Source organism: Gossypium hirsutum, chromosome D05 (genome assembly GCF_007990345.1).
Source record: "Gossypium hirsutum isolate 1008001.06 chromosome D05, Gossypium_hirsutum_v2.1, whole genome shotgun sequence".
Taxonomy (NCBI): Eukaryota; Viridiplantae; Streptophyta; class Magnoliopsida; order Malvales; family Malvaceae; genus Gossypium; species Gossypium hirsutum.
In genome coordinates this window covers 55651470-55795648 of record NC_053441.1, presented here as the reverse complement: position 1 = coordinate 55795648, position 144179 = coordinate 55651470, and the positions used below count along the sequence as shown (strand labels likewise).

The 144179-nt window shown below is 34.3% G+C and overlaps 4 protein-coding genes and 3 pseudogenes across 4 annotated transcripts; 6 read left to right on the top strand and 1 right to left on the bottom strand.

The window, feature by feature from the left end:
* Window positions 1-710: 710 nt before the first annotated feature.
* LOC121217215 (uncharacterized) lies at window positions 711-1853 on the top strand. Its single transcript, XM_041092742.1, has 2 exons — window positions 711-749; window positions 855-1853. The coding sequence occupies exons 1-2, from the start codon at window positions 711-713 to the stop codon at window positions 1851-1853; spliced, it is 1038 nt and encodes a 345-aa protein (XP_040948676.1).
* Window positions 1854-18322: 16469 nt separating this feature from the next.
* On the top strand, window positions 18323-19607 carry LOC107902413 (senescence-specific cysteine protease SAG12-like; the record flags this gene model as incomplete). Its single annotated transcript, XM_041092741.1, has 2 exons — window positions 18323-18548; window positions 19015-19607. Coding segments are annotated over 2 exons (819 nt in total), but the record flags the coding sequence as incomplete, so codon positions are not given.
* A 9177-nt stretch (window positions 19608-28784) lies between these two features.
* LOC121217214 (uncharacterized) lies at window positions 28785-30581 on the top strand. The gene is made up of 3 exons (XM_041092740.1): window positions 28785-29492; window positions 29601-29789; window positions 30219-30581. Exons 1-3 carry the CDS (start codon window positions 28785-28787, stop codon window positions 30579-30581), a joined length of 1260 nt encoding a protein of 419 aa, XP_040948674.1.
* Window positions 30582-37430: 6849 nt separating this feature from the next.
* LOC121217213 (MLO-like protein 1) lies at window positions 37431-137131 on the bottom strand (annotated as a pseudogene).
* Window positions 46476-48862, top strand: LOC107904042 (senescence-specific cysteine protease SAG39). Its single transcript, XM_016830311.2, has 2 exons — window positions 46476-46916; window positions 48192-48862. Exons 1-2 carry the CDS (start codon window positions 46496-46498, stop codon window positions 48671-48673), a joined length of 903 nt encoding a protein of 300 aa, XP_016685800.1. The 5' UTR covers window positions 46476-46495; the 3' UTR covers window positions 48674-48862.
* On the top strand, window positions 86757-88176 carry LOC107904041 (ervatamin-B-like; annotated as a pseudogene).
* LOC107902412 (ervatamin-B-like) lies at window positions 111978-114494 on the top strand (annotated as a pseudogene).
* Window positions 137132-144179: the final 7048 nt, after the last annotated feature.

Sequence of the window (144179 nt, the reverse complement as noted above, 5' to 3'; positions counted from 1 at the left end):
GTTTTCGTTTTCATTTTCAAAACCCAAGTCGACCCCGTTTTCATCAAAAAAATAGTGTCAACAGCTTGGCGACTCCGCTGGGGATACCAAAATAAGAGAGTCAAGCCACAAGTTGATTACTTTTTATCTTTTTGTCGAAAATTGAAAATTTGGTTTAAATTTACGATCATTTCATCGCATTTCATTTTTTTTAATTTTCATCATTGTGGTCTATAATTGCTCTGTTTGTTTAAATTTTGGTATCTTTTGCATTGCATTGCATGACCGTTGGTCACACCCTTTAAGTGGGAGTGAGAAGCTAGTCCTTCGTGAGGTTTTCACCTCCGTGCAGGATAGTGGATCGCTTTCGGGATACATCCGTACCTATGTCTTTGTGAGATTTTCATCTCGTGCAGCCATAGGGAAATGTATTCCCCTAAACCGAACTCGGTCCGTATGAGCCTATAATGGGTGAGGATCAAGGAATCTGCTGGTTCGGGTACATTTTCTTTAGAAGCCAAACCACATATAGCGAACCTTAGGAACCCACTCTAGGTAGAACCAATTCAAACCCCTAGTATATACGTAAATAGGTGCTTTATTATTTATTGCTTGTATTGGATTTTATTCTTATACTAATTTATTGTGTTTTGTTTTGACTGCATGGTATACATGGCATTTCATTATAAAAGGCGTTGATTCACATTCGGTTACTAGATAGAAAGCTAATCATGGAAAGTGAATTTCTTGATAAAGTGGAAGATAATGCGGTTTTCCGAATATGGTCAGAAAAATCGTAACTCGAGAAAGGAGATAGTTTGACGGAAGGGTACACGTCAGAGTTATCAGACTTCACTTATATCAATGTAACTCAGAATAATTTCCGGGAGTTGAAAGAAATATGGGCCCAGTGGGATGATGAAGTCAAACAATTGTTTTACTCTAATTATGGCGACTTGCCTTATTTGCTTGATATTAAAGTGGACGAGCATTTGTTTCGAGCTCTGGCCCAATTTTGGAATCCCGCTTATAGATGCTTTACTTTTGGAGAGATAGACTTGGTGCCTACCATAGAGGAATATACAGCCTTACTGCATTGCCCAAGGTTTCAGGCAGATAAAGTCTATTCTAAAGCCGTCAATGTCCCGACTTTTGTGAAGAAGCTAGTGAACATCTTGGGAATGAGTGAACAATGGGTCTCAATGCGGGTCAAACAAAAAGGGAAAAATAAGTGTATTCCCTGGAGAAGTCTGCGTGATTTGATTTTAGCTCACCCTGATACGAAGAAAAAAGTCGATGTTTTTGCTTTGAGCATTTATGGGCTGATGATTTTCCCTAGAGCGTTGGGGTATATAGACGAGGCAGTTACTGATTTGTTTGATCGACTGGACAAGAGGGTCACACCTGTTCTACTAATTTTGGCTGAGACATTCAGATCTTTAAGTGTGTGCCGAAGTGCGGGGGAGGGAAGATTCATTGGATGTGCACAGCTCTTGTTAGTATGGTTCCACAGTCACTTCTGGAAAGTGGATAAAGTTTCTTACCGAGTATTCTCCAAGAATTATTCTCCATTGAAAGAATTAGCAGCCATGCCGAGACGTGACAACATTACCGTGGAAAGATGGATAGCGATTCTTCAAAATCTCAAAGATGAAGATGTTGAATGGAAAGCTCATTGGATGGTGCCCGATGAGATCTTGTATCGATGTGGGAATTTCGACTGGGTCCCTTTACTTAGGATTTGGGGAGCTGTTGGCTATGCGCCATTGATGGTACTGAAACAATATGGGTCAAGACAGTTCGTGCCTACCACCCAAGGACTAGCTCAGTGCCAGTTTTCATATAAAGATGATGGTTACGAGAAGAAGATTTGAGAGATGACCAATGCTTGGAGGCAAACTCATCGGATGAAACAATTTACTGTGGGAGCAATGACGACCCTAGGGGATTAATGATAACATCCCCGGGCCAAGAGAAGATTGCATTCGATCCATAGAGGAACATTTGCGAGTAGTTCCATCAGAATTAGAGATCATCAAACAGGATTTTGAAAAATGAAGTTTGGAATTGGAAAAGAAGATAGAGCAGCTAGAAGAGGAAAATATGCGTTTAGGACTAGATGTCGATATCCACAAGTTGGAAGCTGAAAAGTTGAGGAAAGGGAAAAACAAGGCTGAAAAGGATTTAGATAGTCTAAAAATAGATTATAAGAAGCTACATTCGTCACTGAGAACTGCGGGTTTAGGTAAAACATCAGAGCAATGGCGACAAGAGATCAAGGAAGAAAAGGCCAAAGCTGTTCAGTGGGAAAAGAAATTTCAAGATGCCCGAGCTCGAGAAAGTGCTTTGGAGAAGAATTTGTTAGAATGCCGAAATGAAGAAGCAAGATGAAAAGCCCAGATAGCTGAGTTGGAAAGGTCGCTTCACTTGTGCCGTAATCGTAACTCTATGATCGAGCTAAGAGTAAGTTTGAGCAAAATTGAAGAATTGAAGGAAAAGATAGAAGAACTTGAAGACGCATTGCGAAATTCTGAATTACGAGTAGAACTTCTTGAAAGACGTAATGAACAGTACCAAGAGCAGCTCCATCATCTTCAAAGTTAGATTAGAGATAGAGATTACGTTATGGGCGAAGCTGTGACTCAAGTGCGGAAAGTGGCTGGCCATCTACAAACCTTAGCGGTTCAGGCTGAAATACTGAGTTTGAAATATGAGTCAGAGTCAAGTCGGGGTCGAGAGTTAGCTTGGCTCCTTAAGAGGGTTAAGGCTTTGAGCATAAAGGCAAAGTCGTATATGTAATCCACTTTATGTAAAGAAATTTGTTTTCTAGTCAAGCTTTTTTGATGTAATTGAATTAGAATCAATGCCTTTTCTTTGCATTCATTCATTTGCATTGCATTTTTATCATATGCATTAAAGTTTCAAAAAAAAAAATAATAATAAAGTGCTCTAATTAATGACAGTTACCCTGGAAATCAACGAAGATCTGTCAACTAGATATCATTACGGTACTCGCCGGAGAACCAAAGAAATGGATCAAAGACTAGAGAAATTAGAGCAATTGCAAGAACAGATGCAAGCTCAGATGCATGAAAAACTAGCCAAACTGCAGCAAGATATGGAAGCATCCCAAAGAGAATTATTGTATCAATGAAAACAGTTGACGGCTGGGGGGCACGATAAGGGGAAGAGCCCTGCGGTAAATTCTGGTGATGATCACGAAGACCCTGCCTACCCTCCAGGTTTTGCCCCCACTAATGTCCAGACGCAACAAGGGTTGTACCCACAGAGGGTACCTGTCACCATTAGATCCCAATACCAAGTTGGTGCCCCAGCATTGATGAACTTCCCAACAGGTTCGGTTTCTAATCCCGGGGATAATCCTATTAATCCCGTGGTTCTGGATCTAGACGACGCAGTAGAAATAGAGAAGACAAGAGTAGACCTGCCAAAACAATTAGAAGACCGATGTAAATGGTTAGAGGAGAAGTTTCAAGCCATGGAGAATGCCGATTACCATCGAGGAATGGGCACTAAAGATTTGAGCCTGGTACCTGACCTGGTGCTCCCTCCCAAATTTAAAATGCCGGAGTTTGAGAAGTAGAACGGGACCAGTTGTCCCGAAGCCCATATCACTATGTTTCGTAGGAGGATGATGGGATACATCAAAAATGACCCATTGCTGATTCATTGCTTCCAGGACAGTTTGATAGGGTCAGCGGCTAGATGGTACATCCAATTAAGTCGGGCCAACATTCATTCATGGAAGGATTTGGTGCAAGCCTTTATGAAGCAGTATAGACACGTGATGGATATAGCGGCCGATTGAATTGTATTGCAAAACATGGAAAAGAAGCCTAATGAGAGTTTCCGGTAATATGCTCAGAGATGGAGGGAAGTGGCTGCACAAGTTCAACCACCACTTTTAGAGAAAGAGATAACTATGCTTTTTATCAATACTCTAAAGGGTCCATTTCTTGGCCACATGTTGGGCAATGCCACTAAAAGCTTTTCAGACATAGTGATGTCTGGAGAAATGATAGAGAATGCCATAAGATGCGTCAAGATAGAAGCGAGAGAAAGTACTAAAAGGTCAGCACCAAGAAAAAAAGAGCATGAGATAAACAATGCAAGTATGTTTAACAGGGGCCATTCTAAATCAATCACGGTGGGGCAGGCCAGAGCAGTAACCGCTAATCAGCAAGGTTCTTCGAAACAGGAATCTAATCAAAGGTCAAACGTAGAGAAAACTCAATTCACACCCATCCCAGTGACGTATAGGGAATTGTACCAAAACTTATTCGATGCACATGTGGTATCTCCATTTTACCTGAAACCAATGCAACCTCCATACCCTAAGTGGTATGATACAAATGCCCAATGCGAGTATCACGCGGGGACTAAGGGGAACTCGATTGAGAACTGCACTGCATTCAAGAAGTTAGTTGAAAAACTTATCAATTTGGGGATCGTAAAGATTGGTGATTCATCAGGACCGAATGTAGCAGAGAATCCGTTGCCCAACCATGATAATAAAGGGGTGAATGCGATAATTGAGTCTGGAGGAAGGAGAGTCAAAGCCAACATAACAGAGATAAAGACCCCCTTGAATGGGTTTGGAAACAAATGATGAAAAGAGGTCTCATCAAGCAAGGTTCAATAGAAAGACCTGAAAGAGCAAGGAAGTTTTGTGAGTTTCATGCAGAAGAAAGCCATGGCATCCAAGAATGCACCGAGTTCAGATCCATGGTGCAAAACTTAATGGATAACAAAGAGTTGGAGTTTTATGAAGAGATTAAGGGACTAAAAGAAAGAGAGGTTTATGTTGCAGAAGAAGGATCTACGGGGAAAGCCCAAAAGGCTAATCACCCGGTGGTAATTATTTCAAAACCAATGAGCAGAGAATCTGGAATACAAATAGCACCAAAGGTCATAATCCAAAAACCTGTATCCTTTCCCTACAAGGATAGTAAAAAGGTTCCTTGGAATTACGACTGCAATGTAACAATCCCAGGAGAAGAGAGCTTGGTAAATGCTTCAGGAGAAGATGAAGGATTCTATACACGAAGTGGAAAATGCTATGACCCGACAAACGCAAGAGTGGAATCTGGAAAAGAAAAAGCCTTAGCGGTTGAATTGGGAAAAGCACAAGCAGACAAAATTGAGTCGCGTGTCAATCAGCCGGTAACTGAAAATGAGGCTAAAGAATTTCTAAAATTCTTAAAACATAGCGAGTACAGCGTGGTAGAACAATTACATAAGCAACCATCTCGTATCTCGGTGCTTGAATTGCTTCTAAGTTCAAAGGTACATTGTAATACGTTGATTAAGGTGCTAAATGAAACTTATGTCGCTAGCGATATCTCACTGAATAAGTTGGACCGTTTGGTTAACAATATCAGTGCTGACAATTTCATTTTCTTTAATGATGATGAAATACCGCCTGGGGGAAGAGGAGCCACCAAAGCATTACATATCACTGCTCGCTGCGGGGAGTATACGTTAGCGGGAGTGCTAATTTATAATGGATCAGCCTTGAATGTTTTACCCCTATCTACCTTAAATAGGTTATCGGTGGATAGTTCCCACATGAAATCATGCCAGAATATAGTGAGAGCATTTGATGGTATCGAAAGGAAGGTGATGGGAAGAATAGAAATACCCCTCTTGATTGGCCCGAATAAATACGAAGTGGATTTCTTAGTGATGGATATCAAGCCTTCGTATAATTGCTTGCTGGGGAGACCATGGATTCATTCAGCAGGGGCGGTGCCTTCATCATTGCACCAGAAGTTTAAATTAGTGACAGAAGGTTGGTTAATTACGATCGACGCTGAGGAAGACATCATTGCATCGGTAACCAGTGACGCACCATATTTGGGAACAGATGATGAGGCGATCAAATGTTCTTTTCGATCTTTAGAGTTCGTAAATGCGACCTCTGTTATTGAGGGAAAGAGGATCCCAATGCCCAGTGTGTCTAGAGCCACGAAGATGGGATTACAAATGACAATTGGGAAAGGAGCTGTGCCTGGAAGAGGATTGGGAAGATGCCTTCAAGGAAGAATAGTGGCACCAGTGGTGAAGGACAAACAGGACCGCTTTGGTTTAGGATTTAAACCAAATGCTAAGCAAAGAAGGAAAGAGTTAGAGAAAAGACAAGAGAGGAGGAAGGCGTGTTTGAACGGAGAAGAAGTTGATTGGGAACCTATGGCTTTCCCCCATATATCTAGGACCTTCGTATCGGGAGGAACCATGTATTCTGGACTGAGGACTCCAAGAAGGAAGACCACAGAGGAAATGTTAGGAAACCTGAACATCAATGCCATATTTGAAGAAGAATCTGAAGAAGGAAGTACATCAGGCATCTATCCCTTTGAACCTGGGAGTGTTTTAAACAATTGGACTACAGAAGAAATGCTTGAAGTTTTTAGAGCTTTTCCAGAGTAATATTCAAAACATACTAATTGTTCTAAGCCTAGAGAAAATGAAAACCTTTTGTGAACTGAAATGGGCTTATATTTGAACATTATGACTTCAATGAAATATATCTTCGCATTTTCTTTTTGAGTATATATTCTTTTAAAATTCTTTTCATTCTTTCGTATGAATAGTCATCTTGGATGCTTATATTCCAAATCATTCTTTCATTTATGGCCATACTAAATAAGAATCCTTAAATTCATACATTCCCTGTACATTCTTTGGTACTTATAACAGGTTCCAAGATATCGATGACATGAGTGACTCTACTATGAACTTAGAGAACCCTTTTGAACGAGATATGTGTTTAGAGGAATCTCAAGATTTTGAAGATAACATAGATTGCAACATATCTCCGGACTTGTTGAGGATGGTAGAGCAGGAAGGGAAACAAATCCTACCTCACGAAGAGATGTAACACCCCGAACCCGAAACCGACACCGGAGTCGAACACGAGGTGTTAACTGACTTTAACCCCTTATAAAATTTATTTTCCAGACACTGCCCAATCTGTGTACTAGTCGTTTTAAAAATCATATCTTGAGTTTCGTAACTCGAAAATCAGTTTCGTAATTTTTCCCAGAAACTAGACTCATGTGCCCATCTATGTATTTTTTTCTAGAATTTTTGGTTGGGCCAATTAGTACAGTTTATTAGTCAAAGTCTCCCAAGTTGCAGGGGTCGACTACAGTGACCTTTGCCCATTACGACTTGAATATCTCCCTGCACGGGGCTTCAATACTGATGCCGTTTGTTTCTATGAAAACTAAACTCAGAGAGGAATCTGTACATATATGGTACGACCCCTAATTATCTCTGGTTAATTTGTAATGAATTTCCAAATTCGGAGCAGGGAATCCAGAAACCGTTCTGGCCCTGTCCCACAAAAATCTGATTATCTCTTAATATACTGCCCATATGATCTTTTCGTTACTTCCTCATGAAAACAGACTCATCGAGCTTCGATTACATAATTTATTCATCAATTAATTCCACTCCTACTATTTTTAGTGATTTTTCAATCTCATGACACTGCTGCTGCCAGCATCTGTTACGAAAGTAACTAGGTCTGTTTCATGCCTACCCTTGATCCAACTCAATCGAACATTCGTGCCATTTTCGCATGGCTTAAAGTTTACATGCCAAAGTTCAAACACAACGTAATAGCTTATACATGCCAAAATGTTCTTCTAAGCCAACTAAGAAGAAAGTACCAAAACTTGCTATCCGGTGTGATGACTTCGATGACGGCCTGACCCCGCAAAAATAGATGAGTCCAAGCAACCTATAATGGGTGACAAGGAAACACCGAGTGAGTTTATAACTCAGTAAGTCAAAAGCAATGCACTACCATCCATCAATAACATTATCACAAGAGGAAACAAAATGGAACGAGACAATTTACTCCATCCATACCGAACCATACCATAGTTCCTCCAACCTATCGATTCAATTTCATACCAATTTATGCATTCACAATCCACATACTCATCAATAGGATATTCGAGGCATTTTCATAAATCATTTTATTTTCGTTACAAACATACAACTAAACGGCCTTTCACCCATTCTACGATAAATTTTATGTACGTGACTTCAAGTATATTTGTCACATAGGTTCAACTTACCGAGCTCAACACCAAGTATAAGCATAGCACCTATTAGCCATGTACTCAAGACACTTACCCGATCCGCTGTCCGCGATCGACTCAATAGTGTCGCACACATAGTGTCCATAATGATTCACGAATGTTTATTGAGCCCGCACACTCAGTGCTATATAATCGACTCGCACACTTAGTGCTACGTAATCAAATCGCACACTTAGTGCTACATAGTCAAACTCGCACACTTAGTGCCGCATGGTCAATTCGCACACTTAGTGCATCATATTCATTTCGCACACTTAGTGCAACATAGTCAAATCGCACACTTAGTGCTGTACAATTTAATCCCACGCACTTAGCGCCAATCTCATGGTCATAAATGGTTATCCCGCACGTTTAGTGCCCAGATCAACAACTCAGTACATCTTACCTCTTTTCTTTCATTCAACAATTTCATCATCACATACGTACATGCACATATATATATGTATATTCATTCATTCCATTCAGCGTCAATACATAAACATTATGACCATTGAAATAATACCAACTACATGCTTAATGACTTACCTCGTGTTGGGTAAGACGGTTCCAACTCGGCTACTCGATAACCTTTTCTTTGCCTTTGCTCGATTCACCTCCTTTAACTCCTTGAGCTAAATCAATAATTTAACTAGTTTAACCACCTTGCTAAATATTTACAATCCAATTTCACATGTATATGTATGTTAGTATATTCGGCTAATAACCTCATGCAACTACCAAAGCCGAATCAACTAAATATACTTATGAATATATATATATATCATCATCGAAATCACCCAAGCTTAGACATCAATTTTTAATTCCAAGCAAGTTGCCGAATGCAACCTTACTAAATTTTCATGGATTCAAGTCATGGATTCAATATACCATTACCATGGAATCAACAACCAAAATTCATAGACAATTTAGGAAAATCACATTACAAATCTCAAATTCAAACAAAGACCATGGCCGAAATGCACATATGACCACATAGCAAAAATATTGAACCTTTGGTTGCCTAATTAGCTTAACATCCATCAAATTTTAAATCAAGAAACTCACCTCATCTATAATCAACCCTCAATACCCTAAAGCATCAAAAACGACATCAAAGAAATACAACCATCCATGGCCGAATGTCATAGCCGAATTGTTTTAACCATGAGTAACATAACAAGCATAGATCGTGTTTATGGATATACCATGGCCGATTCAAGCTAATCACCTCCAAAATCATCAACCATTTTCAATGCATATAACATACATAAACATGAATAAGTTTCATATAATCTCTTAACACATTAATTTCTTTCATCAACAACCTTTTGTTTCTTTATCCATCAAAACTTAAAGGTAAGAAAAAATCAAGTTCTTCTCACACATACCATAACCGAAAGCTCCATCCAACACTCTAAATTCGAAATTTTAGTATGGCTAGGTAAGAAAAACGTGATGATTAACCCAAACAACTATTATTTCAAAAGAAAAATTAACAAAATTTACTAACCTCCTCTTCATTCAAAAGGCCGAATGCCTTTGCTTCACTTTCTTCTTTTTTCTTTCTTTAGGTACGGCTATTGTGGTAAGGAAAAGGATGAACACTCCTTCTTCCTCCCTTATTAAGCATTCAAACTCCCTCATTTTTCATTCCACAACATCAAACACCCCCCCTAGGCACAAGCAATGGCCGAATTCTTTCCAAGTTTCTTTCTCCCCTTCTCTTTCTTGGTTTTTCGGCTAGGAGATGGCAAGTATGACACCCATTTTTTTTTGTTCCCTTTTCTATTATTATCCCCATCATTTGTTCACCAAAGAAAACATATTAAATTAGAATGAGTGGAGCATCATCACTCCTTGGCCGGCCACCATGAATTTTATGGGCAATTTGACATGCAAAGCCATGCTTCCTCACCCTATTATTAATTAATCCTTATAATTCATCTATCATCTTTTCTAAATTTCTCAACTAAGTCCTTTCATGAAAATCCACATTCCTAAGGCTAATTTTAGACCTTTATTATTTCCACACATACACTACCACATTTAATCTATGCAATTAAAATAAAAAAATAAATTTTCTTGTAACTCGGTTTTGTGGTCCCGAAACCACTTCCCGACTAGGGTCAATTTTTGGGCTGTTACAAGAGATGATAGAGACGGTGATCCTAGAAGAGGGAAAGGTGGTGAAGATTGGCACTTGCATAGCTGAAGAAGTAAAACAAGACCTCATTGAATTGCTTCGAGAGTTCAAAGATGTCTTCGCATGGTTGTATCAGGACATGCCTGGCTTAAATACGGATATTGTAGTTCACCATCTTCCTATAAAGGAAGATTGCAAGCCGGTTCAGCAAAAACTACGAAGAATGAAGCCTGATGTTGTATTAAAAATAAAGGAGGAGGTGCAAAAGCAATTTGATGCTGGATTCCTGCAAGTGGTCAAATATTCTGAGTGGGTAGCCAATATTGTACCTGTCCCTAAGAAAGATGGGAAGGTACGAATGTGTGTAGATTATAGAGATTTAAATAAGGCTAGCCCAAAAGATAACTTTCCCTTGCCGCATATCAACGTATTGGTAGACAACACGGCAGGGCATTCACTGTTTTCTTTCATGGATGGTTTCTCTGGATATAACCAAATTAAGATGCACCCCGAAGATATGAAGAAAACTACATTCATAACCTTATGGGGGACTTTTTGTTATAAAGTGATGCCATTTGGGTTGAAAAATGCAGGGGCAACGTATCAGAGGGCCATGGTAACACTGTTCCATGATATGATGCACAAGGAGTTAGAAGTCTATGTTGATGACATGATTGAAAAATCTAAAATAGAAAAGGAACATGTGTAGGTCCTTAAGAAATTATTTATGAGGTTGAGAAAATTTCAGCTAAAACTAAATCCAGCAAAATGCACATTTGGGGTCAGATCAGGAAAATTGCTTGGGTTCGTGGTCAGTGAGAGAGGAATTGAGATTGATCCTGACAAAGCAAGAGCAATACAAGAGTTACCCCCACCGTGTACTCAAAAGGAGGTTCGAGGTTTTTTGGGAAGGCTGAACTATATCGCTCGGTTCATCTTACAGTTAACGGAGAAATGCGACCCCATCTTTCGCCTCCTTAAGAAACATAATCCGGGAGTATGGGATGAGGAATGCCAAAAAGCTGTTGACAAGATTAAGTATTACTTGTCCAATGCCCCAGTGCTGATGCCACCTTACCCAGACAGGCCATTGATACTGTATTTGGCAGTATTTGAAAATTCCATGGGATGCGTGCTTGGTCAACATGATGAATTAGGACGAAAGGAAAGAGCAATCTACTATCTCAGTAAAAAGTTCACCGAATGCGAAACAAGATATTCGCCAATTGAGAAATTATGTTGTGCCTTAATCTGGATAACTCGGAGACTGAGACAATACATGTTGTACCATACGACCTGGTTAATCTCCAAATTGGACCCTCTGAAATACTTGATGGAGTCAACCGCTCTGAATGGAAGAATGGCCCGATGGCAAATTCTTCTATCTGAATTTGACATAGTTTATGTGAACCAGAAGGCGGTCAAAGGGAGCGCAATAGCGGAATTCCTAGCAAGTAGAGCTCTGGAAGATTATGAGCCATGGAACTTCGATTTCCCAAATGAGGATTTGATGTATGTTGCAACTGTAGAAAGAGATTTCCAAGAAGGTGGTCCTTGGAAGTTGAGTTTTGACGGAGCTTCAAATGCTATAGGAAACGGAATTGGGGCAGTACTCGTGTCTCCTAGTGAAGATTATTATCCTTTCACTAGCAAATTGGACTTTGATTGCACAAATAACATGTCTGAGTATGAAGCTTGCATTATGGGCATCCGGGCAGCCATAGAGCGGAAAATTAAAGTGCTAGAGGTATACGGGGACTCCGCATTAGTAATTTAACAGCTCAAAGGGGAATGGGAAACAAGAGACCCGAAGTTAGTTTGTTATCAAAAATTGGTTCTAGAATTGATTGAGGAATTTGATAGTGTCACCTTTAGCTATCTCCCACGAGATGAGAACCAGATGGAAGATGCTTTGGCCACCCTAGCTTCTATGTTCAAGGTGAACAAACTAGAGGATATGAAGCCTATCCAGATCAGCATCTATGAGGCTCCAGCCCATTGTTGTAACATTGACAATGAAGAGGAAAAGGATGATCACCCATGGTATCACGACATAGTGCGATATGTGAAAAGTCGTGAGTACCCTGACCATGCGACGGAAAATGATAAGAAGACATTAAGGAGGTTAGCCCTTGACTATGTCCTAGATGGGGAAATTTTGTATAAAAAGGGAAAAGATCAAGTATTGTTGAGGTGTGTGGATGCTGTCGAGGCAAAGAAAATTTTGGAAGAAGTGCATGAAGGTATCTGTGGAACGCATGCCAACGGCTTCACGATGGCCAGACAAATTATGAGATTTGGGTACTATTGGTCCACCATGGAAGGGGATTGCATTAATTATGCCAAAAGGTGCCATAAATGTCAAATTTATAGTGACAAAATGCACGCACCACCTTCACCCCTTCATGTTATGGTTTCTCCATGGCCTTTCTCCATGTGGGGAATGGACGTTATCGAGCCAATATCTCCAAAAGCTTCTAATGGGCATCGTTTTATCTTTGTAGTTATTGACTACTTCACTAAATGGGTGGAGGCTGTTTCATATGCAAATGTCACGAAGTCAGCAGTTAGTAAGTTTTTGAAAAAAGAGATCATAAGTCGATACGGGACGCCTGAAAGGATCATATCCGATAATGCGCTGAACTTAAACAACAACTTAATAGCGGAAGTTTGCAGTCAGTTCAAGATCAGACACCACAATTCGTCACCGTATCGTCCAAAAATGAATGGTGCCATGGAGGCAGCTAACAAAAACATTAAGAAAATTGTAGGGAAAATGACTGAAACCTACAAAGACTGGCACGAGAAATTACCTTTCACTCTCCTAGCATATCGTACTTCTGTTAGGACCTCTACTGGGGCATCGCCGTTTTCTCTAGTCTATGGGATGGAAGCAGTTTTACCCATAGAAGTTGAAATCCCTTCTCTCCGAGTATTAGCTGAACTAAAGTTGGATGAGGCTAAATGGATTCAATCTCGATATGACCAGCTAAACTTGGTAGAAGAAAAGAGGTTAAAAGCTATTCGTCATGGTCAGATGTATCAGAAACGAATGATGCGAGCCTATAACAAAAAAGTTCATCCCAAAGAATTTTACGAGGGGGACCTGGTTTTGAAAAAGATTCTTCCTCTACAAAAGGATTTTAGAGGAAAATGGATGCCAAATTGGGAAGGTCCTTATGTGGTAAAAAAGGCCTTTTCGGGAGGAGCTTTAATCTTAAGCGAGATGGATGGTAAAAACTTACCAAATCCTGTGAACTCAGATTCAGTCAAGAAATACTTCACTTGAAGGAGGTGGACCAAAGTGAAAACCCGTAAAGGGCATTCAAAAAAAAAGGGAGAGGCCAAGGTGAAAACCCGTAAAGGGCGCCTTGAGACCAAAGGGAATTTGAGTTGAAAACCTGAAAAGGCGGCTCAAATTTTGAGAAGACATGAGGTGATTGGAGCAGCTTAAATTTTGATCAAGATCTGGGGCATGTGGTGGTCTCGATACACTTGAATCAACAAGGAAAGGGTAGATGACATCTTGGGGTATCAACAAAACCCTATAGATTCCCTGAACACATATCAAATTCAGAATGGTTTTCAGAAAGCTTATGCAGGGAAGCTCGTGCTACGACGTCTTAAGCACCTGTCGTCATTTTATTCATTTTGAATCTTGACAAAATTTGTTGTCTCGATTAATGTATTCATCTCAAGCTTTACTCATAATAAAATTTCATCTTGACCATTGTCTTTTCTCATCTGATCTTAGTAAAATTTGCTATCTTGATTAATTTATTCATTTCGAGATTTGTCCTCAATAACATTTTTGTTTGTCCATTATGATAATCTTTTTTTCAAAACATTTGAAATAATGATTAATAAATTAAATGTTCGAGCAAAAGGAGTTTTGCATATTACTCTAGAAATTTCTAAATAATGGAGGAACCTGGAACAGGATGGTTGTTTAGAACACACCAATTTTAAGTATCTAAAAGGAAAAAGCCTAAATCAAGGACTATCCTTTCAAACTTTGTTGTCCAAACAAGGATTGAACAAAATGAGAAGATGTCATGTTGGTGACAAGGTTTCAATGATTGCCGAATGATAAGAAGAGGTTCTTCGAAAAAGGAAATTTTGCAATTATGCATAAACTTTTGGTGCGACGCCCTAGAAATGGTGTAAGTAGCAAAGGAAATTCAGATCCTGTAGTCCTAATTTACAGTAGGAAGAGGATGGTTTTCAATTTTATGTCCCAAATTACGATGGGCTTAATCTTGAAAATCACAATGAGTTGAACTTTGAAGAATACAGTGGGGGCAATCCGACCAAGTAAGAGATGAACACTACCAACCGGACAAGATAACATTCGCATGCGTTGGCAATAAGGACTGATTGAGCAAGGGACAATAACAACTCAAACATTGAAAGATCATTTTGCATTCATGCATACACATTTAGCCAGGGTATTTTGATTCATTTTTATCATATTCACTAGGCATAAATAGGTTCATATAGGTCATGTTCCCCAAAGAATAGATCAATGAAGATAGCGGATCTTACTTTCCTAGCGTTGCAGTGGAACAGAATGAAGCTGCAACAGCGGATCTTACTTCCCTGACATTGCAATTAAAAAGAATGAAGCTACAACAGCGGATCTTACTTTCCTAGCGTTGCAGTGGAACAGATTGAAGCTACAACAGCGGATCTTAATTCCCTGACATTGAAATTAAGAAGATTGAAGCTACAACAGCGGATCTTACTTTCCTAGCGTTGCAGTGGAACAGATTGAGGCTACAACAGCAGATCTCACCTCCCTAACATTGCAATTAAAGATTGAAGCCACAACGGTGAATCTTACTTCCCAGGCGTTACAGTGGAACAGATTGAAGCTACAACAGCGGATCTTATTTCCCTGACGTTGCAGTTTAAAGGATCGAAGCCACAATGGCGAATCTTACTTTCAAGCGGTGCAGCAGAACAGATTGAAGCTACAATGGCGGATCTCACCTTTCTAACATTGCAATTAAAAGATTGAAGCCACAACGGTGAATCTTACTTCCCAGGCATTGCAGTAGAATAGATTGAAGCTACAACAGCGGATCTTACTTTCCTAGCGTTGCAGTGGAACAGATTGAGGCTACAACAGCAGATCTCACCTCCCTAACATTGCAATTAAAAGATTGAAGCCACAACGGTGAATCTTACTTCCCAGGCTTTACAGTGGAACAGATTGAAGCTACAACAGCGGATCTTACTTCCCTGACGTTGCAGTTTAAAGGATCAAAGCTACAACGGCGAATCTCACTTTCAGGCGATGCAACGGAACAGATTGAAGCTACAAAGGTGAATCTCACTTCCCCGACATTGCAATTAAAAGATTGAGGCCACAACGGCGAATCTTACTTCTCAGGCGATGCACAGATTGAAGCCACGACGGCGAATCTTGCTTTCCCGATATTACAACTAAAGATTGAAGCCGCAACGGCGAATCCTATTTCCTCGGCGAGACCGGGCAAAAATTGGTCTTTCTTAGTCTTTGCTCTGTTATCGTTACACGACAATGAGCAAAGAGGGGCAGCTGTACAGCCCAATATATTGCCCGGGCCCACTACCCAAAATTTCAGTACCAAACCCACTTAATCTAAAAACCCCAGCCCATTTCCAATAGACCTAAAAACCAATACAACATAACCCATAAACACCCCAACCCAAAAACAGACCCTAAACAAAACCAAATTTGCACCCAAACCCGAAGCCCAAACAAGCCCAAATTAAAAATAGCCTAACAGCCCAAAAGACAATAGCCAAACTAAGGTTTCAGTTTTCTGAAACCCTAGCTGCCGCCAGCTACCCACCCTGCCTCTGACCAGCACCGCAAGCCACCAACTGCTGCGCCGCACCTACTGCCGCCTGCAAAGAAGAAAGAAGGGACAATCATAGCAATGGAGAATGATGACACAATCGACTATAAAAAGCCAGCAATATGTAATTTTAGGGGGTTTTTTTTGAACAACTTCTGTAACACAAAAAAAAAGAAACAGATATTAAGAAACAAAAAGAAATAAAAAAAGGAGAAATATTGAAAGGTGATTATCGGTATTATTTTACTTTAGATTGCTTTTTTCATTTATTTTTTATTTTTTCTACATCTACAAACAAAGGAACGTTTTAAAAGAAAAAGAAAGGGGACGGAGTACCTGAATCGCTCCGCTTGCGCCGTCGCCGGAGTTCTTTTCGGGTTACCGAAATCAGACCATGAAGGCGACGTTCAGGGCTTCGATCCGCAACCCCAAAGTCCTGAAGCCTGGCCATTAACTGGTCCCTTAAACGAGGTTAAGAGAAACAACCGATTTGAGCCTCCGACCACCGCGCGTGGCGGGATCAATGGAGTCCCGTTCGGCCAAGGAGAAGGGATGCTGAGGGGTTTGCCCTTTTATTTTTTTAGAGGCAGTAAAGAATGAAGTTTTCAGAAAAAAATTTGTTTTAAATAAAGTTTGCAAAACGGCACCGTTTAAGGCACCCCTGACCCGCGCGGTGACCCGACCCAGGGGAGGATCCGCGTGTTTTCTGTAAATGGGGTATTTGCACAATAAGTCCCTTCGATTTTGTGGCACTTTCGGGGTAGTTTTCTGCATTTTTGTAATTTAACCCTGAAATTTTATTTCTGTTTTATATTAGTCTCCTGAAACGCCGCGTTTTAAGATCTTGGTTTATTTATTGTTTTGGTCCCTCTGTGTTTGGCGCGTGTTGCAATTTAGTCTTTCTTTCGTTTTTTTATTTCGATTTTGCCCAGTACTTTTGTTTTTATCCCTATTTAGTCCATCTGTTTTGTTTTTGTGTTTTTATTTTTATACTTATCTGTTTATTGTATTTTTATATCACATTGTTATTTTTGTAATATTATTATTATTATTATTATCTTCACTATTGTTATTAGCATATATATTAATATTATTATTATTATTGTTATGTTTTTTTTATTTATATTTATATATGTAAATTTTAGATATGTGTGTTTTATTATACTATGATTATTATAATTGTTTATATATACGTATATATATATATATTTTAACTTATTTAATACAAATACTTATTTTTTTTCATACATGTATATCTATATTTCATAATCTATGTATATATACATGCTTACATATTCTTATATACATGCATATATTTTCCATATTTTCATAGTTTTATACATATATGTACGTATTTATATATATTTTGTACTGTGTTAATTTTGTTCATTTTTTTATGTCTATTATTGTTTATTTTCTTACTTTAGTTTCATATTATTTATTATTTTGCCCGTATGATTAGTTTTTATTGTTTATTTGTTTCATTTTATTTACATTGCATCATTATTGTTATTTTACATCCATTTTACTCGAATTTATTAAGAACAAAAAATTTCAAAATAAAAGCAACACTCGGTATTTGGGATCTTCGAGAGAATCGAGCCCTAACGTATTGGGTTCTGATTTTCTTTGATGAATCTAAATAATCAAGGTTACTTTTTTTAAATGAAAATAAAAATAAATAAAAGCTCATTATCGGGAATTCAATATGTCGTGTCCTAACGCATTGGATGTGACACGTTGATTTTTCGAGATGAGGATTTTCTTAGAAACAACCAAGGCAATGATCAATGTTCGGAATGTTGAGAAATTGTGCCCTAACGTATTGGGTTACAATTTCTTCATCTGACTCGGACAATTGAATATCCTTTTTTTAAATTTTATCGTAGGAGTTTTTTAATATAAGCAACCTATTTTATACAAGACATTTTAATACAAGGATCGTATTTTTAAATTTCTTTAAAGTTTTCAGTTTTTCGACACTAAGACATTAAGTAATCAACTAGGTACCAATTTTGGGCGTATCGAGGGTGCTAATCCTTCCCCGTGCGTAACCGACTCCCGAACCCGTTTTTCTAAATTTCGTGGACCAAACTTGTTGTTTTAATAAAATCAAACCGTTTATTAAAAACAACCACTTTTCGAGGTGATCCAATGACACCTTATCAAAAAGGATTGATGGCGACTCCCGTTTTCGTTTTCATTTTCAAAACTCAAGTCGACCCCGTTTTCATCAAAAAAATGGTGTCAACAGCGGAAATAGGAGTTTTAAGTTAAGTCCCAATGAAATTGCAGACATGACACAAGATGAATTCATTGCAGCTCATACCGGATACATGATGCAAGGCAATCCCACACTGTCCGAATCAACATCTTTTATGTATGAAAATGTCTCAGATGTTCCGACAAACTTGGATTGGAGGGCCCAAGGTGCTGTCACTCCTGTTAAGTTTCAAGGTCAATGTGGTAAGACTCAATTTACATACAACCATTGATTAAGTTAATGTTACAAATCAATCGAACACAAATGCAAACTAATTAAAAAGTAATCTTTTTACAATCTAACTTGTATTATTATGAGAGTTTTTTTATATATAAAATGATTTAAGCTTAAAGCATTAGTTTTTAAACCTTTAATTTTATCATTTCAATTAAAATTTTATTTAATTTTTATATAAAATTTTAGTTAATATATTTTTACATAAATATTTTTCATCGACATCATAGATATCTCATAATCTAGTGTATATATATATGTAGGGAATTCACTTATATTACTATAAAACTAAGAGTGAGTTTGGATGGGTGGTGCGTTTACCTGCCGTTACTATAAAAATAATAGTGATGATGAGATTAGATACTGTAGCGATACTGTAGTATGTTGGTTATTGTTTTATACTTAACAAAGGGTTATTGTTGGTTTACTTTGCAGGATGTTGTTGGGCATTTTCAGCAGTGGCAGCCATTGAAGGGATAGTCCAAATCAAAACTGGTAGTTTAATCTCATTATCTGAACAACAATTGTTGGATTGCAGCACAGATGGAGGAAACAGAGGTTGCGATGGTGGACAAATGGTAAGTGCTTTCGAATACGTTATCCGAAACCAAGGAATAACTACTGAAGAAAGCTACCCATATCAAGAAACGCAAGAAACTTGCGACACTGAGAAACAGATAAACAAAGTCGCCACCATCAATGAATATCAAATGGTGCCTGAAAACGACGAAGAAGCGTTGCTTAAGGTCGTCACAAGTCAACCTGTCTCAGTTGCAATCGAAGGCCATGGACAAGACTTTCGGTTTTACAGCGGGGGAGTGTTTACCGGAGACTGTGGCAATGCTCTCTCCCATGCAGTCACCATCGTCGGATACGGAACAAGTGAAGAAGGTTTAAACTACTTGCTGGTTAATAATTCATGGGGAGAAACTTGGGGTGAAAATGGATATATTAGGATTCAAAGGGACGCGAATACACCAGGTGGATTATGTGGTATCGCCATGAAAGCTTCGTATCCCGTTATGTAAGTTCATATAATGGACATTTCTCGACCCATATATATATATATGTGGTTGTACTGCTTGACTAATTTTCGAGCATACTGATAGGTAAGTTACGATAATTAATTAGCAGTGCTAAATGGTCTAAGATATGTGTTGTATTTGTTCTTTTTTCCCTTTCGTTTGGTGTTGATGTCTGTGGTCTGTTTGGAACTATCACTCTTGTACTCTTGGTGTTCTTCTAGCCATTATAATGAATAAATGATGATTAAAAAAAAACCCTCTTCCAAAAACAAATTGAAGTGGCAATGTAGCAAAAATTTCATCTTACCAATACATATCCCCACCTATTCTTATATATGTCAATCCATCACCAATAACTTACTTTTTTCATCTAAACTTTTCAAAACTTGTAATTTAATCTTTTTTCCACGTTTTACATAACTTTATTTCCATAATAAATGCTTTATCAATTTCATGGTTTTGTCATTGAAATAGTACCACGTATCTAATAAAAAATTTCCCACACCAATAAATCAATGAGAGCTACTTCTTAGTCCTTTATCTACTTCTAGCCTACACAAAGTAATATAAGATATACTAATTTCCAAACAGATTACACATTGACAGCCACTTCCTAATCCCTTCCTTACTTCATCTGCATTCTAGTAAAAGTCCTCTATTAGTACTTTGTTCTCACAATGATAAGATGGAAGGAAGCTATAAAACTATTCAATTAAGCTCAGTTGAATTGGATTACATAATCATGGCTTCCTTAGTGATCTATAAGAGTCATCCCTTCACAATGATAAGTACAACATGAGATCAGCAAGTTTAGTTTACCATCGGGGAAAGATCGAATGATCCTATAAAGTTACCACAGAATCACGATTTACATCAACCTAGGATGAGTCAACTTGCTAAGCAAGCCTGTGACAAGTCACATTCTTCTCAACAGACTTGAGGAATTCCTTAGTTGCATGAACATGAATCTTCCAAAGTCAAAAGACCGAAAACCCAAAAGCGATTAGAAAGCTCATTAAACTAAATTAACTAAATAGATACCCTAACATCGAAATGTTTTGGGCTAACAGTGTGCTCATAACATGTAGGTGATCACCATTATTAATTTAAGAGGGTGGAGTATAAATTTATTAAAAAGATAGCTCTCTTATTTTCCTATAAGAAAATAGTTTTAAGAGAGTAAAAGATGAATCATGTATAATTTACAAAAACCCAAACGATAAGATTGTGTTGATGAAAAATAATTGATATTTTGGAACTTTGAGGTATGTTATTTTATTGATAAAATTGAAGGTTTGAATAATAAATTATGGATTTATATTTTATATAATGTGTTCAAAATTGTTGAGTGATAGAATGATAAATTGATGCTCAAAATTCTTTTTTTTTTTAATTTTTAAAATAGATATTAAACTATTTCGGTTTTAGAAAGAGGCCATACACCGTAAGTTAGGAGCACGACTCGTCTAATTCCAAAAAAATGAACCTTGTCTTTTTTTTTTTTAAATATTTCCTATTCATAAGGTAAAATGAGTGCAACCTTTTAACGATATGCTTTTTTATTTATCTAGGCCTAGTAATAAAATGAACGAATATATTTTAACGCGATACTCTGCACAAATGTTAGCAAAATAAAGTAATATAGTAACGAGTAAAAAAGGCAAAGATGATATTAAAATGACAAGCAAGTAAATCAATGAACAAATAAATAAATTAAATCAATAAAATAAAAATAAAAATGCTATACTAGTGAGTGATGATAATACAACTATAATGATAGTAAACAGCAATTTATAGCAATAATAGCAATAATTATATTATAGTTACTATCATAATATTAACATGAATAATAAAATAATAATAAAGACGAATAATGTACAATAAAATGGAAATATAAATAATACGATTTTTGAGTATTAAAGAAAGGTAATGAAGTAATATATAAATAAAACAATTCATAAAAGGTTGAAATTAAATAAACCAAGGACTGAATTAGAATTAAAACGAAATTAAAAGACTAAATTGTAATAAAATAAATGAATAAAGGACCAAAATGTGACGCGCAAAAAGTAGCAGGGTCCAAATGGGTAATTATTCCAAGCCCTGGGACACGTGTCATTCCCTAAATGGGTCCACAGTGGTCGAGGGACTAAATTGCACAAAAAACAAAACAAAAGGGCGAAAATAAAAATAATAATAAATAGTAGAATGAAATTGAAAAGCATTTAAATAGTGGAAGGACTAAAACTAAAAATATCCCATTTCTAAAAAACACATGGATCCTGGGGGTGATTCGGGTCATGCCAAAACAACGTCGTTTTGGACGTCCGAGGCCAATCCCAAAACGACACCGTTTTGGAGGCCTATAAAAGCCAAAAATTTCAAAAAAAAATCACTTCCTCCGTGTTTTAAAAAAATCCTCTCCTTTCTCCCTTTTTTTCTCTAAAATCACGGCCTAGGATACGGCCATAGGGTCATCGGAAGCCCTCCGTGGCCACCAGAGTTACACAAAAACAGGCATTTTCAGTGCCCTTTCAGCCAGATCTGAAGGCAAAGCCTACCATTCAAAAAGAAAAAGCAAAAAAAAAAAAAAAAAGAAGAAGAAGAAGAAGAAGAAAATTTCCAGCCCTTTCACCTAGCCGACGCGCCTTTCGCACCCCATTCCGTCGAAGCCCATGCCAAACCTTAAAGGGTTCTAGAGCTTTCCACCTCGGAGAAGACCCCTGACGATAGAGGAGTGTAAAGCGACTCAGGTAAACAGGTTTTATTTTTTATTTATTATGCTTTTTCGAAATATAAAAAATAAAATAAGAGGATCACATTCGTTTTAATTGTTTTTTTTGTTCTTCGTATTTTCTGTCCATTTTATAATCTGTTTATCCTGCTTTTTATAGCCGAGTGATTACAAATTTTCGTGTTTGTTTTTGTGTTTTCTTTTTTTACTTTTGTCTTTTCTACTATTTTTGCTTCTTGTTTCTGTCCTTATTTCTTTCTCATTGCAGGTGACGGTGCACGGTCAACGGCGGGGAAAGATCAATGCCTTTGTCGTTGTGGTGCAAGGGTGGCAGAGGAGCAGACCTTAGGGTGTGGGTGTCTTCAGGAGGGGTGCCTGCTGACATGGCAAGGAGCGACGCGAGAGCGGGACCTAGGGTTTTAGGGTTTTTGAAATACTTTAGATTAGTTGGGCTTGAGCTTGTGTAACACTTGGTTTGGGTTAAGGTTTTGTATTGGGCCATTGTTTTGTAAATGGACTTTTTTATTTTTCGGTTTTTATATTTTGTTTATTTATTTTTGGTTTCGAGCCGTACGAAATTGGGCCTTTACAATTGTATTTCAAATTCCGTGCTTCAAATTTTGAGTATATTAAAATGTTAAACTATTGGTGCAATATAAAAACTTTAAACCTTTCAATATATATTTTTAAAAAAATCAAATTTCTCTATTGAAATGATATGGTGCTCGATTGATAGAAAAAAAAACTAATGCTATTATATTTACTTACTTAACAAAGGGTTATTGTTGGTTTACTTTTGTAGCATGTTCTTGGGCATTTTCAACAGTGGCAGCCATTAAAGGGATAATCCAATTAAAACTGGTAAATTAATCTCATTATCTGAGCAACAACTGTTGGATTGCAGCACAAATGAAGGACACAGAGCTTGTAAAGGAGGATGGATGACGGATGCTTTCGAATACATTAGCCGAAGTCAAGGAATAACCACCGAAGAAAGCTACCCATATCAATCAATCCAAGGAATTTTGAGCTAATTGGGTTTTACCCATATCTAGGCGAAGAAGGCCATTCCAAATGAATTTTGGAAGAGGATGATGTGAATGAGGCTATTAGCTAATTAAGTTATAAGTTTGTTAGTTAGTTTATAACAAACTTAACCATCATCTAGTTGATATCATCTATGTTGGAACAATGAGACAATAACAGGCTGTTTTGTATCTTGCTTGAATAGCAAGCCTCGAGCCTTGGTGAAGAAGCAAACTCGGAAGTAGAAACAGAAAATGAAACTAGCTAGTGAATAACAGAAAAGAGAGAAGAAGATTGAATGAAAAATGAGCTGATATTTTTCATTAACACACCAACAAGGCATTAAGCCATTACATATTTTAGTCAACAAGTAAAACAAACAAGTAATCACCTAATCAACACCCTAACTCCACTAATTTGCATTGAAACTTACAAGATTAGCTTGTACAACTAGCATTGCTGATTTTTCAGTCAATCAATATCAAAACATTTACCTACTTAGTTCAACATGAACTAGATTACAAAACAATCAAAATGGAACTAAAAACAGCAAGTGGATTGGCAGCTTCAAACTTCAGTTGCTGCACACCATGGCACCACTGCTTGCTGCTATTTCTTCCAGCATGACCACCTTTGCATGTTGTGCATGGCCACCTTTGCATGGGAACTAAACTTAACACTCCTCCTTAGTTTCCATGCTAGTAACACCTAATTCCCTTTTAAATTTAACAAATTTAGACACATTGAGTGCCTTTGTGAAGATATCAGCAATTTGCACTTCTGAATTGCAATGAATCAGCTCGATTTCATGAGCTTGTTCCATCTCCCTTATAACATGCAACTTAATATTGAAGTGCTTGGTTCTGCCATGAAAAATGGGATTTTTTGCAATTGCAACAGCAGATTTGTTGTCACAATAAATCTCTGTTGCCTCCTTTTGGTTTTGGTTTAAATCAGCCAAGATTTTTCTAAGCCATATGGCTTGATTCACAGCAGATGCAGCAGCAACATATTCAGCTTCTGCTGTTGATTGTGCCACCAGACTTTGTTTCTTAGAACTCCAGCAAAACATGCCTGAGCCAAGACTAAATGCATATCCGGATGTGCTCCTCATGTCATCACTCGATCCAGCCCAGTCACTATCAACATAGCCTATCAGCTTCATGTTTTCAGCCCTTTTGAACAATACACCATGATCAATGGTGCCTTTGATGTATCTTATCACTCTTTTAGCTGCTCGAAAGTGCTGATCATTGCAGCAATTCATGTATCTCGATAGCACACTAACAGCAAACATGATATCGGGTCTTGTTGCAGTCAAATACAACAGACTACCAATGAGACTCTTGTACATAGTCTCACAAATTCGTTCACCACTCCCTTGCCTCGAAAGCTTCACTCCAACAGCCATTGGTGTGCTTGTTGGCTTGCAGTTCTTCATAGAGAACTTATCCAGGATCTTCATAGTAAAAGAACTCTGACTAAGAAAGATTCCCTTTTCTGTTTGCTTCACTTCCATTCCAAGGAAGTAGTTCATTCTGCCTAAATCAGACATTTCAAACATTTCCATCATTTTTCTTTTGAAATCTTCCAGCATTCTTCTATCTCCTCCAGTTACCAATAGGTCATCAACATAGAGTGACAGAATAAGCTGAGTTTCAGCTTGGTTCTTCTTCACATACAGTGTTGGTTCACTGGGACTTCTCTCAAATTCCAAACTGAGCAAGTAAGAGTCAATTCGAGCATACCAGGCTCGAGGAGCCTGTTTCAGGCCATATAAAGCCTTTTTCAGTCTGTACACCATGTGTTCTTTGCCAGTGATCACAAATCCTTGAGGCTGCTCGATGTAGATCTCTTCTTCCAGGAAACCATTGAGAAATGCAGACTTAACATCAAGCTGATGAATGGTCCACTGATGTTGAGCAGCCAAGGCAACTATCATTCTAACTGTGTCAAGCCTGGCTACTGGTGCAAATGTCTCCAGGTAGTCCAGACCATACCTTTGGCTAAATCCTTTGACAACAAGCCTGGCTTTTAGCTTGTTCAGACTGCCATCTGCATTCTGTTTACTCGATAGACCCATTTTACTCCAATGGTCTTCTTTCCAGCAGGTTTATCAACTAGCTCCCATGTCTGGTTCTTCTCAATCATGTTGATTTCATTGACCATAGCTAGTTTCCAGCCTTCATCTGCCTTAGCCTCTTCAAAACTACTAGGTTCTGCTATTGCAACCTGTGCCCTTTCATAAATATCATCTAGGGGCCTTGTGCCTCTCACAGGTACATCATCAACATCCATTTCAGGTCCTAGCTGCTCAAGTTCAGCTTGATTAGGCACTAGGTCTTCTGAAACTGCTTCTGGCTCATTTTTCTCCCAATTCCAGCAGGCTTTTTCATCAAAGATGACATCTCTGCTCACCTGGACTTTGTTTGTCAAGGGATCCAGAACCCTGTAGCCCTTCTTGACTGAGCTGTAGCCTACTAGAACACCTGGTTGAGCCCTTTTAGAGAGCTTGTCTCTCTTTGCTGCTGGTATTTGTGCATAACACAGGCAACCAAACACCTTCAGATGTGCCAAGGAAGGCTTGAAACCAGACCAAGCCTCGAAAGGTGTTTTGGATGCAAGAGCTTTAGTAGGAAGCCTATTTTGAAGGTAGAAAGCAGTGTTTACTGCCTCAGCCCACATGGTCTTGGGCAGTTTCTTCTCAAACAGCAGGCACCTGGCCATATCCATCAAGCTTCTGTTCTTTCTTTCTGATACCCCATTCTGCTGAGGTGTGTAGACATTTGTAAGCTGGTGTTTGATACCAGCATCATTGGAAATGGCTTGAAACTGAGCTGAAGTGTACTCAGTGCCATTGTCTGTCCTTATTGATTTCAGCTTGCAACCTGTTTCTGTCTCTACAGCAGTTTTAAACTTCACAAACACTTGAGTTACCTCAGACTTGTGTTTTAAGAAGAAAATCCAGCAAAACCTTGTAAGATCATCAATGAAGAGGATGAAATACCTGTTTTTGCTGAGTGATTCAGTCCTCATCGGACCACATACATCAGAGTGCACCAGCTGCAGTCTTTCAGTAGCTCTCCAAGCTGAATTTGTAGGAAATGGCAGTCTTGCCTGTTTCCCCATTTGACAAACTTCACACACATCATCATGCTCCACTGAGCTGGTGAAGTTCTCTGCCAAGCCCTCTTTGGCCATTCGATCCATTGATCTGAAGTTGGCATGTCCAAGCCTTTGATGCCAAAGCTTGGAGTCATCAACAGAGGCTGTGTATGCTGAGTTTGAGTCATTTGCCCAGTGAACCTCAAAGCATTTATCAGTCATTGTGACTGTCATAAGGCTTGATCCACTTGGATCAGTAATGTGGCATTGTTTGTCCTTGAACACAACAGAATAACCTTTCTCTAGCAGTTGAGCTATGCTGAGAAGGTTTCTGTCAATCTCTGGCACCAACAGCACATTTGGAATGATCTTGTTGCCTGTGGGAGTACATATCAGCACTTCTCCTCTTCCTTCAGCCCTTATAAACTGACCATTTCCAACCTTGACCTTGGTTTTATAACTTCTGTCCAAGGTTTTAAACAAGGAGGCATCTGGTGACATGTGGTTAGTGCAACCACTGTCCAACAACCAGCCTTTTGAGTATTTCTTCTCAGCAGCTAAGCAGGAAACAGCAAAGACCTGTTCTTCTTGGTCACTACTGTCCTCAGCTACTCGAGCTTCAACCTTTGACTGCTGAAATTGATTCTGCCTTGGCTTACTCCTGTTTTTACAGACCCTTTCAACATGGCCCTTCTTCTTGCAGTGTTGGCATACTGCATCTGGCCTAAACCGGCATCTGTCTTCTGGATGACCTGGCCTCTTGCAATGTCTGCAGGGCTGGTCATTACTCCTTGCAGTATCAGGCTTAGGCCTGTTTTTCCAAGGCTTTTTGCCTCTTTGAGCATTGGTGCTCGAGGCTTCTCTGGCATTGGCTTGAAATGCACCTTCTTGGTGATCTTCAGCTCTGCTAGCTCTCCTTTGTTCTTGAGCATAGAAGGTGTTGATTAACTCAGTCAAAGAAATGCTAGCAAGGTCTCTTGAGTCCTCTAGGGAGGATATCTTTGCTTCATATTTCTCAGGCAAAGTGGAGAGGACTTTCTCCACAATTCTTGCCTCATCAAAGTGCTCACCTAGGAGCCTTATACTGTTAACCACTGCCATAATTCTATCTGAATACTGCTTCACTGTTTCTTCTTCCTTCATCTTCAAATTCTCGAAATCCCTTCTCAAATTCAACAGCTGCTGTTGCCTTGTTCTCTCAGTGCCTTGAAACTCCTCCTTAAGCTTGTCCCAGGCCTGTTTTGGAGTCTCACAGGCCATAATTCTGGTAAAGATGACATCTGATACACAGTTCTGAATGCAGGACATGGCTTTGTGCCTTTTGGTCCTCTCATCAGCATGTTGTCTGATCTGAGCTACTGTGGGATTAGCCCTCAGTGGTGCTGGCTCAGCATCTGTGTTAACAACTTCCCACAGATCAAAGGCCTGCAGGTAAGTTTTCATCTTTACCAGCCATATATGAAAGCTTTCTCCATTGAAGACTGGTGGGGCTGCTGGTGAAAATCCTGAAGAAGCCATCAGGTTCCTTGGTTTGAAGCAACAGGTCCACTAAGACAACGGCTCTAGATACCAATTGTTGGAACAATGAGACAATAACAGGCTGTTTTGTATCTTGCTTGAATAGCAAGCCTCGAGCCTTGGTGAAGAAGCAAACTCGGAAGCAGAAACAGAAAATGAAACTAGCTAGTGAATAACAGAAAAGAGAGAAGAAGATTGAATGAAAAATGAGCTGATATTTTTCATTAACACACCAACAAGGCATTAAGCCATTACATATTTTAGTCAACAAGTAAAACAAACAAGTAATCACCTAATCAACTACCTAACTCCACTAATTTGCATTGAAACTTACAAGATTAGCTTGTACAACTTGCATTGCTGATTTTTCAGTCAATCAATATCAAAACATTTACCTACTTAGTTCAACATGAACTAGATTACAAAACAATCAAAATGGAACTAAAAACAGCAAGTGGATTGGCAGCTTCAAACTTCAGTTGCTGCACACCATGGCACCACTGCTTGCTGCTATTTCTTCCAGCATGACCACCTTTGCATGTTGTGCATGGCCACCTTTGCATGGGAACTAAACTTAACAATCTAGCTGTTATATAGTTGTTATCTAGCTATAATTTTCTATTAGCTTAGTTAGCTGTTTGCTTCATGTATATAAGCATTTTTCCTATTCTGTAAATAATAAGGAAAATCATTTTCATATTTTCCACGTTTTCTACATGGTATCAAATGTAAAATTCTATCTTTCTTTCATTTTCCTTTTCCGCCAAACACTCTGTTTTTCTTGATTTGCTCTTTCAATGGCAACTTCTGATCCATCGCTTCCTTCCAGTCCGTATTTTCTTCATCCAAATGAAAATCCATCACTTGTTCTTGTTACTCCAACATTAACCAGCCTTAATTACAATTCATGGTCGAGAGCGATGCGAATGGCTCTTCTTTCTAAAAACAAATTGAAGTTTGTTGATAGTTCTATTCTTCCTCCTGTGACTACAGATTCGATCTATCCGGCGTGGGAGCGGTGCAACAACATGGTGATTTCATGGCTGCATCATTCTATTTCAGAATCCATTGTTAACAATATTCTTTTGATTGATACTGCGCATGAGATTTGGCGCGATCTTCATGAGAGGTTTTCACAGGGTGATGTCTTTCGTATATCTGATCTTTACGATGAAATTTCTATTTTCAAACAGGAAGAACACTCTGTGACTGATTACTTCACTGAGTTAAAGGTTCTTTGGGACGAGTTGTTAAATTTCCGTCCACTTCCATCGTGTTCGTGCCGTGTTCAATGCTCGTGTGGTGCTTTTACCACCATTCGAAAGTATCACAATAATGAATATGTCATTCGTTTTCTCAAAGGATTGAATGAGCAATATGCTTCTGTTCGATCTCAAATCATGCTTCTGGATCCTCTTCTAACTATCAATAAAGCTTTTTCTATGGTGATTCAACAAGAGCAACAGCTTCTTGCTCCCTCTTCTACTATTTTTGCGAGCAATGCTGTTCGTCAACCTTCTAAGAGGCCATCTCAGGCTTCTTCTTAGGTTTCTTCTCGATCTTTTGATTCCAAGACTAATACTCGAAAAAGTACCTTTTATGGTGGTTTACAGGACACAGTGGATACCTGTTATCATAAGAATGGATTTCCACCTGGCTATAGGTCTCGTAATTCAACCTCTCGTGTTCATAATGTGTTTGAGGAAATTGATACAAACACGGTTGATTCTATTACAGGATATTCTCCGCCTGTTACATCACAAGGTTCTGGTGTTACTTTAACTCAGGAGCAGATAACTCAGGTATTAGCATTGCTTCCTTTTTCCTCGAACCAATCAACCAATCACACTCAATCACAACCTACACCACACCTCACCAACCAAGTCCTGGCTACTCCATCTCTCACCCTTGCTTCTACTAAAAGTATATCTTCTACACCTATATCTTTTCATTCACCCTATTGGATTGTTGATACTGGTGCTACTGACCATATCACACACACATTAACCTCTTTTGCATCCTACACTAAAATAAAACCTATCTATATTACATTACCTAATGGTACTAAAGTCACTGCTCGTTTTTCTGGCACTGTTATATTTTCTGCACATCTTTACCTTACCAATGTCCTATACATTCCTGATGTTGCCTTTAATCTGTTATCTGTCACTAAACTTACATCCACCTTATCTTGTTCTTTTGTGTTTCACAAATCTTTTTGTGAAATACAGGCTCTCCCCTTTATCAAGATGATTGGTACAGCTAGAGTGTTGTCTGGTCTTTATTTGTTGGACTGCCCTGTTGCTTCTTTTTCAGTGTCAACCCCTACTGCATTACAAGTTTCTTCATCATCCACATTGTGGCATCACCGACTTGGCCATCTTTCAAATTCAAGGCTCAAGTTGCTGTCATCATCTATTCCCAACTTGTCTTTTTCGAGTGATTCTCCTTGTAAAACCTGCCATTTGGCAAAGCAAAAGAAACTTTCTTTTCCTGTAAGCCATTCACTATCAAATAAATTTTTTGATTTGATTCATGTTGATATTTGGGGGCCTAATGGTGTTATTTCCATTACTGGTCATCGTTATTTTTGAACAATTGTGGATGATTTTAGTCGTTTTACTTGGGTTATCCTTATGAAAACAAAATCTGAAGCTCGTGTTCATCTTCAAAATTTTTGTCTCTTGGTTGACACACAATTTGGTTGTAAAATCAAGACTGTTCAAAGTGATAATGGTCCTGAGTTTAATATCCCACCTTTTTATGCTTCTCGTGGTATCATTCATCAAAACTCTTGTGTTGAAACTCCACAGCAAAATGGTTTAGTGGAGCGTAAACATCAACATATCCTTAATGTGTCTCATGCCTTGTTATTTCATTCCAAATTACCTGAGCTTTTCTAGGGTCATGCCATTTTACACTCTGTATTTCTTATTAACCGTACACCAACACCCTTATTAAACAATCTTACCCCTTTTGAAAAACTAAACTCTACTCCACCAGATTATCAAGCCTTAAAAGTTTTTGGTTGCCTAAGCTTTGCCACCACCTTACAATCCAATAGACATAAATTTGATCCTCGTGCCAGAGAATGTATTTTCCTTGGTTACCTACCTAATGTCAAAGGCTATATTTTGTTTGATCTTGCTTCTCATGACATTTTCATCTATCGAAATGTCATGTTTCATGAAACCACCTTTCCAACTGTCACACCTTCCTTTGACACTATCCCACATATTACTTTTGATCCTTCAATGTCTTATGATACTGATACACAACCTCCTAAACCTATTCCCTCATCTCAATCTGACTTATCAACTCAATCCTCTCGGCCATCTCGCACTCGAAAACCACCTTCTTACCTCCAGGACTATCAATGCCATTTATGTCCACCAAGCCAACCTCACTCCACTCTTTATCCATTAGCTAATTATCTTACCTATGCCAACCTTTCCACTTCTCATTTACATTTTACCTCAGCCATCACTGCAGCCATTGAACCTCAAACTTTTAATCAAGCCAACAAACAGTCCCAATGGAGAGAAGCAATACGGCTGAACTTTTAGCTCTTGAACAAAATAACACTTGGGTTCTTGTTGATTTACCACCTGGGAAACAAGCCATTGGTTGCAAATGGGTGTACCGTATTAAGAACAAAGTAGACGGTTCTATTGAGCGTTATAAGGCCCGTTTGGTTGCTAAGGGTTCCACGCAAACTGAAGGTATTGACTACTTTGATACTTTCTCTCCTGTAGCAAAGATTACAACTGTCAGATTGTTACTTGCTATGGCTGCTTCAAAGAAATGGTTTCTCCAGCAGTTAGATGTTAATAATGCCTTCTTACATAGAGACCTTGATGAGGAAGTTTATATGTTGCCTCCTTCTGGATTTGATTTGGGTATGAATAAGGTTTGCAAACTTCAAAAGTCACTTTATGGACTTAAACAGGCCAGTAGGCAATGGTTTTCAAAGCTTACATCAACTTTGTTATCTACTGGATATGTGCAATCCATGGCTGATTATTCCTTGTTTGTGAAAAAGGAAGCTACTTCATTTACTGCTTTGTTAATCTATGTTGATGATGTGATTCTAACTGGTGACAACATGGATGGGATTAACAAAGTCAAAGCCTTCTTGGATACCTCATTTCGGATCAAAGATCTTGGAGATTTAAAGTATTTTTTGGGGTTAGAGGTAGCTCAAAGTTCATCTGGTATTCATTTGTCCCAAAGAAAATATGTCTTGGACATTCTTTCTGATTTTGGTTTCTTGCAGTGCAAACCTACTAAAGCACCTATTGCAACCAAACTGTCAAAGGATGCTTCTCATGAATATCTTTCTGATGTTACTGCATATAGACGACTTGTTGGACGATTGATTTATTTGCAGTCTTCTCGCCCTAATATATCATTTGCAGTACAACAACTGAGTCAGCATTTGGATAAGCCTACACTCTCACACTTGCAGGCAGCTCATAGAGTGCTTTGATATTTGAAAGGATCTCCTAGATTTGGTTTGTTCTTTTCTAGTTCAAAAATTCAACCAGTTCTCAAAGCCTTTAGTGATTCAGATTGGGCGGGTTGTCCGGATACGCGACGGTCAATCACTGGATATTGTATGTTCTATGGTGAATCATTGATTAGCTGGAAGGCAAAGAAACAAACTACTGTTTCTCGTTCTTCCACAGAAGCGGAGTATAGAGCACTTGCATCCACAACATGTGAAATCCAGTGGCTACATTTTTTGATGACTGATCTTCATCAGCCTGTTTCTCGTCCAACTTCATTGTATTGTGATAATGCTTCTGCTTTACAATTGGCTGCGAATCCTATTTTTCATGAGGGGACAAAACATATAGAGATAGATTGTCATCTCATTAGAGAAAAGACTACTCAGGGTGTTATCAAATTGCTTCCTTGTTCATCCAAAGATCAACTTGCAGATATCTTTACCAAGGCCCTTGCTGCAGTTCCTTTTGAGGCAAATTTGGTCAAGCTGGGAATGAAGAATATCCACTCTCCAGCTTGAGGGGGCGTATTAGCTAATTAAGTTATAATTTTGTTAGTTAGTTTATAACAAACTTAACCATCATCTAGCTGTTATATAGTTGTTATCTAGCTATAATTTTCTGTTAGCTTAGTTAGCTGTTTGCTTCATGTATATAAGCATTTTTCCTATTCTGTAAATAATAAGGAAAATCATTATCATATTTTCCACGTTTTCTATAGAGGCGGAGGACGAGGCGCGGCCTGTTGAACCAGAAACGGTTATCTGAAGGTTGAACCACCAATTCACCTGTCACCACCATGTGTCTCTCAGCTACCTCTTGAGCTAATTGTGTGATTATATGTTCCAGCTTGGTGCCAACAGCAAGTAAAAGCTCCCAAAGTCTAAAAACAGAACCATTGTGAAATATATGCTAACATGCCTGCCTAGCTTAGCCAACATGCAAGTACTTCAACTTACAATGAAGGGAATGAATGCTATCCAAAAATACGTATGCCAACCTGCGAAAACAGAACTGAAGTTTGATTTTATGTCAATATTAGGAACCCAAGACGTGTGGCGAAAATACAAACGAATTCAGTATCTTACCAACAAAATTCAGCAAGAAGAAAATGACTACAAATGCCCAAAGATTCCAACTGCAATTAAGTAATTGTTAATGGTATACCGAGACCCGCTTGAGTGGAGGATTTCTGCCATTGCAAAAGCAGGTATCTCGAGACCTTTAATTTTTAAGGCCAGGTGGCAAATTTTGTTTAATATCTTATAGTACTGTTTGAGTGGAGGATTTTGACCTTTGAAAGTATGTTGTAATCTTGTTATCCTTAAAAGAGGTGGGTGGATCCAACGTCTTTATTGGTTTGCATTTTTTTACCTCAAGAGAAAAAAACTGTTAACGGTACGATAGTATATAATGATATGTATCTTGATGAATAGAAACGTGACAAACACACCATTTTCATCAAAGGCAAGCAATGACATAAAATAAAATCAAATTAATTATATAATTTATATGTCATTTCTTACTCTTCACTCTCAATCCTTAGCTGGTACTTTTGTTTTCTACCATGGCCACAAGATGTAAAATTAAATATGTTAGCCAAATATTTTTTTTAAACATTTATATGTTCCCATAAATTCAATTTCAAGTAACTTTTTTATTTGTTAAAAAATTAATTTTGAATAATTGACGATTATAGTGCCACTTATCATGTAACGACTGAGAGAGAGAAAGACTGGGCCACAGACAGTCGAGAATAAAAATAGCATAATCACTCTAGCAAAAATAGTCATATTACATCTTTTTCTTAGAGTGTCAAAAATTACAAATAAGCGATGGTGCATGTCATTATGACTAAGAGAGAGACTGGGCTACAAACAGTCTAGGGTAAAAATAGCATAATCACTCTAGCAAAAATAGTCTATTATATCTTTTTCTTAGAGTGTCAAAAATTACAAATAAACGATGCTACATGTCATTATGACTAAGAGAGAGACTGGGCTACAGACAATCGAGAGTAAAAATAGCACAATCACTATAGCAAAAATAGTCATATTACATCTTTTTCTTAGATTGTCAAAAATTACAAATAAGAGATGCTACATGTCATTATGACTAAGAGAGAGACTGGGCCACAAACAGTCGAGAGTAAAAAGACCATAATCGCCCTAGAGAAAAGAGTCATATTACATCTTTTCTTAGACCGTCAACAATTACAAATAAGCGATGCTGCATGTAATTAAATAAGCTACTAATTTAACTTGGATTAGGAGACTTTATTTTTAGATAAATATTAGAGGTTTTTATCCAGGATAATCATACAACTAAAATGAAAACTTTATCTTCACAAAGCTACCTGAGAAAACTGTCATATTTTTCCTATAAACAAGAAACTTATTCGCATGATGTGATGCATCTTTGAGGAAGTGCTTTTGTATTGTTTTATTGTCTAATTGTTGTCAACATTTACTTTGCTGTTTGCACCCTGTTATAAGTATTCCTGGAGTGTTAAAGAATGTTTATGTGTTGCATGATGTGATGCACATTGTTGTTGTCACTCTCTTTGAGGAAGTGTTTTTGTATTGTTTTATTGTCTAATTGTTATCGGCATTTACTTTGTTGTTTGCACTCTGTTATAAGCATTAGAGTTAAAAACTGTTCGAACTTTGTTGTTTGCATGATGTGATGCATCCTTAGCTAGTACTGTTGTTAATTTACTAGCACAAGATGTAAAATTAAATATATTGCCAAATATTTCCTTAAACATTTATACGTTTGAACAAATTCAATTTCAAGTAATTTTTTTTACTTGTTAAAAAATTAAATTTGGAGAACTGACAATTATAGTGTCACTAATCACGTAACAACTAAGAGAGAGATTGGGCCATAGATAGCTAAGAAAAAATAGATTTAAGGAATATCAAAATTGAAATACATGTTAATAAAAAATTCTCAATCAGTTTGCAAATTTATTACTTGGATCGATCATAGAATTTCTATTTTTTCTTATGTTGTTTGGAAATGTTGATGCCCAAATTTCGAAGAATGCTTTAGAATTGATTTAGTTATTTATATGAGACAAAGAATCATGGATAAGAATTAAATTTGATAGTTTAAAAAATTTGCATTTTTTATGTAAATAAAATAAAATCAAATTAATTTATACTAACAATTAGATGTCATTTATTATACTTACCTATCAATCGTTAGCTGGTACTATTATTTTTAATGTAAAATTAAATATGTTGTCAAATATTTCCTTGAACATTTATATATTTTGGTAAATTCAATTTCAAGTAAATTTGTTTATTTGTTAAAAAATTAATTTTGGAGAACTGACTGTTATAGTGTCACTAATTACGTATCGACTGAGAGAGAGACTGGCCACAGACAACCGAGAGTAAACAAATCATAATTGCCCTAGCGAAAAGAGCCACATTATATCCTTTTCTTAGACTGTCAACAATTGCACATAAGCGATACTACATGTCATTAGAAAGTTGTTGGATTAGCTACCCATTGTGTAGCAATTGACTATTATCAAACTCTCTCCTCTTGGACCAAGTGATTTGCTTGGGCTTCATGCTTATTCTTTTATCCTTAATTCTTCCTCTTATAGTAAATTTGGTGAAGATGTATATAAATCAAACATAAGTACTTCAGTCACTTCCATAGCGCTAAAAGTATTACGAAGGCTTTTATATTAAAAATTAGATTACATTTTGGTTGATCTAATGGGGAAATTAGTCTGTATATGTTAGATCAAAAAGTAAATTGATTATCATATTAAAAATTTATTTCATTTTTACTGTTAAAAATTAATTCATATACGTCAGCATAAGGTACAAGTGGAATGCTATATGTCACTGTTTGGTTATTTTGTCAGATACCAGTTTTTAATAGTACAAAAGAATGAATTTTTTAAAAGAAATGATCAACTTGTTTTTTATCTAACGTACAAGGACTAATTTATCAATTTTTAACGTAGAGAGGGCAAAATGCAATCTGACTCCTAATAAAATGTTGTACTTTTACTCATTAATAGCTTTTGTGATAATAGTACATGCTTAGCCGTGGAGCTTTTTTAAGAGTTAAGTATCATAACAACTAGTGAAATATGATTTTGTAAAGTGTGTTACTTGTGAAATTAAGGTGACTGATATTTCTTTTTAAGCATTTGTAGAGAGCTTGCCAAAGGTTTGAGCAGTGTTGTTGGAATTGAATTTAAAGTATCGAATTTAAAGCATTTTTCAATATCAATGGTTAGCAAAGCCTAAGAATAAGTGCTTGAACACAATGTATTGGCTAATGTATTCTTTGTACCATCATGGAAACAAAAAAAAAAACCCTCCTCATGGGTGGCTGAAGTTTAACGTAAGCAGAATAGCAACTGTGGAAGCTACGGGCTGTGAAGGTGTTCTTAAAGACGAGGAAGGAACTGTAAGAGCTTTATTCGCAAGACCATGTGATGCCATTGACGCAGATTTAGCTGAATTAGGAGCAATAATTACAGCGTTGGATGTAATAATTGACATAGGGTGGAGGTGATCTGATTTGATTATTGTTGAAACCAGGTCATTGGTGGCGTATAACTAGTTATTGAACAAAGATAGGAGACCTTGGTCGCAACAAACTACCTTCGCAGATATGGAAAAGAGACCAGCCTGTGTGGGTGAGGTAGCATTTTCAAAAGCAAAGCAGCATGGCAATGAAATGGCAGAAACATTAGCAACAGTAGGTATTAATCGCAAGGTTATGTTCAAAGCGTGGTGGTGAATGTTAGATTGGTGATTGGAATGCCTGGTTTTCATGTTATAATAGTTTTTATGACAATTGTATTGTTTAACTGGAACTACTGTTCTGTTGCTTTTAAACAGAATAGTTTGAATGAAGCAAAAAAAAAAAAAAAAGACTCAAATCTCCATAGTTATATACTCATACGGCAGATGAAGAAGACTCCTTTCCATTAACCTTATCCATCTCAAATACCGAAGGTGACTCCTGTTTTGGACCAACTTGGCTACTCTCATTCGACGACCTTTTGATACCACTGCCCTTATTCTTCTTTATTGCCTTCCGAGCCCATCCAATCAGTCCTTCCCGAATATGTTCCTCGAATATCACCTTCTAGTACGAACTTACCATCTGCATATTAACCAAAGTATGTCAAACTAAAGTACAAGGACTAAAAAAATTTGAGCATAGTAAACGGAATAAAACCATAATTTCACAGTTCATAATTAATGTGTTACCTGTGTGACAAATGCATATAGTGACAGAGTACTATAACTGAGACGAACTGAACAAAAACCCTGACAATGAACATAAAAGATCACATAAATACTTGAAAATATCATTTGGCAACACATAAAAGAAACCAAGTTTCTTTGTTATCTTCATACCCTATAACTAGTCTGGGTATAATACAACGAACTTGCGCTATCATGCATGAGTTGAAACCATACTGCACCTGTTATAAAAATGGAACAAGAAAGGTTGTTTACTTACTGAATATATGGAAAAAAAATGGCATGTGATGATGTTAGGGACATTGTGTTTTACCCATATACATGCGAAGAAGGCCATTCGGAATGAATTTTGGAAGAGGATGATGTGAATGAGGGGGATGACGAGGCGTGGCCTGTCGTATCTATTGTTTAAATTATAATTATACATTGAGCTTGTAACTTTACTTTGTTTACTTTCAACTAACTCCCATAAGATGGATCAGTGCGACGGAAGCTCGATTAAACCTATTTAATTTTGTGATTCTTCTAGCTAAGTTTACTCTGCTTTGATTTTAATGGACTATTTTAGACTTTTGAGATAGATTTTGGTTTTGGACTTTATTTTTGGTTTTTAACTGTTTATCATTTTTAGATTACAATAACTCCTCTGCAAAACATTATATTTTAAATAATAAATAGCATTTTACAAAACTTTATTTAATTAAGAAATTTCGTTGCAAAACTAAGTGATTTTACAAGTGGGTCTCGGCAAAATTAATAAATTACTTAAAAGAAGTTCTCCTCGAATAAACTAGAGATTTATTCATTGCATGTTAGCTTAAATTATTTTACTGTTTCAAGTGATTCTACATTATTTTGATTTTTTTTCTTTCTGTCAAAGCATGTGATTTTGAAAAAATTTCGGATTTTGCTAACATACAAGTAAAATTTTCTTTAAAAAACTGACACTTTCTCTTACAGAAAAGTTTCAAATTTTATTTAAAAATTTGACTTCATTGGCATTTTATGCAGATATTTCAGAAGATGATTTTTTTTCTTTAAAAAAAAACAATCTTATATATACACACATCCATGTGTTAGTTCTTCACAATTTAGCAATTAGCAAAGAAAAATAAAAACCTTAAATTAGTGTCGTATCTCTGCAAAAAGATGATGAGTTTAATCCATGCCTTTTTGTTTTTAATTTTTTGGACATTTGCATTAATTCTTGTCATGTCTCGAATAATTCATGAAAACGTCATTGTTGACAAAAATGAAGAATGCATTGTTGATTACAGTTGAAAATATGAGAGTAAAAAAGAGAAAGAATAGCGTCCTAATATATTTAAGGGTAACCTGGAGCATATTCAGAATTTTAACAATAATGAAAATAAAAGTTTTAAGTTAAGTCTCAATGAATTTGCAGACATATTAAAGATAGTATCGGTTAGAGAGGTAGTTAGGGTCTGCTGAGGTGTTTAGCTAATTTGTTAAGCAAGGAAGTTATTTACTTCCTATAAATATGTTCATTTGACATTGTATTGAACTAAGTAAAAAGAAAGAATTAAAATTGTAAACAGTTTTCTAATTGTAAACAGTTTTCTTCTTAAGTTTTCTAGTTTACCTACATTTCTTTCATGGTATCAGTCGCTAGGAGATCTTGATAATGGCCACAACAAACTCTGCTGCCTCCGACTCTATTGAATTGAATGGCTCGGTCTTCACTGCTGATTGGGTGGTGAACTCATTTCCTCGGCATGAGGTTGTGAAGCTTGATGAAGGGACTTTCAATGGAGTTTTGGGCATATGCGTTCACATGCGCAGTTCATTTAATAAATCGGCTTCCCACACCAGTACTGGATGGTAAGACTCCGTATAGAGCCTTGTATGGACACGATCCTACTGATGATCATTTACGTATTTTTGGGTGTTGTTGCTATCCGTTGTTGCGCCCGTTTCAGCGTCACAAGCTAGAATTTCGGTCACAACCTTGCACGTTTTTGGGATGCAGCTCATGTCACAAGGGATACCAATGTCTTTTGCCTGATGGTAGAATCATTGTCTCTCGTCATGTTGAGTTTGATGAATCACGATTTCTCTCTTCGACGTCTCTATCACGGTCTTCTAGGAAGGTGAGTACTATACCTACCTGTTTTCCTGTGCTCAAAACTAATATGTCGTGTCATCGAAACTTCGTTACTGGTTCTGCGTGTCCGTGCCCGAGTAATTTGAATGGGGCGTTGGTTCCTCAAAGTGAAGTAAATGTTAAGCCAACAAATATTAACTCTCCTGGTGTTCCATATTCAAATGGGGCGTTGGTTCTCAGAGTGGAGTACATGATGATCCAACAAATTCTAGTCCTCACAGTATTTCCTCTCCTAGTAGTCCATCATCGTCCGGTGATCAGTCTCCCACACCAGTTGTTCCGATTCCATCTGCGCCTACAAGACTAGAGAGTGTTGCACCTGAAGTAAATATTCATCCCATGACCACTAGGTCAAAGGCGGGTATTTTTAAAACTAGAGTGCTTGCTGTTGAAGTTGTAGAGTCGTCAACAATTGAGGAGGCCTTTGCGACCCCTGAGTGGCAAACTGCTGCTCAACCTGAGTATGATGCCCTGATTCGCAATGGTACTTGGGAACTGGTCCCTTTACCATCTCGTCACAAAGTTTTTGGTTGCAAATGGTTATTTAAAATCAAGAAAAACCCAGATGGTACGGTAGAACGATATAAAGCACGTCTGGTTGCGAAAGGCTGCTCGCAATTCCGAGGTTGTGATTTTCAAGAGACGTTTAGTCCAGTAGTAAAACCCGCCGCTATAAGGGTTATATTGTCAGTTGCAGTTACTAAAGGTTGGTCGCTTCGACAGGTTGATGTCAACAATGCCTTCTTGAATGGGGATGTTGATTGTAAAGTGTTCATGCAACAACCTCCCGGCTATGTTAAGCTTGGATTTGATGGGAGACCCTTGGTTTGTCGGTTAAAGAAGGCTTTGTATGGTCTGCGTCAGGCTCCACGAGCTTGGTTTGAGAAGTTGAAATCATTTCTCCTGACGGTTGGGTTTACTGGTTCAAAATCGGATGCATCTTTATTTGTTCGAGTTCAATCTGACTGCACTATCTATGTTCTTGTGTATGTTGATGACATAATCATAACTGGGGATGTGCCGTCATCTATTGACTGGTTTGTGAAGCTGTTGAATGATGAATTTTCATTGAAAGACATGGGTGATTTGCATTGTTTTTTGGGGATTGAGGTTACCCGGTCCTCATCTAGGTGTCTTTATTTGTGTCAGAAGAAGTACATCCAGGATATGTTGAAGCGTAGTGGTTTGTCTAATGCTAAAAGTGTTCATACGCCCATGATTAGTTCGTCACATATTTCTAAGAGTGACGGTGATCCTCTATCCGATCCAACGGAGTACAGAAGTTTGGCTGGTGCACTATAGTATGTTGTCATGACTAGGCCTGATATTGCGTACGCAGTTAATAGGATTTGTCAGCTCATGCATAATCTTATCACAGTTCATATGGCTGCTCTTAAAAGGATATTGCGATATTTGTCTGGTACTCTTGATTTTGGAATTGTTTTTCGTAGATCTGATTCTTTGTCTCTAGTTGGTTTTTCGGATGCAAACTGGGGATTGGATTTTGATGATTGGCGGTCTACGTATTTTTTGGATCCAACCCAGTGTCCTGGTCTTCTAAGAAACAGCAGGTGGTATCTAGGTCTACAGCTGAAGCTGAATATCAAAGTTTGGTTGCTGTCACTAGTGATGTTTTGTGGATACTTTCGTTACTTCAAGAGTTACATATTGGGTTGCCTACTCAGCCCAATATTTGGTGTGATAGCTCCAGTGTAGTAGCTGTTGCTGCCAATCCTGTGTTACACTCCAAATTTAAACATGTGGAGTTAGATCTATTTTTTGTTCGTGAAAAGGTTGCAGATGGTTCCGTTTTGGTCGGGGAAGTTCCTGCGTTGGATCAAGTTGCAGATGTTTTAACTAAACTACTCTCTGTTTCGTGTTTTACGCGGTTTAGAAATTTTCTTCGGGTTGTTTCAGTACAAAAGATGGATGCATGTTAAAGATAGTATCGGTTAGAGAGGTAGTTAGGGTCTGCTGAGGTGTTTAGCTAATTTGTTACGCAAGGAAGTTATTTACTTCCTATAAATATATTCATTTGACATTGTATTGAACTAACTAAAAAGAAAGAATTAAAATTGTAAACAGTTTTCTTCTTAAGTTTTCTAGTTTACCTACATTTCTTTCAGGACACGACACATGATGAATTCATTGTAGTTCACACTAGATACAAGATACAAGATACAAGACAACCTCACTGTGTTCCAATCAACATTATTAATGTATGAAAGCTTCTCAGATGTTCCGATGAGCATCGATTGGAGAAAGAAAGGTACCATCACTCCCATTAAGTCTCAGGATGAATCTGCTAAGTCCCAGTTTACACACTCGCAAATTATTTATTATATTTGCTTAACAAGATCATCGTATTTCAAATTCTGTGCTTCAAATTTTGAGTATATTAAAATGTTAAACTATCTGTCCAATATAAAAGCTGCCACAGTCTCAAAACAGAACCATTGTGAAATATATGTTAACATGCCTGCCTAGCTTATTCAACATGCAAGTACTTCAACTTACAATGAAGGGAATGAATGCTATCCAAAAATACGTATGCCAACCTGCGAAAACAGAACTGAAGTTCGATTTTATGTCAATATTCAGAACTCAAGACGTGTGGCGAAAATACAAACGAATTCAGTATCTTACCAACAAAATTCAGCAAGAAGAAAATGACTACAAATGCCCAATGATACCCACTGCAATTAACTGTTAACGGTATATCGAGACCTGCTTGAGTGGAGGATTTTTGCCTTTGCGAAAGTAAGTATATCGAGACCATTTTATTTAAAAGGATTTTTCCTTTTAAAGTATGTTGTAATCTTGTTCTCCTTAAAAGAAGATGGTCGATCCAACGTCTTTATCGGTTTGTATTATTTTACCTCCACTGAGAAAAAAATTGTCAACAGTCTGATAGTTTATAATGATCTATATATCTTGATGAATAGAAACGTGACAAAACACCATTTTCACCAAAGGCATGCAATGACATGAAATAAAATCAAATTAATTATAACATTTATATGTCATTTCTTACTCTTGCCCCTCAATCTTTAGCTGGTACTTTTGTTTTCTACAATTCGCGCAACATGTAAAATTAAATATGTTTTTAAATATTTCCTTAAACATTTATATGTTTCGGTAAATTTAATTTCAACTAAATTTTTTTATTTGTTAATAAATTAATTTTAGAGAATTGACAGTTATAGTGTCACTAATCACGTAACGGCTACGAGAGAGAGACTGAGTCACAGATAACCGAGAGTAAAAAAACCATAATTGCCCTAGCGAAGAGAGTCATATTACATCTTTTTCTTAGAGTGTCATGCAACTGCAAATAAGTGATGCTACATGTCATTACAACTGAGAGAGAGATTGAGTCACAGACAATCGAGAGTAAAAAGACTATAATCGCCCTAGCGAAAAGAGCCATATTACATCTTTTTCTTAGATTGTCAACAATTGCAAATAAGCGATATTACTTGTCATTAAACCTGCTAATTTAACTTGGCTTAGAAGACTTTATTTTTATATAAATATTAGAGATTTTTATCCAGGATAATCATACAACTAAAATGATAATTTTATCTTCACAAAGCTACCTGAGAAAGCTGTCATATTTTGCCTGTAAACAAGCAACTTATTCGCATGATGTGATACATCTTTGTGGAAGTGCTTTTGTCTTGTTTTATTGTCTAATTGTTGTCAGCATTTACTTTGTTGTTTGCACTCTGTTATAAGCATTCCTTGAGATTTAAAGAATGTTTGAATTTTGTTGTTTGCATGATGTGATCCTTAGCTGGTACTATTGTTTACTACAATTGGTACAAGACGTAAAATTAATTATGTTGCCAAATATTTCCTTCAACATTTATATGTTTTAGAAGATTTAAAAGGAGACTAAATTAATTAATTTAATAAATCGGTTAACATTATCAAGGGATAAAAAGTTTTCAGTAACTTATTTAATTGATTTTTATGTTTTGAAATTTAAACTTTCAATATTGAAAAAAAAAATTAAAACTTTCGGCAATGTGGTAAACAAGTACAATTTGACAATTTTTAAAACATTATTTTAGTTTCTATCGTTTTTCACTTTAATCCTTAATGTTTATTACCCCGATCAATTTTTTTTAAAAAAGATATTTTTGTTGGAAAAATGTAATTTTTTTTACAACTTTGAGGCTTATTCTCAATTGGCAAAAGATGGAGAGTTGAATCATAAAATTATGGTTTTATATTCTACTCCATGAGACCTTTACAACAGTATATCATATGCTCAAAATGATTAAGTGATGAATGAGAAATTCAAGCTCAAAGTAAGCTACTTGTGAATATTTGTTGAAGAAAAGAAAAACTTAGATCTCACATTGGTTAAATATCAAGTGTGATACATGTATATATATGAGAACACACTTAAAAAATTATTGAATGACTAAGTTTGAAATCTTGCTTTGCGCACAAGGGGTGTAGATCCAAACCCATCAAGGTTGGGGCACACTTGCTCGACGTGGGCGACGTGAAATATTCGAACCGATAGGGCTTGCGAATATTTTACAACCCAACACGAAATTTATTTTTTTCAACAGATATTATACAGAATCTGTTTTAAAAGGACATATATCTTGATTTGATTTTATTTTATTCAATTTGATTTAAAGGCTCCTTTGATTAAGATTTGTATCTTTATTCATGGAAAATTTTCAAAATTCCTCCATATTGAATGCCTATAAAAGCCTAAAAAAAATTTAGAATTTTTACACACACACAACGAAATTATTTTGCTCTCGAAAGTTCTTCTCTTTTCTCTCCAGGAAGACAAGATTTATTCGTTGATCGCTGCAGAGGTATTGTTGCTTCTATCATCTTGTTGTTGTATCTTGAGAGACAGCCTACCAACGTTTCTCTAAGTACCATAGGAGCAGCCGAATCTATCTTAAGAAAACAGTAATAACAGGCCTCAACATTTAGTAAAACTCGATTCTTTTATAGAGTTTCTGGTTTTCATAATCTTGTTTATTTAATTAATTTTTCGTATCTGATATTTTAAATATAAGTATTTATTTAACTTGTTTTATTTAATAGTGTGTTTTTTTTTGCATAAATATAAACATCTGTTTATATTACTTGTTCAGATCTTTTATTTAATATAATTATTTATATTTATATTTGTTCGTTAACGTGTTTTGTCTAACAACTTTTGGGTGACCAAAATGAAAGTGTGAACATGATATGACTTATACAAGTTAACTATCATTAGAGATTTAACGGGTGAATGACTAAAATAAAAGCGCCTTAAAAATTGAATAATAAAATTGCAAGATTTTATTTTGGATTAGCAAAATAAAAGTGCCCTAAAGTTTGAATCACCAAATAAATTGTAATGATTCAAAAATTAGTTCAAGTCCACATATAATTTCCCTGTGACTAGCATTAGTCTACTAATTGCTGCGCCAGTTAAGTAAAAGAGTATCGTGTGGGTTAGAATTTTCGTCTACTTGGTTCTAAGTATACTTGATATTGTTTAGACAAACCTTAATTCTAAGTTCAACCCTTACACATTTGAGGGTCTTCCTTAATTGTTTTATTTAAAAATATTAAAATAATATTTGAAACATTATAGGTTTTTTTTAAAATTCTATAAGTAGGTTTTAAAAAATGACACATGTTATTTTAGGGTTTAAAATATAAAAAAAAATTTAAAAACAACTCTCAAAATTTATAAATATTTTTAATTTAGTTTCTGATTCTAAAAAAATAAAAAAAAATAAAGTACATAAATATTTTCAAAATATATAATAATAAATTCAAATTTTGTATTAATATTGTATTAGATAAACATAATATTAATATAATTATTTTTATTTAACATTAATATAAAATTTAAATGTATTATCATGATTTATAAAATTATTTATGTATGTTTATATATTTCATTGAATTTCTTAGAATTAAGATCAAATTGAGAATATTTGTAAATTTTGAGTTAATTTTTTAAAATTATGACTAAATTGATATAATATATAAAAACTGAGGGTTAAATTTGTTATTATACTATTTTTTTAACTGTGATGTTAGCTTGTTATTGTATTTTAACGGGAGCGACTAAAATGACTAAATTATGAAATGTGGGTAATTAAATTATAATTTTTTTTATTTTGGATGCTTAACACAATTTATAGTTAGGTGACTATTTGTGTAGTTGGCTCAAAATAAAAAATTATATTTCTAAAAAGAATGAGATAAATGACTATATTTAAAATCTATTTATAGAATTAAAATTTTCTAATGATAATATATTAAATGCTTACAAAAAAAAATAAGATACCATTATAATAATGTTAATTATTTTATTAAAATAATTATTAAATAATTTCTTCAATAAAAAATTGATATTGGACCAAAAGCTGAAGACCCAATGGACATGTAGTGGGAGAATTGGAATGTTAACAATGACTTCGAAGTCAACCACCAACCGAGAAACAGCAATGAAGGAATAAGTAAAACGTTGTATGTCTCCGTCAATCACGACACACTAATATTTATTTCAATCAATTTTACTTGGCAATTAGCAAAGAAAAAACCCAGAAATTAGTGTAGTATCCCAGCATATAGTGCAAAACAACAAGATGAGTTTAATCCATGCCTTTTTGTTTTTAATTTTTGGGACATTGGCATCTCTTGCTATGTCCCGAACAATCTTTGAAGCCTCTGTTGTTGATAAACATGAGCAATGGATGGTTGATTATGGTCGAAAATATGAGAGCAAATTAGAGAAGGAGAAGCGTCTTAATATATTCAAAGAGAATTTGGAATACATTGAGAGCTTCAACAATGGTGGAAATAGAAGCTTTAAGTTAAGCCTGAATGAATTTGCAGACATGACACAAGATGAATTCATTGCAGCTCACACTGGATACAAGATGCAAGACAACCCCATAATGCCTGAGTCAACGTCGTTCAGGTATGAGAACGTATCAGATGTTCCGACAAACTTTGATTGGAGGGACCAAGGTGCAGTCACTCCTATTAAGAATCAAGGTCAATGTGGTAAGTAATAATTTATATATACATAAAATTGTTGACTGAGTAAGCAATCTTTTTAGAAAGTGAATTACATACAACACGTCGCTTTTAAAGATTACATGCGATATATATAGGCTTCGCTACTAACATTTACATGTTTTAGCAAAATGACCATAATTGTATTTTTGAGTCTTTTTTAGGCATCAACTTTTGTTTTTTTTTCAAATCATCTGTTCTAACAAATTTGATGAAAGTATCGTTAAAAAAATTAACGAGTATGATGTGGAATTTTATATGTAGAATATTTTTAATGAAATGTAATTTATTATTTAGACAACCCAATAAGATAATTACATGTAGAAAATAATAAAATAAATAAATAATACAAGAAATTTCAAAAAATAACTCTTAATTGAAACCTCTCGGTAAATAAACATACGAAAGATTGAAATATTTTGACAAAAATTGAAACCTTGAACCATTTTCTTTAAATTAAGATTTATTTTTTTAATTTCATATATTATTTATTTATTTTATTGTTTTTTACATGTAATTATCTTATTGAGTTATCTAAGTAATAAATTACATTTCATTAAAAATATTTCACATATGTTAGAAAAAAGAGCAAAAATTGATGGTCAGAAAAGGCTCAAAAATACAATTAGGGCTATTTTGACAAAATATATAAATGCTAGTGACCAAATTTATCATTAAGTCTAAATAATAAAACTTAAGGTTTGAAATTAATAATAATAGATGTGATATGTATTAAATTAAAATAAAAAAAAAGTTTAAATTGCAAGTAAAAAAAATTAAACAAGTAAATATATTATATTAAAAATAGTAAATACGACCCGCTTGTTTATTTTGATATTGTCACTTCTCTTGAATTATTATCAGGTTGATTTGTGATCAACTCAAACAATAACATCATCAATATATAAACAATGACCGAAAATATTTTTATAATAAATTTAAAATATATAAAAATATAAATAAAATCTTGATTAAAGGGTAATTTTTTTTTATAAATATTTGCCACATGGGTTTAGATCACATCTTATGTAAAATTTTTATTTATTTTTTTTAAAATTTGAAAAGACAGTTATTACTGTAATAGTATAATTTACTTCACCTGTAATAATATTTTTGTATTTTCCTTTATGATTCGGTAACTAGTTACATCAATTCAATCAAAAGTTTATATATTATTATAGATTGGCTTTGAAGCATTCATTTATTTATTTTCATTAATTGCTTTATACTTAACAACGGGTTATTGTTGGTTTACTTTTGCAGGATGTTGTTGGGCATTTTCAGCAGTGGCAGCCGTTGAAGGGATAATCCAAATCAAAACTGGTAAATTAATCTCATTATCTGAGCAACAACTGTTGGATTGCAGCACAAATGGAGGAAACCAAGGTTGTAGTGGAGGATGGATGATGAATGCTTTTGAATACATCAGCCAAAACCAAGGAATAACCACCGAAGAAAGCTACCCATATCAACAAACGCAAGAAACTTACGACACACAGATAAACAAAGTTGCCACGATCAATGGCTATCAAATGGTGCCTCAAAACGACGAAGAAGCATTACTTAAGGCCGTTACAAATCAACCAGTCTCGGTGGCACTCGATGGATATGGACAATCCTTTCAGTTTTACAAAGGTGGAGTCTTTACAGGAGATTGTAGCAATGATCTCACCCATGCAGTCACCATTGTTGGATATGGGACAAGTGAAGAAGGTTTAAACTATTGGCTGATTAAGAATTCATGAGGAGACTTGGGGTGAAAATGGGTATATGAGGATTCAAAGGGATGTGAATACACCAGGTGGGTTATGTGGCATCGCCATGAAAGCTTCGTATCCAATTGCATAAGTTCATATAATGGACATTTCTCTACTGATATAAGTGGTTGTACTAGATCAATGTTTGAGGATATTTTTCTCAAAAACTTATTAAATATTTTCTTTTTTACAACTGAAATTTATTTATAAGATAATATTTTATAATAATTAATATCTTATATATGTATTTATTGGGGATGGCCCAAGAGTCCCACTATGCCCTACATTATATATTGTTAAGTATGAAATCAAGTGGAAGCTGGAAATAAGTGTCACTTTTATTGAAGATAAAAAGCTGGCTTTTATAGCCTTACAAATGACAAATACAGAATCACAACACCTATATCACCTATAAACGAGGATCACCACTAGTTTAAACAAATACACAAAGTTGTTCCTAAAGAATAGGACTTATTGAAACAGAAAAACAACTTTGAAAGCACTAAATAATTCAAACAATTCCTCCCCTAAACTGTTTTGCATATTTGCAGTTAGTTAACTTCTCCACAAATTCCAAGTTTTTCCCTAAGCTTTTCAAATGTCTCAAACTTCAATTCCTTAGACATGATGTCTGTTGTCTGCTCCTTTATTCCACAATGGACAAACTCAATAACTTTATCATTAGACAATTCACGAAGGAAGTGGTACCTTACATGAATGTGTTTGCTCCTTCCATGCAATACGACATTCTTTGATAGTTTGATGGTGGAGGCATTGTCACAATATAACGTGATACTTTCTTTTTGAGGATGATTGAAAGAATCCAAGATTCTTCTCATCCAAATTGCTTGACAACCACATGACACTACTGCTATGAACTCTGGTTCGGTGGTAGATAAGGTCACTACTGGCTATTTTTTCGAAGACCACGCAATAGCTATTTTTTCGAAGACCATGCAACGACACTTTCTTCGAACAGAAAAACATATCCTGAAGTGATCCTTCTGTCATCTTGATCCCCAGCATAATCACTGTCTATGTAGCCAACTAACTCGCCAGTTCCGCTTTTTTTTGTACAAAATGCCCAGCTCTAAGGTTCCTTTTATGTATCGAAAGACACTTTTTGTTGTATTAAGATGAAGTTCAGTAGGTTTTTCCATATATTGACTCACCAGTCCAACCATATACATTAGATTCGGTCTGGTCATAGTTAAATATCGAAGACTCCCTACAATTTTCTTATAACCAGTGACATCTACTTTGACTCCATCTTCATTTTTCACGAGTTTGTTCTTGGAACAATAGGACTTCTAATAGAGTTGCAGCTTAACATTCCAAATCTCTCAAGAACTTCATTAGTATACTTCCTTTGACTAATAATTATGCCTTTATCAATCTGCAACACTTCAACTCCAAGAAAGTATTTCATCTTTCCAAGATCAGTCATTTCAAATTGTCGCATCATGGAATTTTTAAAGGCTTTAATTATTTCCTCATCATTTCCCGTGAATATGAGATCATCAACATACAAACTAACCATCAAAATTCTTCCTTTCGAATCAGTTTGAATAAAAAGAGTAGGTTCAAATGGGCACCTTTCAAAACTTTCCTTTGCAAAATAGGACTCAATGTGACTATACCGTGCTCTTGGAGCTTGCTTAAGACTGTACAAGGCCTTTTTTAATTTGTAGACTTTATGCTCCTCCCTTCTTTCTCTAATTGATCAACAAAGACTTCCTCCACTAGCTCTCCATGAAGGAAAGTGCTTTTAACATCAAGTTGGTAGATATTCCAACCTTTTTGCGCAGCCATTGCAATCACCATTAGGATTGTATCCCATTTTGCAATTGGTTGTAATCAATAACATATTTCTGGGCATATCCCTTTGCCACCAATCGTGCCTTGTGTTTGTCAATCTCACCAAGTTCATTTAGCTTGATTTTGAACACCCATTTTACTTTGATCTTCTTTGCACCAACCGACAATTCCATCAATTCTCATGTTTCATTTTTTCAATGGCTTGAATCTCTAGTTTCATAGCTTTAAGCCATTTTTCGCTTACAACTTCTTTAAAAGTGATTGGATCTACTGTAGTGTATAGAACCAAGTTATTGACTTATTCGTATTCATCAGAAAGGCCTAATCCTGCGCCACTCACATATTTTTTTTACCACTCTGGTGCTCTTCTATTCTCCCGTCTAATCCTCTCTTAATCTGCAGCTAGAATGTTTAGACTTGGTGGTTTTTTTCCAACTACTTCCTCTATGTTTGGTACAACGACATCATCTTCACTCACATCATCCTCAAGAGTAATATCTTCCCATTCCAAGTCTTTGTTTGCATATTCTGAATTTTGACTCCAATCCTAGCCTTTATCTTCTTCAAAAACAACATCACGACTTATCACAATACGCCTAGAGACTAGATCATATAATCGATAAGCCTTGGATTCATTACTTACACCAAAGAAAACACACTTGTAGGTTTTTTCGTCTAACTTTGTTCTTATTTGTTCAGGTATGTATACATGGGCAACATATCCGAACACTCGAAAATGGTCCACAGAAGGTGTAACATTACTCCTAACCTCTTCTAGTGTTCATCCATTCATGGTTACTATCAAGCTCCTGTTCATCACATGGGTACACCATTGAACTGCTTCTGCCCAAAATTCTTTTGGGACATTTTTTCAAATAACATGCTTCAAACTGAGTTCATAATGGTTCGATTCCTCTTCTTCTGCTACTCTATTTTGTTGCTAAGTGTAGGCTGCAGTCAATTTCCTGCGAATACAATTCTCCATATAGAAATTATTAAATTTATGGGAGGTGAACTCTTTACCCTTATCTATGCGTAAGCAAGCTATACGTTTACCACTTTCATTCTCAACATATTTTTTAAAGCTCTGTAATACCTCAAACATCGCTAATTTTTCATGCAAGAAATAGACCCAAATTTTGTGACTAAAATCATCAATAAAACTGAGTAAGTACCTCTTCCCACCTATAAAAATCAGTGTAATTGGTCCACAAATGTCAGAATGTATCAACTGCAACTTTCTTGATGCTCTGCCATTTTTTCCCTAATTTGCTTTCTAACCAAACAATGAGTACATACTTTGATTGGAATGCTGATTGTTGGTAAGCCACGAACTAACCTTTTGGACTGCATCATACGTAAGCTTTTGTAGTTCAAATGACCGAACTTGTAGTGCCATAGATGAGAGATATATTTTGTGGTAGTTTAGAAGCATGATGAAACCAATGGTTGTGAGCATGGTAAAACAATAGCTGAAAGCACAAACATCCGATTTCTGGTCATTTTGGTTGTTACAATGAGCCCTCTTTGTGAATGATACAACTTGCACTCACCCCTTTGAATCAAAATATCTATCCCTTTCTCTTGGACCTATCCTACGTTCAACAAATAATTTTTTAGATCTGGAACAAAGAAAATTTCAAAGATTACCTGTTTAGTGCCTCCAATCTCTAATCTAACACTTCATTTTCCCATTACTACCATTTTTGCATCATTTTCAAGCTTGACGAAGTGTCAAAAGATGTGAACAAGATAAGGAAACCACTTCTTGTTCCCACACATATGATTCAAGCATCCCAAAATAAGAAACCATACGCCATCTTGTTGTGGGTTATGTGTCTCCACACACGTTATTAAGAACAGCTCTTCCTCTTCATCAAGTCCCACAAAGTTGGCTTTACTTTCCCACCTTGGACATTTATACTGAAAATGCCCCAATTTGTGGCATTTATAGCATTCTACCCGGGCTTTATCAAATGATCTCCTTCTGCCTCTTCCACTCATTCTGTATGAATTTGCACCACTCTACTTTCAAACCTTTTGTTACCAATAGTAACTTTTAAGGCATTATCTTCTTCTCTTTCCTTTTTCTTAAACTTTTGTTCATGTATAGATAATGAACTTTGCAATTCATCAACAGAGATGGTATATGCATCTTTTTCCTGTTTGATAGATACCACCACATAAGTGAAACATTTTGTCAAAGCCCGTAAAATCTTCTCCACGATCACCGAGTCAGACATTATCTCCCCATTGCTCAGTATCTAGTTTGTTACAGCCATTACTTTAGTAAAATAATCTTTGATCGTTTCTCCTTTCTTCATTTCTAACACCTCAAATTCTCTTTTTAAGGTGTTGAGAAGAGACCTTTTCACTCTCTCATTTCCACCAAACTTGTTGTTCAAATAATCCCAAACAATTTTGAAGGTTAGTCTATCCAAAATCTATTAAAAAACAACACGATCTGGCTTAATATAGATAGTGTTTGACCCTCTGATCCTTCATATTTATCTCGTCCAACTGTGTTTATTACACGATGGTTTGGACAGTCATTGTTTTATGCTCCTCGAAGCCTTTCTCAACTAGGTTCCACAGTCCTTTAGACCTCAATAGATCCTCCATCAGCTCACTCCAATGGTCGTAGTGAAGACCATCAAAATGACGAATCTTTGTAAGACTACCTTCACTCTATTCTTCACTCATATCCACTTATTTTCTTAACAACCTAGTTTACATACCAGAATGTTAAGTATAATATAAAGTGAAAGCTAGAAATAAGTGTCACTTTTGAAGATAAAAAGTTGGCTTTTTATAGCCTTACAAATGACAAATATAGAATCACAACTAGCACCTATATCACCTATAAACAAGGATACCACTAGTTTAAAGAAATGTAGAAAGTTGTTCCTAAAGAATAGGACTTATTGAATCAGAAAAACAACTTTGAAAACACTAAATAATTTAAACATATATGGGGGTGGTTTCAATTATATATATGAGAGAGAAAGAGTGCAACAAAATGAAAAAAACAAGAAAAGAAAAGAAAAGTCTGAGTAGTTTTTTTATCACAAAGACCATTTTTTGTTCCTTTTTTCAATTGGAGGTATATTTAGAATAGTTAGTATACTCAAATATCTTCAATGTGTATGATCTAATTTTCATTTGGGATACTGTAATTTCGGGTTTTTTTAGCTTCTAAAGTTAACTACTATTAGTGTGATATTCACAACTTTTTCTTTTAGTGTACTTGTGATTACTTAGTTAATAACCTTTGTTAAGTTATATGCTCTTGTTGTGACTTTGTGTTGTAATTTTTTAGCAATGACTTTTTTTATATAATGGAGTTTTAGGTGGACTTTCAAATCACGTGGTTTTTACCATTTTCTTTACAAAAAAAATAACTCGCATGTCTACTTGCAATGGCATGATATTAGAAAGGCATAATGACTTTTTAACCTTTCAACTTTACAAAAAAAAATCATTTTAGTTCTGTAGTTAATTTTTCACATTTTTTAGCTCTTAAACTTGCATCATTCCTCAATTCACTCTAAAATGGATGGAAAATTTAATGTTCTTCTCCTCTTTCTCTCTTCCTCTGTAATTGCTGTTATCATTATGTCCAACCATTAATCGATCAGATTTTCACATCAGCTTATTTATTATAGTGTTTGAGAGAGAAAAATCAAGCCATAAATTTCTAATTTTTTTCCTCTCTTTTTCCTGTTAGTACTAGCAGTATCTAAGTTTGTTTTCTTTTATTTTTGCTTTGGGTTCTCTTGAGAAGGCAAATCGGCAGAGAGGAGGCTTTGTTGAGAGTTGTTTTCTCTTTGTTAGAGGTTTCGGTTACGTTTTGGAAGAGCTAAAGGAGGTTGATTAGTGGATTTATGTCGGCTGAGTTTGATTTGGCTATTGGTATTTTCATGGATTGGATCGTAAAAGAGCAAGCTATACTAAAAAATGGGTTACAATAGTGAGTCCTCTTTTTTCTTTTTCTTTATTTTTTTGGTTGCATAGAATTTTGAGTGTTTAATGAAATTGTCTTTTGTAAGGTGGCATAATTGTAAAAAATATTAGACTTTTACACCACAATGATTTACAAGGACAGAAACAAAGAAGATGAAAATGACTCATTGCTCCCTCCGCTCCTCAAATGTCTTCCTAAAGACTTCAGAGGAGGTCCTACAGACTTTGATAATGATGACGATGCCGAAGATTTTGGGACCGTGATAGTGAAATCCAATTGCAGACATAACGCTCATGGTCAATTGTCGTATTTATTTAAGCCTCTGGCTATGGTTGTGGCGATCCCAATGAGGGCTAGGAGAGATGAACTGGACGTTGATGAGGATGATGAGAAGGGGGAGGAGGATGGAGATGGAAGAGGTTTTGGGACGTTTGTGGTCAGGTCGACGATGAGGAGTGAGAAGAAAGGGAGCGATGGGTGTTAGTGTTGTTCCAATAGGGTCGGAAGCGTGTAAATTATTGTACTAAAAAATCACACAAAGTTCAATTCCCAGGGAAGAGAGGTGGATCACAATGATCTCTTAAATACCAAGTCTTTCCTTAGTCAGAATATCCCTTCTATAGTAATTTAATAGCACAATTAAATACTACTATTATACCCTCAAATATTGAAAGAAAAATAGGACAAAAAAGAACACAAGAGTTTTAACGAGGTTCGGTAAATTATACCTACGTCCTCGGGCACTAACACCAGATGATAACTTTACTATCTCCAAAATATTACAAACAAATAGAATTCCTTAAGAATTCTCAAATGGGAGAAGAGAGAAAACTAAGAGAGAAAGATTGGTTGGGATGGTTGAAATGAAAAATGAAAAGGCCTATTTATAGTTGAGGTTCAGGGACTAACTTGCAAATGGCCTAAAAAATTAAGGACCAAAATTGCAATTATCCCATTCAACTTTTCAACATTCGGTGCAACTTGCTCAACCTTTTTAACAAGTTGCTTCCTACCTTTGTTGACTTTTCAACAATCTCCACCTTGAAGATTTGATTAGGATAATCACATCTTCACATACTTCCTTCAACTCCCCAAATTCGATAAAGCTATCTTTTGTAGTGCCTCCAAATGCGCTCTCGAGCGCCATACACCTAAAGGTGCTCAAATTCTCAGGATGTTAATCAAGTTCAAACAATGATTAAACTTGATTGTTGTTACCACCTTGGTCATCATATCTGCGGGATTATCTGCTGTCGGAATCTTCTGAAGTAGAATTTTTCCTTTTTCAAAGACTTCCCGCACAAAGTGATATCTTACGTCGATATGCTTGGTTCTTGAATGATAGACTTGATTTTTCGCTAAATGAATAGCACTCTGACTGTCACAATATAGACTAATGTGACTTTGAACAACTCCCAAGTCTTTCAATAATCCATTAAGCCAAATAGCCTCCTTAACAGCTTCTGTAACTGCCATATATTCTGCCTCTGTAGTAGACACAGCTACTGTAGACTGTAAGGTAGACTTCCAACTCACTGGGGCTTTCGCAAGAGTAAACAGATACCCCGTAGTTGAACGACGTTTATCTAAATCACCAGCAAAGTCGGAATCAACATATCCAACTACAAACTGACCAAGTGCTTCATCCTGTTCAAAAATTAAACCAACATCTACGGTTTTTCGAAGATACCGTAGAATCCATTTCACAGCTTGCCAATGTCCTTTTCCAGGATCATGCATATACCTGCTCACAACTCCAACAGCTTGTGAAATGTCAGGCCTCGTACACACCATCGCATACATCAAACTCCCAACTGCATTAGCATATGGGACTTTTGCCATATATTCTCTTTCTTCTTCAGTTTTCGGAGATAATTGAGCACTAAGTTTCAAATGAGAAGCAAGTGGGGTACTTACATGTTTTGTGTTTTCATTTACACCAAAACATTGTAATACCTTTTTCAGATATTGCTTCTGATTCAAACAAAGCTTGCCTCTCTGTCTATCTCTACTTATCTCCATACCGAGAATCTTCTTGGCCTCACCTAGATCTTTCATCTCGAACTCTTGATTCAACTGAGCCTTCAGCTTATCTATCTCATTTTGGCTCTTCGAAGCGATTAACATATCATCAACATACAAGAGTAGATAAATGAAAGATCCGTCATGCAGCTTCTGCAAATACACACAATTGTCATATTTGCTTCTTGTGTACTTCTGCCTTCTCATAAAGCTATCAAATCGCTTGTACCACTGCCTCGGGGATTGCTTCAATCCATATAGCGATTTGTTAAGCTTACAAACCCAATTTCTACCACCAGCATCTGTGTATCCTTCTGGCTGAGTCATATAGATCTCCTCTTCTAACTCACCATGCAAGAAAGCCGTCTTAACATCAAGTTGAGCTAGCTCCAAATTCAACTGTGCTACCAAGGCCAACAAAATTCTAATGGAGGAATGCTTCACAACAGGGGAAAATACATCATTGTAGTCAATTCCCTCCTTCTGAGCGTAGCCTTTAGCTACCAATCTTGCCTTGTAGCGAATATCCTTCTTGCTAGGAGATCCATCTTTCTTTGCGAATACACACTTGCATCCGATTGCCCTTTTACCTTTCGGTAATTGCGCCAACTCCCAAGTATTGTTCTTCCGGAGAGACTGTATTTCTTCATCCATGGCGCTTTTCCATTTATCACTTTCTAAGCTTTGCATTGCTTCTTGATAAGTGATAGGAATATCATCAACAACGGGAAGGGCGTAGGCCACCATATCAGTAAATCGAGCAGGTTTACGAATTTCTCTCAGTGGCCTTGCAACTGCAACTGGTTCTGGTGTACTTAGTGGTTCTTGGGTCAGAACCTCTTCAACCTCTAATTCCTCCATTGTGGCTGGAGAATTAGACTTATTAACTGGGCAAATCCCCATCTGCTCAAACTCCACCTGTTTTGGAGTACACTCCACCTGCTGTGGAGTATTGCTCATCTGAATATCTTTATCTGCTACCTTTTTCAATGTGGCAGATTCATCAAAGGTAACATCTCTGCTACAGATCATTTTCTTTGTGCTTAAGCACCAAAGACGAAATCCCTTCACTCCAGAAGTGATTCCCATAAAGAGAGCTTTCTTTGCCCTCGGATCTAACTTTGACTCCTTCACATGGTAATATGCAGTGGATCCAAACACATGTAAGGAATCATAATCTGTAGCTGGTTTTCCAGACCATACCTCCATAGGAGTTTTTCTTTCTAATGCAGATGATGGCAAACGATTAACAAGATGGCCAGCGTATGTCACAGCCTCAGCCCAAAATTGCTTGCCCAACCCAGCATTGGACAACATACATCGAACTTTCTCCAGCAATGTTCGATTCATACGCTCTGCCACTCCATTCTGTTGTGGTGTATCCCTAACTGTGAAGTGTCGAACAATACCATACTCTTGGCACACATCGAAGAACGGATCACTTTTATATTCCCCTCCATTGTCCGTCCTAAGCCGCTTGATTTTCTTGCCAGTCTGGTTTTCGATCATAGTTTTCCATTTAAGAAAAACTCCAAGCACTTCATCTTTAGTTTTCATGGTATACACCCAAACTCTTCTGGAAAAGTCATCAACAAAAGTAACAAAGTAGTGTTTTCCTCCCAACGAAGGTGTTTTGGAAGGCCCCCACACATCTGAGTGAATATATTCCAAAATACCTTTTGTATTATGGATAGCAGTGCCGAATTTCACTCTCTTTTGCTTTCCCAGAACACAGTGCTCACAAAATTTTAATTTGCAAGCCTTTGCACCTTTCAACAATCCTTGCTTTGCCAGAATTTGCAAGGATTTTTCGCTGGCATGTCCCAACTTCATATGCCACAACTGCATTGAGTCCAAGTCTTTGTTACCGGAAGCTGCAGCGACTGCTCCAATAACTGTACTACCTTGGTAGTAATACAAGTTATTTTTCCTGATGCCCTTCAATATCACAAGTGCGCCAGATGTCACTTTCAAAATCCCATCTCTCATAGTAACAACTGAACCATTGGATTCCAAGGCTCCCAATGAGATGAGATTTTTCTTCAAACTGGGCACGTACCGAACATCAGTCAGAACTCTGGTTGATCCATCTTGATTCTTTAATTGGATTGAACCTATCCCAACAGTTTTACAGGCATTGTCATTGCCCATATAAACAACTCCTCCATTTAGTTCTACTAAATCAGAGAACCACTCCCGGTTAGGGGACATATGATAGGTACAACCCGAATCCAATATCCACTCATCTGAATGGAACGACGATGATGATGCAACCAGTGATAGTTCAGAGTCACTAGTATCATGCTTAGCAACACAAGCATCTACAGCAGCTTTTCCCTTATTCTTCAGCTTTGGACAATTTTTCTTCCAGTGGCCTTTCTCATGACAAAAAGCACATTCATCTTTCCCGAGTCTGGACTTTAACTTTGATCTCCCCTTTTGAGTTTTCTTCCGAGTGTATGAACGACCTCGGACTACTAAAGCTTCTGTATCTCTGATTGAGTTTTTCTGTTTGTCCTTCTTTCTCTGTTCATAACTGTATAAGGCCGCACAGACTTCGCTCAGAGATATATCACTCCTGCCATGAAGTAGAGTAGTTTCTAGGAACTCAAACTCCTCAGGAAGTGACCCCAACAGCATCAAAGCCAAATCTTCATCTTTGAATGTCTCATCCATATTCAGCAAATCAGTGACTAACTGATTAAATTTGGTGATGTGATCATTCATTGTGGTACTTGGGACGTATGTGAAGCGAAACAGTCTTTTCTTCAAGTGGAGCTTATTTTGACTGTTTTTCTTCAAAAATTTTTCTTCAAGTGCCACCCACAACTTATTTGCAGAAGTCTCCTTTGAAAAAGCATACCTCTGCTCTCGAGAAAGGCATGATCGAATTATGCCACATGCCAACCGATTGATCGCCTTCCAATCTTTCTCCTGTACATCATCTGGTTTCCCTTCATCAATGGCAATGTCTAGACCCTGCTGAAAAAGGGCATCTAGAACCTCACTTTGCCACATACCAAAATGGCCCGTGCCATCAAAGATCTCCACGGCCAATCTTGCATTTGTAATTGTCGGTCTTGTCCACATGGACGATGTTGAAGCTCCTACACCGACCGTTTTCTCCATAATCTTTCAATATACCTAAGGAAATCTTTTCTGATGTGGAAGATCAGTTCAAACTGCAACCACAGAGCATACTACGATTAACCTTCGGCTCTGATACCACTTGTTGTTCCAATAGGGTCGGAAGCGTGTAAATTATTGTACTAAAAAATCACACAAAGTTCAATTCCCAGGGAAGAGAGGTGGATCACAATGATCTCTTAAATACCAAGTCTTTCCTTAGTCAGAATATCCCTTCTATAGTAATTTAATAGCACAATTAAATACTACTATTATACCCTCAAATATTGAAAGAAAAATAGGACAAAAAAGAACACAAGAGTTTTAACGAGGTTCGGTAAATTATACCTACGTCCTCGGGCACTAACACCAGATGATAACTTTACTATCTCCAAAATATTACAAACAAATAGAATTCCTTAAGAATTCTCAAATGGGAGAAGAGAGAAAACTAAGAGAGAAAGATTGGTTGGGATGGTTGAAATGAAAAATGAAAAGGCCTATTTATAGTTGAGGTTCAGGGACTAACTTGCAAATGGCCTAAAAAATTAGGGACCAAAATTACAATTATCCCATTCAACTTTTCAACATTCGGTGCAACTTGCTCAACCTTTTTAACATGTTGCTTCCTACCTTTGTTGACTTTTCAACAGTAAGGACAGTGAGGAGTGAGAGGGAAGGTGGTGATGATAGGGGTTGGGACATTTGGAGAGAAAGGGAAGCAAAGAGGGCATCTTGGAGTTGGAGATGGGCAAACTGCGAAAGTAGAGGAAAAGAAAGAAATGAGAGAAAGGGTAGGTATCTTTGAAATTGGTCAAGCATCTTTGACATGTCATCTACCTATAGTTGACTGACAGTCAACTCACGTTTCCTGTTAAAATTAGACCGATTTCTAGAAAAATTGTAACGTTGAGGGTGTCAATCCAAAAAAAAAAGATTAAGAGCTCAAAACCAAAAACTCATAAGCTTTGAGGGTATTTTTTTACAATAATACTAAAAAAAGATAATATTAACCAAGACTTGTTTAAAGTAGTGATTAAAATTATCATATAACATCCAAATGACACAGTTTAAACCATGTTAACATAAAACATCTCCTCCAATATGATTGCCGGAAGCCCATGTTGAAATTGACCTTGTAACGACCAACAATGTGAGGATCCCTGATTGGAAAAGAAGTTTGGACAACAGACAATTTCATAAGGTAAGATTTTATAAAAACAACCACTTCTTGATCTGAGCCATGTTTCTCTTCATGAATAAATTGACTGTGTATAGTAACAACATTGTTGGGACGATAACAACCTCAAACATTAATAATAAACATTGATTGCATATCTGTCATAATGCCCATATAGTGACTATTATTTCCTGTGGCCCTGAAACACCGAGATAACGTAATATTATACCGAGGATGATGCTATCACAGCAAGAGGACTACAGACTTCTCTGATGATTAACAAAGTAAGCAAATCTCTACTGAAAGCAGATGATGCGTGAATAAGGTTCCACAAGTTGGAACAGAGCCCATAGTTTAGTAAAGAATCTTTGGTCTGTAATGTCTATTGATGTAAAATGGAAATAACGGTGATGGAAGTATGATTTTTAATATTTGAGAAAGGACTAAGTTGGAATTGTGGTGAATTAGGGATGACAGTGGTGCAATTTTCCATAATGTAAATGGGAGATTAAAGCTGCAATCAAACCATAATGCATAATGGCTATACAATTCAGTTATAGTGTGATGTTCTTAGCTGGAAAAAAGATATTTATTAAGGCTTATCACTTTAAGGGAGGAAGGTAAGGGAACTTGTATATATATATATATGTCTTTTGAAGGTAATCTAGATAAAGAAAATTAAAGGTGGGTGCAAGCAAAGGTAAGATAGTAAACTAACTAGTGGAGCTCTATTTTGGGCATGTGCTCGCTCATTGAATTTCATTTACCTTAAATAAGTGTAACTTTGCCATTAAAATAACTAATTAATTGCATGAAAATTTTGGTAATGAAAATTATTAATAAGGGAACAAGGTTTGATAATCGAGTATATCTTAATTCAAACGATTAGTCGTGAAGCTCTTAACGTCATTTAGGAAGTAGCTGTAGAAGGTTTCAAGTAAGCTCTGATAAGAAGAATTTGTTGGCTCTTATCAAAAGTCCTTCATTGGAGTATTCAACATATCCCTCGAGATGTGAATAAGTTTGCAGATAGTTTGGTTAAGATGGTTCGCTATAAGAGAACAGGATTGCACCTTTTGGAAGATCCTGCTTGAGGGAATAGTTTAATTTCTTTTGTTTGCTTTTATTTTGTTTCACCAAAAAAATAAAGAAAAGGTAATTAAGGGTGTGCTTGTTTCATGTAGAATGATTTATGGAATATTGATTTTTTTTGCATTTGTTTTGTATTTGTTTCGTGGAAAACAACTTGATCAATAGAAAATAATTTACCGATCAATAAAAATTATTCTTTTTTTTGGGGAAATTGACTTTCCCTATTGAGATGTGTAAGCCGTTTTCTAGAAAATAATCCTTTACAAGTAAATTTATTTTTATATAAAATTAATTTAAGTTTAATATTGTTATATTATTAATAAATTTTTAATTTTATTTTAAAAATATTAAAATGTTAATATCAATGTAATAATTTTCTATATTTTTAATATTATAATTGTTTAATATTATTATGGGTAAACTACAAAAATAATTACTTATATTTGGGTTAAATAACGTTTTAGCCAGGTTTGATTTTATTTTGTATGACATTCCCTGGTTTTTAGGAGCGGAGGAAATTCTGTTGAAGCTGCCTCGTACCAAGAGTGGTCCAAGAAATGCATTTAGAACGATCGGTTTCCATCTTTATTCTCTCTAATAGAATAATTGGATGGTAAGTTTTGTTTCTTTGTTGGTTTCCCTTCTAACGGTGGGGTGGTAGAATAGCGGTGGAGTCTTGTACTAGGCATCTGGCTAGTTTTGAAGTTTCATGATTTCACGTCAGATCATAGGCCCTAGATGAAGTGAAAGATTTCTATCTCTAGTTACAGGTTTTATTTGTTTTGTTTTTACTCTCTTTCGTGGTTTTCTTGTTTAATAGTTTTTTTATGTTTTCTTGCATGAATTTTACGTTCATGCAAAAACCGAGAAAGATGAATGGCTTAGAATTTATAATTTTTCTTTTGACTTTTCTTGATTATCTTTATTAAACTAATCTCTTGTCTTTTATGGGGGTTTCTCTTGCCTTTGGTGTTATTAAGTATAGGTATTTTAGATCTTCTTTTTAACCTTTAGCTGTAAGTTTCGTTTTGTAGTTCTCTTTGGATCTCGGTTTCTTGTTGTTTTTCTTCGTATGTTGCTTGTTCTTTTGGTGTGCGGTTTCCTTGGTATTCTTACTCTGGCTATAGCTGTTTATTGCTGGGCTATTTTTTGGGTGTTTGTTGGAGGAGAGAGGGCTTGTTAGAATCTTTGGACATTACCCGCGATAATCATGGAAGAGGATATCAGTATTTTACTGGCAAAATTAAGTTTTTCAGAGGAAGAAACAAAGAGGGTGGTCAGTAAAAAGGCAAACATGGATAACTCAAAAGGATATGAACATTAGGCTATGGGTAAATTGATGACAAAGGAGAAAGTGAACAGAGAGGCAATGTACAGAGTCTTTAAATCACTATGGTATACAAAAGAGGAGGTGAATTTTGTAGCAATAAAAGGAGGTATACTGGTAAAATTTTGTAATGAAGAAGATAGAAAAAGAATTCTTAATCTCTCTCCTTGGTTGTTTGACCAATGCTTGTTTAACATGGTCCCATACAATAAAGACAAAACAATGGAAGATTATGATTTTAATCATTCACCTTTTTGGGTCAGAGTATCCATCATACCAATGGAGTACATGGATAGAGACATGGCGTTGGAGGTAGGTAATGTGATGGGGGAAGTCTTAGCTATAGATTGGCGAGACAGAGATGGAAGATGAACTGAATATATGCGCATTAGAATTAATATTGATATAAACAAGTCGTTCTTTATATTGATCACGAAGGGGAGGAGTTTGTATGTGCAATCAGATATGAGAAGTTACCAAGATTCTGTTACATTTGTGCGTTGATTGGTCATACGACACAAAAATGCAAGGAGTAGATGATTAATAATGAGAGCCAAGATAATAAATTTCAATATGGTAACTGGTTAAGAGTTCCAGAAAGAGTTATCAACCAAAATAACGGGTTGCTGAGGAATGGCATTGAAACGATTAAAAAGGAAAATGTGAATGATAGAAAGTTGTTGAAACCATATTTTTGATAAAAGGGATCGACTTTTAAAAACGAAAATAGGAGTCGCCACTGATGTTTTGTTAAGATGTGATCGGATCACCTTGAAAACGATTTTGGTCTACGAATTAAAGATGGGTTCGGGAGTCAGTTGCGTACGAGGAAGGGTTAGCACCCTCGTAACGCCCGAAAGTTGGTACCTAGTTGATTAATTAGTGTCTTAATGTCGAAAATTGAAAACTCAAAAAAAAAGAATTTAAAATACGATCCTTTGTTAAAATATTAAAAATTTTCAAGAAAGGGGCACATTTCACGTTAATCGAGAAAGAGAATTACGTCACATAAGTTAGGACACAATGTCTTATATTCCCGATATGAGAATAAATACCAAAAAATTTTACTTATTTGAAAGATATTTGATTATTTCGTTTTTTTAAAAACAGGATCATATTCTGTAAGTTAGAACACGATCTTTTATTAATTCCGAGATTATTAAAAATTTATGCCTAACAAGGTTTGTATATTTGGATTTTTCGAGAAAATCAAAACCTCGTAAGTTAGAGTACGACCTTTTCGAATCAAAATACAAAGTTTTATTTATAGGACAACATTTTCAATGTAACGCGATTTTGTAGGAAAACATAAAAGTAAATCACAGTGTTAATATGCACAAAATAATAGATGCGATGATATGAACGATATTAATAAAGGCGAAAATAAAATAAATAAAAGATGATATTAAATAAATTAAAAAAAAACAAGTAGAAGCTAAAATAAATAAAAGAACGATAGTAAACGAATACGTAAATAAATGGTATATAAAACGGCTAAAAAATTAATAATAACAAAATAATAAAATTTGAAATTATAAAAAGGGTATAAATAAGTAAAAATTAATATTAATAATAATATAGCAAATAACCTAAAGTTAAAAATTAAAAAAAGATATAAGCAAATAAATGATGATAATATATAATAAAAAAATATATTAAGAATTTTAGGTAAATAAATATAAATAGAGATATAATAGTAATAGTAATAATAATACAAAATTAATGATCTAATAATATAATAATAAATAAGCATAAAAAGAAGATATAATTATAGTGATAATCACATTAAATTAATTAGTAAAGTAGCAAAAATAATAAAAGGGAACTAATTTGAGTTTTAAAACTGAAATTTGGGGAAATTTAAAATAAAAAGGTAAAGGGGAGGTCCTATCTGAACACGCGAATAACATGGAAGGCCTAAAAGGGAAGGTCTCCCTTCTCCTCCAAAACGCACAGTTCCATCAGGGACTAAAATGAAGCAAAAATAAAATTAAGCAGCAAAATCAAAATAAAAAGAAACGAAAGTAGAAGGAATAAATTGAAACAGACCGAAAATGCAGAAAGGCCTAAAGCGCAAATAACCATTTAATAGACAAACACGCGGATCTTGCCCTTGGGTTGGGTCAACACGCGGGTTGGCATCAAAACGATGCCGTTTTGCGTATGGGGGGTTAATTCAAAACGACGTCATTTTGATAAGCTATATAAACCCCATTTTTAACCAAAAATTTCATTTAACCCATCATTTTTTAAAACACTTTAAAAAACCTTTCAAACTCCTCTCCCCTCCCCAAAATCCGGCCATGGCTCCGGCGTAGGACCACCGTGGCGGCCGAAAAGTCAAAAAAAGGCCATTTTTGGGCTTTTCGACTCTAAGACCTTAAAAAACACCGATTTTCATCGGAATCAGCGGACCTCAAGTAAAAAGGTACCCTTTTTTATTCCATTTTCCCTTTTTATATTTTTTGTTTTCTCCTAAAAACAAATGAGAACGAAAAAAAATAAACACCAAAAAAAAAGAATGAAAAAAACTACCTTCGAAAATATATATATTTTTTGTATTTTTTTTCTCCCTTTCTTTTTTTCTTTCTCCATCAAAAATACATAGAATCGGGGCCTTTTACAGCCCGAAACTTTCCTATTTTCTCTACTTTTACATTGTGTTTGTGTTGGTATTGGACTCTCCTAGTCCGTTTTGCAGGCAGACGTGGTGACATGTGAGGCTGGCGTGGGTGAAGGCAGGAGGTGCGGCGACGACTAGGTTTTTACTTTTTTTTTTTTGAAAATGTTTTGGGTTGTTTTGTTAGGCTAGGGTTTTAGGTTTAGTTGGGTTTGAGTTGTATTGGGTTAATAGTTTGGGCCTGGTATTGGGTTTTTGTAATTTGGACATTAATTGGACTTTATTTATTTTGGTTTTAAATTAGTTGGTTTTATATTTTTTATGCAAGCCCAGGCCAAAATTGGACGTGATAGGGACGAATACATTGAATGATCCAGTGGAAACAGAGCAAGTCAAAGACACGGATGATGAATCAGAACTAAGTACACCACAATAAAAAAAGATCTATGAAAATTGGACGCGATAGTACAGGAAAAATAAAGTCAAAAAGGAAAAGAAATAGAGGACATAATGGAGAGTTATATGAAGTAAGCCCTAATACAATAGTGTGCAGAAAGTTGATGAACGTCTCTACACCTTCAAAGGCAGTCGCTGGTGAACAGCCCCGCTAGGAACAATGAAGTTTCTCAACTAGAATTGTTGTGGGATCGGGTCACCTGAGACAATTCGGGAACTCAAGCAACTTTTGGTTGCCAATAGACCTGATATTATCTTTCTGTGTGAAACTAAAATGAATGCTATTGAATTCCAAAGAGTTCAAACAAGATGCAGGTTGCAAAACGGGGTTGTAGTAAATTCAGAAGGCTGGAGCAGAGGTCTTGCGTTGATGTGGAAGGACGAGTTGGATGTTACTATTTAAAGCTACTCAAAGCATCATATCGACTCCACTGTTAAGTTAGGATGTACCAGCATTATTAGGGTCACGGGATACTAAGGTCATGCAAACCCTACTGGACGTAATAACTCCTCGAATATGCTTCGAAGAGTGGGTGAAGCTATCAATGAGGAGTGGGTGGTGGGAGGTGATTTTAACACAATGTTGAATGAAGCGGAGAAGTAAGGAGGTGTCAGATTGTTCGAGCGTATATGAATGATTTCAAAGATATTGTCGACGATTTGGACCTTGTGGATATTAAGCCGAACCAAGGGTGATTCACATGAGTAAATAACAGAGAAAGGCATAGGTTAATAAAGGAAAGGCTTGATTGCTTCCTTACTTCTATCTCTATGGTGGAAAAGTTTCCTTTCATTGCTTCTAGCGTCATTCCGCAATCACAGTCTGATCATGATGCCATTCTTTTTTATCTATATGGGCGTAAACCTAAGTGTTATCCCTGTGATAATAGAATCAAATTTTGTTATGAAGACTGCTAGGCCTCAGAGAAGGATATTAAGAGGATCATTTATAAGGATTGGATGCAAGGTGGGGGCAACTATGAGAACAAGCTAGAAAATGTTCGGGTGTATATGGGAAACTGGCAAAAACAAAATTATTGGAGGATGAAGAGAGATACTATAGCAGGTTGGAGGATAACATCAATAATATAATCGATTCGACAAGTAGAGGTGACAGTGTAAAGATGCTGAGGGAGGATCGATGTAGGCTAAATCACCTGTATGATAGGGAGGAAAGGTACTGGGCATAAAGATCGAGGGTGCAATGGCTCAAGGAAGGAGATAGAAATACGAAGTACTTCCATGCTAAAGCTACAGGACGGTTAAAAAAGAATAGTATCGAGAAGATCAAAGATGAGAATGGTAATTGAGTTATGGATAGTAAGGAGATCTGTAAAGCTGCTAGAAGCTATTTTTGTTTAATAAATTAAAATTGGTAGACATTTTTATATGAAATAGTTATAATTATGCTTCAAATTTTGACAATATACTATTGTTGAGAACTAATTTAATAAGGAATGTATTTCATAACTATAATTGTTGTATGAAAAGCTATTATACAAGATTAAAATAAAACATAAAAAAACCGATTCCACTAGAAGCTTAACTATTATAATAAAATATTGTTATAACGGGTGACTGTTATAGAGAATTGGGATAAATACGAAAATAACTTAAAGAGAAATTTTTAATATATAAAAATAATAATGGACTAAAAGAAACTCAATTTAATTAATATAAATGTACTGATATAATAACAATAAAATGCTAATAGAAATTAATAAAATCTAATTATTGTAGTAGTAATTTCTCTAAAACTGTATGTTTAGTTGGCTCAATCTTACATTATTGCATGTAATGTTACATTCTACAAGAAGATTATCATATTTGGATTCTACACTAATATTTCCAATAGGCTAGGAATCCCCAAATCCTCAAATGCTTTACGCTTGATTCTTGCTCTATCAATTGGTATGGGGCTTTATATGGAGCCTTAGTTGGTACATCATTCAAAATATATCAAGTTGTTTGTAACGCAAATCCTCAAAAGAATATCGACAGTTGTAAATCACTTAACATTGAATAAACCATGCCTAGTGAAGTTCTATTCCTTCTCCCTGCTATGTTATTCTCTTGTGGAGTACCCGACATAATTATTTAGGATAATATTTCATTTTCTATGAGGTATCCTAAGAAGAATTTTAATAAGTATTCCTCACCTCGGTTAGATCGAAGTGCCTTAATGGGAAAATCTAATAGTTTCTTCACTTCTGCACGAAACTCTTGGAATTTATTGTAGATTTTGAAGATTTTAATGAATAATTTTTTAAAAATAAAATTTGAACTGTGATAGCTTCTTTCTATTCTATTTTGTATGGTAGCATTTCGTAACCCTAATCAGGTGACGGAGACGGGTAAAGGTTGTTACAAAGTGTGCTAAGAAAGGCAAGGCTATGGTCTCGAGGCCAGCATATGTGGAAAGGAAGAGAACTAGGAAGCTGAAAGACTTATCTAAGTCTAGATGCTTCTTTTGCAACAAGAAAGGGCACTTCAAGCCAAAATGTAAATAGTGGAAGGAGTATTTGACCACCAAAGTTAAAGGCATGAAACTCTTGATGATAAAAGCTTGTTTAGTGAAGGATTCAATAGAGCACCAGATCATTCATTCGGGAGCCTCTAATCATGTTTGTGTTTATCTATAGGGGTTCGAGAAAAGAAAGGATCTTAGATATAAGAGCTTATCGTTGTGGTCTGGGAGCGGGACAAGTGTGGCAGATGAAGTAGTGGGAGATGTACATCTTTATTTTGAAAATTTTAGGATGATTATTTTAAGAGACTTTTTCTATGTATCAAATTTCAAAAGAAACTTAATTTATGTTGCCTGTTTATATAATGGAATTGCAATATTTTGGAATCGCAATCTTAATTTATGTTAATCATGACTATTAGTAATGGAATTGCAATATTTTGGAATCACAATCTTTATTGTAATGGGTGGATGTCAATAATCTTTATTTTATCAAACGAAAGATGTACACATTACTTGAGACTAAAATATCAAATAAAAGACTTAAAACTTCTCACTCTAATGCATACCTTTGGCATTTGATGCTTGGTCATATTAACTAAGAAAAACTCACTAGACTAGTCAAAAATGACATATTAAGTTCCCTTAAAGAAGTTGATCTTCCACAATGTGAATCTTGCTTGAAAGGTAAGATAACTAAGCGATCTTTTAATGCAAAAGGAACAAGGGCTAGAAAACCCCTATAACTTGTTCAAACTAAGTTTTGTGGCCCAATGAGTATTAGTGCAAGAGAAGCTTACAATTATTATGTACCCTTTGATGTAAGTAAAAGCTCAAGTTCAAATACATACAAAACTGAAAGCTGGTTCATTGGGTGTACGACTTCTTTAATATATAGCGTCATTAAAAATAGTGAAATTCATAGGTCGAGACATGGGTAAATGATATCCTCTCATATGCATTACATGGTTGATGAAAACTAAACGTGGCAACGGGTCGTTCCTCTTTGTAATGGATGACTTGATTATTATTTAATAGTGATTGATTTTTCATGACGGAAGATGTAATAGTTACCATGAGAAAAAAAAAGATCATATTGGTAGAGCGGATATTATCCCAAAGAGATCAAGGATATCCTATGAGGGTGACATACTTATGAAAATGTCCTTGGATGAGCACTGAAGTAGTTGCTTTCGTAATGGTATGCCTTTAGGTAGAGCTCAGTAACGATACTATAGTGGAATGAATTTGTGACGAAATGTGTTTATAATTAACAGACGGTAAGCGAAAACTTAATTACAAATCATTTGAGCCCTAATTACATATATCCAATCAGTCCCTCTATTAGCTCGTTGAAATTAGAAATGAATTGCGAGTTTGAATCGAAATGAATAGAATGAAAAGGAAAAGAGAAATTGAAAACATTGATGAATGATTATGATTTTTTCGAAATGAAAAATGGAATCATTTTGAACTGAATGTAGGTTTCAAAAAATGGAAATAGAAATGGAAATGGAAATGGAAATGGAAATGATCCATTTGTAATTATATATGGATTACTTAAAAATGATCAGAATAATAAGTTTATATTTTTGAGCTATTTTGAAACCCAAAAATGAAAATAAATCATTTAGTCACAGTGAACATGTTGAGTTATGAAATATGGAATATATTTTCTCGAACATTTACCAAGAGAAAAATTGCCAAAAATTTTACTAGGGGTAAAATCGTCAAATTTTTATTGGGGGTAAAATAGGGATGAGAAATTTTTTTAATATAGAATATTAAAGTTTATTTTGGGAAATAGAAAAACCAAATCTGATTAGATCACATGATAGAGTACTGAGTCAAAAGGTCCAAGAAGTACTCGTAATTGGACCCGATGTGAGAAAGACCCAAAACCCTCATATAATATGAAAGGGGTGACAACCCTAGTAGGAATACTAGGGTGTGTTGTCCACCCAACTACTACTCTAATTAAGAAATTATTTTTCTATTTGAAATAAACCACTACAACAAAACAATGATTCTTCTACCTTTTCTTCTTATAAATAGATGACACTAGTAGGGCATTATACACAACTTTGAGAGACTATTACTCTATCGAAAAATAAAGAGAATTTATTATCAACTATTAAACATATTGTTCCTGAATAAGAATTCTACCAGTTTCTATTAAAGAAGAGAGAATTTTGTTTTAATCCTAAATAAAAGAGAAAACTTTTTATAGTTCTGTGTTTCGATTCAATTGGTTCGAGCCCACACTCGAAGAAGTTCGTGGTACAAAAATAGCAAAAAAGATCATTTAGTTGAAAGTCAAGAATAACGAACATTCGCTAAGCTGAAAACATAGGTATCAATTTGGTTAGGGCTTATTGCTATAAATTTCACAAACCGAGTCGATTTTCAAGATTTTAATTTTCAAGAAAATCGTTTTCAAACTGGAATTTTTTTTCCAATGGTACACACACTACTGAGCTTCTTTATGTTTTTAGAAAATAGTGAAATTTTATATTATAGAATAATTTTTTCATTTTTAGGAAAAACGCATAGGTTCCCATAGAAAGTTAATAAAGATTTTGTTCTATGAACTTGGTTTGAATAATTTGAGCCCCCACTCAAACCAATTTGGGATCGAGAATAGCAAAGAAGATCATTCAGTAGAAAGGTGGGATTGACTTTAACCACCTCGCTTAAAATACAAATATAATTTTTGTTTTGGATTTATCACTATACATATAAAAAGGGCTCAATTTAAAATGAAATCAATCTTTTACTATGCTTAAAAAAACTATTTTCTAGACTAACATTTCCAATAGGCTTGGAATCCCCAAATCCTCAAATGCTTTACGCTTGATTCTTGCTCTATCAATTGGTATGGAGTTTTATATGGTGCCTTAGTTGGTACATCATTCAAAATATATCAAGTTTTTTGTAATGCAAATTGTCAAAAGAATATCGACAGTTGTGAATCACTTAACATTGAATAAACCATGCCTAGTGAAGTTCTATTCCTTCTATCTGCTATGTCATTCTCTTGTGGAGTACCCGACATAATTAATCAGGATAATATTTCATTTTCTATGAGGTATCCTAAGAAGACTTCTAATAAGTATTCCTCACCTCGATTAGACCGAAGGGCCTTAATAGGAAAATCTAATAGTTTCTTCACTTCTGCATGAAACTCTTGGAATTTATTGTAGATTTCGCTCTTGCAATGCATTAGGTACACCAAATAATATTTGGAATAATCATCTATAAAAGTTACATGATAATCGTATCCATATCAAGCACTAACATCCATGAGACCGCATACATCAGCATGCACAAGTTCTAAGGGTTGAACGATCTGTGGATCTTTTGCATTAAAAGGTCACTTGATCATTTTACCTTTAAGGAAAGATTCTTATTACGAAAGATGTACCTCTTTAAGTGAACTTAAAGTCTCATCTTTCACAAGTCTAGTGACTCTATCTTCATTAATATGGTAAAGTCTTAGATGCCATTAGTATGCCTTATTAGAGAGAAGTTTCAAGTTTCTTATTTACGAGTTCAATTTCTAGTAGTAAGTGCATATTTGATTTGATAAAATAATATTATTTTTCATCCCTCCATTAGAGATAAGAGATTGATTTCTATGAATTGCAATACCATTACAGAAAGTCACAGTATAATCGTCTTTAAATAAACATGCAACATAAATTACATTTCTTCTAAAGTTTGGTACATAGAAAACATCTTCCAAAGCAATCTTCCTAAAACTATCAAAATAAAGATGTACTTCTCGGATTGTTTTTGTAGCCACATAGCTCCCATCTCCGGTTCGCAATAGTAGATTCTTATCCTGAAGATCTTTCATTTCCTTAAACCCCTACAAAGAAATACAAACATGACTTGTGACTCTATAATCAATGACTTAGTGGTCTATTAAGTCTTTCGCTAAACAAGTTTCAATAATCAAGAGTTTCATACCTTTACCCTTAGAGGTTAGGTAATCCTTAAACTCTTTGCATTTTTTCCTTGCAGTGCTCTTTTTTTTTATTACAAAAGAAACACTTGGACTTTTTTTTGGGTATTATTCATGTATGTTTTATGGTCTATGTTCTAGGTTCATGACCGTCCCTTCCAACAATGTCGTCTGCAATGCAATATACCTTACCATTGTAACCAACACTTGCTGAGAAAAATACTTAGATTTTAATAAGTTTTTATACTTCTTTTTGTTCGCTTTGGGATAACTTGAAGTTTTAACCATTTTCTTATCCTTAGATTGCTTGTGCTCCCTATAGAGGAAACAATCACTCGGTTTGCTTCTATTTTATTAATTCCTCTTTCTTAATAGACGAATATGTATTATTCTACGACTCATGATGGTGGAGTCTAAATGTCCCACTACCATTGATGTAATAACTTTTGCAAACCAGAGGAAATTGTTCGTATCTTAATTAACCTTAAACTCAAAATACTATAATAACTGAATCCGCAATAAAATTTTGTTTTGGCCATTCACGCATTATTTTAATAAAAATATTCAAAATAAATTAATAAAAAAATCACCCTGGCTCTGTTGCAAATAAGGGTAGTTGACCGTGACCGTGACTTGCATCTGGTCTATCTTTCTGTTCCACGCAGCAACTATCAAACATAAGAAATTAAGAGAAAAAATAGCGCAAATCCTGCTTGTCAACATTCTCATTTGCTTCATCGGCGCGCCAATTATGTAATGGGGCATAAGAGACGATAATGAAGGCCTAGATCATTTCACTAAAGACTTCATGTAATGTTTAATTGGCTCAATCTTACATTTGTAAGCTTATTCGTGTCTTGTTCCTTTTCTTGTAGCTTACTTTTTATGGAAGGGAGATCAGATCAACTCGCAAAATCACACTATCCTGAAGAATCTTTTGATAGATTTTGTAAACAATTTGGTTATATAGCATGTAATAGGACAAATGATTTATGTTTATAATGTTTCATAGCTATGTGTGGTGTTTGATATGTTTGATGTTGTGGAATGGTAACTTTATATGGTATGCTTGTTAAATTCAAAGTTGAGCTTGAGTGTTTTGTCCAGGGAATAGTAACTATCATGTTTAAGTATGGTATGATGAGATTGACATAGATTAGTTGGTGTATATGTATGACTTGTAGGTGATATGAAATGATTATGTTGGGTATAGGCATTATTTTGTAACTTCATGTATGACGCCTTGGTTTGGTTTTAGGTGGTTGAAATTGACATGTTTTGGTTGCTTTTAGGTGTGGTTATAGTCTTATGATCATGTGTTATGAATTGGTTTAGGTACTTATGTAATTGGATGAAAAATGAGCATGATTTTAGTCACTTTTGGTACACACGGCTTGGGACACGGGTTGTCATACGTTCGTGTGTCACACACGGGGGTGTGGCCTTAGTGTGTTAGGTGCAAGGTTTACACGGGTTGTGACACGGCTTTGTGACCCAAGTCAGAGAGTTACACAACCCATGCACACGAGCATGTGGGATGGCCACACGACCATGTCTACAGCCACACGGTCTAGGCCTAGACACACGGCCGTGTGACCATTATTTTGAATTTTGTTTCATTTTTGTCCCAAATCTCCCTGTTTTGTTTTGAATTAGTCTCTGATTATTCCTAAGATATTTTTAGGGCCTTGTAGACTCAATTTAAGTTCTGTGAATGTGTGTCTTGCTTGATTTCAAATTTTTTTATATGTGAGAATTTTTATTAAAATTATGATGAATTAATTATTCGAATATATGATATTTTTTAATTGGTGTAATAATAACATTTTTACCTTTATGATAGAATTATTCTAACATGAAGTGGTTAATAAATTTTTAATACATATAAATTATTTTATGTTATTAAATATTATTAATATTAATTCTTAAAAAATATATTGTGATATCATTCCGAGATAACACATGAATTAAAACTAAATTTAATAAAAATTGAGCAAGGTAAAATAAAAAGAATTATTTCAATTTATTACAATTTTGAATTGTCACCATCTTTAGATTTGTTTAGGCATGCAATTGCATGGTGGGATGGCACTAATTATGTTCGTTCTCACCCATGTACCAATCACACAATAGAAATTAAGAAAAAAAATTGGCGCAAACCCAGCTTTGTCAATATTTGCTGCGTCAATTAAGTAATAAAGTATCGTATGGGTTAGAATTTTCGTCTACTTGGTTCTAAGTAGATTTGATAATGCTATACAAAATATACGGGGTGAGTGTTCGGTTGAATCGAAAGAAAAAATTTCGAGTTAATCGAGTTTACGATTCTTACTTTAAGATCTTTAAGTCAATTTGATTTTTTTCGAATCGAGTCGAGTGAAATAAAATTTGAGTCGAGTCGCATCAAGTGAAATTGTTCGAGTTAAATTAAAAGAACTACCCATAGTGTCTCTCCACTCCCTCAATAGGAGGATAAATGTGTTTCAACGCACTCGAACCCACGTCCTCCTGCATAGACAACAATGTCAATACCAACCGAGTTAAGGCTCAATCGGCTCATACACTTTTAGAGTGTAGTAAAAAATAAATGTTTTTTTTTCTTAAAATGGAATATGCGATAGCATTTAAATTATAGAATTTAAATTTCTACTAATATTATATTAAAAATTAACTCAAATATAATAGAAAACAAAAAATAATATTTTAATAATATTTATTATTTTATTAAAAAATAGTTCTTATATAATTTATTTGACTGAACTAATATGGAATTGGCTGGTAATATGAAATTCAATCAAAAAGTTTACTATAACACATTATTAATTAATAAAAAATTATGTAAAAAAAGCACAAATATAATATAAATATGAAAATTAGCAAGTCAAATTCTAATAAAAACTTCCAAAATGAATAAATAAATCATCCCAATCACCCAACTATCAAAGGATAGAAATTAAGGGCATTCTTACTTATCGACATCAGTCAATTAAGTGACGTGCGGGATGTACTATTAGAACACTTTGTCGTGTCTAAGGCAAAACAAAATTGTCTGAATCTGAACTTCTTATAAGAGAAAAGAATGAAGACCCAGACACTTGCACTAAAGAATTTGGAATTTAAATATAATAAGTTTGCATGCAGCAATACGACTGGAAAACAGCAATGAAGGGATGAATATTTAGCTCCTGTTTAATAAGTTCTTACACTTTCTTTTGAGTTTTTACAAATATATATATAAACAACTGTCTACAAGAAAAAAAAAACACTTTTTGGTCCTTCTCAATTTTAACATTGAGTAAGTTGGTCCCTCTAAAAAATTTGAACAATTTAATCCATGCCAATTTTAAAAATCAACAACTATGAGTGACGTATCTAGCCCCCCTCCTAAAATGGAAAATTGTCAATTTAGGCGATAACCCCCTTATTACAAGCTTCTCAACACTCTCACCAATCTCTTCTTCTTTACAACTTAATACATTTGGAGAACAACCCTTGCATAATATTCTATTATCTGCTATGCGCCCAATCTATGCACCAAAATGATAATCGAGCAGATAGGCTACTTCTCACCGATTACTCTTAGTCTTCTCGTCAGAACTTAGAACCCGCCAAAACTTGGTGTTACATAAGTAAACAATATAAGGATCCTTGGAAAATAATTTTGCTTGATTGAATCTCTTTCCCAGTAATAAACACAAAATTGGTTGCACAAGATACTCAAAAAGACGCAAGCAAATCATTGAAATATGTTGGTCAAACATGCCAACAAATAAAACTAGTAATGTACCTGAAGTAATCGCTTCCAATGGCACGTAGACAACCACTACAAAAACGGTTCAACATAAAATATTAAAATCAGTCATGGACATGGGTCTAATAAAATAAATGGGCCTTATATCCCTACTTTGAAAGTGAACTAGTTATTGGTATATAAAACTTATTTTCGAGGCACATTATAAATGAATATTTGATGTAATTAATGTTAAGATTTTAGATTTAAGAATTGATAAATTATACATAAATCTGAGACAAAGAGGAAGAATTGTTAAGAAGTAAAGGAATTAAGAATATAAGAAAAATTGATTTCAATGTATGTTTAGATATTTGAGGCATGGAGGGATGGAAGTTGTCATCCAGTCACACAATGGAAAATAATAAAATTTTGGGCACAAATCCAGCTTTCTCATTATTTGCTGCGCCAATTAAAGTAATGAATTATCGTATGGGTTAGAATTTTGGTGCAAGTAGATTTGATAGTGCTACACATGAAAAATAAATACAAACATTAACTAAGTCACATCCATTATGTATTTATGTAAGCATATTTATAAAAACAAATTTCGTGTTTATGAATAATCTCATCAACCTTTGTACATTTGAGTTTTTTATTCTCTTTTTAGTTATTTTATTTAAACATTTCCTATAAAAAATACTGAAATATTCTTTGATACTCAAGTATGGTTTAAAAGGCTAATTTATGTATATATGCTGAAAAAGAAAAAAAATGTGTTGTTTTTGGAGAAAGAAAGAAAAGCGTGACCTACAAGATATGCTTTCAGTCATATCAGTTGAAAACGCATCCTAAAAATTGATAACTCAACTCTTTTGATCAGATGGTTAAATGTTAATAGTTTTGTCATTGAGTAGAAGAGGAATCGAACACGAAATTTAAGAACAAAAATATTAATATTTAACCATCTAACCAACAAAGTTGAATTGTTAATTTATACCGAAACACGTCCTATAGCTGACATAACTGAAAGCATGTCCTATAGGAAAACTTAATTCTTGGGACATTGGTATCTCTTGCTATTATACAAGATTAAAATAAAACATAAAAAAACTGATTTTATTAGAAACTTAACTATTATAATAAAATATTATTATAACGGGTGACTGTTACAGAGAATTAGGATAAATTAAGAGAAAAAATAGTGCAAATCCTGCTTGTCAACATTCTCATTTGCTCCATCGGCGCGCCAATTATGTAATGGGGCGTAAGAGACGATAATGAAGGCCTAGTTGATTTCACTAAAGACTTTAGATTTTGATTAAACAGTCCAACCTTCTGTATAATAACTTTATTCAAGAATTTGTTTAGTATAGAAAGACAATTGTTATACACTTACATAAAATTTATACTATGTACTTCCATCAAATAAAAAAAATAAAAATTATGTTCAGAAAAAAAAATTAAAGATCCAAACAACAAAATTAAAAAAAGAAAAAACATATAGTTGGTGCACACATTATTATTTTTATGCATCTTTTACTACATTCTTTCACATGACTAATTATAATGTTCATAAATCTAACAAGTTCAGTTAATCAATATAAGTTATCAAATTAAATTAATTAATTAATAATAAGTTATTAAATTCAGTAATGAATTTATAAGTTTATAATGTTCCAAATTCATAGTAAAGTATGTAATTAAGGAACTTAATAGTTTATTGAATTGATATATTTAATTCCACTCATTGAAGATTATTTTCATTTAATAAAATATGATTAATAGATTTTTAGGTGAAATTTAAACATTTTATTGAAATAACATTTTAATTAAGATCATTTTTGTTTAATAAATTAGAATTGGTAGACTTGTTTATATGAAATAGTTATAATTGTGCTTCAAATTTTGACAATATACTATTGTTGAGAACTAATTTAATAAGGAATGTATTTCATAACTATAATTGTTGCATAAAAAGCAATTATACAAGATTAAAATAAAACATAAAAAAACCGATTCCACTAGAAACTTAACTATTAGAATAAAATATTATTATAACTGGTGACTGTTATAGAAAATTAGGATAAATACGAAAATAACTTAATGAGAAATTTTTAATCTATAAAAATAACAATGGACTAAAAAAAACTCAATTTAATTAATGTAAATGTAGAGTTATAATAATAATAAAATGCTAATAGAATTTAATAAAATCTAATTATTGTAGTCGTAATTTTTCTAAAATTGTATGTTTGGTTGGCTCAATATTACATTATTGCATGTAATGTTACATTCTATAAGAAGATTATATTCTTTGGATTCTAGACTAATATTTCCAATAGGCTAGGAATCCCCAAATCCTCAAATGCTTTACGCTTGATTCTTGCTCTATCAATTGGTATGGGGTTTTATATGGTGCCTTAGTTGGTACATCATTCAAAATATATCAAGTTGTTTGTAATGCAAATCCTCAAAAGAATATCAACAGTTGTAAATCACTTAACATTGAATAAACCATGCCTAGTGAAGTTCTATTCCTTCTCTCCGCTATGTTATTCTCTTGTAGAGTACCTGACATAATTAATTAGAACAAATTTTCATTTTCTATGAGGTATCCTAAGAAGACATTTTATAAGTATTCCTCACCTCGGCTAGATCGAAGTTCCTTAATGGGAAAATCTAATAGTTTCTTTACTTCTGCAGGAAACTCTTGGAATTTATTGTAGATTTTCAAGATTTTAATAAATAACTTTTTAAAAATAAAATTTGAATTGTGATAGCTTGTTTCTATTCTATTTTGTATGGTAGCATTTCGTAACCCTAATTAGGTAACGGAGACGGGTAAGGGTTGTTACAAAGAATGCTAGGAAAAGCAAGGCTATGGTCTCGAGGCCACCATATGTGGAAAGGAAAAGAACTAGGAAGCCGAAAGACTTATCTAAGTCTAGATGATTCTTCTGCAACAAGAAAGGACACTTCAAGCCAAAATATAAATAGTGGAAGGAATATTTGACCACCAAAGTTAAAGGCATGGAACTCTTGATGATAAAAGCTTATTTAGTGAAGGATTCAACAGAGCACTAGGTTAATGATTCGAGAGCCTCTAATCATGTTTGTGTTTATCTATAGGGGTTTGAGGAAAGAAAGGAACTTAGATTATGAGCTTATCGTTGTGGTCTAGGAACGGGACAAGTGTGGTAGATGAAGTAGTGGGAGATGTACATCTTTATTTTGAAAATTTTAGAATAATTATTTTAAGAGACATTTTCTATGTATCAAATTTCAAAAGAAACGTAATTTATGTTGCCTGTTTCTGTAATGGAATTGCAATATTTTGGAATCGCAATCTTAATTGTAATGGGTGGATGTCAATAATCTTTATTTTATCAAAGCAAAGACGTACACATTACTTGAGACTAAAATATCAAATAAAAGAATTAAAACTTCTCACTCTAATGCATACCTTTGGCATTTGATACTTGGTCATATTAACAGAGAAAAACTCACTAGACTTGTCAAAGATGACATCTTAAGTTCGCTTAAATAAGTTGATCTTCCACAATGTGAATCTTTCTTGGAAGGTAAGATAACTAAGTTGATCTTCCACAATGTGAATCTTTCTTGGAAGGTAAGATAACTAAGCGATCTTTTAATGCAAAAGGAACAAGGGCCAGAAAACCCCTATAACTTGTTCAAACTAACTTATGTGGCCCCATGAGAATTAGTTCAAGAGAAGTTTACAATTATTATGTACACTTTGATGTAAGTAAAAGCTCGAGTTCAAATAGATACGGAACTGAAAGCTAGTCCATTGGGTGTACGACTTCTTCAGTATATAGCGTCATTCACAATAGTGAAATTCATAGGTCGAGACATGGATAAATGATATCATCTCATATGCATTACATGGTTGATGAAAAGTAAACGTGGCAACGGGTTGTTCCTCTATGTGATGGATGACTTGATCATTATTTGATTATTGTAATAGCCCAATTTTACCCAAGCCCAGTGCCAAAACCAGAAAATAAAACAAAAAATAATAAATAAAAAACAAGCCCAAAATCCAGCCCAAACAACAACCCAAGCCCAATTAATAACCCTAAGCCCAAATTAACATCAGCCTACAACAAACATTTAGCAAAGAAGCAAACCCTAAGGCACCGCACGCCTCTGCCTAATGCCCCAGCATCGCACGCCTCTGCCCACTGCCCCAGCGCCTCACGTTCTGCCAGCCTCCCTCGCGCATGCCGACGTCGCTCAAGACTCACCTATCACTGGCCATCCACGCATCTGACATCTGCAAAACGAACCACACACAACAGCAGAGAATTTAAATAGCAAGATGACAAAAATATAGAAATTAAAGGGCTGTAAATTGGCTATAAAAGCCAAAATATTCTCGTTGTATATTTTTACGCACATTAGAAATAAAAAAGCAAAAACTAAGGTGATTTTGTACTTTCGTTTTTCTGTTTTCAATATTTATGCGATTTTCTTTTTAATATTTTTATTATTCTTTTATATACATTAAAAAATATAAAAAAGTAAAGAAACGTACATGGGCTTCGTTTTAAGAAGGGGACGATGAAGAACCCCCTTTTTTGTTCTTCCTTTCTTATGGGCACAGGCTAAAAAGCCCTTTTTCTCGCATATCTCCGGCCACCATCCTCGGTGGTGCTGCAGTGAAGATGCGATAGATGACGATGGGGTTCCAAGGCTAAGCTTGGAACCCTAGAAGAGGAAGGGAGAGGCCCTTTTAATTTTTTTCTGTTTTTTTGTAAGAAATGAAATAGTAGAAAAAAACTTTTAGCTTTTATAGGGATTGCAAAACGGCGTCGTTTGGGGCCTGTGTCATTGGCCTCAAAACGACGCTGTATAGGACCATGCGCACAAGCAGACCCTTGAAACGGCGCCATGTCGGGTCAAACCCAACCTGCTGAAGGTCCGAGCGTCTGAGAGAAAGGGGCATTTTGTGCAAATGATCCCCCCACCCTTTATCCAATTCTCGATGCTTCCTTTTTTTTTAATTTGCCTATGAAATTTTATTTCTTTTCCATTTTAACCCGCGTGAAACGATGCACTTTAAGGGTCAAGGATTAATATCCCACTTGGCCCCTGCGTCCTTGCACATGTTTCAATTGGCTCCAGATCGCTTTCTTTTATTTCAAATCTAACCCACTGATTTTATTTAGACTCCATTTCGGTCCTTAATCAATTTAAATTCAAATTTCATTCTTTTAAAAAAAACAAAAACAGTTATTAATTTTTTATTTATTTTATATGATATTCGTTTAATTATTTGTTTTAAATTGCCAATTAAACTTATATGTCTTTCATTTTATTTATTATTCATTTGCTTTATGTTTATTGGTTGATGCATATTATCCGTGCCTTTATTTTCGCTATCTATTTATTTATTAATTTCAAATGCTTCCAAAATTTAGATCTATTAGTATTATATGCATTGTTGTTGTTAAGTTCGTAACATTATATTTGTCATTATATTACTATTATTCATGCACATTGACACTAGAACTTTTAAATATTAAAACATTTGTATTTTATGATGCATATTAGGCCTTTGTTTCAATGTATGTTGTATTATTATTAATAGCCATGTACAGTTCCTTTTACGTGTTAACGATTTCTTTGAAAGCATAACGAATTAAACATGTGCCCCTTAAGTATTTTATTCATCTTTACTCAAAAAGAACAATTTCCCAAAATAAAGAAATATTTTGCATGTTAGAAATACGAAAAAAACCATTCCCTAACTTACGAGGTTTCGGTCTTTCTTGTTAAAACTAATAATAAAATATCCTTTTAAAAAATTTCAAAAAAATTGAAAGGAATCTCGATAAGGCAATATCTTTGCGTTTTGGTTATTTGAGAGATCGTACCCTAACTTAAGGGGTTTCGTTATAAGGTAATGTTTCGCGTTTAGGTGACCCAAGAAATCGTGCTCTAACTCACGGGGTTTCGATTTTTCGCATCAAACCTAAATAGCAAAATGTCTTCCTAAATTTCAAAATATGAAATATCAATAAAATTCAAGACAAGCTTATTCTCTAAAGTTTCAAATACCGCGTCCTAACTTACGGGATGCAATATTTCGTTACTTTGGTATAAGTGGGTCTGTGATCTTTTTTTAATTTGCTCAAATGATTTTTCTAAATTTACATTAATAAAAAATGATCGTATTTTTAAAATTGTTTCAAAATTTCAACTTTCGGCATTTAGACATCTATTAATCGATTAGGTACCAATTTTTGGGCGCATCGAGGGTGCTAACCCTTCCTCGTGCGTAACTGACTCCCGGACCCGATTTCTTATAACATCATAGACCAAAATCATTGTTTTTATAAAATCAAAATATTTTGTTAGAACAACTATTATGAGGTGATCCGATCATACCTAAACAAAGAGGATTGGTGGTGACTCCATTTTTGTTTTCACAATTTAAGTCGAACCCGTTTTATCAAAAAAAGGTTTCGACAATAGTGAATGATTTTTCATAAAGGAAGATGTAATGGTTACCATGAGAAAAAAAAGGGTCATATTGGGAGAGCAGATATTATCCCAAAGAGATCAAGGATATCCTATGAGGGTGACACACTTATGAAAATGTCATTGGACGAGCATTGAAGTAGTTGCTTTCGCAATGGTATGCCTTTAGGTAGAGCTCAGTAACGATAATATAGTGGAATGCATTTGTGACGAAATGTGTTTATAAGTAACAGACGGTAAGCGAAAACTTAATTACAAATCATTTTGGCCCTAATTACATATATACAATCAGTCCCTTTGCTAGCTTGTTGACATTAGAAATGAATTGCGAGTTTAAATAGAAATGAATAGAATGAAAAGAAAAAGATAAATGGAAAACATTCATGAATGATTATGAGTTTTTCGAAATGAAAAAATGGAATCATTTTGAAATGAATGTAGGTTTCAAAAAATGGAAATAGAATTGGAAGTGGAAATGATCCATTTGCAATTCTATATGGATTACTTAAAAATGATCGAAAGAATAATTTTATATTTTTGAGCTATTTTGAAGCCCAAAAATGAAAATAAATCATTTAGTCACAGTGAACATGTTGAGTTATGAAATATTGAATATATTTTCTCGAACTTTTACCAGGAGTAAAATTGCCAAAAATTTTACTAAGGGTAAAATCATCAAATTTTTATTGGGGTAAAATAGGGATGAGAATTTTTTTTAATATAGAATATTAAAGTTTATTTTGGAAAATAGAAAAACCAAATCTGGTTGGATCACATTATAGAGTACTGAGTCAAAAGGTCCAAGAAGTACTCATAATTGGACCCGATGTGAGAGAAGCCCAAAACCTCTCATATAACATGAAAGGGTGACAACCCTAGTAGGAATACTAAGGTGTGTCGTCCACCCCACTACTACTCTAATTAAGAAATTAATTTTCTATTTGAAATAAACCACTACAACAAAACAATGGTTCTACCTTTTCTTCTTATAAATAGATGACACTAGTATGGTATTATACACAACTTTGCGAGATTGTTACTCAACCAAAAAATAAAGAGAATTTATTATCAAGTATTAAACATATTTTTTCTGAATAAGAATTCTACCAGTTTCTATTAAAGAAGACAGAAATTTTGTTTTAAACCTAAATAAAACAGAAAACTTTTTATAGTTCTGTGTTTCAATTCAGTTGGTTCGAGCCCACACTCAAAGAAGTTTGTGGTACAAGAATAGAAGATCATTTAGTTGAAAGTTGAGAATAGCGAACATTCTCTAAGCTGAAAACAAAGGTATGAATTTGGTTAGGGCTTATTGCTATAAATATCACAAACCGAGTCGATTTTCAAGATTTTAATTTTTCGTTGTGTAAGAAAATCATTTTCAAACCGAAATTTTTTTCCAATAGTGCACACACTACTGAGCGTCTTTATTTTTTAAGAAAATAGTGAAATTTTATATTATAGAATTTTTTTTAGGGAAAACGCATACTTTCCTGTTATAAAATTTTCCCATTGAAAGTTAATAAAAGATTTTTTTTCTATGAACTTGGTTCAATTAATTTGAGCCCCCACTCAAACCAATTTGGGTTCGAGAATAGCTAAGAAGATCATTCGGCAGAAAGGTGGGGATTGACTTTAAACACCTCGTTTAAAACACAAATATAATTTCAGTTATGGATTTATTACTATAAATATAAAAAGGGCTCAATTTAAAATAAAATCAATCTTTTGCTATGCTTAAAAATACTATTTTCTAGACTAATATTTCCAATAGGCTAGGAATCCCCAAATCCTCAAACGCTTTACGCTTGATTCTTTCTCTATCAATTGGTAGGGACTTTTATATGGTCTTAGTTGGTACATCATTCAAAATATATCAAGTTTTGTAATGCAAATCCTCAAAAGAATATTGACAGTTGTGAATCACTTAACATTGAATAAACCATGCCTAGTGAAGTTCTATCCCTTCTCTCTGCTATGTTATTCTCTTGTGGAGTACCCGACATAATTAATTAGGATAATATTTCATTTTCTATGAGGTATCCTAAGAAGACTTCTAATAAGTATTCCTCACCTCGGTTAGACCGAAGTGCCTTAATGGGAAAATCTAATAGTTTCTTCACTTCTGCATGAAACTCTTGAAATTTATTGTATATTTCGCTCTTGCGGTGCATTAGATACACCAAATCATATTTGGAATAATCATCTATAAAAGTTACATGATAATCGTAACAATATCAAGTACTAACGTTCATGAGACTGCATATATCAGTGTGCACAAGTTCTAAGGGTTGAATGGTTTGTGTATCTTTTGCATTAAAAGGTCACTTGATCATTTTGCCTTTAAACTCAAAATACTATAATAACTGAATCCACAATAAAATTTTGTTTTGTCCGTTCACGCATTATTTTAATAAAAATATTCAAAATAAATTAATAAAAAAATCACCCTGGCTCTCTTGCAAATAAGGGCAGTTGACCGTGACTTGCATCTGGTCTATCTTTCTATTCCACGCAGCAACTATCAAACATAAGAAATTAAGAGAAAAAATAGCGCAAATCCTGCTTGTCAACATTCTCATTTGCTTCATCGGCGCGCCAATTATGTAGTGGGGCGTAAGAGACGATAATGAAGGCCTAGATGATTTCACTAAAGACTTCATGTAATGTTTAATTGGCTCAATCTTACATTATTGCATGTAATGTTACATTCTAGAAGAAGATTATCTTATTTGGATTCTCAATATTCTAATCATCCCTTAATCTTACATCTTGAAATAGTATCAAGATATCGTAATCTTAATACAATTCATTTGTTAGATTATCTTAGATTATAGATATAATCTTGAATTTTGGGCATACTTACTCTTTGTTTTTATTATTTTAATAAATTTAAAGTTTTTAATAAATCGTGAAACAACAGTTATCATACTTTAAAACTATAATTACTATATTTACTCTAATAACTTATTTATTACTATATTAATTATAGTTATAATTATGATTGGTGACATAATTATTTTTCATTAATTATTATAATTATGATTTATAAATTTATTTAAATATTATACACTTATTAGTATACAGACTGTAATAAAAAAATATAATAATTTATGATTAATTTCTGAAAATTTAGACTAAAAACTATTAAAGAAACTATACTTGTTAAAAAAATTTATAACAAAGATAATTTAATAAAATGTGCTTCTAGATAATCTTACATTCTGTAAATCAATCATTTGAATCTTATATTCCATCCAAATGAGCCAAACAAGGGAATTACTCATCATCTTATGTTCCCCTAATTATATTACAAAACATAATCTTATTAAAATAATTAACTTGTATATAATTTCACAAAGTTACAATTCTAACAAAATAATAGAGATTAGAAGGTCAAAAAGTGAAAATATGTAGTAGTAATTAACATAATGTGAACTTTGGGTGTTTTCCTAAAATCGATTTTCAATTCAAGAGAAAGAAAAATAGAAAATATTGTGAGTAGGGTTCATCAATTAGAAAGATTACAATTTTCTCTTTGTTATTATATTGTGAGCAGAGTTTTATTTGTCAAATTTGGATTTTGCTAAGAAAAAAAATACTTTTCTTCTTCTTCTTCTTTTTTTAAAAAAATAGACTTGATTGGCATTTTAGTTGAATTTACATAAGATGACTTAATTAAAAAAATATTTATTTCAATAATTTTTTTGTAGTATATATATACGTTCATTGAGTGCTAGTTCTTCACAACTTAGCAATTAGCAAAGAAAAAAGCCCTTAAATTAGTGAAGTATCTCTGCTTGTATTGCAAAAAAAAAACAAATGATGAGTTTAATCCATGTGTTTTTGTTTTTAATTCTTGGGACATTGGTATCTCTTGCCATGTGTCGAACAATTCTTGAAAGCACCATTGTTGACAAACATGAGCAATGGATGGTTGATTTCAGTCGAAAATATGAGAGCAAATTAGAGAAGGAGAAGCGTCTTAATATATTCAAAGACAACTTGGAATATATTGAGAGCTTCAACAATGGCGGAAATAGGAGTTTTAAGTTAGGCCTCAATGAATTTGCAGACATGACACAGGATGAATTCATTGCAACTCACACTGGATACAAGATGCAGAACAATCCCACATTGTTGGAATCAACACCGTTTATGTATGAAAACTACTCAAACGCTCCGAAAATGTTCGATTGGAGGGACCAAAATGCCGTTACTCATTAAGAATCAGGGCCAATGTGGTAAGTCTCCATAATATATATAAACCCATAAAACTCTAGATTAAATTGGTGTTACGAGAGTATTTTAATAATTTCACAACCGAGTTAGTTTTCAGTTGATACGTAACACTAAAATTAATTAAAAATTTAAAATAATTATATATACTGCTCCCCCAAGCATTTATTTATTCACTAATACTTGAAAAGGGTTATTTGTTGGTTTACTTTGCAGGATGTTGTTGGGCATTTTCAGCAGTGGCAGCCGTTGAAGGGTTAATCAAAATCAAAACTGGTAAATTAATCCCATTATCTGAGCAACAACTGTTGGATTGCAGCAGAAATGGAGGAAACCAAGGTTGCGAAGGAGGATGGATGATGAATGCTTTCGATTACATTAGCCAAAACCAAGGAATAACCTCTGAAGAAAGCTACCCATATAAAGAAATGCAAGAAACTTGCGACACACAGATAAACGAAGTTGCCACCATCAGTGGCTATCAAATGGTGCCTAAAAACGACGAAGAAGCATTGCTTAAAGCCGTCACGAATCAACCGGTCTCAGTTGCACTTGAAGGCCATGGACGAGACTTTCGGTTTTACAATGGTGGAGTGTTTAAAGGAGATTGTGGAAATTCTCTCACCCATGCAGTCACCATTGTTGGATATGGGACAAGTGAAGAAGGTTTAAACTATTGGCTGATTAAGAATTCATGGGGACAAAGTTGGGGTGAAAATGGGTATATGAAGATTCAAAGGAATGTGGAAAGGAAAGGTGGCTTATGTGGTATCGCCATGAAAGCTTCGTATCCAATAGCATAAGTTCATATTACTACAATTAGTTAGCCGTGTCAAATGGTCTAAGATATATGTTGTACTCGTGTTTTTCTTCCTTTCATTTGGTGTTGATGTTTGTGGTTTGTTTGGAACTATGAGTCTTGCACTCTTGCCAACCTTTTATCTATATAATGAATAAATGATTATTTATTAAAAAAAAAGCTTCCAAAAAGTATTTGGCAATTCTTTTTCTTTTATTAAAAAAATATTTTAAAATTTTAAACTAAATGGTGATCTGAATTTGACGAGTATATTTTCTTAAATAAAAATAATTCATTTCTCATGTTTCTTAAATATTTTTGTATGAAACTCACATTCATTTACAAAAATCGTATCACCTTCAGTTTTTTTACTATGAATATATCCACAACTCGTCCAAATCTCTCATATATTATTTCAATCAAATATTTGCCAACATTTGGAGCTAGAATCTCAACATAGAGAGAAATCGCTATTAAAACTCTTTAATTTCATCATTTTTAATTTTCGTATTAACACAATCCAAAATTTAATAGCAAAACTCACATTTCATATTCATTAAAAATATTTGAATAAAATATCATCATAAAATGCGAAGTAAGCGAATTTTTAAAATTTGACTTTAGAAACTTATGAAATATCTACATAGAATGCCAATCAAGTCAATTTTTTAATTGCCTACCTTAAGAAATATCTAAATTAAATTCCAACCAACCATTTTTTAATGAATATTTTAGTTTTCTATTACCAAAATCCAAATTGACTAATAAAAAGCCTACTAAATATTTGTTTTTCTTCATTTGAATTGACCTGTTGTAAATACAACAAGAACAACATTCAAAAGTTCAAATTTACAGCGTCCCATAATGTAACATTTTCAACAATAGAAAACTGACGTTTGACATCAAATCTAATGCTCACCACCTAGCTTTAAACATTTCTCCACGATTTATACCTGCTATTGCCAAGTTTGAGGCCATTTCATTTCCTTTCTTTTCTGCCATTGAAACTACAACACTACCTACCTTCTCAATTTTCCTCTCAATATCTGCAAATGTTGATTGGAGTGACAATGGTCTCATCGACTTGTTTGTACACCAGTTGAACACCACTTTAGAACCAATTTCTACCAACAGTGAGTCATTTATCTTCCATTCCAGAGATATAAATACTTCTAATGCTAAAAGCACTGCTCCTGCCTCTGTCAAATCAGTACCATCTGTTGCAATCGGACTTGAAAATAGAGCTCTTGCAACACCCTCCATGTCTCTCAAAGCACCTCTACAACCTGCACTATTCTTATTTTCTATCCCACATACATTGAACTTTAAACATCCTTGTGGAGGAGGGCGCCATATCGATGAGGATGATCTGGATTTAATTGTATCTATCTTGCACCTGTTCGGGCAAATCCACCAAGAGCTCTCCTACATCAATAAATCATCATAGACGGACCTTATCCACAGCAATGCCCTCATCTTTGATTGAAAAATCAAAGTTTCCATGGTCATCATCTTTCTTTTAAAGACAAGTCCATTTCTTGCCAACCATACTGTCCAACAGGCTACCGAAATTGATATCAACCAAAAGCTTTTTCAGATTCTATCCAATTTCATATTATAACACAATGAGTATAATTTATCATATCCTTCCACCGGTTCCCATTCAGCCTCCCACCAATTGAAAATTTTATATCAAAATAATTCAATTATTTAGCACACTTCCTTACCATAAATTCCTAATTACGATCGTGTACCCAACAAAGCCGATCCTCCACTAGGAACTAACTCCGTGCTACTCACTTTATCCTCCAATCTATGAAGCATCTCTTCCTCTCTTTCCAATAAGGATCTTGTAAAGAGTTCGCTCCACTTTACTCTACCAAATCCATTATTTCTCAAGTAATCTGCTACTGTACCTCCTTCTTGTCTTGCTAAGCGAAACAACCTTTGAAATTCCAATTTTAGTGGACAATTACCACACCATATGTCCACCCAAAACATTGTCGTCCTTCCATTCCCAACCCGCCTACAAAAAGCTTCATTCCCTACCCTTTTAGACGTATTGGCATCTTTAGAATTCTCTACAATACCTCTCCAAACAGTTGACATATCTTTTGTACAAGTCGTCCTAAATTGCCGCTGTTGCAAGCTCAAAACACTAAATTGCCGCTGTTGCAAGCTCAAAACATACTTTGTTAATTAGGATAACTTTTTACCATAACACATTTTTCTTGATCGCAAATCTCCAGCTCGATTTAGCCAATAATGCTCTATTTTTTATTCTAATATTCACCACTCCTACTCCTCCCTTCTCCTTTGGATGCTGACAATGCATCGGAAAAAAGAATTATAGAAAGTGAAGATTGTAGAAAATTGATCAATATTTGGAGAAATAAAACAAAGAAAATGATAAAAAAATATAATGAAAAGAGAAAAAAAATTTTATATGGAAGAAATAAAATTCCTTATAATAAACTTTTTATGTCAATCACTCTACTTAAATTCTTCATCACATACAACTCTTTATATAGGAGTTGTAAGTGACTATTCATCTATATCACTAAATGCTAGGAGTTGTCACTATTCATTTACATAACCTAAATACTATAAGAGTTATGACTATCCATGCATGTGTATAACTTTTCATATTCAAGTCTTTTTACTCTTCATAATGTGTGTAACTTTTCATCTTCAAGTCTCTTCACTCTTCATATTCAAGTCTCTTCACTCTTTTAACTTTTCATAATTTATTTGTACAAGATTAATTTAATTATGTGCCAACAATGCCTCCCTTAAATTAAACTTGCTTCGAACTCCCAACCTTTCAACATTTTTCTTGAGGACTTGTCCACTAAGCGGCTTTGTGAAGATATCAGCCATCTGATCTTCTGTCTTGCAATATTCAACTTGAATATCACCATTATTCACTAGTTCCCTCAAGAAGTGATACCAAATGCGAATGTGTTTTGTCCTTCTATGAAGAACTGGATCTTTTGTGACCGAAATAGTAGAACTATTGTCAGAAAACAAAATCGCTGACTTGCTCTGCTTCTACTTAAGACTCTCCAAAATTCCACGTAACCAAATTAATTGACATCCTGCATAAGATGCAACGATATATTCAGCTTCTGTAGTCGAAAGCGCCACAACTGATTGTTTCTTTGAACTCCATGAAACTGCACCACTACCAAGGTGAAAAATATAACCAGAAGTGCTTCTGCTATCATCAATGCTTCCTACTAAATCACTATCCGTATAACCAATGAGATCAACTAATGTATTAGCTTTATAGAAAATTCCATAATCAATGGTTCCCTTCACATATCTCAATATTCTCTTGGCAGCCTCCCAGTGATTGGAGTAAGGTTTCTCCATGAATCTACTCACCAAGCTAACAGCATACACGATGTCAGGCCTTGTCGAAGTTAGATACATCAACTTCCCAACCAAACTTCTGAATATGGTGGAATTGACAAGCTTTTCTTCACCCTCTTTAGATAACTTCAGACCTGTAATGCATGGAGTAGAGACTGGATTCGCATTTTCCATCATGAACTTTTTTAGAACTTCCTTTGCGTAGCTCTCTTGTGAAATAAAAATTCCTTTCTCGGATTGATGAACTTCAATGCCTAGAAAATGATGAAGTTCTCCCAAATTTGTCATCTTAAATTCTGCCATCATTGAGTGCTGAAATTCTTTCCACAACTTCACATCATTTCCTGTGAAAATAATATCATCAACGTAGAGACTTACAACTATGAATCTTCCTTGAGAATTTCCTTTGATGTAGAGAGTATGCTCATATGGAGATTTCTGGAATCCACACTTTTGAAAATAAGAATCAATACGGCTGTACCAAGCTCGAGGTGATTGCTTCAACCCGTACAAAGCTTTCTTCAACTTGTAAACTTTTTCTTCTTCTCCTTTTTTGACAAACCCTGGTGGTTGATCAACATAGACTTCTTCTTTGAGAACACCATTCAAAAATGTAGATTTTACGTCCATTTGGAACATTTTCCAATTGTTTTGGGCAGCAAGAGAAATAAGTAACCGAACTGTCTCAAGTCTTGAAACTGGAGCAAATACCTCTGTAAAATCTTCTCCTTCCTTTTGCTTGTATCCTTTTGGAACCAGTTTTGCCTTGTACTTGTTGATAGAGCCATTCAGATTCATCTTTGTCTTGTACACCCATTTGACTCCAATTGAATTCTTGTGCGGCGGTAAATCTGTGAGTTCCCATGTATCATTATTTTCAATTGAGCAAATCTCTTCTTTCATGGCTTTCCTCCATATTTCTTCTTGATATGCATCATCAAAAGAAATTGGATCTCCTGCAAAGAAAGCAAAGAATACAGCATCATTTTGCACAACTTCATATGTTACATCATATAACTCTTGGATGCTTCTCGTTTTTCAGATCGGGCTGGATGAAGAAGAATTTGATGAAGAACTTGGGGAAGTAGGAGGATTTCCTACTTGAGCATTATCTTCAGCATTCTCAATTACTGCCTCTTCTTCTTCTTCAAGTTCAAATGGAAAAATTGGCAAATTTTCTTTTTCAACTTCCATTTCTTCAAACATGGAATTTTCATCAAACCGAACATCTCGGCTTATCACAATCTTCTTTCTCACCGGATTGTACAACTTGTATGCCTTACTTCTTTCACTATAGCCAATGAAAATGCATTTCTCTGACTTGTCATCCAACTTGCTTCTCATTGCATCTGGAATATGAGAGTAAGCAACACTCCCAAATACTCTAAGATGACGAACACTAGGCTTTATACCATACCATGCCTCATGTGGCGTGCAATTCTCCAAGCTTCTTGTCGGTGATCTGTTTATAAGATAAACTGCACAGGAAACAGCTTCAGCCCAAAATCTTCTTGATAACCTCTTCTTCTTAAGAAGACATCTAGCCATTTCCATAATTGTTCTGTTCTTTCTTTCACACACACCATTTTGCTGAGGTGTATGGCGGACTGTCATTTCATGCCGGATGCCACTATCTCGGCAATATTTTTCAAATTCTTTTGAAAAATATTCACCTCCACGATCTGCCCGTAAGGTGTTAATTTTCAACCCAGTAAAGTTCTCCAATTCTGCCTTGAAATCTTTGAATCTCTGAAAAGCCTCTGATTTTTCTTTGACACAATACACCCATAACTTTCTTGAGTAATCATCAATGAAAGAGATAAAGTAACGATTATCTCCCAAAAATGAAACTGTCATTGGACCATAAAGATCCGAGTGAATAAGTTGCAATGGTCTTCTTGCTTTCCACGAGGATTGAGAAGGAAAAGCAATTTTGTGTTGCTTTCCAAGTTGACATGCTTCACAAACATCATTAAGCCGATCGATTTTTGGTAAACCTCTGACCATCATCTTCCTTGAAAGCATCTCCAAATTTCCATAGTTCAAATGTCCATATCTATCATGCCATAACTTTGAAATTCCTTTATGAGCACCAATAAAACAAGATATATTCTGATTTTGAAGGGTGAGAGAGAAAAGATTATTTGATGCCACTCCAACTCTAGCAACAACCTGATTTTTCTTTGACAAATAGCAAGTCATGTCACGGAAATGAATATCATACCCCTTCTTCAAGAGATGCCCAACTCTAAGCAGATTATTTTTAAGACTAGGAACAAAATAAACTTCAGACATTTTCTCTACCCTTCCTTGCTTTGTTTTGAACTCCAACTCACCAACACCGCTAACTTTGTAAGCTTTGCCATCTCCTACTTTTACTTCTCCACAATCAGATTCAAAGAACTTTGAAAATAAATTTTTGTTACCTGTCATATGCTTGCTAGCACCACTGTCTATGTACCAGACATCGTCAATCTCTCCACCATGAGATACGAGCAACAAAGTTTCTTGATTTTGCTCTTGATTATTTTGTACTATATTAGCTTCATTTTTTTCTTCTTTCTTGTACCAGCATTCACTTGCCAAATGACCAGGTTTGCGACAATGATAACATTCAAAATAGCCACGACCTCTTCCTCTTTGATTTCCATGTCCACGTCCTCTTTGTGATCCTCTAAAATTTTGACTTTGGTTGGCTTCTTTCCATCCATTCTCCGTGCTTGCATCTTCACCTCTTTCACGAGCATTTGAGCCTCTTCCTCTAAAATATCTTCCTCTTCCACGACCACAATCTCTCCCTCTTTGATTTTTAAAATCTTCCTTCTTCTCATTTAGAGACAACTTTGACTGGAGTGCTTTATCTAGATCTACTTCCTTTTTCTTCTTGTTTAATCTTTCTTCATGGGCTTGCAACGAACCTGTGAGTTCATCAATAGTCATGGTACTCAAGTCCTTTGATTCTTCAATGGCTACCACAATGTAGTCAAATCTGGAATCTAAAGAACGGAGGATTTTCTCAACACCACGAATATCATCCATAGTTTCACCATTTCTTTTTAATTGGTTGACTATGGACAAAACCCGTGAACAGTAATCAGAAACTGATTCTAACTCTGTTTTTTGCAATCTTTCAAACTCCCCTCGAAGGGTTTGCAACCGAACTCTTTTCACCTTTTCATCTCCTTTGAATGAATTTTGTAAAAATTCCCATGCTTGTTTTGCCGTGGTGGCACAAGCTATTTTTTCCCAAGCCGCTTCATATGATTGAACTCCTTGATATATCCAAAATAAGGCTTGCTAATTTTTTTTCCTTGATTTTCTTAGACTCTCTTTTTGAACTTGTGCTAATCCTTCCTCCTCTTCAGCCTCAACTTCATTATAACCTTTTTCAACAATCTCCCAAACTTCTAGAGATCCAAGAAGAGCCTTCATTTGGATACTCCATTTGCCATAATTTTCTTTGGTTAATTGGGGAACGGAAGAAAGAGGAATAGAATTATTCATTTCGATTGAACAAGGCTTTGATACCAATTTGTAGAAAATTGATCAATATTTGGAGAAATAAAACAAAGAAAATGATAAAAAATATAATGAAAAGAGAAAAAAAAATTTATATGGAAGAAATAAAATTCCTTATAATAAACTTTTTATTTCAATCACTCTACTTAAATTCTTCATCACATACAACTCTTTATATAGGAGTTGTAAGTGACTATTCATCTATATCACTAAATGCTAGGAGTTGTCACTATTCATTTACATAACTTAAATACTATAAGAGTTATGACTATCCATGCATGTGTATAACTTTTCATATTCAAGTCTCATCACTCTTCATAATGTGTGTAACTTTTCATCTTCAAGTCTCTTCACTCTTCATATTCAAGTCTCTTCACCCTTTTAACTTTTCATAATTTATTTGTACAAGATTAATTTAATTATGTGCCAACAAAGATAGGATTAAGGAGATCGATGAAGCTAGTGAACACAGAGAACTGACTAAGTTAGAGATAGAGGAATTAAAAAAGTTGAATACTGAACTTTGGGAAGAAATTAAATTTAAAGAATCAGTTTGGCGTAAAAAATCAAGGATTACATGGTTAAAACAAGGGGATGATAATTCAAATTTTTTCAATAGAGCAGTGAAGATCAAAGCTTAAAGGAATATGGTATATAGATTGAAAATAGGAGTCATTGGTGCAGTGAACCTAAGGAGATGAAAGAGAGACAGTACAATTTTCAAAAATTGTTTTAATTGCCCAATGAGGAAGTGGAGAATAGACTTGGAACTGAATTTTAGAATGCTAAATGGGGAGAAGGCTTTGAAACTGGAGGCACCATTTTTTATGGATGAGATTAAAGAGGCAGTATGGAGCTATGATGAATCAAAAGCACCTAGACTGGATGGTTTTAACCTGTGTTTCTTAGAAAAAGTTGGGAGATTGTAAAGGAGGATCTTTTAAGATTGATGATAGACTTTTTTATATCCGAAAAGCTTGAGAGGACTACTAATTCATCATTTATCACACTCATAACGAAGACAAAAACCAATCGAAATATCTTATTTTAGGCCAATTTGTTTGGTGAGCTCTTTGTACAAGATAGTGGCAAAGGTATTGGCTCAAAGAATAAGGGAGGTCATCGGAGAGGTGGTGAGCGATACTCAATGTGCATTCATTAGAGGAAGACAAATATTTGATGAAATTTTAATAGCAATGGAAATAATCCACTCATTTAAGGAGAAAGATGGAAGGGGGGCAATTTGATCTTTAAATTGGATTTTTCTAAAGCATGTGACTGTGTTCGGTCGGATTTTTTGGAGTTGGTTTTATTCAAGATGGGATTTGGCGAAAAATGGATATGATGGATAATCGAGTGTGGATCTACAATGAGAGCAATAGTTGTAGACACCCATCTTTTTCAAGTCCAATTAGAGGCCCATTTAGATTTTTGTTCTCTCTTGGGCCATTCGAAGCCCACTTAATTTTGGTCAATTTGAGACTTTTTTCTTTTTTTTTTTTGGCCTTGTCAAGGGCTCAATTTATTATTATCATCACTACTACTATTATTATTAATAAATATTATTATCATCATTTTTTACAAATAAGCAAGATTAAAAAACAATATATAAACATGAAATGAAATGAAAAAAGAAAAAGGCTTTCCATATTTTTTTTCTAAAAAAAGGTAAAAAAACAACAACAACAACAACAATAAGCATGTTATTTCTCTTTTTTCTTCTATCTTTTTTTTTTGGCCATAGATATGTCATGAGGGATTTGGTTTTGGGTTCTGATGAAGGGGATGTCACCTGACTGTCGGTCCTCTACCCCTAGGAGCCCCAAAAATCTCGTTTTGTCCCTCCCATTTCTAAAATAAAGGTTTCTTTTTTTAAAAAAAAAAAGTTTGATCTTGGGAAAAGTTTTGATTTTTTTTAAAAAAAGTCTAGATTTTAAAAAATAAAAATATGTTTTTTTAATCATTTTAAAAGGAAAGTTTAAATTTTTAAAACAATTTTTTTATTTTTTTCAACTATTTCAAAATAAAATCTTTGAACTTTAAGAAAAATAGCATTTTTTTAAAAAAACAAAAGAGAAAGTTTAGATTTTTAAAATAAAAATCTATTTTTTAGTCATTTTAAAGCAGCAGTTTAAATTTTTTAAAACAAAGTTTTGATTTTTTTTCAACTATTTTGAAATAAAGTATCGGTTTTTAAGAAAAGTAGTGATTTTTTAAAAGAAAACTTTAATTATGCAAAAAAAAAAAATCATGACCATCGTTTGCTGCAGCTCCACCACCGGAGGCCGGAGAGCTGTTGGGCTCTCCAGTGGTAGAGCCATGGCCAACATAGAAGGAGGAAGAGAAAGAGGAATACTTTTTTTTTTTAAATGAGGTTAAAATGAAAGAATTAATAGTATTTTTTTTCATTTATAGGTGCCAAAAGTGGGTAATTTATTCCCACCCCTTACTTTTTAAATTTACAAAAATACCCTATTTTTTGCAGCACCGCCCTCATTCTCTGGCATATTTACACCCGTAACCCTTTGATTTTTTCAAACATTCCATTTAATCAAAAGTTTATTACTTTGATTCTTTTATTGTATTATGAATAAGGTGTACTATTGTTATTATTATTATCATCATGTTAAGGTCTTATTTTTTTCATTTATTTAATCTTTCGTTTAATTTTTGCCATTTTGGAAGAGTTTTAATTTTTCATTAACTTTAGCCAATTTAATTGATTTTCCTACTTTATTACTATTAGTTTTAAAATAGGGAACTTTAGGTCATTTTTCCATCCTATAATTGTTGACATGAAGTTAGTTAAATAGGTGTTACATTTTACTGAAACCATAAGGTTTTTACATTTGGATTTAGGTTAGTCCTTAAGATCTTATCCACCATTTATCCTAGAAAAATTATAAATAATATGTAGGATATTTTTAGGGTTTTAAACTAGTTTTAAATATCATACAATATTCCTCTTTAGAATCTTAAATTAATATGTAAATATTCTTTAGGATTTTATTCAAGATTAAAATTAAAGATTTTTGTAGGTGAATTGTAAATCATGAGTAGGTCTTTCTAAGTATTTTATTTTAGAAACTTTTTAAGAAAGCTAATAAATATTATTTAATATATATTATTTTAGGATTTTGACGAATTTAAATATTAGATCAAGAATTTTAAAGTAAGATAGATCATAAACCCGGCATAGGATACTTTCGTAAGATCTTGATAGGTTCAATGCTATTAATTAAATTTTTAAATAATAATAATAAAAGATCAAATAAGTTGTAAATGGATTTTAATATTTCTCTTATTTTATTGGTAATTTCTAGGTTTTTTTTAGAATTCTAAAATAGAATTAACTTAAGGAATTAAAGATATTTTACTATACTTATTTAGGTATCCTTTAGGGTTCCCGTTAAAATTAAAAATCTCTCATTAAAGTTTCAAATTAGATAAGTTTGGTGAACACATCTTAATCGAGTTACAAGTAAACCAGAGGCATTTTCTTTAGAGTTTTTATTTAAAATTTCAATAAAGATTTTAGCCTAGATTAAGGCATTAATATGCTTAACTAAAAAAAATTCTAGGTTTTATAACCCCGTAGGACTATCCCCCGGATAGGCGTTGTGGGGGTGCTATAGCCTTCCCCATACGTAACTGTACTCCCGAACCCAAAATTTGGTGATGAGATTGACTCTAGACTTTTAGGATTTTTCCAACATATTAATTCTAGATTTTTAGACGATATGTGGCTTACCAACCTAGCCCTAATTGGTTAGTGGCAACTCTACTTTAATTTAGGCCCTTCGTGTCTAGCTTTGCTTACTAGACCCCCGTACTCTTATGTAGGCAACGTTATGGCAATGTACAGTAATTATCAACGGGTTAACCATAAACGAATTCAGATTCTGCAGAGGTCTTCGCCAAGGAGATCCGCTATCCCCATTCTTATTTAATTGTGACGAAAATGCTTCATTTGGCAATGGATAGAGCTGTGGAGTTGGGGCTAATTGAAGACTTTCAAGATGTTATTCTTGGACAGAATTTTACTCATTTACAATTCGCAGATGACACTATACTATTCTTAAGCGCAAATGAAAAGGAGGTGAGCAACGTGAAATATATTCTACTGTGTTTTGAGATCTTTTCGAGTCTTAGTAGGTTGTGGGCTCGTGATTATTTAGCAGGTGCTATGTACTTGTGATATAGACCATAGCGATGGCTTGAGATCCTACATGTGTTGCGGATTCTCTGCAACTTGTGTAAGTAGCATCGTGAGTCGGTTAAAGTTATAAATGTTAACTCGAATGAGTGATACCCTTTTGATTACATGAAATGAGATATAGTTAGAACTATGACATGGTTTGTGATCATTTATCATATGGCATCTTGATGATGTGAATTATCCATGTATAAGTGTTTTTGGAAAGTTGAAATAATAGTAATATGGAATATTATTTGAATTATTGTACTGTGCAATACAGTGAGTCATTTATCTTCCATTCCAGAGATATAAATACTTCCAATGCTAAAAGCACCGCTCCTGCCTCTGTCGAATCAGCATCATTTGTTGCAATAGGACCTGAAAATAGAGCTCTTGCAACACCCTCCATGTCCCTCAAAGCATCTACACAACCTGCACTATCCTCATTTTCTATCCTACATACAGTGAACTTTAAACATCCTTGTGGAGGAGGGCACCATATCGATGAGGATGATCTGGATTTAATTGTGTCTATCTTGCACCTATTCGGACGAATCCACCAAGAGTCTCCTACATCAATAAATCATCATAGACAGACCTTATCCACAGCAATGCCCTCATCTTTGATTGAAAAATCAAAGTTTCCATGGTCAACATCTTTCTTTTAAAGACAAGTCCATTTCTTGCCAACCATACTGTCCAACAGGCTGCCGAAATTGATATCAACCATAAGCTTTTCCAGTTTCTAGACAATTTCATATTATAACACAATGAGTATAATTTATCAAATCCTTCTACCGGTTCCTATTCAGCCTCCCACCAATTGAAAATTTTATATCAAAATCCTTCAATAATTTAGCACACTTCCATACCATAAATTCCTAATTACGATCATGTACCCAACAAAGCCGATCCTCTACCAGGAACTAACTCCGTGCTACTCAATTTATCCTCCAATCTATGAAGCATCTCTTCCTCTCTCTCCAATAAGGATCTTGTAAAGAGTTCGCTCCTCTTTACTCTGCTAAATCTACTATTTCTCGAGTAATCTGCTACTGTACCTCCTTTTTGTCTTGCCAAGCGAAACAGCCTTTGAAATTCCAATTTTAGTGGACAATTACCGCACCATATGTCCACCCAAAACATCGCCGTCCTTCCATTCCCAACCCGCCAACAAAAAGCTTCATTCCCCACCCTTTTAAACGTATTGGCATCTTTAGAATTCTCTATAATACCTCTCCAAATAGTTGACATATCTTTTGTACAAGTCGTCTTAAATCGCCACTGTTGCAAGCTCTAAACATACTTCGTTAATTAGGATAACTTTTTGCCATAACATATTTTTCTTGATCGTAAATCTCCAGCTCGATTTAGCCAATAATGCTCTATTTTTTATTCTAATATTCACCACTCCTACTCCTCCCTTCTCCTTTGGATGCTGACAATGCATCGGAAAAAAGAATTATAGAAAGTAAAGATAGGATTAAGGAGATCGATGAAGCTAGTGAACACAGAGAACTGACTAAGTTAGAGATGAAGGAATTAAAAAAATTGAATACTGAACTTCAGGAAGCAATTAAATTTAAAGAATCTGTTTGGTGTTAAAAATCAAGGATTACATGGTTAAAACAAAGGGATGCTAATTCAACTTTTTCAATAGAGCAGTGAAGATCAAAGCTAAAAAAATATGGTATATAGATTGAAAATAGGGAGTCATTGGTGCAGTGAACCTAAGGAGATGAAAGAGAGACAGTACAATTTTTCAAAAATTATTTTAATTGCCCAGTGAGGAAGTGGAGAATAGACTTGGAACTGAATTTTAGAAAGCTAATTGGGGAGAAGGCTTTGAAACTGGAGGCACCATTTTGATGGATGAGATTAAAAAGGCAGTATGGAGCTGTGATGAGTCAAAAGCACCTAGACTGGACGGTTTTAACCTGTGTTTTTTAGAAAATGTTGGGAGATTGTAAAGGAGGATCTTTTCAGATTGATGATAGACTTTTTTTATATCCGAAAAGCTTGAGAGGACTACTAATTCATCATTTATCACACTCATACCCAAGACAAAAACCAATCGAAATATCTTATTTTAGGCCAATTTGTTTGGTGAGCTCTTTGTACAAGATAGCGGCAAAGGTATTGTCTCAAAGAATAAGGGAGGTTATCGGAGAGTTGGCGAGCGATACTCAATGTGCATTCATTAGAGGAAGACAAATATTTGATGGAATTTTAATAGCAAAGGAAATAATCCACTCGATTAAGGAGAAAGATGGAAGGGGGCAATCTGATCTTTAAATTGGATTTTTCTAAAGCATATGACTGTGTTCGGTGGGATTTTTTGGAGTTGGTTTTATTCAAGATGGGATTTGGCGAAAAATGGATATGATGGATAATGGAGTGTGTATCTACAGTGAGAGCAACAGTTGTAGACACCCATCTTGTCCAAGTCCAATTAGAGGCCCATTTAAATTTTTGTTCTCTCTTGGGCCATTCGAAGCCCACTTAATTTTGGTCAATTTGAGACTTTCTTTCTTTCTTTTTTTGGGCTTGTTAAGCGCTCAAATTATTATTATCATCACTACTACTACTATTATTAATAAATATTATTATCATCATTTTTTACAAATAAGCAAGATTAAAAAACAATATATGAACATGAAATGAAATGAAAAAAGAGAAAGGCTTTGCATATTTGTTTTCTAAAAAAAAGGTAAAAACAACAACAACAACAACAACAACAACAATAAGCATGTTATTTCTCTTTTTTTCTTCTATCTTTTTTTTTTGGCCATAGATATGTCATGAGAGATCGGGTTTTGGGTTCCCTCCCATTTTTAAAATAAAGGTTTTATTTTTTAAAGTTTGATCTTGGGAAAAGTTTTGATTTTTTAAAAAAAAAAAGAATGTCTAGATTTTAAAAAATAAAAATCTGTTTTTTTAATCATTTTAAAAGGAAAGTTTAAATTTTTAAAACAAAATTTTTTTATTTTTTCAACTATTTCAAAATAAAAGCTTTGAACTTTAAGAAAAATAGCATTTTTTAAAAAAAAAAAAGAAAGAGAAAGTTTAGATTTTTTAAAAGAAAGTTTTGATTTTTTTTCAACTATTTTTTTCAAATTAGATAAGTTTGGTGAACATATCTTAATCGGGTTACAAGTAAACCAGAGGCATTTTCTTTAGAGTTTTTATTTAAAATTTCAATAAGATTTTAGCCTAGATTAAGACATTAATATGCTTAACTAAAAAAATTCTAGGTTTTATGACCCCGTAGGACTATCCCCCGGATAGGCGTTGTGGGGGTGCTATAGCCTTCCCCATACGTAACCGTACTCCCGAACCCAAAAATTGTTGATGAGATTGACTCTAGACTTTTAGGATTTTTCCAACGTATTAATTCTAGTTTTTTAGACGATAGGTGGCTTACCAACCTAGCCCTAATTGGTTAATGGCAACTCTACTTTAATTTAGGCCCTTCGTGTCTAGCTTTGCTTACTAGGCCCCCGTACTCTTATGTAGGCAATGTTATGACAATGTACAGTAATTATCAACGGGTTAACCATAAACGAATTCAGATTCTGCAGAGGTCTTCGTCAAGGAGATCCGCTATCCTGACTCTTATTTAATTGTGACGAAAATGCTTCATTTGGCAATGGATAAAGCTGTGGAGTTGGGGCTAATTGAAGGCTTTCAAGATGTTATTCTTGGATAGAATTTTACTGATTTACAATTTGCGGATGACACTATACTATTCTTAAGAGCAGATGAAAAGGAGGTGAGCAACATGAAGTATATTCTACAGTGTTTTGAGATCTTTTCGGGTCTTAGTAGGTTGTGGGCTCGTGATTATTTAGCAGGTACTGTGTACTTGTGATATAGACTGTAGCGATGGCTTGAGATCCTACATGTGTTGCGGATTCTCTGCAGCTTGTGTAAGCAGTATCGTGAGTCGGTTAAAGTTATAAATGTTAACTTGAATGAGTGACACCCTTTTGATTACATGAAATGAGATATTTTTAGAACTATGACTTGGTTTGTGATCATTTATCATATGGCATCTTGATGATGTGAATTATCCAAGTATAAGTGTTTTTGGAAAGTTGAAATAATAGTAATATGGAATATGATTTGAATTATTGTACTGTGCAATACTCACCTGTTGTGAGCTGTGATTGATAGGAACTTATTTTGTTAAATCTCATACATTGTTTATTTATGTTCAATCCGATAAGATTATCATTTAATCATCGAAGTTACTAAGCTTCTATAAGCTTACTCGTGTCTTGTTCCTTTTCTTGTAGATTACATTTTTTCAAGGGGAGATCAGATCAACTCGCAAAATCACACTATCCTGAAGACTCTTTTGGTAGATTTTGTAAACAATTTGGTTATATTGCATGTAATAGGACAAATGATTTATGTTTGTAATGCTTCATAGCTATGTGTGGTGTTTGATATGTTTGATGTTGTGGAATGGTAACTTTATATGGTATGCTTGTTAAATTCAAAGTTGAGCTTGAGTGTTTTGTCCACGGAATAGTAAATATCATGTTTAAGTATGGTATGATGAGATTGACATAGATTAGTTGGTGTATATGTATGACTTGTAGGTGATATGAAATGATTATGTTGGGTATAAGCATTATTTTGTAACTTCATGTATGACGCCTTGGTTTGGTTTTAGGTGGTTGAAATTGACATGTTTTGGTTGCTTTTAGGTGTGGTTATAGTCTTATGATCATGTGTTATGAATTGGTTTAGGTACTTATGTAATTGGATGAAAAATGAGCATGATTTTAGTCACTTTTGGTACACACGGCTTGGGACACGGGTTGTCATACGTTCGTGTGTCACACACGGGGGTGTGGCCTTAGTGTGTTAGGTGCAAGGTTTACACGGGTTGTGACACGGCTTTGTGGCCCAAGTCAGAGAGTTACACAACCCATGCACACGAGCATGTGGGATGGCCACACGACCATGTCTACAGCCACACGGTCTAGGCCTAGACACACGGCCGTGTGACCATTATTTTGAATTTTGTTTCATTTTTGTCCCAAATCTCCCTGTTTTGTTTTGAATTAGTCTCTGATTATTCCTAAGATATTTTTAGGGCCTTGTAGACTCGATTTAAGTTCTGTGAATGTGTGTCTTGCTTGATTTCAAATTTTTTTATATGTGAGAATTTTTATTAAAATTATGATGAATTAATTATTCGAATATATGATATTTTTTAATTGGTGTAATAATAACATTTTTACCTTTATGATAGAATTATTCTAACATGAAGTGGTTAATAAATTTTTAATACATATAAATTATTTTATGTTATTAAATATTATTAATATTAATTCTTAAAAAATATATTGTGATATCATTCCGAGATAACACATGAATTAAAACTAAATTTAATAAAAATTGAGCAAGGTAAAATAAAAAGAATTATTTCAATTTATTACAATTTTGAATTGTCACCATCTTTAGATTTGTTTAGGCATGCAATTGCATGGTGGGATGGCACTAATTATGTTCGTTCTCACCCATGTACCAATCACACAATAGAAATTAAGAAAAAAAATTGGCGCAAACCCAGCTTTGTCAATATTTGCTGCGTCAATTAAGTAATAAAGTATCGTATGGGTTAGAATTTTCGTCTACTTGGTTCTAAGTAGATTTGATAATGCTATACAAAATATACGGGGTGAGTGTTCGATTGAATCGAAAGAAAAATTTCGAGTTAATCGAGTTTACGATTCTTACTTTAAGATCTTTAAGTCAATTTGATTTTTTTCGAATCGAGTCGAGTGAAATAAAATTTGAGTCGAGTCGCATCAAGTGAAATTGTTCGAGTTAAATTAAAAGAACTTCCCATAGTGTCTCTCCACTCCCTCAATAGGAGGATAAATGTGTTTCAACGCACTCGAACCCACGTCCTCCTGCATAGACAACAATGTCAATACCAACCGAGTTAAGGCTCAATCGGCTCATACACTTTTAGAGTGTAGTAAAAAATAAATGTTTTTTTTCTTAAAATGGAATATGCGATAGCATTTAAATAATAGAATTTAAATTTCTACTAATATTATATTAAAACTTAACTCAAATATAATAGAAAACAAAAAATAATATTGTAATAATATTTATTATTTTATTAAAAAATAGTTCTTATATAATTTATTTGACTGAACTAATATGGAATTGGCTGGTAATATGAAATTCAATCAAAAAGTTTACTATAACACATTATTAATTAATAAAAAATTATGTAAAAAAAGCACAAATATAATATAAATATGAAAATTAGCAAGTCAAATTCTAATAAAAACTTCCAAAATGAATAAATAAATCATCCCAATCACCCAACTATCAAAGGATAGAAATTAAGGGCATTCTTACTTATCGACATCAGCAAATTAAGTGACGTGCGGGATGTACTATTAGAACACTTTGTCGTGTCTAAGGCAAAACAAAATTGTCTGAATCTGAACTTCTTATAAGAGAAAAGAATGAAGACCCAGACACTTGCACTAAAGAATTTGGAATTTAAATATAATAAGTTTGCATGCAGCAATACGACTGGAAAACAGCAATGAAGGGATGAATATTTAGCTCCTGTTTAATAAGTTCTTACACTTTCTTTTGAGTTTTTACAAATATATATATAAACAACTGTCTACAAGAAAAAAAAACACTTTTTGGTCCTTCTCAATTTTAACATTGAGTAAGTTGGTCCCTCTAAAAAATTTGAACAATTTAATCCATGCCAATTTTGAAAATCAACAACTATGAGTGACGTATCTAGCCCCCCTCCTAAAATGGAAAATTGTCAATTTAGGCGATAACCCCCTTATTACAAGCTTCTCAACACTCTCACCAATCTCTTCTTCTTTACAACTTAATACATTTTGAGAACAACCCTTGCATAATATTCTATTATCTGCTATGCGCCCAATCTATGCACCAAAATGATAATCGAGCAGATAGGCTACTTCTCACCGATTACTCTTAGTCTTCTCGTCGGAACTTAGAACCCGCCAAAACTGGGTGTTACATAAGTAAACAATATAAGGATCCTTGAAAAATAATTTAAAAAAGTTAAATCTACGTTAACTTTAATTCCTAATCAGCCCATTATTAATTAGAAATTAATATTTAAAGAAATATTTATTTAAAGAAATAGACTTGATTGGCATTTTAGTTGAATTTTCATAAGATGACTTAATTAAAAAAATATTCATTTCAATAAAATTTTTTGTAGTATATATATACGTCCATTGAGTGCTAGTTCTTCACAACTTAGCAATTAGCAATGAAAAAAACACCCTTAAATTAGTGTAGTATCTCAGCTTGTATTGCAAAAAAAGAAAAAAGAAAAAATGATGAGTTTAATCCATGTGTTTTTGTTTTTAATTCTTGGGACATTGGTATCTCTTGCTATTATACAAGATTAAAATAAAACATAAAAAACCGATTCCACTAGAAACTTAACTATTATAATAAAATATTATTATAACGGGTTACTGTTATAGAGAATTGGGATAAATACGGAAATAACTTAAAATATAAATTTTTAATCTATAGAATTAACAATGGACTAAAAAAAACTCAATTTAGTTAATGTAAATGTAGTGATATAATAACAATAAAATGCTAATAGAAATTAGTAAGATCTAATTATTGTAGTCGTAATTTTTCTAAAACTGTATGTTTAGTTGGCTCAATCTTACATTATTGCAAGTAATGTTACATTCTAGAAGAAGATTATCTTCTTTGGATTCTAGACTAATATTTCCAATAGGCTAGGAATCCCCAAATCCTCAAATGCTTTGCGCTTGATTCTTGCTCTATCAATTGGTACGGGGTTTTATATGGTGCCTTAGTTGGTACATCATTCAAAATATATCAAGTTGTTTGTAATGCAAATCCTCAAAAGAATATCGATAGTTGTAAATCACTTAACATTGAATAAACCATGCGTAGTTAAGTTCTATTCCTTCTCTCTGCTATGTTATTCTCTTGTGGAGTACCTGACATAATTAATTAGGATAATTTTTCATTTTCTATGAGGTATCCTAAGAAGACTTTTAATAAGTATTCCTCACCTCAGTTAGATCGAAGTGCCTTAATGGGAAAATCTAATAGTTTCTTCACTTCTGCATGAAACTCTTGGAATTTATTGTAGATTTTCAATATTTTAATGAATAATTTTTTTAAAATAAAATTTGAACTTGGATAGATTGTTTCTATTCTATTTTGTATGGTGGCATTTCGTAACCCTAATCAGGTGACGGAGACGGGTAAGGGTTGTTACAAAGTGTGTTAAGAAAGGCAAGGCTATGGTCTCGAGACCACCATATGTGGAAAGGAAGAGAAAAAGGAAGCCGAAAGACTTATCTAAGTCTAGATGCTTCTTCTGCAACAAGAAAGCACACTTCAAGGCAAAATGTAAATAGTGGAAGGAATATTTGACCACCAAAGTTAAAGGCATGGAACTCTTGATGATAGAAGCTTGTTTAGTGAAGGATTCAATAGAGCACTAGGTTATTGATTTGGGAGCCTCTAATCATGTTTGTGTTGATCTATAGGGGTTCGAGGAAATAAAGGATCTTAGGTATAGAGCTTATCGTTGGGGTCTAGGAACAGGACAAGTGTGGCAGATGAAGTAGTGGGAGATGTACATCTTTATTTTGAAAATTTTAGGATGATTATTTTAAGAGACTTTTTCTATGTATCAAATTTCAAAAGAAACTTAAATTATGTTGCCTGTTTATATAATGGAATTGCAATATTTTGGAATCGCAATCTTAATTTATGTTAATCGTGACTATTAGTAATGGGATTGCAATATTTTAGAATCACAATCTTAATTGTAATGGATGGATGTCAATAATCTTTATTTTATCAAACCAAAGATGTACACATTACTTCAGACTAAAATATCAAATAAAAGACTTAAAACTTCTCACGCTAATGCATAAATTTTGCATTTGATACGTGGTCATATTAACTGAGAAAAACTCAGTAGGCTTGTTAAATATGACATCTTAAGTTCGCTTAAAGAAGTTGATCTTCCACAATGTGAATCTTACTTGGAAGGTAAGATAACTAAGCGATCTTTTAATGCAAACGGAACAAGGGCTAGAAAACCCCTATAACTTGTTCAAACTAACTTATGTGGCCCCATGAGTATTAGTGCAAGAGAAGGTTACGATTATTATGTACACTTTGATGTAAGTAAAAGCTTGAGTTCAAATAGATACGAAACTGAAAGCTAGTTCATTAGGTGTACGACTTCTTCAGTATATAGCATCATTCACAATAGTGAAATTCATAGGCTGAGACATGGTAAATGGTATCCTCTCGTATGCATTACATGGTTGATGAAAAGTAAACGTGGCAACGGGACGTTCCTCTTTATGATGGATGACTTGATCATTATTTGATAGTGATTGATTTTTCATGAAGGAAGATGTAATGGTTACCAAGAGAAAAAAAAGATCATATTGGGAGAGCGGATATTATTCCAAAGAGATCAAGGATATCCTATGAGGGTAACACACTTATGAAAATGTCATTGGACGAGCACTGAAGCAGTTGCTTTTGTAATGGTATGCCTTTAGGTAGAGCTCAGTAACGATACTATAGTGGAATGAATTTGTGACGAAATGAGTTTGTAATTAACAGGCGGTAAGCGAAAACTTAATTACAAATCATTTAAGCCCTAATTACATATATCCAATCAGTTCCTCTGCTAGCTCGTTGAAATTAGAAATGAATTGCGAGTTTGAATGGAAATGAATAGAATGAAAAGGAAAAGAGAAATGGAAAACATTCATAAATGATTATGATTTTTTTCGAAATGAAAAATGGAATCATTTTGAAATGAATTTAGGTTTCAAAAAATGGAAATAGAAATGGAAATGGAAATGATTATGATTTCTTGCGGTGTATTAGGTACACCAAATCATATTTGGAATAATAATCTACAAAATTTACATGATAATCGTAACCATATCAAGCACTAACGTTCATGAGACCGCATACATCAGCATGCACAAGTTCTAAGGATTGAACGGTTTGTGTATCTTTTGCATTAAAAGGTCATTTTGCCTTTAAGGAAGGACTCTCATTATGAAAGATGTACCTCTTTAAGTGAACTTAAAGTCTCATCTTTCACAAGTCTAGTGATTCTATCTTTATTAATATGATAAAGTCTTAGATGCCATGAGTATGCCTCATTAGAGAGAAGTTTCAAGTTTCTTATTAACGAGTTCAATTTCTAGCAGTAAGTGCATATTAGATTTGATAAAATAAATATTATTTTGCATCCCTCCATTAGAGATAAGAGATTGATTTCTATGAATATCAATACCATTACAGAAAGTCACAGTATAATCGTCTTTAAATAAACATGCAATATAAATTACATTTCTTCTAAAGTTCGGTACATAGAAAACATCTCCCAAAGCAATCTTCCTAAAACTATCAAAATAAAGATGTACTTCTCGGATTGTTTTTGTAGCCACATAGCTCCCATCTCCGGTTCGCAATGGTAGATTCTTATCCTGAAGATCTTTCGTTTCCTTAAACCCCTACAAAGAAATACAAACATGACTAGTGACTCTATAATCAATGACTTAGTGGTCTATTAAGTCTTTTGCTAAACAAGTTTCAATAATCAAGAGTTTCATACCTTTACCCTTAGAGGCTAGGTAATCCTTACACTCTTTGCATTTTTCCTTACAGTGCTCTTTTTGTTATTACAAAAGAAACACTTGGGCTTTTTTTTCGGGTATTATTCATGTATGTTTTATGGTCTATGTTCTAAGTTCATGACTGTCCCTTCCAACAATGTCGTCTGCAACGCAATATATGTTACCATTGCAACCAACACTTGTTGATAAAAATAGTTAGATTTTAATAAGTTCTTATACTTCTTTTTGTTCGCTTTGGGATAACTTGAAGTTTTAACCATTTTCTTATCCTTAGATTGCTTGTCCTCCCTACAGAGGAAACAATCACTCGGTTTGCTTCTGTTTTACTAATTCCTCTTTCTTAATAGACGAATATGTATTATTCTACGACTCATGATGGTGGAGTCTAAATAACTTTTGTTTTACTACGATTGATGAACTAACTTTTGCAAACCAGAGGAAATTGGTCGTATCTTAATTAACCTTAAACTCAAAATACTATAATAACTGAATCCACAAGAAAATTTTGTTTTGTCCGTTCACGCATTATTTTAATAAAAATATTCAAAATAAATTAATAAAAAAAATCACCCTGGCTCTGTTGCAAATAAGGGCAGTTGACCGTGACCCTGACTTGCATCTGGTCTATCTTTCTATTCCAGGCAGCAACTATCAAACATAAGAAATTAAGAGACAAAATAGCGCAAATCATGCTTGTCAACATTCTCATTTGCTTCATCGGCGCGCCAATTATGTAATGGGGCTTTAGAGACGATAATGAAGGCCTAGATGATTTCACTAAAGACTACATGTAATGTTTAATTGGCTCAATCTTACATTATTGCAAGAATGAAGTGCCAGACACTTGCACAAAAGAATTTGGAATTTAAATATAATCATCATTTCATATATTTTATTACTAAAATATCATGAAATTCATTTTCTTTTTCATTCATCTTAAGGTATTTCATTATTTAAATATTTAATAAAATATTAATTGCTTCAAATTCAAATTTTATTAATCTTTTGTTAAGATACAAAATTTAATAAAGTAAAATTTGTTTAGTCAAGAACAAAATTAAATACAAAAGCGTACTTAAATGTATCGATTTTATGAGATCTTTTAATTTTGTGGTTTTAATCTTTTAAATTAGTACATAAGTAATTTAAAAAAGTTAAATCTACGTTAACTTTAATTCCTAATCAGCCCATTATCAGTTAGAAATTAATATTTGATTCATATTTTATTTAATAATTAAAGGTCAATAAATTTTAATTAAATTAGATCACTTTTAATTTAGATTAACTTTCTTAGATGGATATTTTTCCAACAATCTTTTTCTCCTTTAAAATATCTCTTCACTTGTGTGATATTTTAATCGTACATAGTGGGGAAGTTGGAAGGTTGATGGTGAAATCCAAGTAAAGTGTTTACATGCAGCAATAAAACTGGAAAACAGCAATGAAGGGATATGAATATTTAACTCTGGTTTAATAAGTTTTTCTCTCAGTTCCTCCTCAAATTACGTGTTAACCTATGTTTAAAATAATTGTAGGCGAAGGTAATGAGATTTCCCCTTATCAATTGCAACACTTTAATCAAATTGGTTTTATTTTTAAAAAAAATCAGTTTAAAAACAAGTTTTTACAATTTATTTTTGAGTTTTAAAAAAAAATTATAAAAACCACAACTGTCTACAAGAAATTGAGTAAGCTCGTCCCTCTAAAAAATCTGAGCAATTTAATCCATGTCAATTTTTATTGTCAGCAACTATGAATAATGGGTAAACTAAAAATATAGTCATCCAACTATGCACTTGGTTCTATTTTGGTCACCCACCTATTAAATTTTTTTATTTAGTCACTTAATTTTTTTTAAATTAAATATTTTAATCACTCACTTGTTAGTTATCGTCACTTAATTTATTAATAATTGGGTGATTATTATGCAATTTACCCTTAACATAATGGGAGTGTTGAATTTTTTCAACTCAAGGAAGAAAAACAAATACAAACAAACTTGTAGTAGGGTTAATCAATTAAAAATATTTATTTAAATCAAATATTTTATTGGCCTTTTATTTGGATTTTTCATAAGATGACTTAATTAAAAATATTTATTTTAATCAAATTTTGTAGTATATATAGATTCATTGAGTGCTAGACCTTTCAATTAGTGTAGTATCTCTGCCAAACAATGATGAGTTTAATCCACGTCTTTTTGTTTTTAATTTTTGGGACATTGGCATCTCTTGCCATGTCCCGAACAATCCATGAAACCTTCATTGTTGACAAACATGAGCAATGGATGGTTGATTATAATCGAAAATATGAGAGCAAATTAGAGAAGGAGAAGCGTCTTAATATATTCAAGGAAAACTTGGAATATATTGAGAGCTTCAACAATGGCGGAAATAGGAGTTTTAAGTTAAGTCTCAATGAATTTGCAGACATGACACAAGATGAATTCATTGCAGCTCATACTGGATACAAGATGCAAGGCAATCCCACACTGTCCGAATCAACATCTTTTATGTATGAAAACGTCTCAGATGTTCCGACAAACTTGGATTGGAGGGCCCAAGGTGCTGTCACTCCTGTTAAGTTTCAAGGTCAATGTGGTAAGTCTCAATTTACATATAACCATTGATTAAGTTAATGTTACAAATCAATCGAACACAAATGCAGTCGAAACTAATTAAAAAGTCATCTTTTTACAATCTAACTTGTATTATTATGAGAGTTTTTTTTATATATAAAATCATTAAAAGTACACATGATGAGATTTAAGCTTAAAGCATTAGTTTTTAAACCTTTAATTTTATTATTTCAATTAAAATTTTATTTAATTTTTATATAAAATTTTAGTTAATATATTTTTTACGTAAATAGTTTTCATCGACATCATAGATATCTCATAATCTAATGTATATATATGTAGGGAATTCACTTATATTACTAAGAGTGAGTTTGGATGGGTGGTGCGTTTACCTGCCGTTACTATAAAAAAAACAATGACGGTGAGATTAGATACTGTAGCAATACTGTAGTATGAGACAAAAAGTAAGTTAAACACACAGCACCCTAAGTTAATTTTCCATCATTGTAGAAAAGAAATAATTTTCTGCAATATATTTGCTTAATTCAACCATCATATGTGATGTTGTATTAACATAAATAATATTAATCAAGGTTTAAGTAAATTAAAAATGTCAAATTATTTAATTAATATACAAATCTTTCAATCCTTTGATATATTTTGAAAAAAATTAATTTTTTAAATGATATGATAAAAATATTAGATCGATTCCAAATTAAAACATATATCATATGGAAAGAAAATGCAAACTTACTTTAACATTGATGTATGCTTAATGACGAATAAATTAAAAAAATCAATAAATTTATAATTATAATATTTAAAAAAATATATTTTTAAATAAAAGAGGTAAAAGTTTATGGAGACTCTTATACTAGGAGTCGAATTGCATTTTGTCGTCTCTACTCAAAATATGGGCAAATGAATCCTTGCACGTTAATCAAATAGCAAACTCGTCATTCTTTTAAAAATTTCATTCATTTTTAATATGAAAAATTGGTCCTTATATATCAACACACATGGCAAGCCACGTGTTATTATTTGGTTATTTTGTCAGTCACGACAGTTTTTAATAGTACAAATGAATTAAATTTTTAACAAAAAAGACTTATTTACTTTTTGATTCAATATATAAAAATTAATTTTGCTCAATAAGACTTATTTACTTTTTAACAACCACGTTTCACTATTTGATTTTTCCTTAAAAATATGTTAGTATGCTAACCCAACTCCTATAAAATATTTTATAAATATTGCTCAGCCAAGAAGCATTCATTTAGGTTTTTCAGTAATTGTTTTATACTTAACAAAGGGTTATTGTTGGTTTACTTTGCAGGATGTTGTTGGGCATTTTCAGCAGTGGCAGCCATTGAAGGGATAGTCCAAATCAAAACTGGTAGTTTAATGTCATTATCTGAACAACAATTGTTGGATTGCAGCACAGATGGAGGAAACAGAGGTTGCGATGGTGGACAAATGGTAAATGCTTTCGAATACGTTATCCGAAACCAAGGAATAACTACTGAAGAAAGCTACCCATATCAAGAAACGCAAGAAACTTGCGACACTGAGAAACAGATAAACAAAGTTGCCACCATCAATGAATATCAAATGGTGCCTGAAAACGACGAAGAAGCGTTGCTTAAGGTCGTCGCAAGTCAACCTGTCTCAGTTGCAATCGAAGGCCATGGACGAGACTTTCGGTTTTACAGCGGGGGAGTGTTTACCGGAATTGTGGCAATGCTCTTTCCCATGCAGTCACCGTTGTCGGATACGGAACAAGTGAAGAAGGTTTAAACTACTGGCTGGTTAAGAATTCATGGGGAGAAACTTGGGGTGAAAATGGATATATTAGGATTCAAAGGGACGCGAATACACCAGGTGGCTTATGTGGTATCGCCATGAAAGCTTCGTATCCCGTTATGTAAGTTCATATAATGGACATTTCTCTACCTATATATATATGTGGTTGTACTGCTTGACTAATTTTCGAGCATACTGATAGGTAAGTTACGATAATTAATTAGCAGTGTTAAATGGTCTAAGATATGTGTTGTATTTGTTCTTTTTTCCCTTTCGTTTGGTGTTGATGTCTGTGGTCTGTTTGGAACTATCACTCTTGTACTCTTGGTGTTCTTCTAGCCATTATAATGAATAATTGATGATTAAAACAAAAAAAAAATTAAAGTGGCAATGTAGCAAAAGTTTGATAGTAATGTATATAGTAATAACTACTTGGAATTTCTTTTTACTAAAATGCCATTTCATTACTTCGGGAGGACGAAGTTTACAAAGATTAATATATATTAGATTTTATTAAATCTCATAAAGGATGACAAACCAAATTAGAGAAAAAAAAAACAATACATCATGCCTAAATATTAGGGTATTCAAATTTCAGTTACAATCGACTTAACCTATCGAATCGATCTAATTCGATTAATTATTTGATTAATCGATTTAATTCGGTTGGAGGTTGGCTAATAATTTTTTGGAAGTTCGGTTATCAGTTAATTCGGTTTGAAATTGGGTAATTAACTTAATTAATAATCAATAATACAAATTATATGTAGTTTTAATTCGGTCAATGAACGTTATCTATTTATTTATTTTTTATATTTTTTTAACAAAAATAAATAAACATATAAATTTTGGTTCGGTTAATATTTTTTGAAAAATTTTCGATTCAGTTAACAGTTAAAGGTAAAAAAATTTGGTTAATTAAATTAATACTAGTTCGGTTAGGTTAACCGTTTGAACATCCCTCCTAAACACAACAACAATACAATCACCTACAAAACACACACCAACACAAAATTAAATATTTCACTTTTTTTTCAGTAAAATTGGAAATTTATAATTTAGTCTTTATATTTTCCCATCTTTTCAATTTAGTCTTAAAAAAATTTCATCTTACCAATACATATCCCCACCTATTCTTATATATGTCAATTCATCACCAATAACTTACTTTTTTCATTTTGGTCATATTTTCATTTTAATCCCTAAACTTTTCAAAACTTGTAATTTAATCTTTTTTCCACGTTTTACATAACTTTATTTCCATAATAAATTCTTTATCAATTTCATGGTTTTGTCATTGAAATAGTACCACGTATCTAATAAAAAATTTCCCACACCAATAAATCAATGAGAGCTACTTCTTAGTCCTTTATCTACTTCTAGCCTACACACAGTAATATAAGATATACTAATTTCCAAACAGATTACACATTGACAGCCACTTCACTAATCCTTTCCTTACTTCATCTGCATTCTAGTAAAAGTCCTCTAGTAGTACTTTGTTCTCACAATGATAAGATGGAAGGAAGCTATAAAACTATTCAATTAAGCTCAGTTGAATAGGATTACATAATCATGCCTTCCTTAGTCTATAAGAGTCATCCTTTCACATTGATAAGTACAACATGAGATCAGCAAGTTCAGTTTACCATCGGGGAAAGATCGAATGATCCGATAAAGTTATCGCAGAATCACGATTTACATCAACCTAGGATGAGTCAACTTGCTAAGCAAGCCGGTGACAACTCACATTCGTCTCAACAGACTTGAGGAATTCCTTAGTTGCATGAACATGAATCTTCCAAAGTCAAAAGACCGAAAACCCAAAAGCGATTAGAAAGCTCATTAAACTAAATAAACTAAATAGATACCCTAACATCGAAATGTTTTGGGCTAACAGTGTGCTCATAACATGTAGGTGATCACCATTATTAATTTAAGAGGGTGGAGTATAAATTTATTAAAAAGATAGCTCTCTTATTTTCCTATAAGAAAATAATTTTGAGAGAGTAAAAGATGAATCATAAATTTTTGAAAGAACTTAAGTATAATTTACAAAAATCCAAACGATAAGATTGTGTTGAAAAATAATTGATATTTTGGAACTTTGAGGTATGCTATATTATTGATAAAATTGAAGGTTTGAATAATAAATTATGGATTTATATTTTATATAACGTGTTCAAAATTGTTGAGTGATAGAATGATAAATTGATGCTCAAATTAAACAATAGTTCTGACTCTTGATGAACAGTTGTATCTTTTGAACAATTATATCTCTTGGTGAACAGATTCATTGCTTTTGGTTTAATATTGCATCTTTTCATTCATTGTGTCTATTCACTTATATCTATTAACATTTTAACAAAACTCTTCATAAATCAGTCTAAATATCTTCATTCATTTCCTCTCCTATATATAAAACCAAGTTAGGAGACTTCCAAAACACATCATCAAAAACCATCAATATAAAAAATTCCTTCTAAATTCATTCCTCCCGGTCATAGAGAAAGACAAGATTGTGTTGATTGATCGCTGTTATTGTGCTACTACTATGATCATTTGTTGTTGTATCCTGAAAGACAAACATCCAACGTTACTCAAAGCACTGAAGAGAGGTCAAATCTGTCTTAAGGAAACTGTTCATACAGGCCTCAACAAAGTTCTCCTTCTAATGTTTGGCTCTTTCTAATTACAGGTATTCTGTTATGTTACTACTATTACATTGTATTACATCATTATTGTTACTAATATATTAACACTACATACGGTATTATAATTTCTTACATATTGTTTATCTCATAGTAAAACACAATTACTTCCCAAAAAGTTGCTGGAACAAAGAATTAGGGCTGACTTTTTTATCCAAAATTATGCTGAAATCTAGATTGCCCGTGTAAGTGGAAAGTAACTTTAGTCAAATAAAATTCTAGTGTTTATTATAAAAAAATTCATTTTAATTAGTAACAAACAATTAATTGTTTGAATTCAATAGTTTAATTAATAAACCAATGCATTATTTTCATTTGATCATATGAAAATATATGATCATTTAATTTCATACCATACAAAATATAAACCATAGTATAATTTTAGAGCGTTTATTATAAGGTTCATAATTTAGGACTTGGGTTGCTTAGGATACCAATTTGAGATTTCTAACTTCATGGGTTCATAATTTTAAACATATATTTTAAGAATTAAGTAGGAAAATATAATTTAATATTGATTTCAATAAACAAATTTTTGTGAGGTTTTCCAACGCATCGCAAAAACTTGCGAACCGTCACGAAAAGTGTGCACAAAAAATTTCAGAGAAGCAATTACATGGTTCAAGTTTTTAATTAAGTGTTGAAAAGCAGTTAAAATCATGACAAAATTTTATTGACATAAGTGACTAAAATGTAATCTGAGATAAATAAAAATGACAATTTTCATAATTTACTCATTATTAATACCTTAAATGGAATCTCGAACTTAACATCTAATATAGTAAAATTTATTATATTTGCTTAAATAGATTATCGTTGTCGAAACTTTTTTTTTAATCGACTTCTTATTTTAAAATGAAAATGGGGTCGCCACCGATCTTTTTTATTAGGTGTAATTGAGTCACCTCAAATTCTAACCATCTTGGTAAAAGATTAGATTTTTCTAAAACGATAATTTTTAGCCTACGAAATCCAAGAATGTGGGTTCAGGAGTCGATTATGTACGAGGAAGGATTAGCACTCTCATAACACCCAAAATTGGTACCTGGCCCGTTACTTAATGTTTTGATGTCGAAAACTGAAAATTTGAAGCAAACTTAAAATATGATCCCTCTTTGCATGATATTAAAATATCGCTTAACTAAATTGATTTTCACGAAAAGGGCTTATTTCAAGTTAATCGAGAAGAAAAGATCGTGCCCCGTAAGTTAGGACACGATGCCTTAAACCCTCAAAAACGAGAATAATCTCCATTTAGATATTACTTAAATCTCATTTTTTTATATTTTTAAAATAGATATTAAACTATTTCGGTTTTAGAAAGAGGTCATACTCCGTAAGTTAGGAGCACGACTCCTTTAATTCCAAAAAAATGAACCTTGCCTTGTTTTTTTTTTAAATATTTCCTATTTATATGGTAAAATGAGTGCAACCTTTTAACGATATGCTTTTTTATTTATCTAGGCCTAGTAATAAAATGGATGAATATATTTTAAAGCGATACACTGCACGAATGTTAGCAAAATAAGGTAACATAGTAACGAGTAAAAAAGGCAAAGATGATATTAAAATGATAAGCAAGTAAATCAATGAACAAATAAATAAATCAATAAAATAAACATAAAAATGCTATACTAGTGAGTGATGATAATACAACTATAATGATAGTAACAAAACAACAATTTATAGCAATAATAGCAATAATTATATTATAGTTACTATTGTAATATTAACATAAATAAGAAAATAATAATAAAGACAAATAATGCACAATAGAATGGAAATATAAATAATACGAATTTTGAGTATTAAAGAAAGGTAACGAAGTAATAAATAAATAAAATAATTCATAAAAGGTTGAAATTAAATAAACAAGGACTGAATCAGAATTAAAAGGAAATTAAAAGCCTAAATTGTAATAAAATAAATGAAGAAAGGACCAAAATGTGACGTGCAAAAAGGAGCAGGGTCAAAATGGGTAATTGTTCCAAGCCCTAGGACACGTGTCATTCCCTAAATGGGTCCACAGTGGTCGAGGGACTAAATTGCACAAAAAACAAAACAAAAGGGAAAAAATAAAAATAATAATAAATAGTAGGACAAAATTGAAAAGCATTTAAAAAGGGAAAGGACTAAAACTAAAAATATCCCCGTTCTACGAAACACGCGGATCTTGGGGTGTGATTCGGGTCGAGCCAAAACGACGCCGTTTTGAGCGTTTGAGGCCAACCCTCAAACGACACTGTTTTGGAGGCCTATAAAAGCCAAAAATTTCAGAAAAAAATCACTTCCTCTGTGTTTTAAAAAAAATCCTCTCATTTCTCCCTTTTTTCTCTGAAATCAAGGCCTAAGATACAACCATAGGGTCATTGGAAGCCCTCCGTGGACACCGGTCATCGGTAACAACGATCGTCGCTTCTGATGGTCAGAGTTACACAAAAACGGGCCTTTTCAGCGCCCTTTCAGCCAGATCTGAAGGAAAAGCCTTCCGTTCCCAAAGAAAAAGCCCAAAAAATTTTGACCCTTTCGCCTAGCTAACACGCCTTTTGCACCCCATTTCGTCGTAGCCTAGGTCAAACCCTAAAGGGTTCTAGAGCTTTCCACATCGAAGAAGACCCCTAAGGACAGAGGAAGGTAAAGTGACTCAGGTAAACAGGTTTTATTTTTTCATTTATTATGCTTTTTCGAAATATAAAAAAATAAAACAAGAGGATCACCTTCGTTTTAAATGTTTTTTTGTTCTTCGTATTTTTTGTTTATTTTACAATCTATTTATTCAGCTTTTTATTTTTGTGTTTTCTTTTTTTTGCTTCTGTCTTTTCTACTATTTTTGCTTCCTGTTTCTGTCCTTATTTCTTTCTCATTGCAGGCGATGGTGCGCAGTCAACGGTAGAGAGTGATCCATGCCTTTGTTATTTTGGTGCAAGGGTGGCAGAAGAGCAAACCTCGGGGCGTGGGTGTCTTCAAGAGGGGCACTTGCTGACGTGGCAAGGAGCAGCACGAGAGGGGGACCTAGGGTTTCAAGGTTTTTGAAAAACTTTAGGTTAGTTGGGCTTGGGCTTGTGTAACACTGGGTTTGGGTTAAGGTTTTGTATTTGGGCCATTATTTTGTAAATGTACTTTTTTATTTTTTAGTTTTTATATTTTGTTTATTTATTTTTGGTTTCGGGTCGGACAAAATTGGACCTTTATAGCTGCCCCTCTTTGCTCGTTGTCGTGTAACGGGAGTGGAGCAAAAACTTTAAGAAAGGCTCATTTTGTCTACTGTTCTTGAATTTTGTCTTCTTTAGTGCTCTTCTTTTTCAAGTAGTCTCATTCTAACCCACTGCAACTTCAGGAAGATGAGATTCGTAGCTTCAATCTGCTCTACTGCAACTTCATGGAGATGAGACTCGCTATAGTAGATTTTATCTGACCCACTACAACTTCAAAGGTATATGATTTGTCGCTTCAATCTGCTCCACTACAACTTTAGGGAGATAAGATTTGTAGCTTCAATCTATTCATGCAGCTCCAGGGAGATAAGATTCGATATCTTTAATCTACTCCACTGTAACTTCAGGGAGATAAGATTTGTAGCTTTTATCTGCTCCACTGCAGCTTCAGAGAGATAAGATTTGTGGTTTTAATCTGCTCCATTGCAACTTCAGGGAGATAAGATTTGTGGCTTCAATCTGCTCCACTGCAACTTCAGGGAGATAAAATTTGTGGCTTTAGTCTACTCCATTGCAACTTTAGAGAGATAACATTTGTAGTTTCAATCTACTCTACTGCAACTTCAGGGAGATAATATTTGGTGCGGTGACTTCAATCCGTCCCACTACAACTTCAAGGGTGTAGGATTTGTGGTTTCACTGATCTGTTACACTGTTCTCTAGGGAACATGATCTGTAGAATCCATTCCATAGGCCTATATTTATGCCAAGCGATTAGGATGTTATGATTAGAATGAATCAAATTCTCCTAACTAGATGTATATGAATGATATTTGCATGCATGCAGAATGTCATTTTTTGAGAATGATTCCCTTTTTAATGCTTACGTTGACATTGCTCATTGTTCGTCAAGCTTCCATCACTGATGTATTGTCATGCCTTCTTGTTCAGATCTGGTATCTTTGACAAGAAACCCGAAGAAATAATCACAATTTAAACTATTCGTTCCAAATATTTCCAACCCTTAGTTTGTTTAGTTCTAACTAATGGTCCTGCTTCAGGTCCCTGTACTATTTAGAAACTTTTCAAAGCAATATGCAAAAATCATTTTACTTGAATATTGTGAGTCCATTAATCATTATTTCAATGTAAAAATGCTCGAAAAAGGTTGTAATAATGGAAAAGATTGAAATTTGTTGGGAGCAAAGCTCGAAATGAATAGATTAATCAAAATATCAAACATTGCTAAAATAAAAAGTGAGTAAGATGAAATTAGGTGCCAAAATATCGTAGCATGAGCTTCTCTGCACAAACTTCTTGAGGACCATTTTGAGCTTGATATGTGTTCAGGAGATCTAGAGTACTTTGTTGATGCCCCAAGATGTAACGTTTCTCCTTCGAAGTAGACACGACTACCACATGTTCAATCTTCGATCTAAATTTGAGCAGCCCTTTCCTAGGTTTTTAGCTCAAAACTCCTTTGGTCTCAAGGCACCCTTCTGCAAGTTTTCTCCTTGGCCTCTCCCCCCTTTTTCTAGGTGAAATATTTCTTGACTGAATCTGAATTTTTAGGATTAAGCAGGTTTTTACCATCCATCTCGGTCAAAATCAACGCTCCTCCAGAAAAGGCTTTCTTTACCACATAAGGTCATTCCCAATTCGGCATCCATTTTCCTCTAAAGTCTTTTTGTATAGGCAGGATCTTTTTCAATACCAGGTCACCCTCATGGAATTCTTTGGGGCAAACCTTTTTGTCATAAGCTCGCATTATTCATTTTTGGTACATCTGACCATGACGGATAGCTTTCAGCCTCTTCTCTTCAATCAAGTTCAATTGATCATATCGAGATTGAATCCATTCTGCTTCATCTAACTTCAACCCTGATAAAACTCAAAGAGAAAGAAATTTGACTTCAATGGGAAAAATTGCCTTTATTTCATAAACCAATGAGAAAGGTATTGCCCTAGTGGAGGTTCTGACAGACATTCAATAAGCATAAAGGGCAAATGGTAACTTCTCGTGCCAATCTTTATAAGTGTCTGTCATTTTCCCCATGATCTTCTTAATGTTTTTATTGGTTGTCTCAACTGCACCGTCCATTTTTTGTCTATATGATGACGAGTTGTGGTGTTTGATTTTGAACTGACTGTAGACTTTCGATATTGTATTGTTGTTAATGCATTGTTAGATATGATCTTTTTTGGAATTCCGTACCGACATATGATCTCTTTCTTTAAGAAATTGCTGACTGCCAACTTCGTGAAGGAGGCACATGAGTTTTATCTCCATAAATTTGGCACTTATGGCATCTCTTGGTATAACTGATGCAATCCCCTACCATGGTGGACCAATAATATCTGAATCTCATTATTTGTCTGGCAATTGTGAAACCATTAGCATGCGTTCCGCAAACGCCCTCATAGACTTCTTCCAACATTTTATTGGCCTCAACGGCATCCACACATCTCAGTAGCACTTGATCATTTCTTCTTTTATATAGGATCTCCCCATCTAGGACATAGTCATTGATCAGTCTCCTTAGCATCCTTTTATCATTCTCGATTGCCTAATCAAGGTATTCAGGATTCTTTACATATCGTGGTACCAAGGGTGACCATTCTTTTCTTCTTCCTTAATGTTATAACAATGGGTCGAAGCCTCATAAATACTCATCTAGATAGGTTTTACATCCTCTTGTCTGTTCACTTTGACTATAGAAGCTAAAGCAGCTAGGGCATCAGCATTTTGATTTTCATCTCGCCAGAGGTAGCAGAAGGTAATGTCATTCTTCCATTCTTCCATAGATTATACAAAATTTAGAAAGTAGAATTTGCCATATGGTCATTCTTCCATTCAAAGTAGTCGACTCCATCATGTACTTTAGAGGGTCCATTTTTGAGATTAGCCAAGTTGTATGGTACAACATGTATTGTCTTAGTCTCTAGGTTGTCCAGATCAAGGCGCAACACAACTTCTCAATTGGAAAATATCTTGTCTCAGATTCAGTGAATTTCATACTGAGGTAGTATATCTCTCTTTCTTTCCTTCCTGACTGATCATGTTGGTCGAGCACGCATCCCATAGAATTCCCAAATACTACCAAGTACAGTATCAGTGGCTTATCTAGACTAGGTGGCATTAGCACTAAGGCATTGGACAAGTAATGTTTGACATTGTCAAAAGTATTCTGGCATTCTTCATCCTATACACTTGAATTATAATTCTTAAGGAGATGAAATATGGGGTCGCATTTCTCGGTCAGTTGTGAAATGAACTGGGCAATGTAATTTAATCTCCCTAAGAAACCCCGGACCTCTTTTTGAGTGCGCAGTAGAGGTAGCTCCTGTATAGCCCTGACTTTATTCGAGTCAATCTTGATCCCCTTTTCGCTGACTACAAATCCTAGAAATTTTCCCAACCTAGCCCCGAAGGTACATTTTGCTGGATTGAGCTTTAGCTGAAATTTTCTCAACCTCAAAAATAGTTTCCTCTAGACTTGTACATGCTCTTTTTCTGTTAGGGATTTTGCAATCATATAATCGACATAAACCTTGATTTCTTTGTGCATCATATCATGAAACAAAGTTATCATGGTTCTTTAATATGTCACTCCCGTATTTTTCAATCTGAATGGCATTACTTTATAAGAAAATGTTCCCCACATGGTTACGAATGTGGTATTTTTCATGTCTTCAGGATGCATCTTTATCTAGTTGTATCCAGAGAAGCCATCCTTGAAGGAGAACAGTGAATAACCTACTATATTGTCTGCTAATGTGTCAATGTGAGGTAACAGAAATTGTCCTTCGGGTTAGCTTTGTTTAAATCCCTATAGTCTGCACACATTCATACTTTTTCATCTTTCTTAGCGACGGGGACTATATTGGCTACCCACTCTGAGTATTTAACCACTTGTAGGAAACCAACGTCGAATTGTTTCTTGACCTCTTATTTTATTTTCAACAGGACGTCGGGCCTTATCTTTCAGAGTTTTTGTTGAACCGGTTTGCATTCTCCTTTTATGGGAAGCCGATGTACCATGATAGCAATACTTAGACTAGGCATGTCTTGGTAGAACCATGCGAAGACATCTTTAAATTATTGGAGTAACTCAATTAGGTATCGCTTCGTCTCTACAATGATGTAAGCTCCGATCTTCACCTCTTTCTTTTCTTGTTTGTCTCTCAAATTCGCAATTTCTACTGACTCTTTGTAAAGTAAGATTTGTTTCTCATATTGTTCTACCATCCTTAACAAATCAGGAGATAGGTTACAATCTCGATCATCTTCAAAGTCCCGAGGTTCCTCTGGACACATATCCTGCTCAAAAGGAGACTCTAAGTCAGCAGCAGCGTCGCTCGTATCATTAATATCTAGATACCTGTTATAGGAATAAAAGAAGACCTAAAGAATAAATGAATCTAAGAAAAATATTTGTGTCGTATGAGTATGAATGAAATGGAAAAAATAAAAGAATATTTGCCAAGATGAGACACAAAGATGCATTTTATTAAAATAAAGATATTAGACAAATGCCTTTTTCACAAAAGGATTCTTATTGCTCCCAGGCTTAGAGCAATAAGTGTGTTTTAAACATTACTCTGAATTAGTTCTAAAATTTACAGGGATCTCTTCCGTAGTCTAATTATTCAGAACATTTTTGGGGAAATAAGGGCAAATGCCTGATAAGTTTTCTTCTCCAATTCCTTCTTTAGATATGGCATTAATGCTCAGATTTCCCAACATTTCTTCCGCAGTTTCTTTTATTGACATCTTTCGTTCAGGATAAATGATTTCTCCTGACACGAATGTTTTAGATATATGGGGAAAGATCATGGGTTCCCATTTGACCTCTTCCCCACTTAGTCGCGCTATTCTTCTTTCTTGTTTCTTTTCCAACTCTTTTTTTCTTTTGTCTTACATCTGGCTTGTACCCTAAGCCAAAGCGATCTTGTTTGTCCATCAGCATTGGTTCCTCGACTCTTCTTTGAAGGTATTTTTGGAGTCCTCTTCCAGGCAAGGCTCCTTTCCCAACCGCCAACTCCATGATCATTCTCGTGGTTTTGGATATTTTTGTCACTGGGATCTTATTTCCTTCAACAATGAAAGTTGCATTAACAAATTCCAGTGATCAAAAAGAACATTCTATTGTCTCTTCATCCACTCCTATGTATAGTGCGTCACTAGTTACGGATGCAATGATATCCTCTTCAGTGTTTATGTTACAGTCGACCCTCCTTTGCCAACTTTAATTTTTAGTGTAGTGATGAAGGCACTGCCCCAACCGAATGCATCCAAGGCCTACCTAACAAGTAGTTATAAGAGGGTTTGATATCCATTACCAAAAGATCTACTTCATATGTTTTCAAACCAATTCAGAGAGGTATTTCAATCCTCCACATAACCTTTATTTTTGTACCATCGAATGCTCTCACTATATTTTGGCACGTCTTCATATGAGAGCTATCCACTAGCAACCTAATCAGTGTGGATAGAGACAAAATGTTCAGTATGGATCCATTTTCGATTAACACTCCCGACAATGTATATCTTTTGCAATGGGTAGTGATATGTAGGGCCTTTGTGGATCCCATGCCCCTTGGAGATATTTCATCATCATTGAAAAAGAAAAAAATTTTGGCACCCAGATTATTAACCAAACGGTCTAGCTTGTTTATAGAGATATCATCAGTGACATAAGTTTCATTTAACACATTCATCAACGCGCTACGATTTGTCTCTCAGCTCAAGAGCAAAGCTAGCATTGATATACGTGCTAGTTGTTTGTGTAGCTGTTACACAACACTATACTCGCTATGCTTTAAGAACTTTAAGAATTTCTTACCCTCATTCTCAGTTACAGGCTTATTAACAGGAGATTCACATCTAGTTGTTTTATCTTTCTTATGCTCAACTACCAGGGTTTTTCCTTTAATGGGCTCGGTTCTTGCACATGCAGGGTCATAGCGCCTCCCACTACACTTTAAGAAACCAATATCCTAGCCCTCTTCTGAAGTACTAAACGAGTTTTCCTCTCTCAGGATCATCACGTTGCAGTCATAATTCCATGGAACCCTTTTGGTATCCTTGTAAGGAAAAGCCATGGGTTTCTGAATTATTATTCTTGGCACAGCTTGTGTTCCCATCTTATTACTTATTGGTCGTGAAATAATCACTACTGGGTGATTGACCTTGCAGACTTTATCTGTTGATCCTTCTTCTAATGCACAAGCATCTCCTCATTCCAAGCTGTTAACATCTTCAAAAAAATTTGATTTCTTTATTATCCATCAGACTTTGCACTAGAGCCCTAAACTTAATGCACCCTTGGATCTCATGACCTTCTTTAACATGGAACACACAGTAGCTCCTCACCTCTTTGGGCATCTCCTCTAAATCTTGAAGGATTAATCCTACATCTATCATCTTTTGCCAAACCTATTTTAGTGGGGCTTTTGCTTCTGTAACATCGGTTTTGGTCCCCTTTCCTCCACTCTCTATTATCACGTTTACCCCTTGGTCTGAATGACTAGGTAACGAATCTCCAATCACATTAGGTCCCGAGGGATCATCAAACCTTACGATCCCCATCTTGATGAATCTCTCAGTCAACTTTTTGAATGCAATGTAGTTCTCAATTGAGTGCCCCATTATTCTTACGTGGTACTCGTATTAAGCAATCGTATCATACCATTTTAAGAACGAAGGTTGTGTGGGTTTTAAGTAAAACGAGAATACCACATGCGCATCGAACAAATTCTGATATAACTCCCTATATGTCATCGAGATGGGTGTGCGTTAGAGTTTTTTCGTATTTGGCCTTGAGTTGATTCTTGCCTCGAAAGATCTTGGTGGCTGGTTGTCACAGTCCTTGGTTGGCCTACGGTGACCAGTTTTGAATAGCTTTTATTATACACACTTGCGGTGTTTACTGCATTTTATTTCTTTCTCAGGGTAAATCTTTTAGCGTTTTCCCCCACGTCTATTTTCCCACTCCTGTATTTTCAATCATATCTCCAGACATTACTACATCTGAGAAGCTCTTGGTAGCATTTCCCAACATGTGGCTAATGAACGGGGCTTTCAGAGTGTTTACGAAAAGTATTGTTGTCTCCTTCTCCAGAAGAGGTGGCTGAACTTGCGTTGCCACCTCTCTCTATCTCTGAGTGTCATGCCTAAAGCTTTCACTTGCTTCTTCTCTATGTTTTGCAGCGTAATTCTATCGGGTGTCATGTCGGTCACATGACTATATTGTTTCATGAAAGCCTGTTCCAAGTCTTTCCATGAGTTGATTTTGGTATGGCTTAACTGATTGTACCATTTGGCAGCCGACCTGATCAAACTATCTTAGAAGCAATAGATTAACAATTGGTCATTATTAACATATCCTATCATTTTTCGACAAAACATTGTGATATGGGCTTTAGGGTAACTAGTCTGATTGTATTTTTCAAATTCTGGAGTCTTGAATTTTAGTGGGAGCACTAGATCTGGGACTAAGCTCAAATCCTTAGCATCAACCCAGCAAAGGTAATCAACGTTCTCCATAGCTGTGAATTTCTCCTTCAAGCACTTGCACCGATCTTCTAGTTGTTTTGGCAATTCTACTTTTACTCTATCCATTTCTGCTAAGTCATCCAAATCTGGAACGACAGGGTTGGTCAGATTATCTCCAGGATTAGAACCTGAACTCGTTGAATAGTTCACCACTGCTGAAGTGCTGGCTTGGTATTGTTGTGGTCTTATGGTAATAGGTACCTTTCATTGGTTAGGCTTGGACATTCAACGAGGTAAAGCTTGAGAGGTATGTGGGGTCTTCATTATCATCCCCAGAGTTAATTACAATACTTTTCCCTTTTTGATCTTTTCGGCCAGCAATTGGGTGAGCTGGCTTATTATGCTTCGTTGGGACTCTTGTATTTGATCTCTCATGTCTTGCTGTACCTTAGCTAATTGTTCCTGCAGCTACGCTTGCAACTGATCTTCCATGTCTTTCTGAATTTGTTCCAATATCTCTAACCTTTGATCCATGGCTTTGGTTTTATCGTAGGTACCGTAACGATATTTGTTTTGAAAATTCTTGTTAGTTTCCAGGGTAACTGTCATAATTTCTATTAATTAGGGTCTTTTTTATTAAATTTAATGAATATGATGAAATGTAATGCTGATGAGTGAAAAATTAATGCAAAAGGAGGCATTGATTTTGATTCAATTCTACTAGAACAACTTTACTAGAAAACAAATCTCTTTACATAAAATGGATATATTTTACATATACGACCTTGCCCTAATACTCAAAGCCTTAACTTTTCTAAGGAGTCAAGCTAATTCTTGGCCTCGATCTGATTCTGATTCATATCTCAAGCTTAACATGTTAGCCTGAACTGCTAGGGTTTGCAAATGGTCAGCTACTTCCCGTACTTGAATTAAAGTTTCGCCCATGATGTGACCTCTATCCCTGATATAACCTTGAGATTGTTAGAGTTGCTTTTCCAATGTTCATTGTTCGTTTCAATAAGCTCAACTCGAAGTTCACAATTTTGTAGTATGGCCTAGAGTTCTTCTATCTTTCCCTTCAACTCTTTAATCTTGTTCAGGCTTGCTTTCAACTTAATCACAGAGTTACAACTACGATATTGATGCCGTGACATTTCTAATTCTGCTACCCGGGCTCTCAATCTCATCTTCTCGAGCTCGAGCATCTTGGAATTTTGTTCCCACTAATCAGCTCTAATATTTTCTTCTTGGATTTCTTACTGCCATTATTCTGATGTTTTACCCAACTTGGAAGTCCTTATCGACAAACGTAGTTTCTTATAATTCGTTTTTAAGCTATCCAAGTCTGCCTCAGCCTTGGTCTTTCCTTTTCTCATTTTCTTAGCTTCTAACTTCTAGATGTCGATGTCTAATCCTAGCTGAACCTTTTCCTATTCCAACTTTTCTATCCTTTTCCCTAACTCTGAACTCTTCTTTTCAAAGTCTTGCTTTATGATCTCCAACTCAGACGAGATCACTTGTAACTGTTCTTCTATTGGTCGAGTGTTTTCTTGACTTGACATAGGGATATTATCATTGATTCATTTACCTCACCATCAATCACATTTGGGGGTCGTCATGGGATTTACGGCAAATCTTTTCATTGTATGAGTTTGGTTCCAAGTGTTTGATATTTCACGAACCTTATTTTTGTAATCATCACCTTTGTACGCAAACTCACATTGAGCCAACCCTTGCATCGCTGGTATAAACTGCCTCGACCTATACTGCCTTAATACAAGTAAATTGGCATATCCAATAGATATCTATATCCCGAGTAGAAGAACCCAGTCGAAGTCTCCACACTAGTGTAAAATTTCATCAGGGATCATCCAAAGGGCCCTCCATTCAACGTCTTCGTCTTAGAGACTCTAGAGAATTGCCATCCACTTTTCCTCCGAAATGTTGTCTCGCCTTGGGGTAGCCATGAATTCTTTCAACGGATAGTAGTTCTCGGAGAATACTCGATAAGAGACTTTTTCTACCTTGCAAAAGTGGCTATGGAACCAGGATAAAAAGAGTTGTGCACACCCGATAAATCTTTCTTCACCTGCTCTCTGGCACGCACTTAAAGATCTGAAAGTTTCAACAAAAATTTTCGGGACGGGTGGGACCCTTTTGTCAAGCCAGTCAAATAGATCTAAAATTGTATCATCTATGTGCCCTGGTGCTTTGGGGAAGATGACCAACCCTAAATATTCAAAGTGAAGACGTCGACTATTTTCTTTGTATCCGAATGTGCCAAGATCAATTCCCGCAAACTTTTCCAATGGATGCATTTACTATCTCCTTTTTGTTTAATTCAGGCTGCGACCCATTGCTCGTTCATCCCAGTTATGCTTATTAGCCTCTTTAAGAAAGTTGGGATGTTGGCGGCTCCAAAATAAGCTTTGTCAGCTTGGATCCTCGGGCAACGAAGCAGAGTTGTGTACTCTTTTATGGTGGGCACCAAGTCTATCTTTCCAAAAGTGAAGTAACTATAGGCGAGATTCCAATATTGCTCAAAATAAGTGTTTATCCACTTTGACATCAAGTAAGTAAGGTAAATCACCATAGTCACGGTAAAATAACTGCTTGGTTTCGTCATCCCATTAGTCTCATATTTCTTTCAACTCTTGGAGATTATTTCGAGTTACACAAATGCAAGTGAAATCCCATAATTCTGACATAAATCCCATAATTCTGACATATATCCCTCTGTCAGGCTGTCGTCCTTCTCTTGTTGTGTTTTCTCAGACCATCTTCGGACTGTCGCATTATCTTCCACTTTATCAAGAAATCTTTTTTTCCATGACAAGCTCTCTATTTAAAAACTGAATGCGAATCAACACCCTTTTCTATGATGAAAATGCAATGCAATCACAACCAAAATGAAACAATTCAGTACATTTATACAAAGCTTTAATACAAAGCAAGAAATAATAAATAGAACATCTATTCGGATGACCACTAGAGGTTTGGTATGGTTCTACTTCAGGTAGGTTCTTAGAGCTCATTATATGTGGCTCGGTTCTAAAGTAAGGGTACCTGAACCAATAGATTCTTCAATCCTCACCCATTATAGGCTCATATAGACCAAGTTCGGTTCAAGGGAATACATTTCCCTATGGATATATGGAGGTGAAGACCTCACGAAGACATAGGTACGAATGTATCCTGAAAGTGATCCACTATCCTATATGGAGGTGAAGATCTCACGAAGGAATAGCTTCCCGAACGATTATGCAATGCAATACATATGAAACATCTCGAACCAATAAAATAGATGTACTAAACCGTTATATAACTCGAGCTATCTAATGTAAAACATGAAGGATGAAATGTAATGAAGGGATCGTTAATTTAAACTAAATTATCAACTTTCGACAAAAAGACCAAAAAGTAATCAACTCGCGGCTTGACTTTATTTTGTCCTTATTGGAGTCGCCAAGCTGTCGAAACCCTTTTTGAATCGACTTTTTATTTTAAAATGAAAATGGAGTCGCCACCGATCCTTTTTATTAGGTGTAATCGGGTCACCTCAAATTTTAACCATCTTAGTAAAAGACTGGATTTTTCTAAAATGGTAATTTTTAGCCTACGAAATCCAAGAATGTGGATTCGGGAGTCGGTTACGTATGAGGAAGGATTAGCACCCTCATAATGCCCAAAATTGGTACCTAATCGGTTACTTAATGTTTTGATGTCGAAAACTAAAAATTTGAAGCAAACTTAAAATATGATCCCTCTTTGCATGATATTAAAATATCGCTTAACTAAATTGATTTTCACGAAAAGGGCTTATTTCAAGTTAATCGAGAAGAAAAGATCGTGCCCCCGTAAGTTAGGACACGATGCCTTAAACCCTCAAAAATGAGAATAATCGCCATTTAGATATTACTTAAATCTCCTTTTTTATATTTTTAGAATAGATATTCAACTATTTCGGTTTGAGAAAGAGACCATACTCCGTAACTCAGGAGCACGGCTCCTCTAGTTCCAAAAAAATTAACCTTGCCTTTTTTTTTTAAATATTTCCTATTCATATGCTAAAATGAATGCAAGCTTTTAACAATATGCTTTTTTATTTATCTAGGCCTTGTAATAAAATGGACAAATATATTTTAACGCGATACTCGGCACGGATGTTAGCAAAATAAAGTAATATAGTAACGAGAAAAAAGGCAAAGATGATATCAAAATGACAAGCAAGTAAATCAATGAACAAATAAATAAATCAATAAAATAAAAATAAAAATGTTATGCTAGTGAGTGATGATAATACAACTATAATGATAGTAAAAAAATAGCAATTTATAGAAATAATACCGATAATTATATTATAGTTACTATCATAATATTAACATGAATAATAAATAATAATAATAATAATAAAGACGAATAATGCACAATAAAATGGAAATATAAATAACACGAATTTTGAATATTAAAGAAAGGTAAAAAAGTAATAAATAAAATAATTCATAAAAAGGTTGAAATTAAAAAAACCAAGGACTGAATCAGAATTAAAATGACATTAAAAGCCTAAATTGTAATAAAATAAATGAATAAATGACAAAAATGTGATGCGTGAAAAGGAGCAGGGTCCAAAGGGGTAATTATTCCAAGCCTTGGCACATGTATCATCCCCTAAATGGGTCCACAGTGGTCGAGGAACTAAATTGCAACAAAAACAAAAAAATAGCGAAAATAAAAAAAACTAAACAGTTGGACAAAATTGAAAATCATTTAAAAAGCGGAAGGACTAAAACTAAAAATATTCCCTTTCTACAAAACACGCGGATCCTGGGGAGTGATTCGAGTCAGGTTTCGGGTCACGCCAAAACGATGCCGTTTTGGGCGTCTGAGGCCAATCCCAAAACGGCACCGTTTTGGAGGGCTATAAAAGCCAAAAATTAAAAAAAAATACTTCTTCCGTGTTTTTTTTAAAAAAAAATCCTCTCCTTTCTCCCTTTTTTCTCTGAAATCAAGGCCTAGGATCCGGCCAAAGGGCTGTCGGAAGCCTTCCGTGGCCACCGGTCATTGACGACAGCAATTGTCACCTCCGGTGGCTGGAGTTACACAAAAACGGCCCTTTTAAGTCCCTTTTCAGCTAGATCTTAAGGGAAAGCCTTCCGTTAGCAAAGAAAAAGAAAAAAAAAGTTTTTGACCCTTTCACCTAGCCGACACGCCTTTTGTACCCCATTCCGTCGAAGCCCAGGCCAAACCCTAAAAGGTTCTAGAGCTTTCCACGTCGGAGAAGACCCCCAACGGCAGAGGAAGGTGATGGGACTCAGGTAAACAGGTTTTATTTTTCTATTTGTTATGCTTTTTCGAAATATAAAAGAATAAAACAAAAGGATCACCTTTGTTTTAAATGTTTTATTGTTCTTCGTATTTTCTATCCATTTTACAATCTGTTTATCCAGCTTTTTATAGCCAAGTGATTACAAATTTTCGTGTTTGTTTTTGTGTTTTCTTTTTTTGCTTCTGTCCTTTCTGTTGTTTTTGCTTCCTATTTATGTCTTTATTTCTTTCTCATTGCAGGTGGCGATGCGCGGTCAACGGCGGGGAGAGATCCATGCCTTTGTCATTTTGGTGCAAGGGTGGTAGAGGAGCAAACCCTGGGGTGTGGGTGTCTTCGAGAGGGGCGCCTATTGACGTGTCAAGGAGCGACGCGAGAGCAGGACCTAGGGTTTTAGGGTTTTTGAAAAACTTTAGGTTAGTTGAGCTTGAGCTTATGTAACACTGGGTTTGGGTTTGGGTTTTATATTTGGGTCATTATTTTGTAAATGGACTTTTTATTTTTTGGTTTTTATGTTTTGTTTATTTATTTTTAGTTTCGGGCCGGATGAAATTAGGCCTTTACAATCGTATTTCAAATTCTGTGCTTCAAATTTTGAGTATATTAAAATGTTAAACTATTTGTGCAATATAAAAAATTTAAACCTTTCAATATATTTTTTAAAAAAAATCATATTTCTCTATTGAAATGATATGGTGCTCGATTGATAGAAAAAAATCACTAATGCTAGTATATATACTTACTTAACAAAGGGTTATTGTTGGTTTACTTTTGTCGCATGTTCTTGGGCATTTTCAGCAGTGGCAGCCATTGAAGGGATAATCCAAATAAAACTGGTAAATTAATCTCATTATCTGAGTAACAACTGTTGGATTGGAGCACAAATGAAGGATACGGAGCTTGTAAAGGAGGATGGATGACGGATGCTTTCGAATACATCAGCCAAAGTCAAGGAATAACCACCGAAGAAAGCTACCCATATCAATCAATGCAAGGAATTTGAGCTAATTGTGTTTTACCCATATCCAGGCGAAGAAGGTCGTTTCGAATGAATTTTGGAAGAGGATGATATGAATGAGGCGGAGACGAGGCGCGGCCTGCTGAACCAGAAATGGTTATCTGAAGGTTGAACCACCAATTCACCTGTCACCACCATGTGTCTTTCAGCTACCTCTTGAGCTAATTGTGTGATTATATGTTCCAACTTGGTGCCAACAGGAAGAAAAAGCTTCCTAAGTGTAAAAAAAGAAGCATTGTGAAATATTTGATAACATGCCTGCCTAGCTTATTCAACATGCAAGTACTTCAATTTACAATGAAGGGAATGAATGCTATCCAAAAATACGTATACCAACCTGCGAAAACAGAACCGAAGCTCCATTTTGTCAATATTCAGAACTCAAGACGTGTGGCAAAAATACAAACGAATTTAGTGTATTACCAACAAAATTCAGCAAGAAGAAAATGACTACAAATGCCCAAAGATACCAACTGCAATTAAGTAACTGTTAATGGTATACTGAGACCTGCTTGAGTGGAGGATTTTTGCCATTGCGAAAACAGGTATATCGGCCTTCATTTTTTAGGGTCAGGTGGTAAATTTTGTTTAATATCTTATAGACCTGTTTAAGTGGAGGATTTTTACCTTTGAAAGTACGTTGTAGTCTTGTTATCCTTGAAAGAGGTTGGTGGATCCAACGTCTTTACCAGTTTTCATTATTTTACCACGACTGAGAAAAAAACTGTCAACGATACGATAATATATGATGATATGTATCTTGATAAATAGAAACGTGACAAAAACACCATTTTCACCAAAGGCATGCAATGACATAAAATAAAATCAAATTAATTATAACATTTATATGTCTTTTCTTACTATTGCCACTCAATCCTTTGCTGGTACTTTTGTTTTCTACAATGGGCACAAGACATAAAATTAAATATGCTGCCAATTATTTTTTAAAAACATTTATATGTTCCAGCAAATTCAATTTCAAGTGAATTTTTTTTTTATTTGTTAAAAAATTAATTTTGAAGAATTGATGGTTATAGTATCACTGATCACATAATGACTAAGAGAGAAACTGGGCCACAGACAGCTAAGAGTAAAAAGAGCATAATTGCCCCAGCAAATATAGCCATATTACATCTTTTTCTTAGACCGTCAACAATTGCAAATAAGCCATGCTACATGTCATTACGACTAAGAGAGGGACTGGGCCACAGACAGTCGAGAGTAAAACGACTGTAATCGCCCTAACGAAAAGAGCCATATTACATCTTTTTCTTAGACGGTCAACAATTGCAAATAATCAATGCTACATGTCATTTCTTACTCTTGTCCCTCAATCTTTAGCTGGTACTATTGCTTACTACAATTGGCACAAGATGTAAAATTAAATATGTTGCCATATATTTCCTTAAACATTTATTTTTTTTGGTAAATATAATTTCAAGTGAATTTTAAATTTGCTAAAAAAAATCATTTTGAAGAATTGACGGTTATAAGGTCGCTGATCACGTAATGACTGAGAGAGAGAGACTGAACCACAGATAGCTGAGAGTAAAATGAGCATAATCGCTGTAACAAAAAGAGCCACATTACATCCTTTTCTTAGACTATCAACAATTGCAAATAAGCCATGCTACATGTCATTAGAAAGTTGTTGGCTTAACTACCCATTGCGTAGCAATTGACTATTATCAAACTCTGTCCTTTTACACCAAGTGGTTTGCTTGGGCTTCATGCTTATTCTTTTAGCCTTAATTCTTCCTCTTATAATTAATTTGGTGAAGAGGTATACAAATCAGACACAAGTACTTCAGTCACTTTAGTAGCACTAAAAGTATTACGAAAGCTTCTATATTGAAAATTAGATTACATTTTGGCTCATATAATGAGAAAATTAGTCCCAGTATGTTAGATTAAAGAGCAAATTAGTCATCTTATTAAATATTTAATTCATTTTTATTGTTAAAAACTAGTTCCTATATATTAGCATAAGATACTAGTGGCATGTCATATGTCACTGTCTGGTTATTCTGTCCGATACACCCATTATTAATTGTAAAAAGGAATGAAATTTTTAAAACAAATGATCATCTTGCTTTTTGATCTAACGTATAGGGACTAATTTATCAATTTTCAGAGTAGAAGAGGAAAAATGCAATCTAACTCCTAATAAAAGGTTGTACTTTTACCCTTTAATAGCTTTTGTGATAATGCTATAATAGCTTTTGTGATAATACTTCCATGTTTAGCCGTGATGGAGCTTTTTTAAGAGTTTAGTCAGCATTATAACAACTAGTGAAATATGATTTTATAAAGTGTGTTACTTGTGAAATTAAGGTCCCTCTGATATATTTTTTTTAAGTATTTGTAGAGAGCTTGTGAAAGGTTTGAGCAGTGTTGTTGGTATTGAATTTGAAGTATTGAATTTAGACCATTTTTCAACGTCAATGGTTAACAAAGCCTAAGAATAAGTGCTTCAATACAATGTATTGGCTAATGTATTCTTTGTACCATCATGGAAAAAAAACCCTCTCTCTAACTGCTTGGGACTAATAACGTTAGTATAGCCCAACACCAAATCTACAAATTTATTTAGGGTGAGTTTGGATGAGCGGTGCGTTTACCTGCAATTAGTGTAAAAATAGCGGCAGCGGTGAGATTAGACACTATAGCGATACTGTAGAGTAGACAAAAAATAAACTAAACGCACCGCACTGCACCCAATCGCCCAACCAAACCCACCCTTAGACTCAAATCTCCATAGTTATATACTCATACTGCAGATGAAGAAGACTCCTTTCCATTAACCTTATCCATCTCACATACCAAAGGTGACTCCTGTTTTGGACCAACTTGGCTACTATCATTCAACGACCTTCTGGTACCACTGCCCTTATTCTTCTTTTTTGCCTTCCGAACCCATCCAATCAGCCCTTCCCGAATATTTGTTACCTGTGTGCCAAATGCATATAGTGGCAGGGTACTATAACTGAGACGAACTGAACGAAAACCCTGACAATGAACATAAAAGATCACATAAATACTTGAAAATATCATTTGGCAACACAAAAGAAACCAAGTTTCTTTGTTATCTTAATACCCAATAACTAGTGTTGGGGATGAGGAGGAGCAAAGGAATAAAACAGAGAGCACAGAATAATGAAGCAAGATGCAAGAAATCTTTTTACTTGCTCACAATGTGCAGGAAGGGAGATTATGGCTGATAGCTCTTTTTGCTCATTCATTCAACTAGAAAAAACAATACATTTATAGCCAAATACATCCCCAAATACTACCTACTACCACTAATCATACTTTGAAACAAGTAAAACTTAACTTGCACACAAGCTGATTATGTCAATCAGCACCTAAAAACATCAAAACAATACCAACTTAGTTCATTTTCAACTAAGTAGCTTAACAAAGTAACTAAACAGCCTTGTTGTTACAGCAAGCATACGTGCTGCAGTATGTTTACAAGCTGCATGCAGTTAACCAAAAATATAACAGCAGCATCGTTGGCCAATTTTCAACAACTAGTCTGGGTATAACAAAACGAACTTGGCCCGTCATGCATGAGTTGAAACCTTATTGCACCTGTTATAAAAATGGAACAAGAAAGGTAGTTTACTTACTCAATATATGGGAAAAAATGGCATGTGATGATGTTAGGGACATTGTGTTTTACCCATATACTGGCGAAGAAGGCCATTCCGAATGAATTTTGGAAGGGGATGATGTGAATGAGGGGGAGGACGAGGCGTAGCCTGTCGTATCTATTGTTTAAATTATAATAAGTTATACATTGAGCTTGTAAGTTTACTTTATTTGTTTACTTTCAAGTAACTCTCAAACATAAGATGGGCCAGGGCGACGGAAGCTCGGTTAAACATATTTAATTTTGTGATTCTTCTAACTAAGTTTACTCTGTTTTGATTTTAATGGACTATTTTAGACTTTTGAGATAGATTTTGGGTTTGGACTTTGGACTTTATTTTTGGTTTTTAACTGTTTATCATTTTTAGATTATAATAAGTCCATCTGCGAAACATTATATTAAGAAACTTCGTTGCAAAACTAAGTGATTTTACAAGCTCGGCAAAATTAATAAATTACTTAAAAGAAGTTCTCCTCGAATAAACTAGAGATTTATTCATTGCATGTTAGCTTAAATTATTTTACTGTTTCAAGTGATTCTACATTATTTTGATTTTTTTTCTTTCTTTCAAAGCATGTGATTATGAAAAATGTCAATTTCGGATTTGCTAACATATGAGTAAAATTTTCTTTAAAAAACTGACACTTTCTCTTATAGAAAAGTTTCAAATTTTATTTAAAAATTTGACTTCATTGGCATTTTATGCAGATATTTCATAAGATGAGTTTTTCTTTAAAAAAACAATCTTACATATACACACATGCATGTGTTAGTTCTTCACAATTTAGCAATTAGCAAAGAAAAATAAAAACCTTAAATTAGTGTCGTATCTCTGCAAAAAGATGATGAGTTTAATCCATGCCTTTTTGTTTTTAATTTTTTGGACATTTGCATTATTTCTTGTCATTTCTCGAATAATTCATGAAAACGTCATTGCTGACAAAAATGAAGAATGCATTGTTGATTACAGTTGAAAATATGAGAGTAAAAAAGAGAAAGAAAAGCGTCCTAATATATTTAAGGGTAACCTGGAGTATATTGAGAATTTTAACAATAATGAAAATAAAAGTTCTAAGTTAAGTCTCAATGAATTTGCAGACATGACACATGATGAATTCATTGTATTTCACACTAGATACAAGATACAAGACAACCTCACTATGTTCCAATCAACATTATTAATGTATGAAAGCTTCTCAGATGTTCCGACGAGCATCGATTGGAGAAAGAAAGGTACCGTCACTCCCATTAAGTCTCAGGATGAATCTGCTAAGTCCCAGTTTACACACTTATACACACTTATATTAAGTCTCTCAGCTACCTCTTGAGCTAATTGAGTGATTATATGTTCCAACTTGGTGCCAACAGCAAGTAAAAGCTGCCAAAGTCTAAAAAAAGAAGCATTGTGAAATATATGCTAACATGCCTGCCTAGCTTATTCAACATGCAAGTACTTCAACTTACAATGAAGGGAATGAATGCTATCCAAAAATACGTATGCCAACCTGCGAAAACAGAACTGAAGTTCGATTTTATGTCAATATTCAGAACTCAAGACGTGTGGCGAAAATACAAACGAATTCAGTATCTTACCAACAAAATTCAGCAAGAAGAAAATGAACAAATGCCCAAAGATAACCACTGCAATTAACTGTTAACGGTATATCGAGACCTGCTTGAGTGGAGGATTTTTGCCTTTGCGAAAGTAAGTATATCGAGACCATTTTATTTAAAAGGATTTTTCCTTTTAAAGTATGTTGTAATCTTGTTATCCTTAAAAGAGGTTGGTCGATCCAACGTCTTTATCGGTTTGTATTATTTTACCTCCACTGAGAAAAAAATTGTCAACAGTATGGTAGTAAATAATGATCTATATATCTTGATGAATAGAAACGTGACAAAACACCATTTTCACCAAAGGCATGCAATGACATGAAATAAAATCAAATTAATTATAACATTTATATGTCATTTCTTACCCTTGCCCCTCGATCTTTAGCTGGTACTTTTGTTTTCTACAATTGGCGCAAGATGTAAAATTAAATATGTTTTTAAATTTTTCCTTAAACATTTATATGTTTTGGTAAATTTTATTTCAACTAATTTTTTTTTATTTGCTAAAAAATTAATTTTAGAGAATTGACAGATATAGTGTCACTAATCACGTAACGGCTGAGAGAGAGAGACTGAGTCACAGACAACCGAGAGTAAAAAGACCATAATCGCCCTAGCGAAGAGAGCCATATTACATCTTTTTCTTAGAGTGTCATGCAATTGCAATAAGTGATGCTATATGTCATTACAACTGAGAGAGAGACTGAGTCACAGACAATCGAGAGTAAAAAGACTAAAATCGCCCTAGCAAAAAGAGCCATGTTATATTTTTTTCTTAGATTGCCAACAATTGCAAATAAGTAATACTACATGTAATTAAACCTGCTAATTTAACTTGGCTTAGAAGACTTTATTTTTAGATAAATATTAGAGATCTTTATCCAGGATAATCATACAACTAAAATGATAATTTTATCTTCACAAAGCTACCTGAGAAAGCTGTCATATTTTGCCTATAAACAAGCAACTTATTCGTATGATGTGATGCATCTTTGTGGAAGTGCTTTTGTCTTGTTTTATTGTCTAATTGTTGTCAGCATTTACTTTGTTGTTTGCACTCTGTTATAAGCATTCCTTGAGATTTAAAGAATGTTTGAATTTTGTTGTTTGCATGATGTGATGCATCCTTAGCTGGTACTATTGTTTACTACAATTGCTACAAGACGTAAAATTAAATATGTTGCCAAATATTTCCTTCAACATTTATATGTTTCAGAAAATTCAATTTCAAGTAAATTATTTTTATTTGTTAAAAATTTAATTTTGAAAAATTGACGGTTATAGTATCACTGATAACGTAACAATTATGAGAGAGATTAGACCACAGATTAGACCAACTTCTAGGTTGCTTTCATTTTGGCCACCCAAAAAAATATTTTTTTTAAGTATTGATTGGGGTTAAAAAAATTAAGGATTAAAGTGAAAAAAGGTAGAAACTAAAATAATTTATTAAAAATTGACAAATTGTATTTGTTTATCACATTACCGAAAATTTTGAATTTTTTTATATTGAAATTTTAAATTTCATAATATAAAAATCAATTAAAAATTAATAAAAAATTATCCCTTGATAATATTAACTGATTTGTTATTGTAATATTGAAATTAATTAATTAATATCCTTCTAAATTTTAAAATTTTATTTTATGTTTCTATATTATTCATAATGAAATCAACTCGTTAACTCATTTTTAATAATTGTTTGTGAAACTTAAAATTTTATTATTATATGATCTTGAATCTTTTATACTAAGCTAAAAACAAAGAAAATTCATTGTAATTAATTAATTGCAATGAATTTTCTTTGTTTTTAGCTTAGTAGGAAAGACTCGAGATCATATAATAAAAAAATGAGTTTCATTTACAATTATTAAAAATAATTTATTTGAGTTGATTTTAATTTGAAAACATAAAATAAAATATAAGATTTAAAAGGAGACTAAATTAATTAATTTAACAAATCAGTTAACATTATCAAGGGATAAAAAGTTTTCAATAACTTATTTAATTGATTTTTATGTTTTGAAATTTAAACTTTCAATATTTAAAAAAAATTAAAACTTTCGACAATGTGGTAAACAAGTACAATTTGACAATTTTTAAAACATTATTTTAGTTTCTATCGTTTTTCACTTTAATCCTTAATGTTTATTACCCCGGTCAAATTTAAAAAAAAAAGATATTTTTGTTGGAAAAATGTTTTTTTTTTGAAACTTTGAGGCTTATTCTCAATTGGCAAAGGTGGAGAGTTGAATCATAAAATTACGGTTTTATATTCTACTCCATGAGACCTTAACAACAGTATATCATAAGCTCAAAATGGTTGAGTGATGAATGAGAAATTGATGCTCAAAGTAAGCTACTTGTGAATATTTGTTGAAGAAAAGAAAAACTTAGATCTCACATTGGTTAAATACCAAGTGTGATATATGTATATATATGAGAACACACTTGAAAAATTATTGAATGACTAAGCTTGAAATCTTGCTTTGCGCGTAGGGGATGCAGATCCAAACCCATCAGGGTTGGGGCACACTCGTTCGACGTGGGCGACGTGAAATGTTCAAACCGATAGGGCTTGCGAATATTTTACAACCCAACACAAAATTTATTTTTTTTCAACAGATATTATACAGAATCTGTTTTTAAAAGGACATATATCTTGATTTTATTTTATTTTATTTTATTCAAATTGATTTAAAGGCTCATTTAATTCAGATTTGTATCTTTATTCATGGAAAATTTTCAAAATTCCTCCATATTGAATGCCTATAAAAGTTTAAAAAAAAATTCAGAATTTTTACGCACACACAACGAAATTATTTTGCTCTCGAAAATTCTTCTCTTTTCTCTCCATATTTTCATACGTTCCCATGATAGAGGAAGGCAAGATTTGTTCGTTGATCGCTGCAGAGGTATTGTTGCTTCGATCATCTTGTTGTTGTATCCTGAGAGACAGTTGACCAACGTTTCTCCAAGTACCATAGGAGCGGCCAAATCTATCTTGTTTATTTAGTTTCTGATTTCATAATCTTCTTTATTTAATTAGTTTTCCGTATATGATATTTTAAATATAAATATTTATTTAACTTGTTTTATTTAATTCTGTGTTTTTTTTCATAAATATAAATATCCGTTTATATTACTTGTTCAGATCTTTCATTTAATATAATTATTTATATTTGTATTTGTTCGTTAACGTGTTTTGTCCAACAATTTTTGGGTGACCAAAACGAAAGTATGAACATGATATGATTTATACAAGTTAACTATCATTAGAGATTTAACTGGTGAATGACTAAAATAAAAGCGCCTTAAAAATTGAATAATAAAATTGCAAGATTTTATTTTGGATTACCAAAATAAAAGTGCCCTAAAGTTTGAATCACCAATTAAACTTACTAAAATAATTAAGAGATTCAAATTACATTATTTTGATTCTTTTTTTTCTTTCTCAGAATGTGATTTTGAAAAATGCCAATTTTGGATTTTGCTAGCTATAAGTAAAATTTTCTTTAAAAAACTGACACTTTTTCTTATAGAAAAGTTTCAAATTTTACTTAAAATTTTGACTTCATTAGCATTTTATGCAGATATTTCATAAGATGAAAAAAAAACAATCATATATATACTCACATGCATGTGCTAATTCTTCACAGTTTAGCAATTAGCAAAGAAAAATAAAAACCTTAAATTAGTGCTGTGTCTCTGCATATACTGCAAAACGATGATGAGTTTAATCCATGGCGTTTTGTTTTTAATTTTATGGACATTTACATTATCACTTGTCATGTAGTCTCGAACAATTAATGAAAGCGCCATTGTTGACAAACATGAGCAATGGATAGTTGATTACAGTCGAAAATATGAGAGCAACTTAGAGAAGGAAAAACGTCTTAATATATTTAAGGACAACTTGAAATATATTGAGAGTTTTAACAATGACAAAATTAAAAGTTTTAAGTTAAGTCTCAATAAATTTGCAGATATGACCACATGATGAATTTATTGTAGCTCATACTGGATACAAGATGGGGGACAATTCCACTATGTTCCAATCAACATCATTTATGTATGAAAGCTTCTCAGATGTTCCAACGAGCATCGATTGGAGGAAGAAAGGTACCGTCACTCCCATTTCTCAGGGTAACTGTGGTAAGTCCCAGTTTACACACTTGCAAAATATTTATTATATTTTCTTAATTAGATCATCGTATTTCAAATTCTGTGCTTCAAATTTTGAGTATATTAAAATGTTAAACTATCTGTCTAATATTAAAATGTTAAACGCCCGTGTGCGCATACACCTGTGTGTCCACTCATATGGTCACGAAACCACACCGAAACAGCCTGAAAATCATACTTTTGATGTCGAAACGATCCCCAACCCTTGGTAACCCAGAATTATGGCAAAACATATAGAATTTAATGCAATTCAGTAACAATACGATACTTCAAATAACCAATTTCATAAACAGACAAGACATTATCAAATCCCACAGCAATTCGATACCAAAGTTAAACTGTTTTAGAACACACACCTTAGAACGCAATATCAAGCACCAAAGATCAATCGATTCGCTCTCAACAAACTGTTCAGAAACCTCAATTTCACACATAAAATTAAAATATAAGAACTTCAATTAACAAATAATAGAAACAGAAGCAATTCTATCATAAACCCTCATGAACAAAACCTACCCGCTTCACCTCCGATAAAACAAAACACACGAGGACGATTAGTCTTGACAGACAACACGTAACGTGAGTGTAAAACGGAAGAAACAAGAAATCAAAAGAACTGAAATTTGGGGAAAGAACCGAAGAATAATAGAGGGAACAACAAAAAAAACTAGGGAAAAGGAAATGGAAAAGAACGTGAAACTGAAAAACCTCCTCTTTCAAATTTTAAAAGTAAATCTTTAAAAATTAAAAAGCAAAACCAAAATAAATTAATTCCTCAACACACACATGAGGATTTGAACCCATGCAAAACCCAAATGTAAACTAACACACTCGCC

What these genes read in the sequence shown, in the direction of transcription:
- LOC121217215 (XM_041092742.1), top strand. Translation starts at nt 711, where the DNA reads ATGGAAAGTGAATTTCTTGATAAAGTGGAAGATAATGCG. An exon ending in ATAAAGTGGAAGATAATGCG is followed by an intron (nt 750 to 854) that starts GTTTTCCGAATA and finishes AATGTAACTCAG; the next exon opens with AATAATTTCCGGGAGTTGAA.
- LOC121217214 (XM_041092740.1), top strand. Translation starts at nt 28,785, where the DNA reads ATGGCAACTTCTGATCCATCGCTTCCTTCCAGTCCGTATTTTCTTCAT. An exon ending in CTATTTTTGCGAGCAATGCT is followed by an intron (nt 29,493 to 29,600) that starts GTTCGTCAACCT and finishes GGTGGTTTACAG; the next exon opens with GACACAGTGGATACCTGTTA. An exon ending in CTCAGGAGCAGATAACTCAG is followed by an intron (nt 29,790 to 30,218) that starts GTATTAGCATTG and finishes TGTGAAATACAG; the next exon opens with GCTCTCCCCTTTATCAAGAT.
- LOC107904042 (XM_016830311.2), top strand. Translation starts at nt 46,496, where the DNA reads ATGAGTTTAATCCATGCCTTTTTGTTTTTAATTTTTGGGACATTGGCA. An exon ending in TAAGAATCAAGGTCAATGTG is followed by an intron (nt 46,917 to 48,191) that starts GTAAGTAATAAT and finishes TTACTTTTGCAG; the next exon opens with GATGTTGTTGGGCATTTTCA.